We start from the raw sequence: 144,179 nt of genomic DNA on the forward strand, positions 1-144,179 counted from the left end.
CGGTATAGCATAAGGCCCAGGCCTGCAAATGAATCGATTCCTAACAGCGACTTATGTGATTATCCCTCTCCATCGCTGGCACTCCCAACGACGGCACCCTAGGGGACGTGGAAACACCGACGCTGATCATCAACAGGCTCCAGCGAGATCATCAGCAGGCTCCGGCGTGAAGCTAGTAACATCGTATATGGCAAGTTCTTGAGACAGCATGGTTTCTCGCACTTTGATTTATAATATTTGAAAACAATCCCATGCAATATAATATTTAGAAGCAATCTTCAACTTAACCAAGTCCATGTTACGTTCAGCCCACAAATATGGACCAACCCCTTCTATGAATCATCACAGTTTGAAGTTGATTTCATATAAGTATAATAGGTGGTTGCCTGTGAGTTGCAATGGAGAAAAAATGCACAAGATGTTTTGTAGCCAAAGTAAAATCAAGATCTTGATAATTAAAATTTTCACATGTTGTACCATATTAATGACAAAAAAATATAACTAATGATGAACTAACACATGTTTAATTGATTAGCCAAGTGTTAGAAGGTTATAATATTATCAGAAACCAACATATCAGACACCTTAACCTGAAACCAACATATATCAAGGCCAACCTATCACTCATGATTCCAAAGATCAACAAGACTTTTCTTTTATTTAGGCAAACGACACTTTTGCATTCAAGCATCACCCACTTCAAATCTGCACAGTACATATACAGGTTCATATATGTGTATCGGCCACATTTTTTTTATCATTCCTAGCCTGCAGAATGTCCTTGGGATGATGGACCCTCCCAGCCTCCTGCAGGGCAAGCACTCCATGGCTCTGGAAACGTATCAGTCTGAAAATTAAGTTAAATCTATGTTGCTTGGATATACTTCTGCTTGGACATACTTCTTACACTACGCCAGATTTGCACATCACTGCCGGCATCATCACTGCTGGATTTGTGAGAACCGGCAGTGATGTACCTTCACTGCCGGTTATGAGCTTGAAAATGAGAAAATGATTGGGGCTGGCTAAAACCGGAAGTGAAGCATCACATCACTGCCAGTTTGTGGCTTGAACCGGCAGTGTTTTTACGGCCACTTATCACTGTCGGTTCAAGCCACAAACCGGCAGTGATTTGGCTCTATCACTGTCGATTCTAGCCAAGAACCGACGGTGATAAGCCTACTGCACAAAAAGGCTATAGCCATCCTCTTCTTCCTCCTCTCTTCCATCCCGAGAACAGAGATGCGCGTTTGGGCCCTTCCCTCCATTGTTGCGGCTGCTCTTCACCATGAAGCTAGCTCTTGGATTTTGAAGAATGGCTTGATATTTTTGCTTTAAGGTTAGTAACAAGCATCCACTCCTTTGATTTTGTTACTTAATTAGCTTCGTTTTGATGGCTACATTGCTTGATTCTCATTCTAGTTCTTTCTCCATTCTAGAGAGCACTTTTCCAATTGGACATTTGTGCAAGGCTCAAATTGTGGTGAATCCATCATCCAAACGGTTGGTGTCTATGAACACATTTAAATTCCTAGCTAATTATTTCATGGTGGTCAAGATCAGCATTGTTAGTATGTGATGCTATAATTAGTTCTTAGAAGTAGAGTAGAATAGATGTTCTTCATTATTGCGCAATAATTGTTTTTTACTATGATTTTCAATTTACAGGGCCATGGCTACCTATTTCAATTTTCCAATAATTAGTGTACAATAATGTTTTCCAAAAATGGTACTTTCGAGCTACAATTGTTGTTTATGAAGCTCGATTTCTTATTAATTCTTTGTAATTACTATCTCAGTATTTTTTTTGTGCAGAGATGGATCGAGAGTGGATGCATCTGTCCTGAACGGACAAGCGGTACATGCATGGCGTCAGCCAGTTTATCACCGATGCCAAAGCCCATGCTGGGAATGGAAACCCTGTCTTCTGCCATGCAAAGATTGCAAGAATCATAGGAACTTTCGTCAAATTTAGTCTATACGATCGCACTTGATTACCAGGGGGTTCATGCCAAACTATACGATATGGACTATGCATGGTGAGGTTGGTGTGAATGTTCTGCAGGAAAAAGATGATAATGTGGACATGCCTGACGTAGCCATCCATGATGCTGACGAGGAACCCAGTGTCAATACGGAACCTATGGCCACAGTTAATAATGTGTTTAGGAACACGATAGCTGACGACACCGAGGATAATGATGACATTTCTTAGCTGCTACGTAATATAGAGACTGGATGTCTTAGTGAAAGACAGCTAAGAAAGTTAGAGAAAATGAGACATGATGGCAAAACATCATTGTATAGGAATTGTCCAATGAGCAAACTGGAAGCCGACATCATGTTGTTAGAGTTCAAATCGACAAATGGATTGAGCGATAAAGGCTTCGATCAGTTGTTAGGTATAATAAGGAAAATGCTCCTAGAAAAAAACGAGTTGCCAGAAAAGACATACTTGGCTAAGCAAATGATCTGCCCCATCGGCCTCGAGGTTGAAAAAAATCCACGCGTGTTCCACTAATTGCATATTGTACCATGGAGAAAAATACAAAGACTTGGACAAGTGCCTCAAGTGTGAAGCTCCACGGTACAAGGAAGGGCCGTCAGATGAGGGTACCAAGACCAGAGGAGGTCCCGTAAAGGTCATTTGGTATTTCCCTATAGCTCCCCAGGTGTATAGGCTGTTTGCATGTGCAAAGTCATCCAAGCTGTTGCGCTAGCATGGCAAAAAGCATAAGAAAGATACAATGATGAGGCACCCTGCTGATGGGCATGACTGGAGGACTATCAATACTATGTTCTATAAGGACATCGGTGGAGAGGTAAGGCACCTTTGGTTTGCTTTGAGCACAGATGGGATGAATCCTTTCAACCAGGTTAGAAGCAATCATAGCACCTGGCCAGTGACGCTCTGTATATACAACCTTCCATCTTGGGCCTGTATGAAGCTGTCGTACATCTAGATGCCACTACTGATCCAATGACCAAGACAACCTGGGAATGATATCGATGTGTTTCTGGAACCAGTGATCGATGAACTAGTGGAGATGTTTGAAAAGGGTGTGCTAGATGTTTGGGACGAGTACAAAAAGGAACATGTCACAATCAAGGGAGTACTTATCGCTACAATCACCGACCTGCCAGGTCGAGGTTCCTTGTCCGGAGAGAAGACAAAAGGCTATACTGGATATGTCGAGTGCTTGGATGACACCGATACGGTAAATCTGCCAAATAACTCAAAGATAGTTTATATGGGACATCGTAGGTTCCTACCTAAGGATCACCCTTACCGCAGGAACAGAAAAGATTTCAACGATACTATTGAGAAACGCTTAGCTCCAAAATATCGAGACATGCCTGCGATACTTTGAGAACTCAACAAACTGGTAGTTGTCCTTGGGAAGAGGGATAATGCAGCAGCAGCGCCTAATGGGAGCGTTTGGAAGAAAAAATCGGTTTTCTGGAAACTACCTTACTAGCCATTTCTGAGTGTATGCCACTGTCTTGATCCCATGCACATCACTAAAAACGTGTGCACTAACACTCTTAACACCTTGATGGACACCGGGGGGACATTGAAGGATTCACTAGCCACACGCCTGGACATGCAACACTTGGGAATCAGGAAGGAGCTACATCCCGTGGAGCTAGAGAATGGCTAGTTTGAACTTTCGGTTGCGTCATGGACATTGAATAAGGAAGAAAAGTGTGCGCTTATTTCTTTCTTCAATGAACTCAAAGTTTCGACGGGCTACTGTGCAAACCCGAAGAGGCTAGTGAACATGAGAGAACTCAAGTTCAACTATGGCCCTATGAAGGCCCATGATTGTCATGTCATTATGACTCAGCTGCTCCCAATTGCCCTGCGTGGTATCCTCCCCCCAAAGGTCCGCGCCCCAATCATAAAGCTTTGCTCGTTCTTCAACGTGATCTCAAAAAAGGTCATTGATGTGTCCACGCTAGAGCAGCTGCAGCGGGACATAGCCGAAACTCTCGTTAGGCTTGAGATGCATTTCCCGCCGACTTACTTTGATATCTCATTGCATCTGCTCATTCATCTTGTTGACCAAATTAGAGCCCTTGGCCCAATGTACCTGCATCAGATGTTCCCTTTCAAAAGATTGATGAAAGTTTTCAGGAGGTATGTTAGGAATAGATTCAGGCTAGAAGGGGGCATGGTTGAAGGATGATCAACGAAGGAGGCCATTGAGTTCTGCACATATTATCTGGACATCAAAAGGGTAGAAGTTCCAGAATCTTGTCACGAGGGAAGACTACGTGGCAAAAAAATGATTGGGGAGAAATCTGTTACAGTAGACGACCTTGTTTCTATCAGACAGGCATAGTTCGCTATTCTCCAGCAAGCCGAGGGTGTGATGCCATACATTGATGAGAACAGGCAATCGCTGCAAACTCCACATCCGAGCAGGTCATAGGCTTGGTTGGATAAAAAACATAAGGAGTAATTTGTCAACTGGTTGCGACGTCGCTTGGTTGGAATAAAGTTGGGTAATCAACTGGATGCCTTAGCCAAGGGACCTTCGAGTACATATCTTAAGTACCAAGGGTATGAGATCAATGGATTCACATTTTATATAAAAAAGCAAGATGGAAAGAGCACATACCAAAATTATGGTGTTCATTTTGATGCTCACGACGAAAACAACAATGTGTAGGAGACATACTATGGTTTCATAGAGGAGATATGGGAGCTAGCCTATGGTCCATTGAAGGCAGCTCTTTTTCACTGCCAGTGGGTCCGGCTCGAGGAAATCAACACTGACAGCGAAGGGTTCACTACCGTTGATCTCACTAAGACCGCATACAGAGACGACCCATTCGTCCTTGCAAGAGATGTTATGCAAGTCTTCTATGCAAGGGACAACAAGACAAAAGGAAGACTAAAAGTAGTCCTAGAAGGGAAAAGGAAGATTGTCGGTGTCGATGGAGTGACGGACAAAGAAGACTACAGGGGCTATCAAGAAATGCCTCCATTCAGGGTGAACGTACCCCTACCTATCATTCAAGAGGGTGACAAACCTGCTTACGTACGGCTTGATCATAATGAGACCCTCATTGTTGATGCACCTAAAGATAGTTAGATTATTGTTAACTATGTAATCATTATGCACATAACTGTGAAGGATGTTTGATCCTGATGAATGGGAATGCCTATGGCTTGTGTATGGGAATGGGAATGCCTGTGGCGTGTGTATGTGCTCCTAGAGATGTGAATGGGAATGCCTGTGGCTTGTGTGTTGACTGTTGAGTGATCCATTTACTTGATGTGTGTACTGTTCCAGTCTCCAGATCAGGCTGAGATGAAGAGGAACGCTAAGAAGGCCACAGAGAAAGAAGGTGCACAAAGAAAATTCATTTAATAAATTATAAATTAGAACAAAAAGATTTGGGCCGCCTGGGACTCGAACACGGGTCTCGGGGGCTAAGTTGAGGGGTCTTAACCATTGCGCTACTAGGAGGAGTTCGAAAGAAAACTAAAAGTTATCCTACTTAACACCTAATTGCTACACCATATCATAGCCGGTTTGGGGAATGACCCGGCAGTGATGCACCCCATCACTGTCGGTTTACAATCAAAACCGGCAGTGATGAGCTATTTCCCGAAGTAAATTAATAATTTAGAAAATAGAACAAAAAATTTTTGCCGCCTGGGACTCGAACACAGGTCTCGTGGGCTAAGTTGAGGGGTCTTAACCATTGCGCCAGTAGGAGGAGTTCGAAACAAATTGAAAAGTTATCCTACTTAACACTTAACTGCTACACCACATCACTGCCAGTTTGGGGAATGACTCGGCAGTGATGAGCTATTTCCTGAAGTAAATAAATAATTTATAAAATAGAACTAAAAAATTTGGGCCTTCTGGGACTTGAACACGGGTCTCGAGGGGCTAAGTTGAGGGGTCATAATCGTTGCGCCAGTAGGAGGAGTTCAAAACAAAATGAAAAGTTATCCTACTTAACACCTAACTTAACACCTAACTGGCTATGATGGCGGTAGGGCCCTTCACTGCCGGTTTTGGTTCTTCACATGACCCAGAAGGCTCCGTTCACTATCGGTTTTTAAACGAAAACCGATAGTGATGTGTAGATGCTCCTCACATGCCAACGGTGCTCCCACTGACCACAACAGTTGGAACACTGCTCCCACCTACCCAGACAACTTTAGTTCAGAAATAAAAATGTACCACGACTGCTAGCCCCTATAAAATGGCCCTTCGCCAGGAGCTAGCCTCTCCATGCATGTTGGTTTCAGCCAGGCCTTATCAGCCATGATACAATATTTTCCTCTCACAACAAACCACATATATCGTTATGCGTCGTAGTCCACCAAAATGGTGCACACAAGAGGTACTAGAAGAATGCCACTGAAGATAGAGCAACACCGAAGATTGGAGATGCCACAAGGTTCACAGAGCCATCCGCTGTGGTGCGCATCTAGAAAAAGGCCATGCACAAACAAGGCAGATTCATCGATGCCACCTTGTCATCTCCAACTAGTATAGCTCGTAGACCACCTCGGTGCTGCTATTTGCCCCTAGTTGGTGCTAGAAGAATGCTACTAAGGTGGTTATATTATAATGTGTTGATACACATTGATTGTAACATTGACCTGTACGCAAAAAGGTCTTTGTTATCGTATATAGAATTTTAGTGTAAGGTCTTTGTTATCGTATATGTAATTTATTTCTAATATTTTTGTTATTTTTTGATGTATTTCATTACTATCTAAATAAATATATCATTGTTGTTAAAACTTTCCCACTGTACTATCTAAATAAATATATTATTTACATATATGCACCTTCACTATCGGTTCTACTTACAAACCGGTAGTGATATTAACTTTTACTGTCGGTTCTACTTAAAAACCGACAGTGATGTCCATGCCCCCCTATATAAAACAAACCGCCGGCCACATACATCAATCCCACCCACCCACGCATTTCTTACGTTTCACTCACTTCTCAAGAAATCCACTCTCTCTACGTGATTTGGTCATGGCTCCTACATTTTTCAATGGTATTGATATGTTGTCTTCTCCAATATTCTATCTATATTCATTTGATCTATATTTATATTAATGTTTCTTTGCATTCTACATTTATATATATTGTTATTCCTTGCATTCGATCTATATTTAATTATGTTGCCATATTTTGCTTGGAAGAATTTTTTGTGCATATTTTTTTGGCATTTTATCGATCAGGTGGTATGGACAACGGACCTCCCCCACCACAAGAACCAGGTTTCCACCCTGGCGATGAGCCATTCACTCCTAATGTGGCCATTCCACGGTTCCCTATTCCAGCTATTGTATGAAATATTTTCCAACACCTTTTGTTTTTTTGCTAACAAATAAGTGTAATTAGTTTAATATCATTGTTGTATACACATATGTCGCAGACTATATCCCCAATAGATTGGCTGCGAACATGACTTAGCTAGTTCTTTATCTCGGACATAGTCAAGAACACGACATCTAATGCAAGTGGTCGGCTATGGACGTGTGAACTCAGTTTTTCCATCCCTTTGAGGGGTGCAAATCATTGGAACCATATCCACGAGACGGGAAGACAGAGCCCGAACATGATAAGCGCCCAATTCAGTGTCGTGCGCATCTATTTAGCGGCACTTCGATGTGTTTGGTATGATGTGCCTGATTTTTCGCACTTCAAGGCACTTGCTTTGAATGCTAGTGATATCCCCATCCCGCCGTCCCACAAGCAAGCGAATGGTTTGCGAGCTACAACCGTGCGGATGTGGTAAAATGGTCACTTATACCTGAGTTATGGTTATTTGTTGTTTGTTATTGTAATAACATTCTCTATTTTTTTCCTTTTTCTCCGCATTTAGATTTCGCTCTAGGACCTTACCTATGCTGCATGTGGCTTGTGGGTTGTTCTAGACCAAGCTACGGAGCAACTCGGGTACGATTGGGACTTCTGTAATGGTAACCTCGGCCAGCTCACTGTAGAAGGACGCCAATACTGCATAAGGATTAATAACAGGGGCAGTGGTCGTTCAGTAGGTTACATCTATGGCCGACCATTCTTTCAGTATTGTGAGGCACGAGACAGTGCACTCATATGGGCATTGGGCTTCATCGATACAAGCGGATACATAATCTGTGGCATCAATTACCATATATGGCTATAGAGGCATGTTAGTGTGCGTGGTCCGATCGAACCCGACAGTGATTCTGATAGTAATTAATGTTTATTAGGTTGTTTTCAAGGTTATAGTTTAATTGGATTCTAATTTTAATTTGTACGGCTTTGTGTGTTTAATTATTGTCATGCATGTAATTCGTGTAACATTTGTTGGGCAAATAGAAATATACATTCCGGTGTCGTATTCGTTTCAAACTTTTTCTTAGGCTTGCACGTGCCACGTGTGAAGAAAACACCTAGTTTGGAATTTTCGGAGATGGTTTGCTACTTTCTGAGGTTTAATTGAATTTCCATGCGACGACACCGTTTAATTATAGGTTAAACTGAGTCTACCCACGAAAAGATCTAGAATGGTGCTAAACTGTTACACAGGCTCTAATGTGCCCTAGGGATAAGAATTTTGTGGAGGTGGATGACAAAATCTATTGGGTCCAAGATGAAATTCACCCTCTTTTGTCTCATTCGACACAAAGAAAAATATAATAAATAAAAAATTGATAAAAAAAACCTCCGATCCTATGTGGGGTCTTAATTTGGGTGTACATGCTTGCCAAAAAAATTTCAAGCCATTTCGATATAGGCGGAGTATATATGCTTCACAGAGGTACATGTGTCTTTTCATCGAACCATGACTATACACATAAGTTATCAAGGTTTCTGTGGTTCATAGGCATTCCGGTGTCGTATTCGTCTCAAACTTTTTCTTAGGCTTGCACGTGCCACGTGCGAAGGAAACACCAAGTTTGGAATTTTCCAGAGATGGTTTGCTACTTTCTAAGGTTTAATTGAATTTCCGCGCAACGACACCGTTTAATTATAGGTTAAACTGAGTCTACCCATGAAAAAATTCAGAATGGTGCCAAACTTTTACACAGGCTCTAATGTGCCCTAGGGATAATAATTTTGTGGAGGTGGATGAAAAAATCTAGTGGGTCCAAGACAAAATTCACCCTTTTTTATCTCATTTGGCATAGAGAAAAATATAATAAATAAAAAAACTAATCAGAAAAACCTAAGATCTTGTGTGGGGTCTTAATTTGGTTGTACATGCTTGCCAAAAAAATTTCAAGCCATTTCTACATAGACGGAGTATACATGCTTTATAGAGGTACATATGCCTTTTCATCGAACCATGACTATACACATAGATTATCAAGGTTTTTTTTGTTCATACGCATTCTGGTGTTATATTGGTCTCAAACTTTTTCTTAGGCTTGCACGTGCCACGTGTGAAGGAAACACCTAGTTTCGGATTTTTTGAAGATGATTTGCTACTTTATGAGGTTTAATTAAATTTCTGCATGACGACACCGATTAATTATAGGTTGAACTGAGTCTACCCACGAAAAGATCCGGAATGGTGCCAAACTTTTACATAGGCTCTAATGTGCCCTAGGGATAAGAATTTTGTGGAGGTGGATGAAAAAATCTATTGGGTCCAAGATGAAATTCACCCTTTTTTGTCTCATTCAGCACACAAAAAATATAATAAATAAAAAACTGATCAGAAAAACCTAAGATCTTGTGTGGGGTCTTAATTTAGGTGTACAAGCTTGTCAAAAAAAAATTTAAGCCATTTCAACATAGGAATACATATACTGTCGGTTTTTAAACCGGCATTGATGAGAATGAGCCGACAGTGATACTAGTTATCACTATCGGTTTATTTTAAAAACCGGCGGTGATATATAAAATTTTAAAAAATTGTGTCAGCCCTCAGGTTCGAGCTCGTGTCTCGGGCTGTAGAGTTCAGAGACTTAACCGCTGCGCTAGTATAGGATGTGTGCCAATGGTTATTTACTTCTTCTTTTGACCTTTAGGCTGCTTAATAAATTATAAAATAGAACAAAAAAATTTGGGCCGCCTGGGACTCACACACGGGTCTCGGGGGCTAAGTTGAGGGGTATTAACCGTTGCGCCAGTAGGGGGAGTTCGAAATAAAACAAAAAGTTATTCTACTTAACACCTAACTGCTACACCACATCACTGCCGGTTTGGGGAATGACCCGACAGTGATGTACCCCATCACTGTCGATTTACAATCAAAACTGATGAGCTATTTCCTGAAATAAATTAATAATTTATAAAAGAGAACAAAATTTTGTGCTGCCGGGGACTCGAACACGGGTCTCGGGGGTTAAGTTGAGGGGTCATAACCATTGCGCCTGTAGGGGGAGTTCAAAACAAAACGAAAAGTTATCCTACTTAACACCTAACTTAACACCTAACTGCTACACCATATCACTGCCGGTTTGGGGAATGACTCGGTAGTGATGTACCCTATGACTGTCGGTTTACAATCAGGATCGGTAGTGATGAGCTACTGGTATAAAAGAGGCACGGGTTGAAATTATCCAAATTCATTTCAACCCCACGCCAACCCCTCCCCCCGCGCCACTAGAGCACCATCCCACGCTAGAGCACCGCCCCACGCCATCCACCGCCCCACGCTAGAGCACCACCCCACGCCGAAGCACCGCCCCAAGCCAAAGCACCACGCCGTCTGTGCCCTCGTTCCTTGTCCACGACGCTGGCCGTGCCCCTCCTCCATGCCTGCACTCCCACCGCCGAGGCCTTCAGGAGCACGCGGACAACTACTTTCCCACCGCCACGGTGAGTGCGTGGTTCACTGCACGCTATGTGTCTGATGAAATGTCCCACGGTGTCCCACAGCTACTTACTTGAATCAGTAGAGGCTTTTCATTTATCAAGTACTAAAACTTATTGTTTGATATGATAATTTACTTGCCATAATTTATGTTACTGCTACTTTATTGCAATGCTAGCATATAGTTTGATCATGAATGTCTAGTCTGTAGTGCCACTGATGCTCAATGTTTTTGGTTGTGAGGATGGAGTATATATAGTTTAGACCTATAGAACTAATATATGTACATCTGGTTAAATAATATCTGCTATACTCTAGGTTTTAAAATGCAATAGCCCCCCACACCCATCATTTTTAAAGAGACAATTTAGAAACAAGGTGAGATATTATTTAACCCTCCAAACTTGCAATTCATAGTAAAGGGTACATATTAAAAAAACAAATATTCCTTGAGATGAATCTACATGCCAATTGACCATGGTGCACTCCAATTTTAAAAATGCAACACCCAAACCTAAAACTTGCTACACAAAACCAAAAAGCAATTATTACATTTGTCCTCGTGATCATTGCTAAAGAGCCTATTTAAACCCTAAACTGTGAAACCAGAAATTCAATACTCCAAACTTGCAATTCATAGAATTCATGATCATTGCTAAAGCGTTTGTTTGTCTAGAAGACTGAAAATACATTCAGTGCACAAATGAATATTCCAAGCAGTCAAATTCAAAATCTAGACAGAACCATTCATAAAATCACAATCCTCTTGTCTAGCTTGCTTAGGAGCATGGTACAACCATCTGAGTTTGTCAATCAGGCAATGTAACATGCATATAACTATCATGTCCCATTGTTTATGTACAAATCACTACTGAGCATTTGAGGGATACGGTTGCAAAGCCAGCTAATAGAGAAGTAGCTTATTTCTTAGCCACATCAACTGAGGGCCTAGGCCTTCAACGCTAACCGGTCTTGCCATGGAACCGCCCTCTTACCTTCTCTTGCAAGAGAGTTTCCTGTATCCCTATAAACTGATAATTTGACATCAGCTGTCATCATATCTTTGTCCACCCTGACCTGATCAAACTTTTTGACTTCTAGATGTCCCTGTTGCCCCTGACAATCATTCCCCATGTCATTCTGCAGACAAGAAAGCCCTTTTAATTGCCATAAAAACACTTTTCTTGTACAGATTATGTTAATTCATGAGCTCCATCACTTTAGTATCAAATTTGACTTCTAGCAATAGAGATGAGATTTTGGTCCAAACATAACACTCACCATTTAACAAAAATAAGATAGCATTGATCACTTTAGTGTAGTCATCATTGATAGAATCCCAAAATCATGAACAAAACATGCCCCATTTAGCAAATAAACTGTAGAACTTTCTTCATTTCTTCTTTCTCTAGATAGCAAATAAGTCTATGACTCAAGTGCTGATCACCCATGCGATTAGACAAAGTTGTTTTGACAATCTTCATTCTTGAAAAGCATCTCTCAACTGTTGTAGTAGCAACAGGCAATACTAGCAAAGCAATGCACATAATAAGTTGTTTTACTTTCTCTCATGATCAATGATTGCAAAGTGAGTATTTTATGTGCATTATGTGATTTAGTAAAATAGACTTTGCAGCCCTGCAAAATTTTCATTTGAAATGTCACCTGGATTGCTTGGAGGATGAGTAACATTAAATAGATTTAGTTTGGCCATATAACTTGAATAATAACTCTTGTTCAGTGAGTTACCATTACCACTTACCACATGCCTAATTTACTTAAATGTACAGGCAACCATGGCATGGTATGTAGTGCATGTTGGTCACATGCCTCGGATTTATCGAACCTGGAAAGATTGCTATGCTCAAGTCAATCGCTGCCCTGGTAATTTGCACAAAAAGTACAACACAGAAGTTGAAGCTTTGAGGGCCTACTATAGTCATTCGGCCTACCTTGCAAACCATGGGCAACCGACCTACTATGATCCAATGAATGCAAACCATGGCCATCCGCTAGCACTGGAGATTGAAGAGAAGCCACCCACCGGAAATGTGAAGATTAGGAGAATTGCTCCTTGGTCTTGGAAAGATGTCATGCTTTTATTTATGGCTATGGTCATTACTTTTCTTATTTGGAAGGTGATGTTGGCTTAGTTTCATAGAATAGTAGGTGGACTTTGTTGTATGTGGCTAATCAAACAATGAATTTATTCTAGGTGAACATATGCTATTATTTGACTTTATTGTATGTGGACTTATTATTAGACTTTGCATTAAACATATTATATATATATATATATGTGTGTGTGTGTGTGTATATATATATATATGAACATATGCTATTAGTAGTTGTCTGCAGCCAAAACTAACCATGATCGTGTCACAACCATGACTCATCGTCGCATGTTACCCCGTCATCGAAGAACAGATCAGCAACAAGAAGCAGCTGATATCGCTGGGATGGGAGAGACGCATGATGCGACAAACTATGATGGTGCCAATCAGGACGGTAAGAAAGAGCAGCCATGGACCCCGTCCGGCCTGCTCGATCTAGGTCCAAATGACCAAGAAGCCATGTAACTTTGGTATCATGTGACTATGTAGCCACACACGCTAATCAATTGAGAGGGTCATAGCTTACTTGGTGTCTCTAGCAGGAGCCTCCGCCGGCCGAGGAGCCAGAGGGTTCCGGTAGAAGGAAGGCTAGATCCAAGCGAGACGTGTCAAAGATTCCTGTTGGTAGGAATGCACATTGGCACATTATTGAGTTCGATGATTTTGGGGATCCACACTCACCGCCTATAGCTTTGACCAAATACAAGACTATCATTAGGTTACTTGTTAGGGACTTCATCCCGATTAGGTACAAGAAGTGGATTGGGAAAGATGATGACCCGTGGAGGGTTCCCGAAAGTGAGAAGGATTACATATGGGATATCAAGATCCCAGAGTATTTCACTTTCCCAATGGAGTATGATAGGGAGTTAGTCAAGAAAAAAGCAAAAGAAATCATGGGGACATGCTTCAAGAATTTCAAGGGGACATTGCACAAGAATTTTGTCCACCAAAATAAAGAGCCAGATTTCGATGGTGGATAGTTTAGCAAGCAGAAGGACTTTTGGGTGGATTTCAAGGAATACAGGTTATCCGAGGAGTACTTAGAACAGAGCAAGAAGAATAAGGAGAACTCGCAGAAAGCGACGAATCCTCATCATCTCGGCTCTCGCGGCTATGCTAAACAGATGCCAGAATTTGAAGCAGAACTTTAAAAGATGGATCGCCTTACTAAGGAAGGCGTTCAGGTTGAGACCGTCGATTGGGAGCCTAGATCGGTAATATACTGTATGGGGAGGAATGTACGCCACACAAAAGACGGGAGCTTTAGCTCCACAAATCAACCCATGAGCAAACTCATCCATAGGATCTCCTAGGTAACTGAGGAGGTGAGGCAAGGGACTCGCACTTCTAATAGGGAGAAAGATGTGCTCACCCAAGCACTTGGAACCAAGGAGCACCCTAGTCGCACTAGAGGAACCGGTGTTGTTCCTTGGAAACTAGCATTCCCCAAGAATCTAACACTTACCGGAGCCGCTCGAGGGGTAGAGCGGATCAGGAGGCAGAGTATTTGAGGCGACTAAAAGAGATAGAAGAAAGAATGAATGCACAGATTGAGGCGACTGTTGAAGTACGAGTCTAGCAAATTTTGCTATCCAAGGGGTCAGGACTACCACAACCCTTCTCCTACTGCCTTTAGCCCACAGTTTAGGGGTCGCAGCAGCTACGGATCGACCCCGCTCAACGAAGAAGATGTGAATGTGCCTCATCCGGTGGATGGCATCACTAAACCCGTCAATATCAAGTTGTACATCCGTCAGGAATGGACAAAGGACAAGGTGGCGCTCGCCCAGGCCTGTCCTGTGGGAGACAGGACCATTAATGGCCACCCAATTCCATAGGGATACGCTCGTGTCACCATTGACATAATACTTGATAAGAAGTATAACAAGATACATAATGAGTACCCCATAGCGGAAGACAAGCCAAAACTTGGTCATAACAAGGGCTCTCAAGTGGCCTAGCGCAAGCGCTTTATTAAGCTTGATCACCAATTGTCCTCTGATGATGAGGACGATTGCGAGTCTTCGCCCACCCACGATGATCACTCACCATCTCCCAACAGAGATCACTCCCCTCCTCATCCCTTGCCATCACCCCCACGAAGATAGAGGTCTCCTTCCATTCCTCCTCGTTCGACTCCATCTTCATCAGCCCTGAGAAAAGAGACTCCTCCTCCTCCTCCTCCATCTTCATCAGCCCTGGGAAAACAGAATTCTCATCGTCATCCTCCTCCTCGTCCTCCACATCCGCCCAAAATAAAATCAAGGACATCCTCACAGTCGCAGAAAAGGTCCTTGGATTCGGTCGCTAATGCTCCCAAAGTGGACCAACAAAAAAGAAAAAGGTCATTCAGTAGCAGCGTTACAAACTTGATGGAAGGAAAATTTACAGCACACATCTCGAAGGAAGATTGTATTAGTTTCTTCAATCTCAGTGCCTCACTGCCTCCGTTTTTGTTGAAGCCTGAATTTGAAAGGCAAACACAGAATCAATACGCTACAACAAGAGCCGATGAAATACATAATGAAGATTTAAGAAAGATACAAAAGTTCATCGAAGACAACCCCGAATTAACCATGAAAGAGGCCATGACCATCTATTATGATGTACAAGGGACGGCAACACCAACAATGAAGTATGAAAGGGGCAATCTTTTGGTTCCCAATCATGAGTATAAAAATTTAACAACATATATGCGCCAGCTGCATGAATATTACATGGCTCAAACAATAGAGACGGAGGACTTTGGTTTTGAGGTTATTATCCATTCGCCACATGTTTTTAATTGTCCTTAACAAGAGAAATTCGATGTCGAGTGGGAGTGCTTTTTCTAGCTATACCAGAAACGCTCTCTCGATACACAAATGTTGACGCTGTGGACTATGTAAGTACCCTACACGCACGATATTACAATTAACTACTCTTTCGGGACACAAATTGTTAACTTTTGAGCACTTCCCATAATTTTATGTAGGTGTATAGCAAAATTTTGCATTCTAAAAAGCAAATGGGATAACATAGGCTTCTTGGACCCCTTGCGAGTCAATGAGAAGACATGTCTATGCCTCCATGGATGTGACGTGGAAGACCTGAAATAGAGATTGATTGCTGTTTTCGACGAATTCAAGATGAAGAACAAAACCCACGTACTTCTAGCCTACAACTACGAGTATGTGTTCTGGGCTTTTAATTTTATGCTTCTTTTTTCATTAAGATTATTTGATAATTAGGATTCTGTGATTGCAGCCACCATTTCGTCTTCATTTGTGTTAATCTTACCAAAAAGCTGATCGAGGTGTGGGACTCAAAGAAAAAACCATTTCATCATCTGGATGCACTGGTGGCAATGCTGAATTAGTTTGCGATCCTAATAACATATTATTTTCTAATCACACATACCGCTTTCTAACGTTTCTCCTTTTAATGTAGCTCAGTGTCCGAAATGGAGGAGGAGTACCTAAAACAGCCGGCGGGAAACAATGAATGCATGTTTTATGTAATGTGGGCAATGCTTCACTACATCGGTGGAAAATTGAAAGAAGCTAATAAGTTGGTGTGTATAATCTCCATTTCATTTATGTCTGTTAATCATTCAACAAAATGGTTTACTGATTCCTTTTTGGATATCATCTTTTTTGAGCGACAGCGCATGAAATATAACCACAAAAGGCTGTTAGACATGGAGATCGTCGTGTAGCAATCGGAGCTGGCAAAATTCATCTTAGCCGAGGTATTGGAAAAAGATGGAGTATTTTTCATTGCACAATCCGTGAAGTTCAAGGACCAGTATGGCCCAGAGCAGCTCACCAGATTATTGTAAGAAGTCCGAGAAGCATTGCACAATCTGTGAAGTCTGAGAACATTTCTTTTTTATTTTGAGAGATCGAGTTTTGATAAGAACATTTGAACTGTAACCGTACCATTTGTAATGTTTAATATTGATGGACCTGTCATCTAAGTGGCGTATATAAAGCGAAACCCGATTCCATGAAAAAATATAAATTAAAATAAATTATAAAACAATAAAATGCGAACGTGACATCACTGCCAGTCAGCAGAAAACCGGTAGTGTTGTCGTAAACATCACTGCCGGTTAGCAACAAACCGGCAGTGATGGCACTGCCGGCTGGAGCCACAAACCGGCATCGTTGTCTTAGCCATCACTGCCGGTTCTTGCCACAAACCGGTAGTGATGTTTACGACAACACTGTCGGTTCAAACACAAACTGACAGTGTTGGTGGAAATGAACTCTACCGGGTGGTCTTATGAACCGGCAGTGTTGGTGGAACTGAACTCTGCCGGCTGTGTAAAGAACCGGCAGTGAAGTTGAAGAACACTGCCGGTTCGTAAGAACCGACAATGATAGCTTACCCTCATCACTGCCGGTATGGTTGTGCCAGTTCAAAATCCGACAGTGATGGGGTATTTTGAACCGGCAGTGAAGTGCAATTCTGACGTAGTGTTACAAGCAGGAGCAACATCTGCCTGATCATCATCATTTCATCCATCAAATTTAGGACTCGTTCATCTATTCGAACCACTTGGCCTTAGTGACAACGGCATCCAGATGCCTTCACCTCCCAGGAGTCAAAAGGAAACCTCGTCCCATGTAGCCATTGAGGGCAGCAGCACTCTTGCTTCACGAGCATAACAAAGGCACTGCCGCCAACATTGTTGATCCTCAGTCCTCACGATGGCCCTTAGCAAGGCAAGGCATGGCTCACACTTGTTGACACACCTGGAGCTGAACGTTTTGACATCACCTCTTATTGAGGGCTCGAACCATGGCTCAGCTTCACTGCTCTAGAACCTTCATAGTATTGGCACCACATGACATTATGTGTTTTACAAAATATGCTACTGATATTATATTTACTTAAGTTCCAAGATGGATAAATATGTGCATAGACGGACAGGAACCTTGACCAATCAATATGTGAAGCAGCTCAGTTTGCTATTACTAACTGCATTCTGAACTCAGACAAGTTCTAATGAGAGCTATTTTTATTTATGGCTTGATTGCTTCGAGCTCGCAATTGTGATGTGCTATATCAGATCACTATGAAATCTGCAGCTTGCATCAGGTTCTATTGATTCAGGTTGCTCAGCTTTCTGGTATGAGTTGATGGAATTTGAGAGTGACAATTTGAGGTAAATTCAGTATGATATTCTTGATTGCACCATATTGTAGTGTCGTATTGTTGAATAAACCTCTTGTGCCCCATGTATTTACTTTGTATTCAGAATGGACTGGAAAAAACCTTTCTATATTCTTTGATTTGAGGATGAGTAGGATTATCTCCCTTATCATGTTGTGTAATCAATTTTAGCCTATATATTGCATTATTTAGTTCATCTTTTTTATTGCGCTTAAGTTCTTAAATTTACTAATTCATATGCCAATGTGAATGTTTTTATTCAGCAGGAAGACACAACCTAGTGGAGTGCTTGGAGTCATGATATGATGAAGTGAAGCAATTATAAATTGCCAAACAAGATATGTGCAAGCATGGTCAGGAAGTTTGCAAATGTTAGAGATGTTAGAGATGTTAGAGAATGTTGTAGTGCTTCAAGTTTTGAGGTTTCATGAAGTTCCCAGTGTAGCATATTTAACTTTGTGATTGTAGATACTATTTCAATGGATTGTCTATTTAATGAATATGCTTTCTTGATGTAAATTAATTTTTTAATGGTGGTGCAATATTATCCGGTGACACCAAACCAAAACGTTGTTAAATTGACAACCACGTTTTCCGTGGCAATATATCCTATGGCAACACACAATGAGTGTGGCAATAGAAGCTGTAGCCACCCAAACATGTTGGGGTAATAGGTGATATAGCAACACCAATCATCGTGCTATAGCCACAATAACCATTGTCGCAATAAAGAGTATAGCAACGAATAATTTACGTAGCAATAGAGGTTGCACCTTATAGCAACCAAACCTTGGGCGTGGCAATTGCACATGTTGCCACCACTTCTTGGTGTTGTGACATAATCCTTGTTGCCACAGGCATTATGCGTGGCAATATATTGTCTTGCAACACACATTTGTCGTTGCTAGTGTACCACTTGCTACGATATGGGTAAGTTGCCATTGCAAGGTCTAGCAACGCGTTGCATTAGTTGTTGTTGCCACACCTACAACCGTAGCAAAAGCTTTTGTTGCAACCCCTAGGTGTTGCAAATCCAAAACATATTTTGCAACGCTAAGTAGAAAAGCGTTGTCCAAAGCTTTACCCACGCAAGCGCCTGCAACGCTTCTCAACGAAAAAAAGTGTTGCTATTTCTGATATTGCAACAATTTCGGGCCTATTGCAACACTTTTCGGGCGTTGAAACAAGATAAAAATTTAGTAGTGATCTCAATATCAAAACGTCACCTTACTGAAGAAGAACAGAAAAACAGTCACACAATTGGGCTGGGTTGGGCTTGAGAGAGAGAGAGAGACCTGCAGCCGAGCAACCCAAATGAGAGTCTCTGGGGATCTAACAGAGAGCATTGTTCTGTAAAGGCACAAATAGATGATTAAGATCTTACTTGTAAACATACTGCTAGATGCATAACATACAGTTGACTAAGCATTACCATAAAAAACAACATTGAAGAACATTACAAAGATTGCAGACTGTAGTGAGAAGGAACAGCACCTGTGGAATTAAATCATCTTTTATAATCCCAAACATGCTATGACCTCATCCTTGCCTGTGTCCTACATAGGATGAGAAATTCAGTTAAGTTCAGTTCAAATTCAGTTAACAACTGAGCTTAGCGACTGCCACAAAATATATACCAGATAATTAAATTCCCATGGTCATGCTCGATGCCAATCATATATTAGGACATATATACCAGATAATTAAATTCCCTAGCAAGAAGGTAGCCTGCAGCAAAATAGAAAAAAAAATTACCACATCAAAACTAAAACATCTACTTCTATCATTTTCTTTGGGAAGCAAGAGATATAATGCAAACTTTGGCAAATTGAGTAGCATAGCAGGTTCACCAACAAGCAAATCTCCCATTTTTTTTAAAGAACAGTACTAGTGAGATATCTTCATGAATACTAAAGCAAAGTTGAACAGGAGAAACATGGCAGAGGCAATTAAACAGACCAGCACATACAGCTTTTAGAAGATTGGGGCAAGTTCCTACCTTATTGCTGCCTTTTTTCCAGCTTCTTTTTCTCCAACTGCAACTTTGCAAGGTCTACTTCCTTCCCCTAGAAAAATAAAAACAGCATTTATTAAGAGATATGGAAGCTTGTCTTCTCAAAAGGAATAGCTTTCAGTATCCATCTCGCAAAAAAAGTATTAAGCACAAGCTTTCTCTATATAGAACCAAAGTACTGAACATAGCTTAGCATGTTCTACAGGTTTTCATTCACATTTAAGTGGAGATAAGTACTGAATGATCTAGCTCTTATTCTGAAAATTAAGCACATTGATTCTTGTTCTGCTCAATTCATTAGCTCAATTCACAGTTAACAGGTTGACTCTGAGAGGAAGTTATTGAAAGGTGAATCAGCAGGCTCCGGATTGGAGCTACCGTTTTGACTGACAAGAATAAACCTGTGATGTAAAGCCATCATGCATACATAATCGACACCTCTATCCTCATTGTCTCATTAGCGTGCAGAAAAAGACGCAGCTCACGACTATTGGTCGACCCAACAGAGAATTTCTATTTGTACTCCAAAAACATACTGCTACATAACGATGATGAAACATGCAGGGGACCAACCGAACAGAGCACACCGAAACAGAGCATGCGGTCACACTACTGTCGGCCTACCAAAATAGAGCATGCTTCCAGGCCGTGCATTATTTATTGTACTACCAGTCGCCAAAGCATTACCAGGCCTGAAACAAAACAGATCAAAATAATGGGAATCGAAACTGATGTCAGCAGGCGATCAAAGTAATGGGAAGCCAAACTGAGATGCTTATGAAGTCGTTCAATTTAGCAGCACGTGTACACAAAACACACATCATAATAACAGGGCCCAGATTCAGTTTAGAGATGCAAACAGAGATTTTTTTGTTTAGAGCAACAAAAAAAAAATTACAATTCACAACACCAACAAGTGTTGAGAAGAAGTTATTAGCAGGATATAAAGACCTACAAGTTAGGAGCCTATTAACTATGAACTGTCACCAGAGTCAACCTATTAACTGTGAACTGTCACCAGAGTCAACCTATGAACTGTGAATTGTCACCAGAGTCACACTATCCCACCAAAGGGAGAGTTCCCACTAACAGCATATATAGCTTCAAATTGACACACACAACTGAAATTTTAGGAAATTCACGGTACACGTAACTAAAATTTTAGGAATTCAGATCTGCTGCCCAACCTCGCCTGAGAAAAGAAAAAAAAACCAAACCCAGGTAAGGGAATGCGTTTTCGAGCCAAAAATGTGGTTCCCAACCCAGAGAAGGCCCTGCCCAGATCTCACACCAGCATGACACGCCCCCATAGGAATCCAAACTGGGGGAGCAGGGAAGGGAACTGGACCTTGTGGAAGTCGTTGGGCGTGACGTGAGCATCATTGTGGCCAAGCATCGCCTGCCCTTGCCTCAGCCGCCATGGATCTTGCCACCTTGGATTGCCCTACTGTGGCCTATGTGGAGGAGCCCGTCCTGGTGGCACAATTGGGGATCTGGTCAGCAGATGGGGTATTGGAGATCGCCACCGTCGAGGGGGATCGCCACCGTCGAGGGGCAAGGCACGGGGGATACCTTGATGCCGCATAAATCCACGTATAACTTGACTGGGGAGGACGCCATGGCCAGCCCTGCCCGTGTCACGCCGCCCAAATCCGTGCCAGTGGCGGCACCGGCATGGCCTCCCTCGAACCCTAGCTTTAGGGGGCACTCGACCTGCGACCCACTCAAGGGAATCCCTGTGCAGACGGAAGCGGCATCAGGTTGATGAACCGCCACGCAGTGGAAGCCCCACCTCCCAACCTTTCCATATCTAGATCTAGATCTAAGAGGGGAAGCAACGGTGGAAGAGGAGGGGGCGGTGGCCGCACCGGTGGAGGAAGAGATGGTGGTCGTGACTGTAGAAGAGGAAGGGGCGGTGGTGTCGGAGGAAAAGAGGAGGGGAGGCGACGGGAGTGGGGCGGTGGTGTCGGAGTTAGAGAGGAGACGGGGTAGAGGCGACGGGAGACGCGGACTTAAGTCTAGGCGATTGGATGTTTTTTTCGGGTCCGGGAACTCATTACGTGCGATGCGTGTTTAGGGGCACGTCTCTCATAAATTATCTCTAATATCACATACGCGCTTTCTTAGTCCGCGTCTGTAGTAATAAGTTATCACAGACACGTGTGACTCCGCTGAAATATTCGAGTTATCACAGACGCGTGTTGACCCCATCGACATATTACAGACGTGTGTTGGTGACGTGCATCTGTAAACTCATATTACAAACGCGCGTTCTTCCTGGCTGTCTGTAGGGGACGCTGACGGATATTTACAGTTTTTTACATAGTGTTCCCTTAAATGCCACTACATTGAGTTTGCTTTCCCCTGGTTTATATTGTCCGTTAAAATTTGTTAACTTGCCGTTAACATAGCATTTGCCATCATGGACTCATGTTCCGGTAGCGCATGGCTTGTAGGGTAGGCTCCCACAAGGACACACATCTGCTGCCGCAGCTAGGCCTGTAGTGCCAACGTGGACGAGTCAGAGGCCTAGCTCAGCTGCCGCGACGTGATCTGAGGGGCCGATGGAAGCCGCTTGCGCTCGCCCGGTGCAGCCGCGCCCACATCTACTGCCACACCACCGATTTGCCGCAGCCAACGGGTGGATGTTGCTTGGCTTGCTACTCTGCTACACTGGCTAGCCGGAGGTATTCCCAGCTGTGTTGATCCAGCTAAGGAACATGCCTGGTGGATTTTCAGCCGCTCAGGCCTCTATTGTCTTGTACTTGCTCTATTCGATACAGGAAGGCCTTATAGTATTAAAAAATTGTCCTACAAAACAAGACATCCTAGCACTATTAAACACTAAAAATTGATACTATGCAGCGTTGTTTGGCACTTTCCATCAGTGCTTTTGAGTGATATTCAAGTCATTTTAGTTCACCACTAATATAATGTATCATAGAAATACTGTCGTGTCTTTCTTTGTGGTTCTGAGGGAGTATCCTCCCCCCCATTGGGCACGTCGTCCGTGCATGCAGCACAAACAAAAAAGGACCCTTTTTTGATATTTTCGAATACCCCTCGGTCGAATTTATACACACATGTCACACTTGAACCAATTAAAAATTGGTACCAAACTTCTTCATAAATTTTCGGACAACAGCATTAAAAAAGGGGTACTGAATATGCCTACCAATGTCAATAGCACAATTCATGCATATGCACAGAGATGCTTGGCAAACCAGGCAATACGTACAAATAGCTGGAGGAGATCAGTACCACATTTGTGAAAAGTAGGGAAGAGGTGGATGTGATGGCTCTTCATTTTCCTTTTCCTCTACGTCAGTAGTGTCCACCCTAATCAGCATTCATTGCGAGCAACACATACTAATCGGCGACTCTATTGGCGACATAGTTTATTGAGGAAACCAAACAACAGAGATTTTGATATTCTGACATTTTTGCTAATTTGATACTCAGTACCTCCTAGCTATATGAAGGCAATAAAAATCTTTGTCGTGAAGCACCGTAATTCTTTCTGTATACATTGCCTTGTCACAACTATATAGTCACTTGTAGTTTTCTTTTGCGAGGGAAGTGACTTGTATACCGCATCTTCGACATAGCCAGTTTCACAATGGTAATCCACTGTATACATTGTCTTGTCACAACTATATAGTCACTTCTTTTCTCGTTATCTATAACTTTTGTCCCTCTCCATGGAACATGCATATATTTCAAATCTTAGCTTAACTTTGTTAGTCCCTCGGCTACCCTGCACAGGTAAACAGTAAGCTTACCAGCACACTTACTCACTATGGCTAGAGGTAGAAGAAGATATTGAGAACAGCTTGCACACGCAAACATAACACAAGCCCAGCGCCGGTGAAAGCTCTGCTTTTGGAAGTGGCAAACTGAACTGCCTTTACTGAGTTACAGTGGGAAGCTATATATACAACTTTACCCATCTAATCCTAATACATAGACATGCCAGGTTGTCATGCTGCTAAGTGACTAGATGTGATAGCAGGACTGACTTTGGCGCCTCCCACTGCTGTGGCTACAGTGCGGCAGGGGAACCTTTTGGCGCCAGCCCCTGCCGCGCGTACAGAGGGAGAGCAGTAGATTACTTTACAAGTCTTCCCCTAATCCTGCTGCTAACCCTAGAAACCTCCACCATGCCGATCATTTTCTTCAGCTCCGTGAACCGAAGACGGCTGAGCGGCTTGGTGAGGACATCCACGAGTTGCCGACCAGTTTCGACGAACTCGATAACGATCTGTCCTCCATTGACACAGTCCCTGAGGAAGTGAAACTTGATGTCGATGTGCTTGCTCCGGTCCTGTAGAACCGGATTCTTCGCGAGGGCAGTGGCGGGCTAGTTGTCAACCACCAGTGCTGGTGGGCGAGCTTCCACACCGGTCAGCTCGCCCAGTAGCCAGCGCAGCCACATAGCTTGGCATGCCGCTGTGGCCGCCGCCACGTACTCTGCCTCGCATGTGGACATCGCCACCACCTTTTGTTTCAGCGACAACCATGAGATTGGAGCCAACCCAAGGAAGACGAGCACGCCAGAGGTGCTCCGCCGTCCGTCGATGTCACCCGCCATGTCTGTATCGCTGAACACAGCGAGTTGCAGCCTACTTCCGCCAGTCTTGGGGAAGACGATCACCTGATCCACCGCTCCCTTGATCCTCTTGGGGATGCTCCATGAAGCGGCTGATGTAGCCCACGACGAACGCAATGTCCGGCCTCATGTGGACTAGGTAGCGCAGACCGCCGACGATGCTCCGGTAGAGTATTGCATCTACCTTCGTCACGGTACTAGCCTTCGTCAGCTTCAGCCGCTCCTCCATCGGAGTCACGTACGGCTTGCACTGAGCCATGCCGCTCCACTCCAACAGCTTTGAGGCGTACGCGCTCTGACCGAGCATGAGCGCCTCCTTCCCCTGTCTCACCTCGATGCCGAGGTAGTAGGAGAGCGTGTTGAGATCGCTCATTCAAAAACAAGCCGCCATCACACACTTGAAGCTGTCGATGTCCTCCGCACACGCCCCGGTGATGATCAAGTCGTCCACATACACGCCGACAATGGGCTCCTCCTTCCCCCGTCACCACGTGTAGAGCGTGTGCTCGGTTGCACACCGTGTGAACCCAAGCTCGCCAAGCGTGGCGTCAAGCTTGGCATTCCACGCTCGCGGGACCTGCCTCAGCCCATAGAGCGCCTTACGCAGTTGGAGCACCCTGTGCTCCACTCCCTTGATGGCGAAACTAGGAGGTTGCCTGACGAAGACCGTCTCTGCCAGCACGCCGTTGAGGAAGGCCGATTTTATGTCCAGGTGATGGACGTGCCAGTCCTTCGCTGCTACCAAAGCCAGCAGCAGTCGAATAGACTCCATGCGCGCTACCGGCGCAAAGACTTCCTCGAAGTCGATGCCCTCGCGCTGGACAAAGCCTCAGCCGATGAGGCGCACCTTGTGCTTGACAATGGCACCGCGCTTGTCCTGCTTGACCTTGTATACCCACTTCAGGCCAATCGGATGACATCCCGGAGGTGGATCGATGAGCTCCCAAATCTCGTTTTCCTCGACCGTCTTCATCTCCTATAGCATCGCCCGTTGCCAATTTGCATCGTGCTCAGCTAGCGCGAACATCGGTGGTTCCTCTGCACTAACGAGAAGCAGCTCTGGGTCATTGAGGGGCCGACCCACCAGGCCTGAGGACCTTGTGTTGTCGACGATGTCATCCAGCCTGTGGAACCGCACCTCCTCACCATCGTGGAAGGCATCCATGAACTCGGTGATGTCGCTAGGAGGTGAGGTGAACACGATCAGCGTCGATGGAGTCCCCTGTTTCGCCGGAGTGGTCGGCACAGCACCTGGAGTGCTCGGCCCCCCGGCTGTAGTGCTTGGCACTACTCCTGGACCACTCGTCACCACTCTTGGAGTTGTTGGCACCACTATAGGGGTGCTCAGCACCAGTCTTGGAGTGGTCGGCACCACTGCAAGACCTCTCGGCTCCGCTGCAGTAGCGTTCGGCATCCGTCCTAAAGTGGTTGGCACCACTGTAGGATTGCTCGGCACCACTCCTATAGTGCTTGGCACCCCTCCCGGAGTGCTCGGCACCGCCCCAGGAATGCTCGGCTCTATTGCTAGAGTGGTCGGCACCTCCTCTCCAGCGTCTCCACCACCGTGGATGACCAAGTGCTCGACAATGAAGGTGCTGGTGAAGCCGCCAGCTTTCCCCGTGCCTGGACTATCCTAGTCCTAGCCCACCTTCTCGTCGAACATGACGTCGTGCGAGACAACCACCTTGCCTACGCGTGGGTCGTAGAACTGGTACGCCTTGGTACCTTCCTCATAGCCCAAGAGCACCATCGACGTGCTCCTTTCTTCTAGCTTGATGAGCGCGAGGCTTGGAGTTCTTCACATAGCCGATGCAGCCAAATGTCCTAAGGAAGGACACATTTGGCTTATGTCCATGCCAAGCCTCGAACGGCGTCTTGCCCTTCAGGGCCTTGGTGGGTGCACGGTTGAGGATGAACACCGCCTTGGTCACCGCCTCTCTCCAGAACTTTGCCGGTATGCTTTTGGCCTTCATCATGGATCGAGCCATGCTGACCACCATCTGGTTCTACCGCTCCACCATGCCATTCTGCTGCGGCGAGTATGGCGCGGTGTGGTGTCACACCACACCCTGATCTGTGCAGTATGCAGCGAACTCCACCAAAGTGAATTCACCGCCACGATCAGTCCGCAGCACGCGCAGCTTCTTACCGCTTTTCACCTCCATGCGCGCCTTGAACTTCTTGACCGCTCCATTGCCTCGGTCTTGCTGGTCAGAAGCTGCAGCCACATGAACCGGCTGTAGTCATCCACCAGCAACATGAAGTACTTGCGCCCGCCATGCATCACCGGTGTGATCACCCCACAGAGGTCACCATGGACCAGCTCTTGGGCCTCTATCATGAGGTACTTCACCATCTTTGGGAATGGCAGCCTTCTTTGCTTCCCGACCAGGCAGCTATCACACAACTCGCCTACGTGCTCGATATGAGGTAGCCCAGTCACCATCTTCTCCAGCCGTCCAAGAGCGTCAAAGCTTCTTCAGCCAAGCAGATGGGCTGCTCCACCTTCAAGTCGAGCAGGTACAACTGGTTCTAGGACCTCTTCACCTTGGCAAGAAGCTGCTGCTCTCGGTCCCTGATCCTGAGGACGCCGTGCTGATCAGTACCTCGCTGCCGCGCTTATCCAGCCGGCCAATGCTGATGATGCTTGAACGCAGCTATGGGATGTAATATACATCCATCATCGTGCGGTGCTCGTTGTTCTGGCACCTGAAGATGATGGTGTCGTGCCCTCGGATCGCCACCCTTGAGCCATCACCGAACGTCACCGTGCTGGTCATGTTGTCGTCGAGCTCAGAGAAGGCTTCCTTGGAGCCCATCATGTGGGTGCTGCAGCCGGAGTCTAGGTACCACCGCTGCTCCTGCTCGCTATCCACACGTTCAAGGTGGACTTGGGCGCGTGGTTCATCGAGGTTGACAACCTTCAGAGCCTTAACCGTGGTTGGCTCTGCTGCTGGAGGGGTCCGCTCTGCTGTTGGAGTGCTTGGCACCTCCTCTAGAGTGGTCGGTTCCACTCCCGAAGTGCTCAGCAACCCCTCTAGAGTGGTGGGCTCTGCTGCTGAAGTGCTCGGCACCCCCTTTGCAGCCTTCAGAGCCTTCCGATGCCCTTCCACCGCCATCACCTCTCCCTTCTCCTTGGCCTCAACGTTGTGTAGAGCATAGAACATTGCCATCAGGAGAGTGGCTTCATCATCATGATCTGCCTATGCTAGATGAGTCTCAACCTTCTTCTCCTGCTTGCGATTTGGGCACTCCTTTGCCTAATGACCTGTCTTCCTATAGCGCCGGTAGGCATTGGGGTCGACCTTCTTCTTCTTCTTCTTCTCTAAATAAGCCTTGCCGCAGGGCTTGCCATTACCACCGTGGCTGGAGGAAGCTTCCCCGGACTTCTTCAGCTTCATCCGAGCTACCCACTCCTCTGTTAGCAACAGCTTGCCGCTATCCATCGTTGCTATCGCCTGCTCCAGGCACTCGTCCACCGCCCGTAGATGGCATGTCACATCCTCAATGGTGAGGGTGGATAAGTTCTGCATCGTCTCTATGGAGAGAGCGATCTGGATGTACTTCGACGGCATGGAGTGGAGGTACTTGGAGACCACCTCTTCTTCGTCGATGGTGACACCGTGGCTCCTCACCTTGCTGATGAGCGACTGCAGGTGGAGGGAGAAGTCCTCCACCAACTCACCATCCTTGAACTTGAGGTTGGCGTACTCCTACTTCAGCAGCTGGGTCGTGGCCTTATTTGCGTAGTCAGAGCCGACGCGTATCGCTGCAATGGCCTCCCACGCCTCCTTAGCAGAGTTCTTCGCCCCCAACGGCTCCTTGTACTCCGCTGACACAGCAGCGAGGATGCCTCCAACGCTGACATGTCGTCTTCTTCGTTGTTGGTGCCCTTGTCAATGGCATTCTCGAGCCGTCGGGCTTTGAGCTTGATCTTCATGTCATCGCCCACTCGCCATAGTTAGTGCGAGTCAGTGTCGGCCAACTGGTGCCGCTGACCTCCCACACCATGCGCACGACGACCTCCTGTCGTTGCTGGGCAGCCATAGTAGCGCCGCTGCTGTCGCCCATCTCCAAACCATCCATCATCGCCAGCGGTTAGTCCGGCGACGACGCTTATATGGCTTTGATACCACTTGTTAGTCCCTCGGCTGCACTGCACAGGTAAGCAGTAAGCTTACTAGCACACTCACTCACTATGGCTAGAGGTACTAGAAGATATTGAGAACAGCTCGCACACACAAACACAACACAAGCCTAGCGCTGGTGAAAGCTCTGCTTCTGGATGTGGTAAACTGAACTGCCTTTACTGAGTTATAGTAGGAAGCTATATATAAAACTCTACCCATCTAATCCTTATACACAAACATGCTATGCTGCAATGCTGCTATAGTGACTAGATGTGACGGCAGGGCTGACTTTGGTGCCTGCCCCTGCTGTGACTACAGTGCGGTAGGGGAGCAGCCTTTCGTCGCCTGCCCCTGCCGCGACTACAGTGCAGCAGCAAGGGAGCCCTTTCGGCGCCGGCCCCTACTGTGCATACAGAAGGAGAGCAGCAGATTACTTTACAAACTTATAGCGATTTTTGTTGCTGCCCTTGTCCTGCTTGGATACAGCACAGTTGTTGCCGATGTGCTTCAGCCAATCGAGAAGCATGGAGGAATATGTGAATGTTTGTCAAGCCGAGGTGCATTGTTAGATGCATCTCAATGTCGAACCAAACTCAGTGGGATGTGAAACTTCTGGTTTGCTCACCTTTTTTCATCAGCTCTATTTGGTAGTTGCTTTGGCTCATTCACGAATGGCTTCAGCTATATATGGCTTTGGTGACGATGGAGAAGCTTCTTTGGTTGAGTTGAAGTAAAAACGTGTTTGACAGGTGGAGAAAGGGAGGAGCTAGTCGTGTCGCTGTGAATGTAGTGTAGATGCCAGTCCAACAGGAGGCATTGGTTTCTAAGGTGCAAAGTTTAATAAAACTTTATGACATGTGTCGACAAGAGAAGCATTCTTTCTGAAGTGAAGATGAAAAAGAGAAATCAAGATCTATTCCAGGCATCTTAGTGGGCACATCCACAATGTTTGCTAGCTCTTCCAATCCATTCATAACAAACAGATAAGACGATTTCTGTTTGTCAAAATTTATTACGGTCCACATTAAGGCACCACTGTAAGGCGCCAACTTCAGGACCCCGTGGAAATATCGACATGACTACATGATGACCATGTGCGGGATGAGCAGAACTGCACTGACATTGATCACTTGTGGCTCCCTGTCTGTGGTGGACACGCTTGCCAGCTTTCATGACTAGCTAGAGAGTCATATCGTCATTGGCAGCTCTCTTTCAATGAGCTAGGGTGCTAGAGCAAATACTACCAACAGCCTAATTATGCTTTGAGATTTCTTGGATATTGGCTCATATTTACCACATAACTTGACAAAAATTAACCTCCTATAATAATGGTAGTCGATTTTATAGCCAGGAAGTGCTGATTCATTATGTGACTTTATACGAGGGTACCACCTCCATCTGAAAAACTTGATGTTAATTACATGCAGTTTCACGACAATTATTTATGCAACAACCACTACGTGAAAAACGATTTGCAGCAACGGAACAAATTTTTTGTAGGGGCGGCTGGTGATGGAGCCGCCCCTACAGTGCCGTGCTTGGGAGCCCAGAGACCAGCCGCCCCTACAAATAGAACAGCAGGGGCGGCTGGTGATACGAGCCGCCCCTACAAATAGATCTGATTTGTAGGGGCGGCTCACTCACCAGCCGCCCTCGATGTTATTATTTGTAGGGGCGGCTCAATCACCAGCCGCCCCTGCAAATCACTGGACTATAAAAATAACACCCAAACCCTAAGCCGCTCCTCTCAGCAGCCGCCTTCCGTCCCCTCCCCTCTCGTCTTCCTCATCTCCCCCACGCGACAGATCTAGCGAAGGATCCGGAGCTCCTCATCTCTCCCTTCCCATTTCTCCTCAGCCCCGACGCGCCTATCCCCAGCTCGACGTGGCGACACCATGTCCCTCCCCCATCCCCCCACTCCCTCCCTCTCCCTCTCCCTCACCCTCTCCACAGCCGGTGGTGACTCCTCCCTCTCCCCGGTGACAGTGGTGGCCTCTCTCTGCCTCTCAGCAGCGACAGCGGCGCCTCTCTGTCTCCCCGGCGACGGCAGCGCCTCTCCCTCTCCTCGGATCAGGTGGCAGGCGGAGCAGCAGCAGCGGGCTGGCCCAGATCTGGAGCAGCGGCGGCGGTGGCCTATCCCCATCGACGGCGGCGCCTCTTCCATCTCCCAGGATTCGGTGGCGGGCGGAGCAACAACAACAGTGGGCTGGCCCAGATCTGGAGCAGCAGCGGGCGGAGTAGCAGCAGCAGCAGCGGTGACCTCTCTCCCTCTCCCCTGTGACGGTGGCGGCGCTCCTCCCTCCCCTTGGCACGGCGGCACCCCTCCCTCCCCTTGGCGCAACGAGGGGGCCAGATCTGGGCGGTGGCTGCGAGTCGCCATGGCTGGCCTCGGTCGTCTCCGACCAAGTCCCGTTCCTTGCCTTGCCTTGTTGCTAACAGCAGGCTGACAATGTTTCATATTTCCCGAGATTGATGATCACAATGTTTACAAGCTCTTTATCAACTAGACATTTCATCCTTTTATCTGCATATATTGTATAATGCTTAGCTCTATTGCAGATTGCAAAATACACCTATCGCGGGGGCGCGTGGCACCGTGGCCCACGGTCCCAGCAGCGACTGCGGCGGTGCGTGAATGCGGAGGCGGCATGGCTCGACCTCGACCGTGGCGGTGCTGGTAGAACCCAAAGGCAACGCGACGGCAGCACCCGTCCCTATCGGTAAGTTGTCCATCTGCTTGGGACACTACATGGTAAGCCACCGATTTCTGCTCGCCTTCGGTGGCTTCGTGCAACAAGCTTTCCTCTCATTGGTTGATTGTAGCGGCAGCAAGACTAGGAAGGGAGGGGAGAAAGCAAGGAAGGAGGGGGGATCTGAGCTGAAAATGTGTTATTTGACAATTCATTAGTTATGAGTTGGGGATTTTCTTAGCTCTTTCTAGGAGGTCCGTAGATCTTACCTCTTACCTGTCTACTTATTTTTGGAACTGACTCATGGGTCTACGGTTTGGATTAATACATTAGCGAATCATGGTTTTCTGATTTGGGTTAAAACTTCATGTAGATGTCCCTTTGAATCCATTGCCTCTTATAGTCAGTTAATGGACAGCTCATCTACCACTTCCAACTTAATTGAGCATCATTTGAATCATAATCCTTGCTTGAAGTATTATCGGAAGCTTCATTTTCCTTGCAGATTAAAGGAATGCTACTGGAGTAGAGTATATACGCTGCTGATGGGAAATGTGGCCTTGGTCCGAAAGGTAATACAAATTTAGTGCTTTTTAAATGCATGCCTGTAGCTGATAAACACACCACCACTTAGCTGTCATTAATTTTTTCTGAACCAATTTTTTTCCTGTTCATCGACGTCATGGGTTCTGTAAAAAAGATTAATCATTTTTTCCAGCAGCTGCACTGCACTATATATGATCATTTGGCCTGCATTTGTCCTCCCTTTTCTCTGAAACACAGATCTCAGGCAATGGTTGGGCAGAACGTGAATGTAAGGGCAAAGCAGGATGGTTTCCTTGATATCCTAAACCTGAGTTCCTTTTTATAAGTTGTCCAGTATAGTCAATTAGCTTTGGGTCATTTATATTGCTTCAGTAAATTCCTTATATCAATGAAAACTATCCGCTGCTTTATCTATATAAAGACATAATATATCTACCTTCCCAAAAAGTAGAAAATCTTTAATTTGATGCAAACTAATCCTCCTGCTCTCATTTTCAAAAACCATAAAAAATTCACTCATGGGGTATGTGGCCATGGATCTGGAGTCCGGACCACACTTGTCATTTGGAAGAACTTGTGACTCCACACAGTCCTCCTATCCATGGTGCATCGTCCTGTGACCTACTGTGTTGGCTAGCTTCGGGGTGAGAAGCATGCAGGTTGGGATGGGAGCTCAATTCCTGCAGGATTATTACAATTATTAAGGTGCATCAGTTTCTTGATTGTGGGAGGATGGTAGTCATTTCTGATCCATTCTGTGGGAGATGTTGCTAACATTATTTGATATGTTGGTTGTTTGCTGACTGAGGAGCATAATTAGAGATTTATTATTTTTTTATTTGTGAATAAGGATACAAGATGTGCAACATGCTTTTTTTCCATAGTGTAAATGCTCAGATATGGGTGATTCCAGCAAACTTATGACTGATTAGATTCCAACAAGTGTGGGATTATTGCTCAGGAATGGGAGGAAACCTGTTGACTTGTAGAGGAAGAGAGATGAGCATACTAGTTAGCATTTTTTAGTTGAGTTGACATTTTTTAGATTAGATTTGATATGTATTACTACAATTCGCATTTGGAAGACATGTCATGGAATATTTGTTATAATCTGGTATAAATAAATGTGTATTGTCGTTGAGTTTCAGTACAATCGGAGAAGAAGATAAGTTATGATGGAAAATATATGTTCTGGTCAAATTTGAATTGTAAATTTAATTTTTTTTGCGAAAAAATGATTTGTAGGGGCGGTTGTTACTGTAGCCGCCCCTACAAATCGATTTGCAGGGGCGGCTGATGTTCCCAGACCGCCCTTATAAATTGATTTGTAGGGGCGGCTATAGTACCAACCACCCCTACAAATAGATTTGTAGGGGCGGCTGGTAACATCAGCCGCCCCTACAAATAGATTTGTAGGGGCGGTTTGGGAACTACCCCTACAAATGCATGATTTATAGCCACCCTTTCATAGGGGCGGCTGGCAAAACCGCCCTTACAAACGGTTACCAGCCGCCCCTAAAAACGTTTTTCTACGTAGTGAACTGAAGTGTAGCTGTCATTTTCCTGCGAGGAATTCCAGGAAACGAAATTTACTGACGGTATATTCACCTGAGCTTTGTACCACACACTACACAGAGCAATCAACCAACTGGAAAATAAAATTTAGTTTTATTTATTAGGAAACTGAAATCGACAAATAGGCGGAGTACATTATTGCTTCAATAAACAACACAAACGCATTAAAATTTAAGGGCAGCATGGCCTGCAGCGAATGAACATCACCGATGTAGACTGAGTACGAGCGCAGTGTACGCACCATTGAATGGCGTATGGTGGGCACTGCTGCGGCAGCCTTAGTACTCCCTGTCCCTGCTTGTCCTGATATCCCGAAACAGCTGCGGGTGCCGCCATGATTCTCAGAAGGTGCACTACCATTAGGAGAACGCAAGCAGGCAAGTAGGCAATAGCAACCATCCTGTTCTTGTTCCTGATGATCAGCGTGATGCAGGATGCCACGACTTTATTGGTTGACACTACTGATGTGTATGGTCCTGTTAAAACACAAAGCAACTGTGCACTTAGGGAGTTGTAATCATGTAACATTGTCATGATCAAAGGCAGTCAAGTACCAGGCTACCATGGAGATATCTGAAACTGCCTTCTGTTGTTGCCGAACTTACTATTTGCAGTTGCAGCTCTTCTATAAGGTATATACAGATCCATGCAGGGAGCTGCATTGCAAGTAGTAAGAATAATGTTTGTTAGACAGGTGCATGTGCTGTATCCATCGGGAATTTGCATGCGCGGATGACTTTGCATTGCCGTGATCCAATGTTGGCCGAAAAGAAATATTCCATCGAAGTCCAGATTCCAGTGTGAATCAGACTTTTATGGAAGTGACTTGCATTGTGAAGAGTCAAGGGTACTGTGAGCTCAAATAATACAAGTCTAGTATTTGTGTTTCCAAAGTTAAAATACCAGCTGTGCCCCCTTCTGGGTGAATATATATATTAGTGCGATGCTGAAGAACCAGGGGTCACGATTTTGGTGACTCAGCTGTCGGTTGTGCAAAATCACAACGTAGAGACCATAAACAACAATAAAGGATGTATAGAAAATGTGGATCTCTCGAATCACATAATGTTCTTGGAGTTTTCTTGTCGCAGTTGGTAGAACTCACTCCGAGGCTTAATGTTCTCACAGATTTTCCAGGTGTATTTTTCTTCTAACATCATTTTTTGCTCCATGCAGGGGTGCTTCTCCATTCCATGGTCTCAGCTGATCAAGTTGCATATACACACAGAACTGCAGCTCGACTCTGGTTCCAGCTGTTTTTGCACTGTTGCTTTAGGAAGCATCCATTGCTGAAGCTCTTTGTCCCCTGGCGGCAGTATGGGTATCTGGGTGTGGTCTGGTGGGCCCGTGAGGCATGCGTTGGACTTGGACATTCTCTAGGTATGCATGGAGACCACTGGAACTTCCGAACTAGTGGTCATGATAAGAAAAGTCTGCTTTCATTCCCCGTGCCTCGCATTTCTATTCTACAGTCCGAGAATACACAGCCACAAAACAGTTGGTATGGTTCCCGAAAGACAAGAACCATCAGAAACTCTTCAGAATTTTCTTGTTTAAAATGCTGGAGCTTTGGTCACTACTACAAAAAGCATTTGTAGGGACGACTGACGATGATTTGCAGAGGCGGCTCGGCCAGCCGCCCCTATCAAACCGTCTCTACAAATCATGCATTTGTAGGGGCGGTTCCCAGACCACCCTTATAAATCGATTTGTAGAGGCGGCTGGTGTTATCAGCCGCCCCTACAAATCGATTTTGTAAGGGCGGCTGGTGTTACTAACCGTCCCTACAAAATCAATTTGTAGGGGTGGCTACAGTACCGGCCGCCCCTATAATACCTATTTGTAGGGGCGGCTACAGTACCAACCGCCCCTACAGTGCATTTTTTCGTCATTTTTTTTTAATTTGTCCGAAACATATATTTTTCATGCACAACTCCATCATGATGTATCTTCTTCTGCGATTGTACTAAAACTCAATTACAATACACATTTATTTATACCAGATTATTACAAATATTTCATGACAATACACAACTCTATCATGACTTATATTCCTGGCATTTAACAGAACTATTATGAAACCTAGCACGCTGATTTGTGCTTTGACACCAAGAAGACTTAACAGAGCTTCATGAAGAGGGTTTTCATATATGGAAGAAGTGGTCACAACTATTTAATTGTGCACTGCCAGACATAAATCTTGTCAACGTAGCCTGAATGGGCTGGCATGAAGACTCAAAACTGAAGAGTTCAAATTCTCACCTTGTCTGGATCCTCGTTGGTGGTAACGATCATGTTCATCTTGATAAAGGACTCCTTTCCTTCATTCATGCTGAGCAAGCCAATAATTCTGAGGAAAGATAGCTACAAAGGAAACCCAATGGATTCAGATAAACCTATTCAATCATCTATGATGCAGTAATTATATCTGTAATTGTGTCTAATTTGAAACTAAATCATGTAAGGCCTACACGTGAGAAAAAAAAATAACACCAATGGTTGGAGCAAGAGAATTAAGAAAATGAAAAGTAAACCAATTGAATCCAAATAGCAAATCGGATTATAGCCTACATGTGGAATATAGATTATTTCTGTAAATGTGACCAATGGAAAGGTGAATCTATTCAATCACCTATGATGCATAATTAGAATATTTATTTCTGTAAATGTGTCTAATTCGAAGCTGAATCATGTATGACCTACATGTAGAAAAAAAACTCCACCGGTTAGAGCAAGAGAATCAAGAATACAAAAAGCAAACCAATTGAATCCAAATACCAAATCGGATTATAGCATAGATGTAAAGGTGGACAGAGAAGCAGAAATACAAACAAGACATCAATATGTTTCTCTTTGTACAGATAAGTTAGCAATGTCACTCAAAAATCAAAACAGAGCAATATAGATTAAGAAATGATAACATTTGGTAGAATGATGATCTAGCGTTTCATTGACGCTACACCATCCATTGTACAAAGTCAGGAGGAAAACAAAGTAAGAACCCAAAAGCATAAAAATAGGAAATATGGTATGGCAGGCACCTGTGTTGGATAACTCGGCTTCTGCGGCACAATTTTTCTGGCTTCTGTGGCACTGCCTACACAACCCACAGGTAAACCTGTTGGACATCCATCCAGCCATAAAATCAGTACAGGGAAAATAGGATGAAAAAACAAGATGAACCCTTGACAGGAGTCAGTTGCAGTTGAAAAAGCTCACCTAGACGATAGATCCGACCATGCACCCCATGGATCCGGCCGAATATCCGCCGGAGCTGACGCAACATGAGAAGTAGCCACGGCAGTGGTCCGGCCACCGCGCCATAGCCCGCCCGTGCTGGGCTGCCACGCTAGGGGCCGCCCTACCAGAGGGCACCCTCGCTGGGGACGCCGCGCAGGACGCCCGCCGGAGCTGCTAGTGGTCCGCTTGTGCTAGGCCTCTCGCGACGCTGCTCGCGCGGGGGCAGCCGCGCTAGGGCCCCGCGCGCCGCCGCTCGCGCCGGGGGCCATCCACGCCGGGGCCCCTCGCGCCGCCGTGCCTGGCCTCCCTAGCTGGGGCTCGGGCCTCTCTCGTGGGGGCTGCGGCGCCCTCGCCCGGACACGCACGACCAGTGCCCGCCCTAGCCACTACTGAGAGAGGAGGGAGAGGGAGGAGAGGCATGTGCAGATGAGGACGAGAGCTAGGGTTGAAGCCTATATATATACGACATGGAAGGAAACAGCAGCACCGTCGATCTTCAAATCCAACGGTCGGCATTCGATTCATTTGTAGGGGCGCCTCACAGTTACGAGACCGCGCCGGCTCCTAATGTTCTCTTGTCTACATACCAGCCGCCCCTACAAATCGACGCATTTGTAGGGGCGGCTCGTATTACTAGCCGCCCCTACTGTGCCATTTGTAGGGGCGGCTGCTGTGCTGGAGCCCGAACACGCCACTGTAGGGGCGGCTCCAATGCCAACCGCCCCTAAAAAAAGCCCCGTTGCTACAAACTGTTTTTCACGTAGTGAGTATATATAAACGTTCAGACCGAGCAGCAAATTTATAGCCAGGAAATAACATGACGACTTCTGAAAGTTGCATTGCATTATATTGCCAAAGTAAAAGCTACCATGTGTCCATGTTTTCATCATTAAAGACAAATAGCGTAACATTGAATCTTATATATAACAAGTGTGTCACCGTGGTCAATACTTCAAATTGTGGTGAAAACCCTCTCATCTTCGGTCAAAAGCTACTAGAAATTTCATTTTTAACTTTTAATTTATGTATGATAGATACGATTACAAGCTAAAACTGAACCAAACGAAAACATGATGAAATGTAACAGGAGCTGTGATAAAATTTGAATTATCTAACAATCTCACATCATGTCGCCATGCTAGGATGAACACCCCAACATCTTTAAATGGAATGGTAGGTGTTATACCTCCTTGTGCCTCCCATTTCGATTTAGCAAGAAACTAGTAATCAATGCCAACCGGTCTGTTTAATTTTGTGCTTTTTAGAGCAGAACACACAACACACAAGCATATTTCGCTATTCTCCTTTCAGAATGCTGAACTCCACCATAGGTCTTCTGTCCCAAGCGCCCTGTATAATCAAGTTTCTGGATCTAGTAAAGGCTTCCGAAATATATATATATATATATATATATATATATATATATATATATATATATATATATATATATATATATATATATCTCCAAAGATTTTACTACACCACACAACATAGCATCAGATATCAATTTAATTAGTACAGTTTAGGACCTGTTTGTATTTCCTACGGATTTATAGAAAATTGACAAACTAATCTATAACAGATGACCCCAGATGCTCCCCATCATAGGGGGAGATTATAATAATCCAACCATTCAACTAGAATCCTATTATCTCACTGGAACATACATTCTTATTTGTTTTGACTACAGATACATTTTCTAGTACATCACCGTGCCTCCATTCCCTAGTGAAGCTGTCGATGGTTTGGACTGAAACAGGCAGATCCCTGATGGGACGAGTCGCTCACTAAATAACTAATGAAACTATTTATTTATTTAAATACAAACTCTTAAGGATGTCTGGTACTCCACGATGCCATCGGTTTGTTCGTTTGTTGGTTAGGTAACAAGGGGACAAGCATGAGATGAAGGAAATTAATCGTGCTTCTTTAGTTATTGAGTTCTCCCATTCCAACCAAAGCAAGCAAATCTATGTGCCACATGTCTCACAATCTCACGCATCCTTGAACCCTTGCTCTAATTTTTTATTCAAGGAAATAGCACGAGATATGATTGGAGTGAGTTGCTTCCCGGCGGGTCAGCAAATTTATATTGATGTGTTGTGCCAACATATATTGTTTACCCCTTGAATAAATGAAGACTATTATAGCCTTTTCTCGATCTGTACCCTTACTTTATAAATGATGAATCTTTTTTTTGTACCTCTCGTTTATTTATAAATGAAGATTATATCGTTTTCTCTGTATCTACTTTAATGTCCAAAAGAGATTAAGTGTAGATATCATATATCATGTATTCCAAAGATGATGCATATGGAAAGGGTGAGCAATTTATCACCAACACCCTTAAAATATGAATGCCTAACCACGTAAAAATCTGTGTCTCGTGTTCGATCTTTATTTGCATTATTAGCTAACATTGTCTTCCCTTTCCTTCTGTTGAAGCCGAGACAGCATGTTGGATGCCGCTGAGTCTCGTGCCTCATGAGGGGTGACCTTCATATCAGCATATGCACTCAAGTAGAAATCTCTGGCCTAGTACATATCTGCAAATATAAGAGTACAAACTGTAAAAGATCAAACATGTAGGAATTAAAAACTATGAGAAAGTTTGCCCAAGCAGCCGAGCTGGAGCAAAAAGAGATTCCGATTATATTTACCTGCGGACATTTGACTAATTCAAATTGTGATTAGGATGTATATGTTCTAAGATCATGCATATAGTATGGTACAACAACATGTGTAAGCACCTATCAGAGTCCGAGTTTAAAGGTAGCTTTATATGATAAATGTGGCCCGCTATATGTATGTCAGTTTCCCAGTGCAAGAATAGCACACTGTGAAGCCTAAATCTGACTGCATTATTCTGACGCCTATATGGTCCATGGACATCATGCTACGGCATGCAGAAACTTTAAAAATCAGTGATTATCAACCACATACCACTGGTAACTGAACGAAGTACTTTGTATCTTGGAAGAATCCAGTTGCTCTTGTTGGCCCACAGGATCACCGGCTCAGGTGAGTGAACCACTCACCAGTCTTGCCGAGCACCGCTAGTGTTGCTGAGCACCCACTAGCCGTGCTGACCACGAACAAGCGTTGTCCGTCCCCACACACTATGGCTGGAGCTAGAAGAAGAAGGGAGAACAGAGCAAGCATACACAATACAAGACACCAGCGTTGGCCGAAGCCCTGTCTGTGAGATGGCAAATCTGAACTCTATCCATCTAGTCCCAGAAGAGCTGCCCTGCTGCAACAGTGACTAGATAACATACAGGGCTGACTCTACGCCGGCCACTGCATGTGCCTACAGTGCTGCAGGTGAGCCGTGCGGCGCCTGCACCTACAACGGCTATAGTATCACAGCAGGGGGCCTTTTTAGCGCCGCCTTCCCTTGCTGTGTTCACACAAGCTAGCAGTAGATTAGCTAACAATCTTCCCCTAATCCTACTGCTAACCCTAGTACCCCTCTATGCCGATCATCTCCTTCAGCTCCGTGAGTCCAAGATGTCCGAGCGGCTTGGTGAGGACGTCCGCGAGTTGCCGACCAACGTCGACGAACTCAATGACGATCTGCCCTCCATCGACACAGTCCCTGAGGAAGTGGAACTTCACGTTGATGTGTTTACTCCGGTCGTGCAAAACCGGATTCTTCGCGAGGGCGATGGCGGGCTGGTTGTCCACCATCAATGTTGGTGGGTGAGCTTCCACGCTGGTCAGCTCGCCCAACAGCCGGCGTAGCCACACAACTTGGCATGCCGTTGTGGCCGCCGCTATGCACTCTGCCTGGCACGTAGATAGCGCCACCACCTTATATTTCAGCGACAACCATGAAATTGGAGCCGACCCAAGGAAGACAAGCATGCCAGAGGTGCTCCGTCGTCCATCGATGTCCCCCGCCATGTCTGCATCACTGAACATAGTGAGCTGTAGCCTACTCTCACCGGTCTTTGGGAAGATGATCCCATGATCCACCATCCCCTTGACGTAGCGCAGTATCCGCTTCACCGCAGCCCAGTGATCCTCTCTGGGATCATCCATGAAGCGACTGATGTAGCCCACGGCGAACACAATGTCCGGCCTCGTGTAGACTAGGTAGCGCAGACCGCCGATGATGCTCCGATAGAGTGTCGCATCCACCTTCGCCGCGGTGCTGGCCTTCGTCAGCTTCAGCCGCTCCTCCATCGGAGTCACACATGGCTTGCACTCAGCCATGCCGCTCCTCTCCAACAGCTTCGAGGCATACGCGCTCTGATCGAGCATGAGTTCCTCCTTCCCCTATCTCACCTCGATGCCGAGGTAGTAGGCGAGTGCGCCGAGATCGCTCATTCGAAAATGAGCTGCCATCTCACGCTTGAAGCTGTTGATGTCCTCCGTGCGCGCGCCGGTGACGATTAAGTCATCCACATACACGCCAATGACGAGCTCCTCCTTCCCCGTCACCATGTGTATAGCGCGTGCTTGGTTGCGCACCGTTGAAACCCAAGCTCGCCTAGCGTGGCGTCAAGCTTAGCGTTCCATGCTCGTGGGGGCTGCCGCAGCCCGTAGAGCGCCTTGCGTAGTCGGAGCACCCTGTGCTCCTCTCCCTTGATGGCGAAACCTGGAGGTTGCCTGACGAAGACCGTTTTCGCCAGTTCACCGTTGAGGAAGGCCGATTTAACGTCCAGGTGATGAACGCGCCAGTTCTTTGCTGCTGCCAAAGCTAGTAGCAAACGAACCGACTCCATGCGCGCTACTGGCACAAAGACCTCCTCGAAGTCTATGCCCTCGCGCTGAACAAAGCCTCGGGTGACGAGACGCGCCTTGTGCTTGACAATGGCACCGAGCTCGTCCCGCTTGACCTTGTACACCCACTTCAGGTTGATCGGACGACATCCTGGAGGTGGATCGACGAGCTGTCAAGTCTCGTTTTCCTCGATCGCATTCATCTCCTCCAGCATCACCCGTCGCCAGTTTCCATTGCGCTCGGCCAGCGCGAACGTGGGTGGTTCCTCAACACTAACGAGTAGCAGCTCTGCGTCATTGAGCAGCCTACCTGCCAAGCCTGAACGACCTGTGCCACCGATGATGTCGTCCAGCCTGCGGAACCGCACCTCCTCACCTTCGTGGAAGGCGTCCACGAATTCAGTGATGCCACTTGGAGGTGAGGCGGACTCGATCGGCGTCGATGGAGTTCCCTGTTCCGCCGGAGTGCTCGGCATAGCACCTTGAGTGCTCGGCACCCTGGTTGTAGTGCTCGGCACTACTTCTGGACACCTCGTCATAACTCCTGCAGTGTTCGGCCACACTGTAGGAGTGTCCAGCCTCAGTCTTGGAGTGGTTGGCACCGCTGCAAGATGTCTTGGCTCCACCATGGGAGTGCTCGGCACCCGTCCTGGAGTGGTTGCCACCACTGCAGAACCTCCCGGCACCACTCTTGGCGCGCTCAGCATCCCTCTAGAAGTGCTCGGCACTGCCCCAGGAGTGCTCGACTCTACCGCCAAAGTGCTCGGCACTCCTCCCGGAGTGCTCGACACATCTTCCCCAGCGTCTCCACCACCGTGGATGACGAAGTGCTGAACGACGAAGGTGTTGGTGAAGCTGCCAGCTTCCCCCGTGCTCGGATTGCTCTAGTCCCAAGCCGCCTCCTCGTCGAACACAACGTCGCGCGAGACAAGCACTTTGTCTCCGCATGGGTCATAGAGCTGGTATGCCTTGGTACCCTCTGCGTAGCCTAGGAACACCATGGGGGTGCTCCTGTCCTCTAGCTTTGTGAGGTTCGGCTTTGTCTTTCTGACGTGGCCGATGCAGCCTAATGTCCAAAGGAAGGACACGCTCGGCTTGCACCCATACCAAGCTTCGAATGGCGTCTTGCCTGTTAGGGCTTTGGTCAGAGCGCGGTTGAGGATGAACACCATCGTGGTCACTGCCTCTCCCCAAAACCTTGTCGGCATGCCTTTGGCCTTCATCATGGATCGGGCCATGCCGACCACCATCTGGTTCCGCCTCTCCACCATGCCATTCTGTTGTGGCGAGTACGGCGCGGTGTGGTGTTGCCCCACACCCTGATCCGTGCAGTACGCAGCGAACTCCACCGAAGTGAATTCGCTGCCGCGATCAGTTCTCAGCACGTGGAGCTTCTTGCCGCTCTCGGCCTCCGCGTGAGTCTTGAACTTCTTGATCGCCGCCGCCGCTTTGTCCTTGCTCGTTAGGAGTTGTAGCCACATGTAGCGACTGTAATCATCCACGAGCAGGAGGAAGTACCACCGACCACCATTTGTAGCAGGCGTGATCGGCCCACAGAGGTCGCTGTGAACGAGCTCGAGAGCGTCCTTTGCGCGATACTTGGCTGCCTTTGGGAAAGGTAGCCTCCTCTACTTCCCGGCCAGGTAGCTATCACACAGCTCGCCTCTGTGCTTGATGTGGGGTAGCCCTCGGACCATCTTCTCCAGCTAACCAAGCGCATCGAAGCTGAGATGTCCGAACCGGGCATGCCACATCCACGGTTCCTCGGAGTGCCTTGCTACTAGGCACACCGGCTGCTCTACCTTCAGGTCGAGCAGGTACAACCGGTTCAGGGACCTCTTCACCTTGGCAAGAAGTCACTGCTCCTAGTCCCTGATCCTAAGGACTCCGTCCTTGATCAGTACCTCGCTACCGCGCTCATCCAGCTGACCAATGCTAATGATGCTGGAACGCAGCTACGGGATGTATTATACATCCGTTAGCGCGTGGTGCTCCCCGTTCTGGCATCTGGAGATAATGGTGCCGCGCCCTTGGATAGCCACCCTTGAGCCGTCACCAAACTTCACCGTACCGGTAACATTGCCATCGAGCTCGGAGAAGAATGCCCTAGAGCCCGTCATGTGGTTACTGGCACCAGAGTCCAGATACCACCGCTGCTCTTGGTCGGCGCCCACACGTTCGAGGTGAACTTGGGCGCATGGTTCATCGAGGTTGATAGTTTTCAGGGCCTTCCTTGGTCCTTCCACCGTTGTCGCGTCTTCCTACTCCTCGGCCTCGATGTCGTGTAGTGCACAGAATGTCGCCATCAGGATAGTGGCCTCATCCTCATCATCAGTTTGCGCCAGATGAGCCTGAGCCTTCTTTTCCTACTTGCGGTTTGGGCACTCCCGTGCCCAATGGCCCATCTTCCCGCAACGCCGGCAAGCATTGGGGTCAACTTGCTTCTTCTCCGAAGAAGCCTTGCCGTGGCGCTTGCCCTCGCCACCGCGGCTAGAGGAGGTTGCCTTCCCGGAGTTCCTCTGAGCAGCCCACTCTTCTTCCGTCAGCAGGAGTTTCCCGCTGTCCTTCGTTGTTGTCGCCTGCTCTAGGCGCTCATCCACCGCCCACAAACGGCCTGTCACATCCTCAATGGTGAGGGTGGACAAGTCCAGCATCGTCTCTATGGAGAGAGCGATCTGGATGTACTTTGCCGGCACGGAGTGGAGGTACTTGGAGACCACCTCCTCTTCGTCGATGATGACACCATGGCTCTTTAGCTTGCTGATGAGCATCTGTAGGTGGAGCGAGAAGTCCTCCACCATTTCACCATCCTTGAACTTGAGGTTGGCGTACTCCTGCTTCAGAAGCCGGGCCATTGCCTTCTTTACGCAGTCGGAACCGACGCGCATCGCTGCAATAGCCTCCTTAGCTGAGCTCTTCGCCCCCAACAGTTCCCTATACTCCGTTGGTACAGCAGCGAGGATAGCCTCCAGCGCTGACATGTCATCTTCTTTATTGTCGGTGCCCTTGTCAACAGCATTCCAGAGCCGTCGGGCTCTGAGCTTGACCTTCATGGTCACCGACCACTCTCCATAGTTGGTGCGAGTCAGCGTCGGCCAACTGGTGCCGCTGACCTCCCGCACCGTGCGAACAACGACCTCTGGTCGTGGCTGGGCAGCCACAACAGTGCCACTACTGTCGCCCATCTCCGAACCGCCCGTCATCGCCAGCGGTTAGTCTGGCGACAGCGCTTGTACGGCTCTGATACCACTTGTTGGCCAACAGGATCACCGGCTCAGGTGAGTGAACCACTCACCAGTCTTGCCGGGCACACGCTAGTGTTGCCGAGCATCCGCTAGTGTTGCCGAGCACCCACTAGCCGTGCCGACCACGAACAAGCGTTGTTCGTCCCCATACACTATGGCCGGAGCTAGAAAAAGAAGGGAGAATAGAGCAAGCACACACAATACAAGACACCAGCGTTGGCCGAAGCCCTGTCTGTGAGATGGCAAATCTAAACTCTATCCATCTTGTCCCAGTACAGCTGCCCTGCTGCAATAGTGACTAGATAACATACAGGGCTGACTCTGCGCCGGCCACTGCATGTGCCTACAGTGCTGCAGGTGAGTCGTGCGGCGCCTGCACCTGCAGCGGCTACAGTATCACAGCAGGAGGCCTTTTCGGCGCCGCCTTCCCTTGCTGTGTTCACACAAGGTAGCAGTAGATTAGCTGACAGCTCTCACGGCATATGTCATCTAGTTGCTGCTTTGACTACTGTCAGACATAGCATTGTAGAGGCAGTCATGATAATAATTTACATCAGATGATGTTTCTTGCCTGGCATTTGTTGCGTAGAAGTATGGCTTCTTTCAGTTTCTTCCTCTTTATGTTCATGGGTTGGCATCCTTCTCCAGAGCTAATTGGATTGCCAACTTCCATCATCTTCCAACTGTTCTCATATTTCTTCAGGATTGATGTTACTTTAGGTGTCATCTCGGTTTCTGCACATGGTTTGAAAATGATACGCACTGGTTTAATACAACTTGAAGGTAAAAGATTGAGGTTGATAAACAACAATCACACAGTTGAAAAGATATGTTGATGCACTTCTACAATTATTCTGCGGGAATAATTGAAGTTATCTTGCTAGTTGTCCATGGAAGGCTAAATAATGTTCATGCACTTATATTCTGCAGCCTTGTTTCGATGGGATGGTGACGCCCAACTCCATCATTCGGGACTAAGGTTCACATATACAAATAGAAGCCTAAGAGTCCAAGGGCCTCGTGCTATGTTTAGTAACATTGTAGAATGGAAAGACAAGTTGTTTGCCACAAGATCATTTGATTTCACACTGTTAATGTCCATTTTATCTAGATTTAGTTGTGAAAAGGTAAATTACCTGTCAAGATTGTTTGAATGTCCATTTCGTACTCAGCACTTCGATCTCCAAGCACAAAATGCTCATGGAGCTGAAACATAGATAGACTAAGATGAGTACACATTAGGTTATCAACGAAGAGAAGAATTATGATCAACAAGCACCACTGTAACTTCAGAAATGAATTGCAATATGTAACATACTGTATCATCTCGCATCTTCTGAAGTAATTGCAGTGTTGTATACCTCTGAACATTCATGTTACCTGTGATGCCACCTGAAATGCAAATTGAAGTATACAGATTAAGATTTTGGAGGTTCAATATGGAGTAATCAATAATAGGGAAAAGAAATTTCCTTTTTTTCTGGGATAGGATTGTCCTTACCAAACTTTTCAGTTAGTTTCTCCTTTCGGCTTTTCAAGGCATGGTCGCTAATTACAGGATCAACATCTGGTGTCTGAAAGTGTCACACCCCAAAATTTCTGATTTTAGGTTGTGCATAGAAAACACAAATTAAAATAAATGTTTTGATATTTGGATAAAAATTTTCAAGTTTAGTTTAAGTTAGCATCAATTAGTTATATGAAAAATATGAATCTTCAAACTTTTCTGAATTAATTTGACCGAATATTGCTTGATGTGATGTTTGATTATTGTTTCTTTGTTTGTTGAGAGTGAGCAAAGTCTTTAAAATATGTTTAGTAGGTCGATCTTCCTTCTCTGACATGCCTTTATCTTTTTCTACAATCAAAATTTCTTGTTTCTCGGCTCAAGTTTTTATTGGGAGCTTCCTAAAATCTTTTCTTTGTAACCCAAATCGCTCCTTTCAGCTCCTCGTCAATCAATCTCTACAAACTTCTCGAGAATTTTTCCGGCTTTTTCTAGAACTTGTGTCCACTTGTTTCTGAGCATAATTTAATTTTTAGATGCTCCAAATTATCTTATCATGAGCTCCAAATACTTTATTTTGGTCCCTCATATTCCATAATGCCTCTCCTCGAATTTTCGGAGCTTTCAGAGTATTTTTCACAGCTTAAATAATAGTTCTAGACTTTTCTAGAATTATTTTATCCACGAAATTAATTAATTCTGAAAATAATAAAATCTCTCTTTATTTTCTAACGCTCAAAGCCCATGTGCAATAATTCTAATAAATCCTCAAGCCGATGTCTTTATTTACTAATGGGCTTTAATGTTTATTAGGCCCATTAGTGCAAGTGGATGGTATAACGTCAATTAGTAGCATATCGCTAGTTGACGTGGATGATAGGAGTTTTTCTCTTTATATATATATATATATATATATATATATATATATATATATATATCAATTCCTTGGGTCACACCAAAACTACTGTAAGGGGAGCCCCTAGTTTGTGAAATCCTTCCTATGGTAAATTAGAATTTTCTCTCTTCCTGTCATGTCAGCGTCAGACTCTTCAGCGAGCTTTTCTGGCCTAACCTTCGCATTCTGACATCAACACCACCATGAGGTATCCCTCTTTATCCTCCACGTCATGGTATACCTGTTGCGTGAATACATCACCGTTTGACCTTTTCTCCTTTGTTTCTTTGCTTCCGGTGAACTTCACCATGGTTGGCTTCTTGTTCTCCTTCGATTCCGGCCACTGCTCAGCTCTCCGGCGCCGCCGTAGCCCGCTGGGCGAGCGCACATGCGCTGCTGCAGCTGCCGCATTGGCCCTGCCTCAGCCCGGCCGTCGTGCGGCGCTTGTACCGTGCGTGCATGGCCAGTTCGGGAGCCCACTGGCCACCAGCAGGCAGGTGGGAGTCGAGGCCTCCAAGTCTCAGGCTCTTGCTCAGCTCAGCCCTGCCTTTGCTTCCCCAGCACTGGTAGAGAACAGAGCTTTACTCTCGGTGGGGAACCCCCTCTAGTCCCGGTTCCCCACCCAGGAGCAAGCATCCGGGACTAAAGAGGGGTCCTTTAGTCCCGTGTCAGGAACCGGGACTAAAGGAGGACCTTTAGTCCCGGTGGGTAACACCAACTGGGACTAAAGGTGCCTCCTGACATGCCACGATGGCCGGCACCTTTAGTCCCGGTTGGTAATACGAACCGGGACAAAAGGTTTTTTTCTTTTTTCTTTTCTTTTCATTTTTTTGTTTTCTTTTCAAAATAGGTTTTCGAAGTCGTATTGTACGCTGCTAATTATACATTTATACGCGCGTATAGTATGTTTCGGTTCAAGCACAATGAACGTATTAAATCACACAATTCAAGCATAGAATATATATATATATATATATATATATATATATATATATATATATATATATATATATATATATATATATATATATATATATGCATATGTGTATTTTACATTATATTATTTCATGTGCATATATTACAAAAAGATTGCATTCCAGTTGTTGTGATATAACAAGTTTTCTCTCATCCTCTAGCTTGGCTTCCATGGCAGTGTTGGGTCGAAGTAGAACTCACCCTTGGAATCGATGACCTGCTCATTAAAAAATCCGGCTATAGACTCTTGAATTGCTTTGATTTGGTCTTGCCGTATGACCTTTTCCTCCAACCATCGAGTCTACAGGTTTGAATTAAAGGAAAATAAATTAATATATGTACATATATATATAAAGACATAGTAACACAATCAATAATAATAATTAAATGAATATATAGTGTATTTTTAACGTACTTTGAGTCTCTCTATAGGAGTTCTTTGGGAGACCACCTTGATAAACTTGCAAACATAGTAACCACAGTAGTTGTTCCCCTATTCCTGCCTTAGACACCACTTTACGAGAAAAAGATTTGTCATCCAACCTGGTGATCCGGTGAAAGCTATATGTTTAATTAATAAAGATGATGCGATTTAGGGGACTTACTTTCAAAGGGATTACATTCAGTGGCGCTTTGCATTTTCCCATGTGTTGCTTCTCAATAAAGGTTTTCCAAACACTGCCCAATAAAAAATTTGCCACGTCATCAGATATAGTTAATCATCATGTTTGTGTGTATATATAGTTGCTAGAGATACCGAAATTACCTCTGGATAATATCTATCATTTCTTGGTAGTCTTGTTGTGGTTTTCTCATCGAGTCATAGATTATCAAGTGACTTTTCACCAGATCGATGTCCATCAATATCTAGTGATTGCTGCATGTGTTTATAGGATATAACGCATAACACTCATTAATTAACTAGAATCAACATATGAGCCACTAAGGATGATCGACATTATTAACACTCACTTGAAGTTGTAGGGAAAGAGTATATCCTTCTTGTGGTGTTGGTTCACTAAGAAGTTCATGAGGTTACTCTCTGACTCAGACTTCCAATTAGTCTTTAGAGTAACTGGGTCTTTGAATACTATATGGGGATCAACAAAACCAATTTTATTGCAGCCTTCCTTTCTGAGCTCTGTCATTGTAAATCTGCATATATATAGTACTTGTTAGGATAATTTATATGCATATACACACATATGATGAGTTTAATAATAGATCGAAAGAATTATTACTTACAGGCAATAGCAGCTAATGATAACTTTGTCTAGAGAGGTCAGGTGGCATAGTTGATGAAATTCTACAAAGTCAACATACATAACATCATCGCCATGGAACCAATGTTCGTCTCTAATTCTAACACCAACGCAGAAGTCTCCACCGGTAGACGCCTGCATGTACCACTTGTTTAGCAGGTATATTTGCGTCCCCAGATCAGATAAGGCTTGAGGGTTGTATAGACTCTGGCCTAGTACAAATTTTTCTTCTAAATATCAACCTCCGCCGCACTCTCAATGTTTCCATCACCAAACATCTGGTAAAGGTCGAGACCAGTCTCATTAATAAATTTACCAAGGTGATCCAAATCGACATCCGGAGGTATGTTTGCCTGATGCATTAATCCTAAATTCGAACCATATTCATTACCAACAACTAGTGGGGGGACTGATTGGTGCGCTTGTTGTCCGAGTTGGGCAACTCCTTTCCCTGCCCGCTTCTTTTTCTGTGCCGCCTCAATTGACTTGGTGAGAGTGCAGTCATAGTCCGTTAACGTTGATTTGGACGGCTTACGAGATTCCCGCTGTTGTTGCTGGTAAGAAGCCACCCTTTTTCTTAGAATATCTAGAGCTACGAAGAAGTACGGTTTCTCCGGGTTTCTCCTTGCTTCTTGATTCTTTTTAAGTTTGTCATAGAATTTAGACATATCTTTTTTATATGCATCAGTTCCTTCTTCCTTCTCTTTAGATATTATTTTGAGAATAGCCCTTGGTTTCACGGTGGCTTTCTTTGCCAGCGGGGACTGGTTCTTCGTTTGCGGGGCTAGCCTCTTGCTAGGCTTCTTGGTAGGCGGGGCGGGGGAGGCGTTGGAGACCTCCTTGGAGGTGTTGGCAGCGGCATTGGAGACCTCCTTGGAGGTGGCGGCTACGGCGTTGGAGACCTCCTTGGAGATGGTGTGGATGCAGCATCGCCTTCCAACAAAATGTCATCGTACAGAGCACTATGATGATCTGGCGATTGAACAATTGGATTTATGTTGGGGGAGGATCTGCTACAAAAAAAGGAATGACATATTATTATGAGCAGATTGTTAATTATTTAAGCCAATACAAATTAATGATATAGTGTTTTCATCCGCACGTACCTATGGTGAGGTAGTTCAGGAGGAGGTGGAGCTGACATCCCAGGAATGATGATGTAGCGCTTGCGCCATAGAATGAATGTCTTCTCTGCTTCTCCTAGAGTCTTCTTGCCATCACCTCCAGGAATGTCAAGAGGCAAATCACTAAAACCTTTTTCTGCTTTATCTACCGAGATGGTAGCATATCCTTCTTGGATTATATTCCCATGAATCCTTGGTGTCTTGGTTCGGTCGATAGGATTAACAAGACCGATAGCCACCTTGATTGTGGAATTCCCCTTTGGAATGTGTAGCTCACACGATGTACAAGGTTCAGTGATGTCATCCACAGGGAAGCACAGTCCTGTGTCCCCTTGATTTGGTATCTCCGTGGAAGCGCAGCTGCTTTTCAACTGAACAGATTGGCTAATGTTGATTCCTGGCTCTGATGCCTGCTTGCTTGCACTCACTGCTATTTGCACTTGCCTTCTGATTTCCTCCTGCATTCTCACTTCAAGGTTTTTTTCCCGCTCCTGTGCTTCACTCACCGCTTCCTCCAACCTCTGGAGCCACTGTGCCTCTTCTTCCTTCTTTCTCTGGCGGCTTCTGTAGGAAGGTCTGTCCTGAGGGAATCCATGCTCCCACGAGACACTTCATTTGCCTCTAGTTCGGCCACCATGTTCAATAGTCCCGATGGCGTATATCAGCTCATCCTTCTCTCTGTTGGGCCTGAACGCACCACTAGCAGTAGCTCTCTGAGCATAAAACAATCTTTCTGCTGCTTCTTGCAGTCTTGCGCCATAAACGCACTTCCTTGTCTCCTGGTCCAGTGTTCCCCCATGAGCAAAAAACCAATTCTTTGCACGTTCTCCCCACTCGAGTGATTCTTGTGTGATACCCTTGGCAAGAAGGTCTGCTTCCATTTTGTTCCACTTCTTAATGGCAGTCGGGTAGCCACCTGATCCCAAGTTATGGTGGTATGTCTTCTGTTGGGTATTACATTAGTTCTTTATCACCTGACTCACACCCTCTTCCGAAGTCTTGTACTGTACAAACTCATCCCAATAGGGCCTCTGCTTTGAGATCGGGCCTGGGACAGTAAAATCTGGTGCTATGTTCTTCTTGACATACGTCGTGTATAGGTGTTTCTTCCAAGTCTGAAACTGGGTGGCCATCTTCTTCATTGCCCAATCCCTAACTCGCTCCTTCAATTCATCACCATCTATTATATCATCATAACCATCTATTTGGAGCGTGAAATGTACCAAGACATCTTTCCAAATTAACGTCTTGTCACGATCGGAGACAAAACTGATATGAGGAGCATTGGTCTTCTTCTTCCATTCGCGGGTACTGATCGGGAGCCGGTCCCATACAAGGTAACCATAGTGGTGCGTGAATTTCATTTTATTCGGCCCCCTCGGTTCTCCTGTATCCACATTGAACTCCAAGATGATGAAGCGGCCCTCCAATGGCTTTTTGGGACCTCGAACATTTTTACTCTTCGTTGTAGTTGTTGATGTCGATCCAGAGGGCTACAAAACATAAACATTATTTTTAATGTCATGAGCACACATAAGACATATGATAATATATATAGCTAATAATAAAAAATATATACTTGGCCAATATGTTGTTGCTCATTTTGTTCAAGAGCTAAGTACTGACTCCCGTCATCTGCATCCTCTTGCATGTTATTTTTAGCACCATCATCGCCGGCAACTTGAGTGCCAGTGTTGATCAAATTCATCATCAACTCCTCCTCATCCATGTTTCTCGGGTCAGCCATCTAGCTTCAAAAAACAAAACCAATATATAGCATGTCAAATCTTTGCTTACATGCGTAAAATCTTCCGCTGTATAAACCCTAAACCCTAAACGAGTAGGTTTTGACGGGTGAAGGTTGGTTTGTATGGTAAGAAGAATCAGGAAGTGAGTAGGTTTTGGCAGCGGTCCCGCCTAAAACAAAAGGGGGGCATCGCTACGCATTAGGTTTTATTAAACGAAAAATAGCGAGCCTCGCCTGAAAGAAAGGGGGCATCGTTGCGCGTCAAGTTTCTGAGAACAATAAACGATGAGCCTCACCTAAAAGAAAAGGGGGGCATTGCTGCAAACCAACGTGACAACAAAATCGCACTGCATCCTGACTCGTCGAGTAAACAGCTCCAAATAATGTTTACAATGATTGGAACCCTCGAAGAGGTTCACAACAACACGCCAAATTTATAACAAATACAACAACACACGTTACATCGATAAAAAATAGACATCAAGTCGACCCTTGGCGTTGGAACTCCCAAACATCGGGAGCATCCTCTTCAAAACACACCTCGCATGCCATATCCCTCGCCATCTCCATAACTGTATTTTCAAGCACACTCTCAACCACTTCATCTGCTACACCCTTCATAGACTCAGCTATATCATCCACAACCACTTGCAAACCAACCTTCACCCACCAAAAATGATCAACGAGGGCGGCGTAACCCTAAACCCTAGGGCAAACGAGGGCGGTGGTGCTCCGCCGTATACATAGAAACGCATGGCGCTTATACATAGAAACGCATGGCGCTTATAGATGGCGCGTATACACTGGAATTTTTTACGATCTGTTCCTTTGGCGCTTTCTTTCTTATAATAGTTAGCGCGATAGAGAATAATGCCCGTCTGAACGCCGTGTGCGACGTGCCATGAAAATTAGCTAAGTATACGTTTGGGTTTGTGATCGATACACACATTTGTTGACGTACGTACGTATGCAAGTGACAACCAACAAAGTTTCGCTACTGTATCAAAGCATGCACGTAGGAATAAAAGAAAACGTGAACAACATGTACGTACGGTTACCATGATCGTTGCCTAAAACATATGTGTTTTCATGCATGGAGATCGATGGAATAGGATCGGAGCAAGCACAGCTAGCGTACCTCGGGCGGCCGGCGGTGTGGCCGCGCGTCTGGCCAGGGCGAGGGTACCAGCGGTGTGGCCGCGTGTCTGGCCGGGGCGAGGGTACCGGCGCGGTGTGGCCGCGTGCGCGTCTGGCCGTGCGAGAGTACTGGCCTTGTGTCTGGCCAGGGCGGCCGGGCAGCAGCTGGCGCCGCGAGGTCATCGGCGCGCGGGGTGGCGTGGGGACCGCGGACGCGCGTGAGGCGGTGGCGACGACCGACGTCGGGTGGGGTGGCGGCGGCGACCTTTACTCCCGGTTGGTAACACACACCGGGAGTAAAGGTTCCCGGTTGGTAATAAGCACCGGGAGTAGAGGTTTTTTTGGCGGGCCACGAAACTGCAGGCCACCTTTACTCCCGGGTGGGATTCCAACCCAGGAGTAAAGGTGGGCTGCAGTTTCGTTTACCGCGTGTTTTAAGCAATAGTCTTGTTAAATACAATAGAAATGCAATAGTTTTTGTTAAAAACATAGTAAATTAAATAAAAGGCATAAAATTATTTTGATAAAAATATGGATTTTCTTTTTCTTTATTGCACATAGGAAAAATCTATAACCTAACTTTTTTTTATTTTTTGTTACAATTATAAAACATAATGTAACTAATATTTATTATTTCATTAATGCAAAAATGTAGTGTTTAATTAAAATTATTAAAACTATTGGTTTTGGACAGGAAATTTGTTTTCACATCATTTTAACGTTAATATTTTAATTTTTCATCACTCAATATCCTAATTTACCTTTTTGAGAGAGAAATCCCACCAAATCAAACATTGATTTAATTTGAAACATGACATAATAAACATCTGCATTCACAATTATTACATAATATCTCAAACACACACTACATTAAATCACTATATCATCAAGTGGGCACAGCAGTGAACTTCTTCTTTACGTATGTCCCTTGGTTATGATCGCGTCGTAACCATGGAGTGTCCTCATCAATTACCAAGATGCTAGGGTCTTTGTTCACTTTGAATTGCTGAATTCGGTCATCCTTTTCATAATCTTTTGACATGTCCGACTTGTCCTCAATTCCCACGATGACTCTTTTCCCTAAAAGAACTATGTAGCGCTTTGGCTCTTTGGTTGAGTCATTATCGTTTTCCCTCTTTTTGGTTTGGTAGACATATCATTGACATAGAACACCTGATTCACATCCTTTGCAAGGACGAATGGTTCATCTTTGTACCCAATATTACTAAGGTCTACTGTTGTCATTCCATACTCGTTGTCTACTGTTACCCCGCCTCTGGTCACCTTGACCCATTGGCACTTGAACAATGGGATCTTCAAAGTAGGTGCATATTCTAGTTCCCATATTTCATCTATGCGTCCATAATATGTCTGCTTATTTCCATTCGGGTCTGTGGCATCTATACGGACACCACTGTTTTGGTTGGTACTCCTTTTATCTTGGGCTACTGTGTAGAATATGTTCCCATTTATCTCGTACCCTTTGTATGTGACGATATGCCATGATGGTTGCATAGCCAATAAATACAGTTGCTCATGGATGCTCTCATCACCTTGACATTTTTTTCGCAACCAACCGCCGAAAGTTTCCATGTGCTTACGCGTAATCCAAGCTTCAGTATTCCCTGGAAACTCGGATCGTAAGAAATCCTTGTGTGGCTCAATATACGGATCTACCAAAGAGGAGTTCTGTAGAACTGTGTAGTGCGCTTTATTGAAATAATCATCATCCGTACCAATATATGTTTTCCTCCCTAGTGTCCCCTTTCCGCTTAGTCTCCCCTCATGTCTCGATTCAGGAACACCAATCGAGTCAAGGTCGGGAATAAAGTCAACACAGAACTCAATGACCTCTTCTGTTCCATAGCCCTTGGCGATGCTTCCTTCTGGGCGAGCACGGTTGTGAACATATTTCTTCAGGACTCCCATGAATCTCTCTAAGGGGAACATGTTGTGTAGGAACACGGGACCGAGAATGAAAATCTCCTTGACTAGGTGAACTAGGAGGTGTGTCATGATATCAAAGAAGGAAGGAGGGAACACCAACTCAAAGCTGACGAGACATTGAACCACATCATTCTGTAGTTTAGCTAGATCAGTTTGATCAATTGCCTTCTGAGAAATTGCATTGAGGAATGCACATAGCTTCACGGTGGCTAGACGTACATTTGGAGGTAGAATTCCTCTTAATGCAACTGGAAGTAATTGCGTCATGAGAACGTGACAGTCATGGGACTTTAAGTTACAGAATTTCTTCTCTGGCACATTTATAATACCCTTTATATTCGAGGAGAATCCAGATGGTACCTTGATGTTGTTTAAGCATTCAAACATGATTTCCTTCTCCTCTTTGCTTAGAGTGTAGCTGGCAGGACGTAAGTAATGGCGTCCATCATCTGTCTTCTCTGGATGCAGGTTGTCTCTTTCTCTCAAACAACGCAGGTCCTGTCGTGCTTCAAATGTGTCCTTCGTCTTTCCATACACACCCATGAAGCCTAGCAGGTTCACACAAAGATTCTTCGTCAGGTGCATCACGTCAATCGAGCTATGGACCTCTAGGACTTGCCAATAGGGTAGGTCCCAAAATATGGACTTCTTCTTCCACATGGGTGCGTGACCATTAGCGTCGTTCGGAACAGGTTGGCTGCCATGTCCTTTTCCAAAGACGACTTTCACATCATTGACCATATCGAGTACATCCTCACCGGTTCGGTTGCGAGGCTTGGTCAGGTGGTCTGCCTTTCCTTTAAAATGCTTGTCTTCCTTTCTTACGGGGTGATTTGCAGGAAGAAATTGACGATGGCCAAGGTACACGACCTTTCGACATTTTTTCAAGAATACACCTCTAATATCACCGAAGCAGTGTGTGCATGCATTATATCCCTTGTTTGACTGTCCTGAAAGATTACTTAGAGCAGGCCAATCATTGATTGTTACGAACAACAATGCTCGCAGATCAAAGTGTTCCTGTTTGTACTCATCCCACACACGTACACCTTTTTTATTCCACAAAATGAGAAGTTTTTCAATAAGTGGTCTTAGGTACACATCGATGTCATTGCCAAGTTGCTTCAGGCCTTGGATGAGCACAGGCATCATAATGAACTTCCGCTTCATGCATAACCAAGGAGGAATGTTGTAGATACTTAGAGTAACAGGCCAAGTGCTATGACTACTGTTCTGCTCTCCAAAAGGATTGATACCATCTGTACTTAAAGCAAACCTTAAGTTTCTTGCGTCATTTGCAAACTCCGGGAATTCTCTGTCGATTGCTCTCCACTAGGACCCATCAGCAGGGTGTCTCAACATATTGTCTACCTTACGGTCTTCTTTGTGCCATCGCAACAATTTTGCATGTTCTTTGTTTTTGAACAGACGTTTCAAGCATGGTATTATAGGAGCATACCACATAACCTTGGCAGGGATTTTCTTCCGCGGATGTTCGCCCTCAACATCACCAGGGTCATCTCCCCTGATCTTATACCGCGATGCATGGCATATCGGGCATGCATCCAATTTCTCGTACTCTTTGCCATGGTACAGGATGTAGTCATTAGGACATACATGTATCTTCTCGATTTCTAGCCCCATAGGACAGTGAACTTGTTTTGCTTCGTAGGTAGTGGCGGGCAATTCATTGTCCATCGGAAGCATCTTCTTTTGGATTTTTAGTAACTCTCCAAATCCCTTGTCAGATACACCATTATTTGCCTTCCATTGCAACAATTCTAGTGTGGTTCCCAACTTTTTCTGCCCTGCATCACAAGTTGGGTACAACAATTTCTTGTGATCTTCTAGCATCCGCTCGAACTTGATCTTCTCCTTTTCACTTTCACATTCTCTTTGTGCGTCATGAATGACCTGACAAAGATCATCAGCCGGATCATCTTCTGCGGCTACCTCTTCTTCAGCTTCTCCCATTGCAGTATCATTGAAGCACGCACCATCGAGAATAATATCATTGTCGTCCCATTGTTCTTCTTCACCTTCTTCCATTACAACACCGGTTTCTCCGTGCTTCGTCCAATAAATATAGTTTGACATGAAACCCGACTTGAACAAGTGTGAATGAAGAGTCTTTGAGCAAGGATATTCCACTGTAATCTTACATATGGCACATGGGCAGCACATAAAACCGTCGTGTTTGTTTGCCTCGGCCGCACGTAACAAAGAATGCACGCCGTCAATGAACTCTTGGGAGCGGCGATCAGCATTGTACATCCAATGCCGGCTCATCTGCATTACATGACATAAATACCATATTAAAACCTAGATCATAATTAATTATTTATACAACATGCATGCCACCACAAAAGGTACAAATTTATGAAAGCATCGCTACAATGTAGACAATCCCAACTATCACTAAAAGAACTAAAGCTAAAATACATTTCAGGAGCACAAGGATTTCGCGACCAATCTCAACTAAAACAGACAGATCCCCCGATTGTGCAACATCTTTGGGCTTCTTCGGTTGGATCACTGCCTCATTAGCCGCCGTATCTGCCTGTTGTGCAAGATATTTTTGCACGAGTTCAATATACTCTTCCTCCCAGTAGAAGCCTGAATATCATCCACTGCCATCCCACTGAAATTAAAACAAAAAACTAGAACTTTAATCACAACCATCATGAAAATAGGTATAAACTAACCATAATCATTAAATACAATAAAATAACTCACATTGCGATCCAGACACTTGTAGAAGATACGATCCTTGTTGGGACCCTCCTTCTTCACTCAGTACTCCATCACAATCTTCGTCTCATCACAACACTTGCCGCATGGAATGAGAGGGACGCCCGGCCTAAGTCGCTTTGGAAACCCATGAGAGGCCGAGAACCAGGAAACAGTTGCCATCTACTCTCTATACTCATTTTTTAATACACTATAAATTTCTCATTTTATAAACAAATAAAATTAAGAAACTATAAATAACCATCCGTACTAGTTGAACTTGCTTACGTGATCATCTCGGCGAGCATTTCTCCACTGGACGGCACCATACTTGCCACGGAAGAGCTCTGATTCTACGAGGAAGGGAACACGGTCTTCCACGATCGTTGCCGCTCTCCCTCGTAGAATCAAAGCTCCTCCTTGACATCCGTTACCGCTCGGCAGAGAACATGCTCGCCGAGTTGAACACGGTCCGCAAGTTCAACTAGTACGGATTTTCTATAATTTTCTAACTATTTTCTAAGTTTTTCATTTCATAAAAAGTTAAAATAAAAAGTACGGTGATTGACATACTACTGCGACGATATCGGGACATGTGAATAAATAACCATTCGTACTAGTTGAACTTGCTTACGTGATCATCTCGGTGAGCATTTCTCCACCGGACGGCACCGTACTTGCCACGGAAGAGCTCCGATTCTACAAGGAAGGGAACACGGTCTTCCACGACCATTGCCGCTCTCCCTCGTAGAATCAAAGCTCCTCCTTGATGTCCGTTACCGCTCGGCAGAGAACATGCTTGCCGAGCTGAACACGGTGCGCAAGTTCAACTAGTACAGATTTTCTATAATTTTCTAACTATTTTCTAAGTTTTTCATTTCATAAAAAGTTAAAATAAAAAGTACGGTGATTGACAGACTACTGCGACGATATCGGGACATGTGAATAAATAACCATCCGTACTAGTTGAACTTGCTTACGTGATCATCTCGACGAGCATTTCTCCACCGGACGGCACCGTACTTGCCACGGAAGAGCTCCGATTCTCTAAGGAAGGGAACACGGTCTTCCACGACCGTTGAGGCTCTCCCTCGTAGAATCAAAGCTCCTCCTTGACGTCCGTTACCGCTCGGCAGAGAACATGCTCACCGAGATGAACACGATCCGCAAGTTCAACTAGTACAGATTTTCTATAATTTTCTAACTATTTTCTAAGTTTTTCATTTCATAAAAAGTTAAAATAAAAAGTACGGTGATTGACAGACTACTGCGACGATATCGGGACATGTGAATAAATAACCATCCGTACTAGTTGAACTTGCTTACGTGATCATCTCGGCGAGCATTTCTCCACCGGACGGCACCGTACTTGCCACGGAAGAGCTCCGATTCTACGAGGAAGGGAACACGGTCTTCCACGACCGTTGCCGCTATCCCTTGTAGAATCAAAGCTCCTCCTTGACGTCCGTTACCACTCGGCAGAGAACATGCTCGCCGAGATGAACACGGTCCGCAAGTTCAACTAGTACGGATTTTCTATAATTTTCTAACTATTTTCTAAGTTTTTCATTTCATAAAAAGTTAAAATAAAAAGTACGGTGATTGACAGACTACTGCGACGATATCGGGACATGTGAATAAATAACCATCCGTACTAGTTGAACTTGCTTACGTGATCATCTCAGCGAGCATTTCTCCACCGGGCGGCACCATACTTGCCACGGAAGAGCTCTGATTCTACGAGGAAGGGAACACGGTCTTCCACGATCGTTGCCGCTCTCCCTCGTAGAATCAAAGCTCCTCCTTGATGTCCATTACCGCTCGGCAGAGAACATGCTCGCCGAGCTGAACACGGTCCGCAAGTTCAACTAGTACGGATTTTCTATAATTTTCTAACTATTTTTTAAGTTTTTCATTTCATAAAAAGTTAAAATAAAAAGTACGGTGATTGACAGACTACTGCGACGATATCGGGACATGTGAATAAATAACCATCCGTACTAGTTGAACTTGCTTACGTGATCATCTCGGCGAGCATTTCTCCACCGGACAGCACCGTACTTGCCACGGAAGAGCTCCAATTCTATGAGGAAGGAACACGGTCTTCCACGACCGTTGCCGCTCTCCCTCGTCGAATCAAAGCTCCTCCTTGACGTCCGTTACCGCTCGGCAGAGAACATGCTCGCTGAGCTGAACACGGTCCGCAAGTTCAACTAGTACGGATTTTCTATAATTTTCTAACTATTTTCTAAGTTTTTCATTTCATAAAAAGTTAAAATAAAAAGTACAGTGATTGACAGACTACTGCAACGATATCGGGACATGTGAATAAATAACCATCCGTACTAGTTGAACTTGCTTACGTTATCATCTCGATGAGCATTTCTCCACCGGACGGCACCGTACTTGCCACGGAAGAGCTCCAATTCTACGAGGAAGGGAACACGGTCTTCCACGACCGTTGACGCTCTCCCTCGTAGAATCAAAGCTCCTCCTTGACATCCATTACCGCTCGGCAGAGAACATGCTGGCCGAGATGAACACGGTCCGCAAGTTCAACTAGTACGGATTTTCTATAATTTTCTAACTATTTTCTAAGTTTTTCATTTCATAAAAAGTTAAAATAAAAAGTACGGTGATTGACAGACTACTACGACGATATTGGGACATGTGAATAAATAACCATCCGTACTAGTTGAACTTGCTTACGTGATCATCTCGGCGAGCATTTCTCCACCGGACGGCACCGTACTTGCCACGGAAGAGCTCCGATTCTACGAGGAAGGGAACACGGTCTTCCACGACCGTTGCCGCTCTCCCTCGTAGAATCAAAGCTCCTCCTTGACGTCCGTTACCGCTCGGCAGAGAACATGCTCGCCAAGATAAACACGGTTCGCAAGTTCAACTAGTACGGATTTTCTATAATTTTCTAACTATTTTCTAAGTTTTTTATTTCATAAAAAGTTAAAATAAAAAGTACGGTGATTGACAGACTACTGCGATGATATCGGGACATATGAATAAATAACCATCCGTACTAGTTGAACTTGCTTACGTGATCATCTCAGTGAGCATTTCTCCACCGGACAGCACCGTACTTGCCACGGAAGAGCTCCGATTCTACGAGGAAGGGAACACGGTCTTCCACGACCATTGCCGCTCTCCCTCGTAGAATCAAAGCTCCTCCTTGACGTCCATTACCGCTCGGCAGAGAACATGCTCGCCGAGATGAACACGGTCCGCAAGTTCAACTAGTACGGATTTTCTATAATTTTCTAACTATTTTCTAAGTTTTTCATCTCATAAAAAGTTAAAATAAAAAGTATGGTGATTGACAGACTACTGCGACGATATCGGGACATGTGAATAAATAACCATCCGTACTAGTTGAACTTGCTTACGTGATCATCTCGGCGAGCATTTCTCCACCGGACGGCACTGTACTTGCCATGGAAGAGCTCCGATTCTATGAGGAAGGGAATACAGTCTTCCACGACCGTTGCCGCTCTCCCTCATAGAAGTAAAGCTCCTCCTTGACGTCCGTTACCGTTCGGCAGAGAACATGGTCGCTGAGATGAACACGGTCCACAAGTTCAACTAGCTACTTTAACCTTCTTTCATGTAAATATGCAAGCTTGAAGTGATTTTGAGCTCCAATTGCTTACAAATGAAAAAACCACAATAAAGAACAATATATATATAGTAAACAAAATGAGATAAGACAATGGTGAAAAATGAGAGTATGAGATTGGTATCCTTTACAACTGAAGAATCGATGGAGAAATCGAAGAAATCGACGGAGGAATCGAAGAATGGATAGAGGAACAATGGAGGGAGGGAGGAAGCAAGAACACTACTGCAGTGAGCTTCAAAATGTGCTGAGCTTGGGCTCGGGGAGGAAGGAGACAGCCGGGATATAAAGGGGGGACCTTTAGTCCCGGTTGGTGGCTCCAACCGGGACTAAAGGTAAGTTTCCAACCCCGGGCGCAGCCATGACCCGGGAGTAGACCTTTACTCCCGGTTGGAGCCACCAACCGGGAGTAAAAGTATACCTTTAGTCCCAGTTGGTGGTTCCAACCGGGACTAAAGGTCCCTGCCACCTCTGTCTGGCGCAGTAGCCATTGGGCAGGGACCTTTAGTCCTGGTTGCAGCCACCAACCGGGACTAAAGGTATCTCTAGTCCCGGGCGCAAAAAATTCCGGGACTAGAGCCCATTTTGGCCGAGGATCAAAGGTCTGTTCTCTACTAGTGCGGCCAATATCCCCTACGAGAACGGCAGCAGGTTCCAAAGGCCATGGACGTCACGATCTACAACAGCCAAGGATGAAGACGGCATAATTACGAAACTACCATTGGTTCATAATATCTCCGTCTTTCCTTCGTTTTAATTCCGATTCGGTTTGTTCAAGTTGCGTTAGATTCATGCCGACGTGCTCTACACAGTAGTATTAATGTTTTTCATGTCACATGTTTTTCTATATATAGTTAAATATTAAATTGATTAATATACTTATATCTAGTTTTATAATTAAAATCAATGTAGGTTTTATACTTATGTATTTTATATATAACTGATAACATGATTAATTGCTAACATAAATGTGTTTCTAAATTATAATTTGCTTAGGATAAACAAGGTCATATAAAACTTGTTTACATGCTCTCACATGCACCTTTGTTTTGTAAATGTTAAAGTTTAATCTGATTAAATTATATGATGACTAAAACATGATTATCTATAACTTGACTTTTGAAAACTAAATATGTTTTGATTAATCAGAATTAATACTATTCCTATAGTTTTTCTTAATTAAAATAAATCAAACCCGTAGTTGTTTCTTTTATAATATAAACTCTTGATAGTTGTTTCTTTTTAACGATAGTTTCGTTATCAACATTTCTTGCGTTCTCTCGATTGTAGCAACGAGTTCTCTCTTAGTACCCTGTTTTAAAGCTCTTGCTCTATTATTCTTAGTTGCTTTTATTTGTTACTTGTTTGATTGCCTATGTGTGGTGCTTGCTATGAGTAAACGAGAACCGTTTGTGGGCGCTGAAGATCAGAAGGTGAGGATCGAAAGCTGATGGTGTGAGAGTTGAGCAAGTGTTTAAGGTAAGTATAGCATGGGATCATCCTTGTTGTCCAATTCACTTTAATAACTTAATCATATGCATGTGTCTACCTTGGCAACCGTAGCAATTCTTCTAGCTATTTGATATCTTGGATTCCTTATCACCTAAGGGGTATTGCATTGGGTAGGATGATGCTCGTGCTCAACTGAAACCATGATCTTGTAACTTGACTAATGGAATATGCAATAAACACTAAAAGATGCTTTTTAGCAACAAGGAAAAATGGGGCTAGAGCATAGTTTTTGTGATGCTCTAGATTTCTCTCCCTAAGAACTTATCTATAAGTGGTCACCGGGACTTACAGTACATCCATGAGTGCTATATGGCTCTGGCTTTAGTCAAGTATGAGGAGCTTTTCTAGCTTGTTAGTGGTTACCTTTATGGTGCAAGAGGGATGTGTTTCGGGTTGGGTGTAATGCGACCTCTGTTCCTAAGAGTACTTCTGCGTGAGTGTGCCTTTTGAAAGGGGGCTCTACATTCGCAGGGCACAGAAACCTTGCGGCCCTAACTTGTTAGACGAACCTTTAAAAGACTTCATAGTGAACCCTGCCGACCTTCCTTGGTAGTGGGTCAAGAGGCTGGTCACCTCGGACGAAAGAGTAAATCACGGCTCATGGGTAAAGATGTACAACCTCTGCAGAGTGTAAAACTGTTATAACAGCCGTGATCATAGTCACGAGCGGCCTTGGAACTCTTACGGAATAGATGATCATTAATGGTTAATTGTTTATGCTATTCATTATTCATGTTTATCTGATCATGTGTTTATGTGGGCTTATGATAAATTTGATGCTACTCAATTACTTAAAATTACGACTAACTAAAAGCTAACCACAGTAAACCAGTGTTATCCTTTTGTGCCCCATTAACCTCATGTCATATTTGCTGAGTACGACATGTGTTCACCCTTGCTATTTCCCCACACCACATACTCTAGAAAAGTTGCTCCGAAGATTGATGGAATCACGGAGGAGTTCCTAGAAGATTGATAGAAGTGTTAGGCATATATTACCCCCAGTCAGCCGTCCCTGTGAAGGATGGAGCCTAATGATTACCAATAGTTTCGCGATACTCTGATGTAAGTATTGAATATGAGTATATTTCGTTATATAATAAAGCATTGTCTCTTGATACTATTGTAATTTGTCGCTATATGTGTGATTTGATTTTCTGGGCACACATATAGTTAGTACTCAGTTTTGTCTTTAAAACTGGGTGTGACAAAAAGATAATTAATTAACTAAAAGTTGAAGTATTTTTTTAAAAGAATTCTTTAAGTTGAAGTTTTACACATAAACGTGCAAATATTAATTATTAGTGAACTAGAAACATCACGCCTGATTTCAATGCATCTTTTTCTCAAGCTCATACGGAGTTCTTTACCGGAATGATATCTTAGGGTACATTTCTACTTTTAGAGTTGTTCTCTGGTCTGTTCTTGTCCATTTGGACACCTGAAATTAAGTGACTTTATCATAATGATAAGGAGAAACAACAATGGATCCGTAAAATCGAAGTAGCGAAGTACTATAAGATCGATAGACTCACTGGCTTGTAAGTATTTTGTGGGGCTCTGACCATCCACATGCTCTGCGTAGGTAGCAACTTTAGTCAAGGCTTCAAATTTTCTTCAGCAGTTCGTGTTGCTGTCTGTTCTGTTTTTGCTGGTGCTGCAGTTGTTGGTGCCACTATCACCAACTGCTTTTACCACCTGCTTATTTTTCTTTGGAGTTGAAACGTCAGTGTTTATTTTTTCATTTTGGACTTGCTATTACTGTTAACTTCTTGTTCCTTTGGCACGCTCAGTGAAGATCCCAAAGGCCAGTCCCTGCTGACCTGCAACATGTGAAGAGTAATCTTTAGTCATTAACCTAAAAGAGTTGTAAGAAGAACACCATTTCGATAATGGTTTCATGCATAATCAGCTGAAATAAATCTTTAAGTGTACCTGTTTAGGACGTTTAAGAAGACCTTATATGGCAGTAAATGATAGCAATCAACAACAGATGTTCGTTGTTGGGTACGAACCACTTTCAAATATAGGACCACTCATCCTGTTAGAGGAAAGGAAGAAATACAATAGGGACAACTTTTATAAATTACTACGATTGAAAAATTGTGTATTAACACTAGCAAAGTAACTCATTTAGGAGGGACAATCAGCAAGCATTATATCACATACACATGAAACAAAGTATCTTGAAAAGGGTGGAGAGCTTTAGCAAAGTAACCATTGCTGAATCTATTATGGTGGCTATTATGGTTGCAACGGAGAGAGGGGGCCGCCCAAGGGCCTTGCCTGATCGAGCCATAGAGAAGGCTTTTTCCTTCTAATTCTTAGTTGATTAGATTGATACATCTCATCTTCTTATATAGAGAGGCTTACTTGACCACTAAGTAAGCGATCCTTATGGATAGGCTCATGACATAGCCTAATCACCCCTTATTTCTCACCCAATCACTCCTGCTAAGCTTCTATATTAGCACCTGCTAATAGTGCGCTGAGGATTCCCCTTAATTGGGCACCAATCTATCACTTTCCTGATTTGTTGCCTCTAACACTACACCCCTCATGGAGAAGTAGCTCGTCCTCGAGCTGCAACCAAACTTGCTGCCTGCAGAATATAAGGTGGACATCATCCACACGTCGGAGCTGCACGTGTACAGCCACCTAGATCCCATGGCACAGTTTGGCGCGGGTGTCGAGACTTGGGAGTGGTCGCAACAGCGACCAGCAGAGGTGCCCTCTTGGCGGCCAGTGGTGGATTGCGGCGGCGCTACGCGGTGCGTGCCTACCTATGACCCCATGCCTTCTCCATGCTAGATGGTTGTTGATCCGCACCACATAGGGAAGACATGAGGGCTTCTAATGGAGAACGACAAGGAGGGGTGCACCTCCCCAATGCCTGTCGTCGTAGAATCTCAGTTCACTGCCTGCGGGGAAAATACCATGTCCGCTGCGTGCAGGAGGAACCACAGGCCCAAGATCCCCGACGCGGCGGACAAGATCGAGGTCCTCCGTGTAGTTATGCGCAACTTTGAGGAGATGTGATGGAGGTGTGGGGCTGAATCAGCTACTGATCGCGCATGTCCCACACCTGCCCACCCGCTAGGTGCCGCGAACAGCAGCCTGCAGCCGCACCTCTACTAACACCTGACGGCTAAGCATCTTCCCTGCCGACTCCGTCATGATGTCTATTGGCTGCTCGATCTGCTGCAACATCTCGCCCTCGGCTTGGATCTACTGGGCGCCGTTTATGGTGGTAGTGGTGGTCGCCTGTTGTCGAGATTCTAGGGCCTCTAGATGCGCCCAGAGAGACACCACCTACTAGGAGAGGACGGTCAGCTCCTTAGCGATAGGATCCGACGGCGGCTCATCAGAACCTGACACCACCCATTCGAGATGTTATGGTGGCTATTATGGTTACGAGGGAGAGAGGGGGCCGGCCAGGGCCTTGCTCACGGCCAAGCCGGAGAGAAGGCCTTTTCCTTCTAATTCTTCCTTAATTAGATTGATACATCTCCTCTCCTAACATATAGAGGCTTACTTGATCCCTAAGCACGCCATCCTTATCGATAGGCCCATGACATATCCCAATGACGCCTTAATTCTCTCCCAATCGCTCTTGCTAAGCTTCTATATTAGCACCTGCTAATGGTGCGCCTAGGATTCCACTAAATTGGGCACCAATCTATCGACTTTCCTGATTTGTTGCCTCAAATGACATAATCCTGATATAATGTACTTATTGACTAGGTCTACAACATGCAATGGTACAAATTGGGAACAGTGGAAAAGCAAACCTTTTGATCACGACATCTAAAGGCATTTCCTTAAGCTTGTTGTCAACTGTCTTATCATAGTGCATAAGGAACAACTTGGTAGCTGTCCCTTTATTACTCAGTGAGTACACCGGATGTTCTTCGATAAAATGCAAATGTGTACGCTTCATACCTACTAAAATAAAAGTGTGTGAGACATACTAAGACATACAAAAGATTGGAGCACAAGCATAGACTTTGCAAAATCAATAAAAATCAAGCACACAATTACGCTTCCCATGCAACTTGTGTATCGAGCACACAATCTGGTGTAATTTAGAAAAGAACATTGATTGCTATCAGTTCATGAACACAATCTAATTAAGCTACTCTAGGACGCGATTAGTTGGCTTCCCGGCCGAGCATGGCTCGCTCTAGGCATCCAGGCCCTCAGCAGCCATGCTGGATGCATGCAGGAGGGTTATGTTTGGTTGCTCACACGGAAACAACCTCTTTTCCATTGGAGGCAACCCCATTTCCATTATAGCATAACAGAAATACATTGTGAGCGAACAACCTAGCACAGCTGAGTTGCCATCTGGTTTAATGCATGTATAAATAAATGCACGGAAAATGCAGCCAGTCTTTAAGGAAACGCTCTCCCGCGCGCTCGCCCGTGCGTGCGGCCATCAAAACATTGATTTTTTCCTCATGGGCCGAGCTAGGCAAGGGGGCGGCTTTTGCATGGAGCAAACCTGGCCGACACCCAAGACCAGGAAACTGGTCACGTGTATATTGCATCTGGCGAGCCTGGCTGAGCCTCGTACATGCAACCAATCGCGCCCCAAATGTGCCCGTGGATGCAAGACCATATTAAATAATGTTTCGGTAGCAAACAACTTGTATAGAATCAAATTAAATGAGGGCAGCGAAACCACACCAGCTAGCCTAACTCCACAAATTGACCATATTTGTGCCCATGTGCTTGTGGGTGAACTACAATATATTCTACAACAAATTATGGCATGGACCTGTAGCCAGTAGCCACAACAAGGCTGCATCCAATTGCTCTAGTTATTAGAAAAGGAATAAGGGTGCATACATACAATACACTGTAATTAAGTTGAAGAAAACTGTAGAAGTGTCTATAGCACAAACCTGTTTTGGGCTCCACCTCTGAATATGCAATCCGCTGAAGCATGTATGGTTCAGAAGGAAGTGCCGTAGATTTAATACACGACCTCTGCACCAACATGTCACTGCTGATATCTTTCTCAAATATCGACCAGACACCCTTGGTTTGGGATCCATGCTCCAGCAAGCATGCTTTCTTTGTCCTATTGAGAAGCATACCATCAATCCTGGAGATCGGCCACATGATCATCTCGGGGGAGTCCTTGGTGGGGTCGAGCGCCTCAGCAATGTCGCAGGCGTCGATGATTGCCTTGTCAGTAACCAAGAACCCCGCCTCAGCATTTCGGTTCTGGGGATGGTTCAGGTACATGAGCAGATTTTTGTTGGTGACGGTGTGGGAGGCGGACATGCAGAACTGAAGGGGGCTGGCAAACTCGAGTTGCGGGAACTGTTTCCAGTGGTAGTAGTTGTACAGGAGAACCGTTGCGTGGACCTGCACAACAACAAAACCACATACATGGCGGGTAAGTCACTGACGATTTATTGGAAAAAACAAAAGCGAATTCGAAAAGCCCGAAGCCCGAAACAAATAAGCTAGAGTAAGCTCCATATGATATGAGGGAGCTGCGAGGAAAACCGCACCTCGATCGGCAATTGCAAAAATAAAAAAGAAAGAAAGGAAAAAAAGTGTGTGATCAACACTAAGTGGAACAATGTTATGGATCAGCCAGTAGAAGCCGCAAATTCCAAATGCACCAAGTACGGATGCAAAAAGACCTGCTGGACAACCGTGGGCCACTTGTTTCACTACCGGAAACAGTGACATTGCCGTGTGCCAGCAAAGACCAAAAAACACTCGGCAAACAGCACACGGCATCTACAGTGTCTGCACACGGCATCTACTTGCCGAGTGTTTTTTATCGCGCACTCGGCAAATGGTTTGCCGAGTGTCAAATTTGACACTCGGCAAAAAAAGTGGTTTGCCGAGTGTTTTTCCAAAATACACTCGGCAAAGGATTATTGTTTGCCGAGTGTTTTTGTAATTACACTCAGCAAACCTATTTTCCAAAGAAAAAATAATTTTTTTCTCAGCATACCATTATTATTTGCCAAGTGTTTTGGGGAATTACACTCGGCAAACCTATTTTCCAAAGAAAAAAATAATTTTTTTCTCAACATTTTTCAGTTTAATAGCTGCCATACAAAACACTCTTAGTACACCATATCTGCATGCACATCATGCTCCTGGCAACATAGTTCTCATAATAACCACATGACATAGAAATGAAGATGACAAATTTAAGAGACTAATGACAGGTATAAGTTCAGAAGAATCAACATCCAGAAAAAATTCAAAAACTATGCTACCAAAATAGTGAAGCTAAAACCATCAACACCCCAGTAGACATGTCTTCTACTCCATTCTTCATGAAACTAGATATCCCAAGTACCAGCTTATAAGTTGCTAAAGTGCAGAAGTTCTCTAATGGAAACTTGATTCATCACAGCCACTCAAGAGTAGTACAAAACAAAAAAAGTTACAAGGCATAGTTAAGGAAGGGGAGAGCAGCGCAGCGTGGGCTCCCCCGGCGGTAGCTGCTAGAGGTCCACCTGCAGTGGCAGCACGCTCACCTGCGAGAGCTACAAACACTATGAACTAGTTACCAGTACATGATCCAGACCCAGGTCTAAACATGAGCAAATTAAATATGTCACTGGTAAAACAAGAAAGGAAGCCTAAGGAGTGGAGTTTAGAACACACTTTTGATATTTCAAGTCCAAATTAAATGTCACTGGTAAAGGTTAATTGTATGCCTCGCAGTTGTTACAAAGATGTAATGCATTGTATCTATTGAAAATTACAGTCCATATCTAACGGAAGTCGTCACTGTGAAACATAATCACATGAAAGAAATACATATATTATATCAAATCCTTCTTTTATTTCAACATATCACTATTTACTAAATTATAATTCTCTTTGAATAAACTAATCCTCCGTCCAGACCCGTCTGGACATCATCAATATCTTGGCAGATTATCACTAAAAGGAAATTACAGATAACTACACCTTGCTCCTAAAACAAAGTGGATGCAGATACTTACAATTCCAGATACTTATTGAGATAATCAACCACTATCGACATATCACCTTGTGCTTTCGCAATAGCAATTTTCCTCTTGTGGACAATCTGTCAAACACAGAAAGCACTCGCAATAATGTTAAATGGCATCAGATATAGTTCAAAAAACTTTGAACCATAGAATTTCACAGGCTCAACGGGCAGAGGAGATTGGCAGATTGCACTACTACTGCAAACCAAGTCTTTAACATGGAAAACGAGAATCATCATGAGAACCACGGCATGGCATACCTGGTCAAATGGATTGTTTTCCAGGATTAGCGCATAGGCTCTTTCAGCTTCAGTCCATTCACCTTTCGCTTCAAATAGAAGAGCTTCTAGCCGGGCTACATTTTAGGGCACAACCAGTTTAGCATATACAGAGAGGTGACCATCGTACCAGTACCATAGAACTCACAGATGCCAAGTCTTCCATACACAAAAATAAAAAATCAGGAATTTGAGTCTTAGATGTATACATTTATTTTTAACCTTTTTTCTATGCACTACGATTAAGAATTCAATCATTAGATCACATCACCAACAATCTTGAACTATCCAATTGCTTTTTCTTACCATGTTCTTAATTAAAACATCAACACTTTGCCTTTATAATTAATATAGAATGCAAGTCTAATTATTTAACACTTTAACTTCAAAAATTCACACTTCCACTTTCACTGAGTTTAGTTTAGCATATATAAAGAAAGGTGAGAACCGACCAAAGTACCGAGCATGGCAGCATAACTCAGCAGATATCATGTCTTTTGAACTTGAAACGGAAAATCAGAAATTATGCTCTTAGATGAGCCACATCACCTTCAATGTTATCCAATTGCCCACTTTTCTACCGGAATCTTAGTTACAATACATTAATATAGAATGGATACATACTTGTTTAACTTCAAATAAACCAACATCCAGACCTATAAGGTTCATTAGCTCCCATTCAGTTGTACATGCCAGGCTGTATTTCCGGGATGAAACAACCATCATTGTCGATAGAATATCGTCGGCAGTCCTCCGAGGGGTATCCCACGAAGGTAGATTGATCGACAGAGGAGCGTGAGATCAAGAACAAGAAGGCAACAGAGACACACGAGTTAGACATGTTCTGGCCGTCAGTATGACGTAACACCCTACTCCTGTGGTCTGTTGGTTTGTATTACCTATCGTATGATATTGCGTGAGTTTGGAGGGGGTCCCTGCCCGCCTTATATAGTCCGGGGAACAGGGTTACAAGTCGGTTAGATCTGAGAGATAACCGGAAAGTAATAACTGATTACAGGAATCTTAGGATCATACATATCCTAGTAGATCTCGTAGTATCTTCAGGATATCTTCCAGATGTCTTGCTGAAGGCGCCGACTAGAGTCGTGCCCCGCAAGGCTTCGTCTTGTGGGCTGGGCCGCCCTTGAGGGCGCAGCCCATGTGGTCTGCCGTGGGTATCCGGGGTCATACCCCCCACAGCTAGTCCTCGAACGCCTAGTACCCGTAGTGCAACGCCGTCTTGAGCTTGTCTGAGCAGGTGCGAACGAAGCCGAGCAGTCGAACTCATGGTCCGACCACCATGATGAGTTACCGAGCAGTTGTGAGTAGTTGCCGAGCAGCGTGTATTGTTACCGAGCCGCACGAATCGTAGCCGAGCAGCATAACCCAAGCACGGCTTGCCATAAGCGTGTAAGGAGCTCAAGTTCAGAATCGAAAATTTCTTCGCAGTGGAATAAGTGTGCCCACTTAGAGTCTGACCACGAGAAAAGGAAATAGTCTTCTTCAACTTCAAGAGGCGTGGAGTCTTCCGGAATAAAGCAAGCACATTCACCGCGAGGTGAAGTGTGCCCACTTAGTCCCCGAGCCTAACAGTAGATGACGTAGTCATGTGGTGCCAGGGTCCAAAGTAGAAGAATAGTAAAAGACCAGCCGAGTAGGCAGCCAATCCTCGAGCGTAGCCCTGAAATGAGAGAGAGCACATTCACCGTAAGGTAAAGTATGCCCACTTAGTCCTCGAGCCTAACAATAGGTGATGCAGCCACGTGGTTCCAGGGTCAGAAATAGCAATCAGCTGGGAGAAAACAGAATCGCGGAGAAAAAACCGGACTAATGGTTGTACAGTAGCAATGACTGAGCCGTAACGATCGACGGAGATGTCGGCGAGCATTGGGCGACCCGCAACCAATTGCGGAGATAAATCAGCAATATGGGCTAAGGCTACGCGAAGGCCCAAACAATGGCCCACCAAGCCGCGTCAGAGAATTCAGAGAAGCGCAGATCGCGGGAACGGTTTCCCAAAAACCCTCAAATGCGAAAGGGTAGGGAAAGCGCTTTATAACTACGCCGCCGCATCCTGCGTTCATACCTTTGCCACTTTGTCATTCTGTCTTCATCCTCAGCCCTCACATTTCCAGGTTTGCATCCACGCATGCTCCCAACGCCAGTCCCCATCCAGATCTGAGAGATGGCGCTGAAGAGGAGAGTTGTGAACCTAAAGAAAGCGAGCCCAAAGAAGGCAGGAACGGGAGCCAGTCGAGACGAAGAGTGGGTGCCGTCGCGCATGGAGGAAACGGAGCTCGAGAGATTGGTGGAGGCGGGCGTGCTTCCTGACCGTGTCACCGCCGGATGGCGGCCAGCCAGTGGTGAGCCCTTCCCAATGCCTAACACTGATGAAGCTATAGTCTTCGAGGATTATTTCTGGCGTGGGTTGGGGTTCCCTGTATATCCTTTTTTGCGGGATCTGCTGGAGTTCTGGGCGATTAGTCTGTGCAACCTCCACCCGAACACCATATTACACATCTCGATCTTTATTCATTTCTATGAGACATTTCTAGGGGTTCTGCCACACTTCAACCTCTTCAGACACCTGTTCTGGTTGAAGAAGAAAGGCGGTGGTGGCTCCAAGGTGGTCGGCAGCATATATCTGCAGCTTCGGGATGGAATGGCCAGCAAGTACATTAATGTACTGCTGAACACTTCTCTGAAAGGGTGGAACTCCAAGTGGTTCTACATGAAACAGAGTCACCATGCAATCCACTGTGACGTCCATCAAATCCCGGAGAACCAAAAGAGCTGGTCAGAGAAACCAAACAGTGCTAACATGGAACAAGTGAGGGAGCTCCTCGACCTGATTAAAGGCGTGGAGATTAGCAGCGAACTAGTGGCAGCTAGCTTCATAGTGCGCCGCGTCTAGCCCTGCAAGGAGAGGGCCCACCCAGGCTTTGACTACAAAGGTGATGACGATGAGACCTAGGAGAGGACGAAGCGGCTGACGAAGAAAACTATCCTAGAGCGGGCCGTAGAGCTATTCGCTCCCAATGCTTCATTCAGCTAGCCAAGGCAAATGAGGGCCTTCAATTGCACAAATCCGCCACCTCAGGTAACCATCTCGATTGTTTTTCTGAGACTTTTAATCCTAAAGCATTGTCGAGCAGTGAACTGATTCACTTATGCAAAGATCCATTCGTAGGAAAGAGCGTTGTACTTCTCCGGTGTGCCGAGGGGTGATTCACCGAGGGGGTAGACACCCGGCGACCGGCTCGGCTTGAGGAAGATGCGGCCAGCGCCTCGTTAGAGTCCAGAGGCACCGATGCTGGTCGGACGGAGAGTTCGCCCCCGGTATCAGAGAAAGTCCGGGAGAAGAGGGCGCGGCAGACGAGCCAGCCTAGAAGAAAAGAAAAATGGCAGCCACCGCCCCCATCAAACCGGGCAGCATCTCGCTTGGTGGCGACCAGGCCACTCAGACACGAAGGACTGCAGTGGTCGAGTGGTCGGATGACGATGAAATTCCGATGGCTCCTCCACCGAGCACGAAGGAGCCTCCGCACAGCACACGCGCGGGGGGTCAATCAAGGGGAGGCGACGAAGTCCTGGAGCCGTAGATGGGGAAAGTCCCCGAGCAGTGGTGAAAGCTCTAGTTTGGTTTTGGATAATTGATGAAACCCTAAGTGCTAACCTAGTTTATCAAGATGATTATGAGATAGGTAGCACTACTCCAAGTGATGAAGCAATGGCGAAGATCATGACAATGGTGATGGCATGGTGATGGTCAAATGCTTAAACTTGGAAAAGAAGAAAGAGAAAAACAAAAGGCTCAAGGCAAAGGTATAAAATGTAGAAGCCATTTTTGTTTTAGTGATCAAGACACTTAGTGAGTGTGATCACATTTAGGATAGATAGCCGTACTATTAAGAGGAGTGAAATTAGTATCGAAATGCGGTTATCAAAGTGCCACTAGATGCTCTAATTCATTGCATATGCATTTAGGATCTAGTGGAGTGCTAACACCCTTGAAAATGTTTGTGAAAATATGCTAACACATGTGCACATGGTGATACACTTGGTGGTTGGCACATTTGAGCAAGGGTGAAAAAGATAGAGTCGAAGAGGAGGTAGTCGCGCTGGTTACAGAGTGACCGGACGCGTCCGGTATGATGATCGGACACGTCCGGTATTCGGCGGCAGACTCAGCGACCGGACACGTCCGGTCGCCACACTAGACACATCCGGTATGACTCGGAAAAACAGTGTTCCACAGTGAAGTCGATCGGACGCTGGCAGCGTCCGGTCCGGTGTGACCGGACGCGTCCGGTCATCCATGGGTGCTTACTATACTCGACCGGACGCTGAGGCTCAGCGTCCGGTCAGTCTCTACCTGACGCGTCCGGTCGGCCCTGGTGGCTTACTGGACTCGACCGGACTCGACGGTGGAGTGTCCGGTCAATTGAGTGTCTGCGTCCGGTGTGAGGGTCCGGTCATTGGCAGAATGCGCGGCAATGGCTATGATGATTTGAAACGGACATGTGGCAGTCTAGGGCTACCGGACACATCCAGTATGCCAAACGGATGTGTCCGGTATTCACGACCGGAGCGTCCGGTGTTGTGTCCGGTCAGTTGGACTGCAGCATCCGGTCGGCCCACGATTTGCCCAGTGAAGGGGTATAACGGCTCTATTATATGGGGGCTCTATTTATAGCCCCATGGCCGGCTCAAGGGTGAACTCTTGCACATTTTCATTGACATAGCAACCTTGTGAGCTTAGCCAATGTACTCCCACTCATCTCCATCATTGATCCATCATCATTGTGAGATTGAGAGAGAATCCAAGTGTATTGCTTGAGTGATTGCATCTAGTGGCACTTGGTATTCGTATTGCGCTGTGGATTTCGCTTGTTTCTCTTGGTGGTTGCCACCACCTAGACGGTTGGAGCAGTAGTGGAGGATCGGCACGAGTTGGTGATTGTTCGTGGCCATCTCCGATGATTGTAAGGGGAGTTGTACGTTCCCCGACGGAGTGCCGAAAGGTAACTCTAGTAAATTGCTCATGTCGTTGAGTTACCTCACTTGTGGGTCGGTTCTTGCGGTGTCCTATCGTGTGGACGAGGTTTGTGAAACACCTCTTAGCCGCCGAACCACCAAGTGTTGGTCGACACAACAGCGACGTAGCATGTTGGCAAGCACGTGAACCTCGGGAGAAAATCGATTGACTCTTGTCATTTGCATTCTCCCGGTGATTGGCTTGATCTTCATCTTGTGATTGGTTCATCCCCTACACGGCGGTATAATCACCCTACTTACTTGATTACATTCTTGCAAACTAGTTGATACAAGCTATTTAGTGTAATTAGAATTGAGAGCTTGCTTTATTGTTTACATTCATCTAGTTGAGCTCTTTAGAGTAGCAAGTTTGTGTGCCTAAGTAATTATTGCAACTAGAATTGTTGGATAAGTGGCTTGCAACCCTTGTAGAGCTAGAGCAAGTTTGCATTACGCTATTTGTCATACTAATCAAATTGCTCTAGTTGATTTGTAGATTTTTAAATAGGCTATTCACCCCCCCTCTAGCCATATTAGGACCTTTCAAGTGGTATCAGAGCCGTGGTCACCGTTTGATTAAAGGCTTAACAACCTCGGTGTCAAATTATGGCTCAAGTTGTGTTCAACCATGTGGGGGGCAAACCACCGTTCTTTGATGGCACATGCTATGGTTATTGGAAGAGAAAGATGAGAATGTATCTTGGATCAATCAATGATCAAGTATGGGAAGTGACCGAGAATGACTATGCTATCATTGATCCCGATGATCCAACCAATCAAGATAAGATCAACAAGCAATACAATACAATGGCTCTCAACACCATATACAATGCCATTGATTCCAAGGTGTTTGAGCAAATCAAGGATTGTGATAGAGCAAATGAGGTGTGGAAGAGATTGGAGGAAACATATGAGGGCACACCGGCGGTAAAGAGTGCCAAGTTGTATATCCTCAAGGATAAATTGACAAGCTTCAAGATGAAGGAAGATGAGAGCATTCCGGAGATGTTCCATCGATTGCAAGTCATTGTCAACGACTTGAAGGTATTGGGAGAGAAGATCAAGGATGATGATGTCTCCCATCGATTCTTGATGTGCTTACCTCCAAGATTTGAGATGTTAAGATTGCTCATCATAAGAGGAGGATTGAAGGACATTACCCCCAACCAAGTACTAGTTGATGTCATGACACAAGAGACATACCGTGTGGAAAGGGAGGGGATGACAAGGAGGACAAGAAGGAAGAAGAGGATAAGAAGAAGAAAAGCATAGCATTCAAGGCTAGTTCATCATCATACAAAAACAAAGGCAAGTCCAAGAAAGAATCAAGTGATGATGAAGATCTAAGTGATATTGATGATGAGGCTATGGCTCTCTTTGTGCGCAAGATGGGCAAGTTCATGAAGAAGAAGGGCTATGGTGCAAGAAAGAGAAGAGATCACACCAAGAAGAAAGAGTATGTGAGAAGATGCTATAATTGCAAGAGCCCCAATCATGTAGTAGCAAATTGTCCATACAATAGTGACAATGATAAGGATGAGAAGAAGAAGCACAAGGAGGATAAGAAAGAAAAGAAGGAGAAGAAGGAAAAGAGAATGACCTTCCAAAAGAAGAAGAAGGGTGGAGGCTATGTAGTCACTTGGGATAGTGATGGCTCATCGGATAGTGATGACTCTAGTGATGATGGCAAGAAGTCTATCAAGAGAGCACTAGCAAGCATCGCCATCAACGACAAGCCCTCCATCTTTGACACTCCATCAACATGCTTCATGGCAAAGCCTACCAAGGTAAAATGTGATGAGAGTGATAATGATGAATGTGAAAGTGACTCTTGTAGGAGTGATAATGATGATGATGATGAGGAGGAGGAGGAGTACTCCAAGGAGGAGCTCTTGGACATGTGTGAGCAAGTGCATGCTTGCAATGAGATAAAGTGAAAGGAGTGCAAAGAATTGCGCAAGAAAGTAAAATTTCTTGAGCAATCCTTTGATGAGCTCAATGCCACTCATGAGGGGCTACTGGATGCCCATGAGAAGCTTGGCAAAGCTCACTCTAAGCTTGAAAAGGCTCACTCCTCTCTCATTAAGCAAGTCAAGAAGGAGGAAGCCAAGAAGGAGCAAGTGATAGTAACATGTGATGTGGGACTAACATGTGATCTTATTGATGAATCTTTTCATGAACCCATTATTGTTGCTCCCACTAACACTTCTTGTAGCACAACCATTACCACTCCACCTATGAATGATACATCACTAATGGTGGAAAATGAAACCCTCAAGAAGGAGGTGAATGAGCTCACTCGTGCCTTAGGCAATGCCTATGGTGGAGATGCCCACTTGCTAAAGTGCTTGGGTAGCCAAAGGTTTTCTCTCAACAAAGAGGGATTAGGCTATACCCCCAAGAAAGGCAAGGTGGCCTTTGTCACTCCCAAAGCTAGCTTTGTGAAGGGCAATGGTCGGTTTTGTAATAGATGCAAGCAAGTTGGGCATATAGAGCAAAATTGCAAGACTAACAAGAACAAGCTATCTAATGTATCCTCAATAAAATTTGATTCTTGTTACATGCTTTATAAGGGTGCCAATGGTGTGAAGGCTAAGTTCATTGGTACACAAATTGTGGGCCCAAAGAAGAAGGCCATTTGGGTACCAAAGACATTGGTGACTAACCTACAAGGACCCAAGCAAGTTTGGGTACCTAAAAAGAATTGATCTTCTTTTGTAGGTAAATTATAAAGCCGGAGGAAGGCATTGGGTGCTTGATAGTGGGTGCACACAACACATGACCGGTGATTCAAGAATGTTCAATTCAATCAATGAAAGCAAGAGCAATGGGATTGATAGTATCACATTTGGTGACAATGGCAAAGGCAAGGTCAAAGGGCTTGGTAAGATTGCAATATCCAATGACTTGAGCATTTCCAATGTGCTACTAGTAGAGAGCTTGAACTTCAACCTATTGTCGGTAGCTCAATTGTGTGATCTTGGTTTCAAGTGCATATTTGGTGTGGATGATGTAGAGATCATAAGTGTAGATGGCTCTAACTTGATATTCAAAGGATTTAGATATGAGAATCTATACTTAGTTTATTTCAATGCTAGAGAAGCTCAATTGTCAACATGTTTGATCACTAAGTCTAGCATGGGTTGGTTATGGCATAGAAGGCTTGGTCATGTTGGAATGAAACAATTGAACAAGTTGATTAAGCATGACTTAGTTAGAGGAGGCTTGAAAGATGTCACATTTGACAAGGATAAGTTATGTAGTGCATGTCAAGCCGGAAAGCAAGTTGGTAACACACATCCTAAGAAGAGCATGATGAGCACATCTAAGGCATTTGAGTTGATGCACATGGACTTGTTTGGACCAACCACATACACTAGCATTGGTGGAAACAAATATGGATTTGTGATTGTGGATGATTTCACTAGATACACATGGGTGTTCTTTCTTGTTGATAATAGTGATGTGTTTGCTACATTCAAATTATTTGTCAAAGGCATTCACAATGAGTTTGAAACAACAATCAAGAAAGTTAGAAGTGACAATGGTAGTGAATTCAAGAACACTAGAGTTGATGAGTTATGTGATGAATTTGGAATTAGACATCAATTCTCGGCCAAGTATACTCCTCAATCAAATGGGCTAGTTGAAAGAAAGAATAGAACCTTAATTGATATGGCAAGATCAATGTTGAGTGAGTACAATGTGAGTCATTCATTTTGGGCCGAAGCAATCAACACGGCTTGCTACTATAGCAACTGACTCTATTGTCACCCCATGATGGAGAAGACACCTTATGAGCTATTGAATGGAAGAAAGCCCAACATAGCATACTTCCGGGTCTTTGGTTGTAAATGCTATATATTGAAGAAAGGCACTAGATTAAGCAAGTTTGAAAAGAAATGTGATGAAGGTTTCTTGCTTGGTTACTCCACTACTAGCAAGGCTTATAGAGTTTGGAATTTGGCTAGTGGCACTCTTGAGGAGGTTCATGATGTGTAGTTTGATGAAACAAATGGTTCCCAAGAGGAAGATGAGAATCTAGATGATGTAAGAGGCACTCAATTGGTCAATGCAATGAAGAACATGGACATTGGTGAGTTAAGGCCTAGAGAGATGATTGATGTTGAAGATGACAAGAATCAAGTGCTCTCTAACTCAAATGTGCAAGCTAGTGGTTCTCATGATCAAATCCAAGCAAGCACGAATGATGGCAATGTGCAAGATCAACAAATGGCTAGTTCATCATCTCAACCAAGTGATCAATCAAATGCTAGCAATCAAGTACAAGTGCTTCAACCAACCAATGTTGCAAGAGATCATCCATTGGACACTATCAATGGTGATATTTCAAGAGGTGTGCAAACAAGATCAAGATTGGCCTTATTTTGTGAGCATTTCTCATTTGTGTCATCCATTGAACCTAAGAAGATAGATGAAGCTTTGAGGGATGTTGATTGGATCAATGCTATGCATGAAGAGCTAAACAACTTCATAAGAAACCATGTATGGGATTTAGTTGAGAGGCCTAAGGATCATAATGTGATTGGAACTAAGTGGGTCTTTTGGAACAAGCAAGATCAAGATGGGATAGTAATAAGGAACAAAGCAAGATTAGTGGCTCAAGGTTACACTCAAGTTGAAGGCCTTGACTTCGGAGAAACATATGCCCCGGTTGCAAGATTGGAAGCAGTTAGGATCTTGCTAGCTTATGCTTGTGCCCACAACATCAAGTTGTACCAAATGGATGTGAAAAGTGCATTTCTAAATGGGTACATCAATGAGCTTGTGTATGTTGAGCAACCTCCCGGTTTTGAAGATGAGAAGAAACCCAACCATGTCTACAAGTTGAGAAAGGCTTTGTATGGATTGAAACAAGCACCTAGAGCATGGTATGAGAGATTGAGGGATGTCCTACTCTCTAAGGGATTCAAGATGGGAAAGGTTGACACCACTCTCTTCACCAAGAAGCTTGGAAATGACTTGTTTGTAATGCAAATCTATGTTGATGATATCATCTTTGGATCAACAAATCAAGAATTTTGTGAGGAGTTTGGCAAGATGATGGCAAGTGAGTTTGAGATGTCTATGATTGGAGAACTTAGTTACTTCCTTGGTCTTCAAATCAAGCAAATGAAGAATGGCACATTTGTAAGTCAAGGCAAGTATATCAAGGACATGCTCAAGAAGTTTGAAATGGATGAGAGTAAAGCTATTAGTACACCAATGGGGACAAGTGGAAGCTTAGATAGTGATGCTAGTGGCAACATGGTGGATCAAAAGATGTATCGGTCTATGATTGGAAGCCTACTCTATGTGACCGCATCAAGACCAGATGTGATGTTTCGTGTATGCATGTGTGCTAGATTTCAAGCCTCACCAAGAGAAAGTCATTTGAAGGCAACAAAAAGAATATTAAGGTACTTGAAGCATACACAACATGTTGGATTATGGTATCCTAAAGGAGCAAGATTTGAGTTGATTGGATATTCGGATTCCGATTATACGGGATGCAAAGTGGAGAGAAAGAGTACATCGGGCACATGTCAACTATTGGGAAGATTACTTGTATCTTGGTCATCAAAGAAGCAAAATAGTGTAGCACTTTCAACCGCCGAAGCGGAGTACATTTCGGCCGGTAGTTGTTGTGCTCAATTACTTTGGATGAAGGCTACCTTGAGTGACTTTGGAATTAGATTCAAACAAGTGCCATTGCTATGTGACAATGAAAGTGCCGTAAAGCTCACCAACAACCCAGTTCAACACTCAAGAACAAAGCATATAGATGTTTGTCATCACTTCATAAGGGATCACCACCAAAAAGGGGACATTTGCATAGAGAGTGTGGGCACCGAAGATCAACTTGCCGACATATTCACCAAGCCACTTGATGAGAAGAGGTTTTGCAAGCTAAGGAATGAATTGAACATACTTGAGTTCTCCAATATGTGTTGATGCACCCTCACTATATGACATGCCTCTCCTTCGAGCAAAGCAAGGTAAAGTTGATTGACATGTCATCCATCCATTGCTAAGGACATGATTAGAGCATCTAGACATATTTCACATTTAAATAGGCTCATTCATGAAAAACAAATGAATTTGATGCTTTTATGGTACCACTATTGCTTGTATGATTGAAATGATCTAGTGGTAGCATATGACATGTTTGTGGTCTTGTAAACCTAGTGTTTAATTTATAAAATGAGCTATAAGTGTTTAACTCAACATGGTACAAGATAACCCTTATTTGGAGGTGTGAAGAAGCTTGTCCTTGGATCAAACCGAGTTAAATATCTTTTACAAGTAATCTAGATTGAACCAAATTGGGAAAATGATCCTCATTTCACATGGTTTCACCCCAACATATCTATAATTTGAGGCCACCTTTTGTGCAAATTGTTGACATTAATAATCCTACCCTATCTACACTTTAAGCCTTTGTGGTCATTGATGACAAAGGGGGAGAAATAGTGTACAAAGATAGTGAAACAAAGGGGATAAATTAAAATTTTGAGAAATAGTGTACAAAGATAGTGAAACAAAGGGGATAAATTAAAATTAAAATTTTGAGCATACAAATAGGAGGAGCAAGCTCATAAACTTGTATGGTGCATTTGAATGAGCATTACATATGTTTGCTTGCATGGCATAAGTTTTAATTTCAAATATCCATGCTTGTGTGGTGTATGCTAGTTGTAAGTTTGAATGTTGAAATGAAAAACTAGCATGCATAGGCTAAGTAACTAGACTTATGTTCATTCTATGGAAACTAGACCCTTGCATGTAATATTGATCTCACGGGGTATTCTAGTTTTTGTATATGTCTAGTTACTAATGATGCTAAGGATGGTATATTGGTGCACTCCGATTGGTATCACGCTTCAAAGGTCCATCTCTTATACCTTAGCATCACTTGGTAGAAATTTACTCCTATATTTCCTATCTAAGCATATGTGCAAGCTACAATCCAATCTCTTAGCACATATGTAGGGGGAGCAATTACTACCATTTGGAGTTCATGAAACCTGTCCATTACCTTTACACATGGTAAATATGCTTGGGCAAGCAACATGGATTCAAATGTACTTTAATTCATATCTTTGTATAAGGGTTGTCATCAATTACCAAAAAGGGGGAGATTGAAAGCTCTAGATTGGTTTTGGATAATTGATGAAACCCTAAGTGCTAACCTAGTTTATCAAGATGATTATGAGATAGGTAGCACTACTCCAAGTGATGAAGCAATGGCGAAGATCGTGACAATGGTGATGGCATGGTGATGGTCAAATGCTTAAACTTGGAAAAGAAGAAAGAGAAAAACAAAAGGCTCAAGGCAAAGGTATAAAATGTAGAAGCCATTTTTGTTTTAGTGATCAAGACACTTAGTGAGTGTGATCACATTTAGGATAGATAGCCGTACTATTAAGAGGAGTGAAACTAGTATTGAAATGCGGTTATCAAAGTGCCACTAGATGCTCTAATTCATTGCATATGCATTTAGGATCTAGTGGAGTGCTAACACCCTTGAAAATGTTTGTGAAAATATGCTAACACATGTGCACATGGTGATACACTTGGTGGTTGGCACATTTGAGCAAGGGTGAAAAAGATAGAGTCGAAGAGGAGGTAGTCGCGCTGGTTACAGAGTGACCGAACGTGTCCGGTATGATGACCGAACACGTTCGGTATTCAACAGTAGACTCAGCGACTGGACGCGTCCGGTCGCCACAACGGACATGTTCGGTATGACTCAGAAAAACAGTGTTCCGCAGTGAAGTCAATCGGACGCTGGCAGCGTCCGGTCCGGTGTGACCGGACGCGTCTAGTCGTCCATGGGTGCTTACTGTACTCGACCGGACGCTGAGGCTCAGCGTCTGGTCAGTCTCTACCTGACGCGTCCGGTCGGCCCTGGTGGCTTACTGGACTCGACCGGACTCGACGGTGGAGTGTCCGGTCAATTGAGTGTCTGCGTCCGGTCATCGACAGAATGCGCGGCAACGGCTATGATGATTTGAACCGGACACGTGGTAGTCTGGGGCTACCGGACACGTCCGGTATGCTGACCAGACATGTCCGGTATTCACGACCGGAGCGTCCGGTGCTACGTTCGGTCAATTGGACTGCAGCGTCCGGTCGGCCCGCGATTTGCCCAGTGAAGGGGTATAACGGCTCTATTTGATGGGGGCTCTATTTATAGCCCCATGGCCGGCTCAAGGGTGAACTCTTGCACATTTTTATTGACATAGCAACCTTGTGAGCTTAGCCAAAGTACTCCCACTCATCTCCATCATTGATCCATCATCACTGTGAGATTGGGAGAGAATCCAAGTGTATTGCTTGAGTGATTGCATCTAGTGGCACTTGGTATTCGTATTGCGCTGTGGATTTTGTTGTTTCTCTTGGTGGTTGCCACCACCTAGACGGTTGGAGCAGCGGTGGAGGATTGGCACGAGTTGGTGATTGTTCATGGCCATCTCCGGTGATTGTAAGGGGAGTTGTACCTTCCCCGGCGGAGTGCCGAAAGGTAACTCTAGTAAATTGCTCATGTCGTTGAGTTACCTCACTTGTGGGTCGGTTCTTGCGGTGTCCTATCGCATGGATGAGGTTTGTGAAACACCTCTTAGCCGCCGAACCACCAAGTGTTGGTCGACACAACAGGGACATAGCGTGTTGGCAAGCACGTGAACCTCGGGAGAAAATCAATTGTCTCTTGTCATTTGCATTCTCCCGGTGATTGGCTTGATCTTCATCTTGTGATTGGTTCATCCCCTACATGGCGGTATAATCACCCTACTTACTTGATTACATTTTTGCAAACTAGTTGATACAAGCTCTTTAGTGTAATTAGAATTGAGAGCTTGCTTTATTGTTTACATTCATCTAGTTGAGATCTTTAGAGTAGCAAGTTTGTGTGCCTAAGTAATCATTGCAACTAGAATTGTTGGATAAGTGGCTTGCAACCCTTGTAGAGCTAGAGCAAGTTTGCATTACGCTATTTGTCATACTAATCAAATTGCTCTAGTTGATTTGTAGATTTTTAAATAGGCTATTCACCCCCCTTTAGCCATATTAGGACCTTTCAAGTGGGCGAGGGGAGTTCCCGCATAGTAGATGACGGGAGTCCCTACGGGGCAAGCGACGGGAGTCCCCGAGCAACAGGCGGAGAAAAACCCGGAGCAGCTGGCGGAGAGGGCCCCAGAGCGGCAGGCAGAACAGAGGTTGACTTTGCAGGAGCCAAGACCTCCCCCGTAGAACACGGGAGTCGACTCCACGGCTGAGCCTGGGGGCTCTGGCAGGCACCACCGGTTCAAGAAATTGAACCGGCAGACCAAACCATAAGTACCCTTGTCTTGGAGTTACTTTGTTGTAGTTTCTTAACTTTTGTGGTGACTGACGAGCCGATCTAATGTAGTGTAAAGCATACGGAGGGTCTAACCCTACCGGTCCGGACTGTCGATCAGTCGAGGGCTGATCCCGGGGTGGGGGTAACACCAGCGGCTCCCATCCTGGAATCCCCGAGTGCTCAGCCACCGGAGGAGGAGTCAACCGGCGCTTCTGGCAGACTTGGCGAAAATGAACAGGTGGCGGTGACAACAGATGGGTCGGCGGCAGTACCCGAGGCAACGGCAGGAATCGCTGGGTCCTCGGGAGGGGAAACTATAGTTACCGGCATGACACCGGAATATGTAGCAGAAGAGTAGACGACGCCCCTCGAGGCATCGGAGGGCATGGTCAGTCTGGCTGTCCCGCTACCGAGCCCCCAGGCGGTGCCTCCGGCTGCAGCGGAGGAGGACGAGATAGAGGAAATCGAGCGTGATGTACCTCTCCCCCTCTAGCCATTAGGACCTTTCACGTATATAGAGAGGTGACCATCGTACCAGTACCATAGAACTCACAGATGTCAAGTCTTCCATACACCAAAATAAAAAATTAGGAATTTGAGTCTTAGATGTATACATTTATTTTTAACCTTTTTTGTATGCACTACGATTAAGAACTCTATCATTAGATCACATCACCAACAATCTTGAACTATCGAATTGCTTTTTCTTACCATGTTCTTAATTAAAACATCAACACTTTGCCTATATAATTAATATAGAATGCAAGTCTAATTATTTAACACATTAACTTCAAAAATTCACACTTCCACTTTCACTGAGTTTAGTTTAGCATATATAAAGAAAGGTGAGAACTGACCAAAGTACCGAGCATGGCAGCATAACTCGACAGATATCATGTCTTTTGAACTTGAAACGCAAAATCAGAAATTATGCTCTTAGATGAGCCACATCACCTTCAATGTTCTCCAATTGCCCACTTTTCTATCGAAATCTTAGTTACAATACATTAATATAGAATGGATACATACTTGTTTAACTTCAAATAAACCAACATCTAGACCTATAAGGTTCATTAGATCCCATTCAGTTGTACTTGCTAGGCTGTATTTCCAGGATGAAACAACCATCATTGTCGACAGAATATCATCGGTAGTCCTCCGAGGGGTATCCCACGAAGGTAGATTGATTGGTAGAGGAGCGTGAGATCAAGAACAAGAAGGCAATAGAGACACACAAGTTAGACAGGTTTAGGCAGTCAGTATGACGTAACACCCTACTCCTATGGTCTGTTAGTTTGTATTAGCTATCGTATGATATTGCGTGAGTTTGGATGGGGTCCTTGCCCGCCTTATATAGTACGGGGAGCAGGGTTACAAGTCGGTTAGATCTGAGAGATAACCGGAAAGTAATAACTGATTACAGGAATCTTAGGATCATACATATCCCAACAGATCTCGTAGTATCTTCAGGATATCTTCTAGATGTCGTGCGGAAGGCGCCGACCAAAGTCGTGCCCCGCAAGGCTTCGTCTTGTGGGCTGGGCCGCCCCTAAGGGCACAACCCATGTAGTCAGCCATGGGTATCCAGGTCATACCCCCCACAATCATGATGATATCAATACAGTGCAGGTGTAAATTCTTGATCAAGCTATATTTACTTATAATAAAACAAATTCCTCCTTGATCTGGAGCATAGTATGTTTAGGAACCATAATAGTCTCTCTAAAAGTTGAGTTCGGTAACCGCACTTACCAACCCGAGTGCTACTAGGAAATTGCTTTGAAAGGACTCCAATACAGTCCTGCAAATCCATCAAAAGACCACTAGATTGAAGTTATGCCGCCAGGCATCAGATAACAGGAACTTGAACTATAGAGCAATGTTTGTCACACGGCTATGGCTACAGAAGAAACCTCACCTTTGCCACATCGAAATGCTGGCAATCCATGGCCGCTGTGGCTGTGCCAGGGAAGAAGGTAGGGGAGGGGGGGTAGGGAAGAAGGGAGGGGCGGGATCCAGCGGGGAAGAAGGGAGGAGGGGAGGGGAGGGGCCGGATCCAGTGGGGAAGAAGAAGGGGAGGGAGGGGAGGGGCGGGATCCGGCAGGGAAGAAGGGAGCTGCCGGATCCAGTGGGGACGAGGGGAGGAGGGGAGGGGAGGGGCTGGATCCGACTGGGAAGAAGAAGGGGAGGGAGGGGAGGGGACAGATCCGGCAGGGGAGAAGCAGGGGAGAGAGGGGAGGGGCCGACCGCCGGTAGGGAAGAGGGAGCGGAGGGGTCGGCCGCTGGCGGGAGGAGGGGAGGGAGGGAGGGGGCTGTGGTGGAGGAGGGGATCTGGCCGGGAGGCAGAGGGAGGGGGCGAGTGTGGGAGGAGGGGAGGGGAGGGTGCGGGGGGCTGGGGAGGGGAGGGACAGGTACAGGAAGAGGGGGTGTGTGCTTGAGGGAGGGGAGGGGCAGGTGGGTGATTTGAGGGGTGGGTGGGTTTTTTTTCTACATTTTTTTCTTTGCGGAGTGTTGTTTTTGGACACTCGGCAAACCTTCCTTTTTGTCGAGTGTTTTTTTGACACTCGGTAAACCCTCAATTTGCCGAGTGTTTTTTGTTTGACACTCGGCAAACCCCCTCTTTGCCGAGTGTTTTTTTTTCTCGAGTGTTTTTAGGATTTCACTCGGCAAAGAATTTGTTTGCCTAGTGCCCAAGGGAATGCACTCGACAAACATAAAAACACTCGGCAAATTTGAGGTTTCTGATAGTGTTTTTCCATTGCAGACTGAAGCGCGGGCCATCCTGCTTACAAAAGTGGGTAATCAACAAAGCCCTTGAAATCCTGCACACACCTGCAAACAGGCGAAGACTCTACCATCGCCGTCATTTCATCTGTCTACTCGACCAAGCCCACTTTTGCCCCTGCCACCACACCGGCTAAGAAGAAATCATCGTCTACTCCAGCCACCGAGGCCCCCGTTGCTAGGAAGAAGAAGGGCGCATCCGCCCCAACTCTGGCTGCTGAGGATGTGCCAGGATGGTGTAGTTTGCAAGCGCTTGTGTAGCAGGCACCCACATAGCCCAAAATATTGGCACGCAGCCCACCCCACTTGCATCCGTAGCCATGTAGGACCGTTCGCATCTCACGGGGAGGAGGCGTAAGCGCCATGCTCCTCCATTCCTCAAAGGGCATGCCAGATCGAGGAACGAGGGTGAGCCGCAAAAGTACAAATAGCAGCTGCCGAGCACCCTAGCCTGCCTAGTGCGGCAGTGCCTCGTGACCGCCTGGCCTCCTTGGCCATGGCACTTGGAGGTGGAGCACCACCTCCAAGTTCGATTGAGGTGGCCCGTGGCCGGATCGGGAGATCAGGAGCACTTGTTGGCGCCGGCTACAGGAATGCAGCTCGACGGTGATCGGCAACGGGCCGATGGGTGCGCTCTCGACGTCGCTCACGCATGCACACATGCGAACGCGAAGACACAGTTTTCCGCCTCACAATGTTGCGACCTTTTCTAGCTTTCTTTCTTCCTTTTATTCAACGGTGCTTATAATCAGCCACGCCTGCTCACGCTGTGCCATGCCCGCCTAAAGCGCGAGAACGTTGCATGCGTAGCGTGGCTAAGGAACCGTTGGGCCACACCGTGGATGCAACACGGCTCACAGGCCTGAACACCGTTACAATATGCGTTACAATATGGACGTAGCACGGCTCTGGCCTGAACATCGTTACAATATGCGTTACAATATGCAACTAGCTGGTTTGGAATGTAAAACATGAACCTGATGCAACTAAAATATTTACATCATGATGATAACATGCATGGGATTGAGTTCTACAGTGCTGAGCTTTGCTTCTGCTAGGTGAACGGATGACTCTTGCGAGTTGCGACCCAAATCCAACCCCAGAATGAATCGCACTCGCAAGGGGAAGTGTGGAGGCGCCATGCTCCTTTCCTCAACCCAGATCCACCGCAAGCACGTAGTGACCACGAGGTGTTCCACCGCCGCGCGACCCAAATCCATGCCCCGATCGACCCTCCCCTCCAGGAACCCCACCAAAAGGAGCAATATATGGGTCAAGCACAAGCTTCCTCACCTGACGTGCCACGGCCTCCTGAGTCTCAAGTGACCGGGCCTCCTCCTGGTCGACCTGGCCGAGCGGCAGCACTGGCTCCATGAGGTGCTCCACCAGCAGCTCCACCGCGTCCTGCAGCTGCACCACCTCCTCGCTGCCACTGGTGCCGCCAACTTCTTCCTCCATCACTGGAATCCAAGCAGCGTCTGGAGCCACCTCTAGGGTTTTTGCGCCGCTGCGGCTAGCATTTTCTTGGGAAGGGCAGGGGCGGCCGTTGTTCTGATGAGAGCTAGGACTAGGATCGCTGGAAAGGATGTGTGGCCGGAAAGGGAAAACGGGTTGTGAGGAGAGCGCAGTGGAGCGAGATCTAGCCGCCGTCCAACACGGGACCTGGTGGATCGGGCCTTGCTGCGGCGAGAATGCGAAATCCTACGCGATGTCATGCGTAGATGGCCGCGGTGAAATGTTGCCTGGCTAGCTAGCCTTGTGCTTTCGACTTACGAGCCATGTGCTTTCGACTAACGAGGGTACTGACTAGATTTTAGTAGTAACAGGCTTTTGTCTGAGTTGCCGCTCTAGGTTCCACCGGGAAGCCAGCACCGAAGCGGACTACTCTACCCACCAGGAGCAGACAGATTGTTGCTCAGCAGAATGACCATATCCCGGTGTCCCAACATGGCAAAGTGCTGCTCATGAAGAAGATGGGGATCCTGGCACCTTCAACACTAATTTCCTCTACAACCAAGCATTCCTACGATTCGTACTTCTAGGGCACCCTATTGGAAGCAAACGTCGAGGTGCTTCATGTGCTGTTCCCAGCATCCAGGGTGATGGCTGGTGGAGCAGCGTGGTCTGGTACTTTAGCTAGATCGTAGTCTTGGTTGATCCCAATGGATCCCAAGGTTGTCATAGTCAAAATGTAGTCCCTTCGAGGTAACCGTTGGGCTGGGAACGGTCTCTATTGTATTTCAAACTTCTACCTTCTTAATATAATAACTAGGTAGCATGCCCATGTATTGCTATGGGATAACTAACAATTTATACTAAAAACACATGGATCGCACGATAAGATAACAATACTGTAAAAATTAAATACCAATGTTAAAGTGACATTTAATCCAAAAAGCAAAGTTTAAGAATTTAACACAGTCACGGAGTGCGCGGCGTCGCAGGCTCACAAACTCTACTTTATAGACCTTTTCGTGATGCGGCTAAGATAATGTTTTATATTGGCAGGAAGAAATCTCCAATATCCATTTCTTTCATTGTAATCCATTTATCTGGACAATGTTTGAGGTGAGGGTACGGTTACAGTTTTTAGTTGCTTTGCGATATTGTCCGAAGCTATGAGATGATTGATGTCTTGCATTGATCCTTTCATTAATTTAGTTTTCTATCTATGTTTATTTGTTTATTCAGTCTATTTTATAGGCACGCCGGTAGATAATGGATGACAAAATTCAAGCATCCATAATTTATCTCTTTGACTTTGAGCATGAGTTTTGTTTTTATTTTTTAATTGATATATTGTCCTTTTGTTTTTACTGCAGCATTAGCACGGGCATGCATGAAAAATGAAGATGTCTTTACACTGCAGAAATCTTTGAAGAAGATCATGCATAGATTATTCTTGTACTGAGTATTATACATATACAACCACCTAAATATTCTAATTAAACTACAAAATTTTGAATTAGGATACGAGGTAAGACATGCAAACAAATATTTCAAAACTACCTGTAGAGTCCAAAGAACTTAATAAATAAATCCTTTTGGAGGCAATGCAAATTCTCTATAATCTTTCATTTGGTGTAGTTAGTGTTATTATAGTACCCACATGTATTCATGGGAAATAAATTGTGGACAAAAGGTGGACACTTTTTGGTGCAACATTCCAACATGGGTCCATTGTCCTGCCAATATCCTTGAGGCAGATCACATAAAGGATGAGAGTCCCTCTATGAGATTGTTCACAAGAGACTTAAACTTATATCTGATCATGGTAATATTGAATTGCTTTGCATCAAAAGCATCGGCAATGATAAACGGGGACATAGGTTTTAGTATGCATAGTGGAGGAAAACTCAACCTTGGCCTTCTCAGCAGCTTTTCTGAGCCTTTGCAGTGCTAACTTGTCCTTACTCAGATAGTCAAGAGGTGCACCATAAAATTATGCACCGCTAAGAAAAGTGTCACCATTGGTTGCCTTGACCTGAAAAATATGTCGAAATTCAGAATTACAACACCTAATTCAACATCTTGGAACAGACACTCAAGTGGATACCTTATTCTACAATATATGTCTATGTGGAATAGTCCTAAAGCCACACATATTTATACGGTGAGTATAACATACTTTGTTTTTAAATTTTATGAGAGATTTTTTAAGACACGCAGTATTATCCATGTGATAGGCACTAATATTTACATATATACTCGAACCTGTGTGTACAACATTATATGGAGATGCAACAGAACTTATTTATGGATTTATTGGTGCATGAAAGAAATGGATATCGGAGACAACTGGCTGCATTCGTACATATAATGTACGCCAGTTAAGGTTTTGTTTGAGTTAACTCAGTTCGTGAACTAATAGTAATAACTAAATGTGTCATATATCAAATTCTTTTAGCCACTACTTGTGCGCTGAAGCAAAAATCATCCCAACCGCGCTTGCCCTAATATGAGTATTGGAAGTAATAAACCTTTGAATAACATCAACGTACCTCCCTTCCAGAGCATCATGATTTCGATGCATGATTATTGTTTCCTTTCATGCATGTGGCCTCGGGTGATCAATTTGTTTCCTTCAAGGCAGGCGGGGATCCTTTGAAGAACATCAACATACCTCCCTTCCAGAGCAGCATGATTTAGATGCTTGATTATTGTTTCCTTCCATGCATGTGGCCTCAGGTGATCGATTTGTTTCCTTCAAAGTAGGCGGGGATCGCAGGGATAGCAGTTTCTTTTTCTATCACGTGGGGTATCACACGGCCGGAAGGGAGGAGCGTCCCGAAAAAAAAGTCTCACCAAAAAATTGTCTTACTTTTGTTCTCTCTAATCTTTCATTTGGTGTCATTAGTGTTATCATAGTACCCACATGTATTCATGGGAAATAAATCATGGACAAAACGTGGACACTTTTTGGTGCGACATTCCAACATAGTTCCATCGTCCTACCAATATCATTGAGGCAGATCACATAAACGATGAGAGTCCCTCTATGAGATTGCTCACAAGAGACTCAAACTTATATCTGATCATGGTAATGTTGAATTGCTTTACATCAAAAGCATCAGCAATGATATACGGGGACATAGGTTTTAGTATGCACAGTGGAGGAAAACTCAACCATGGCCTTGTCAGCAGCTTTTCTAAGCTTTTGCAGTGCTAACTTGTCCTTACTCAGATAGTCAAGAGATGCACCATAAAATTATGCACCACTAAGAAAAGTGTCACCATTGGTTGCCTTGACCTGAAAAATGTGTCGAAATTAAGAATTACAACACCTAATTCAACATCTTGGAACAGACACTCAAGTGGATACCTTATTCTACAGTATATGTCTGTGTGGAATAGTCCTAAAGCTACACATATTTATACGGTGAGTATAAAATATTTTGTTTTAAAGTTTTATGAGAGATTTTTTAAGACACGCAATATTATCCATGTGACAGGCACTAATATTTACATATATACTCGAACCTATGTGTACAGGATTATATGGAGATGCAGCGGAACTTATTCATAGATTTATTGGCTCATGAAAGAAATGGATATCGGAGACAACTAGCTGCATTCGTACATATAATGTACGTCAGTTAAGGTTTTGTTTGAATTAACTCAGTTCATGAACTAATAGTAATAACTAAATGTGGCATATATCGAATTCTTTTAGCCACTACTTGTGTGCAGAAGCGAGAAACATCCCAACCGCGCTTGCCCTAATATGAGTATTTGAAGTAATAAACCTTTGAAGAACATCAACGTACCTCCCTTACATAGCAGCATGATTTCGATGCATGATTATTGTTTCCTTCCATGCATGTGGCCTCAGGTGATCGATTTGTTTCCTTCAAAGCTGGCGGGGATCCTCTGAAGAACATCAACGTACCTCCCTTCTAGAGCAGCATGATTTTGATGCATGATTATTGTTTCCTTCCATGCATGTGGCCTCAGGTGATCGATTTGTTTCCTTCAAAGTAGGCAGGTATCGCAGGCGTGGGCAAATGGACGAACCAAAACAAATGTCGCACCAAAAAATGTCCACGTTTTGTTTTTTTAGTTGTAGGAGATACGGAATGCTCTTGCGTATTCGAGAAAAAAAATCATTGGATGGGCTCAGGTCAGGTACGACGAACGGGCTGTGCTGCGACACATGGCTTTTGAGTTTTGATGGCATGTACAATGGGCCTGCTTGACTCGTCTGTGTCCCGTAACATTTCCAAAAAGCCCCCTTGTGAATAGGAATTGAGGCACGGCCGTCGTCTTGTGAGGCGACGATGACGGCTCGTGCTCCTAGGCGTAATCGCCATCCGATGCCACATTGTATGGAGTCATCTTGCCCGAGTGCCAAGGCACCGGATCCACCTGTGGCACACGGGAGAAGCAAAGATGGGTGCCAAAATCAACGAGGCATGGGATGTGGCTGGAGCGCGGAGATGTCGAGCTCGACGGCGCCACCACTACTACAAAAAAAATCGAGGCAGGCAAAATGGGCTAACCGAGGCAGGCATCACGCCCGTCTCGTCTAAAAGGTCTTAGTTAATCATTCTTTTCCAAAGCGATTCAAATTCCCGCCTGCGAAAATCAAATGAAAAACAAAAAAATAAAGGGAAAAAGCCCGCAGCCCAACCAGGTCTGGATCTGGGCCTTGCACCGCTGCCCCTCCACGCTCTCCGCTGCCCAATTCGCCATCAGGGAAGCCGGATCCAGCCTCCACGCGCACACCACCTCTGGATCCGCACCGCTTGGGGACGAAGAAGAGGGAGCCACCGCCTGATCCGGCCTTCGCCCCGCCGTCACTGGATCTGGCCTTTCCATGAGCATCGCTGCTGGATCCGCGCCGCTCGGGAAGGGAGAAGAGGGAGAAGCAAGCGGATCTGGCCTCCGGAGCGCTCACCTGAGCGCCGCTGCAGGGCCACCACAGGGCCCGTGTGAGCGCTGCCGTGGAGGGGGCTGCGGCACGAGCGCTTGTCGATGAGGGAAATAGAGAGATAGGAGAGCTGGGTCAGCGCCCGCACGTCCGTTCTACCACCCGCCTGAGAGAGGAAGAGAGAGACCAAGAGAGAGGCTATGTGCCTGTGCTTGGCAAGAGAGAGAAAGACGGAATCGGCTAAGTCTGCTGAGTGGGAGGAGTCTAGGGTTTCTCAGTATATATAGTACGAACCCATTACTCGGCCAAATGGGCTTGGCCATGTTTAATAGAGGTGGGCTTCATAAGAGATGGGCATTTCCTAACCGCCTCCTTAAATAAAACGACCACAACCATTAATCAATTTTGCAAGGCGGCCTTTTTTTGTTGCCCAGGTAAATAAAATGACCGTCTCCGCTAGTCGATGAGCATTTTATGAGGCGGTTAGATTTTGTCACCACCTTGGTTAATGTTTGGGTAGTGGCTCGCAAAATCATTTTTGTAGTAGTGCACAGGGCAGCTCATCTATGCCACCGAAGACTGGCTCTGGCTCAGCCGAGTGCGTGGGCGCCTCGCCGCCGGCCACACTAGCCAAGTTCATAGTCCGACTGCAGTGGCGGAGGCTCCAGCGGGCCGGTGTCATGCGTTGCGGCTAGGTACATGGTGGATCTAAACGCAATGTCCCTGGCGGCATGCTGGCCGGCGACCTACTCGCACGTGACATTCAAGGTGCAATTTCTTTTCTGGAGAGAAAGGAGAGGGGTGAATCAAGATTTGGCACTATGCTTCTGCCACAATTGTATGCATTACAATAACATTTCATATGTTTCATCTTGTATTGTCTGCTTGTGGATCATTCTTGAAGCTACTGAACTATTGGACTCAGACAACTCTTGAATTATTGGATCATCCTTGAACTATTGAATTCAGAGCTCTTTTGTTCCTTGCATATGTCATTCATTCACTGTATGTATAGTTCAGACATACATATCTATATGATGTACATATTCAGGTACAACATAGTTCTAAGAAGTTCTTTTCTGAATCTGAACAAAATTTGGTAATAGTCCAGTGTTCAGACTATTTGTCATGATACATATATGTTGTACATATTCAGATACAACACAGTTCTTAGGAGATCTTTTCTTGACCTGAACGAAATTCAAGTAGGTATGTGGGTGCCCTACTGCATTGATTCTTGATTTTGAGTGAAAATTCTTGGATCATTTAATTTAGTGGAAAGGCTGAGGATTGTTAGCTATAAATCTTCAATGACCTTCCTAAAATATGTTTTCTTTAGTGTGGACTTAAGACCGCCACACGCTGCTATGAAATTGAACTGCTATGAATGTGGGCATGAAGTTAGTTTGAAAGTGAACGTGCTGTTATGTCTGAACAGGCTGCTTGTATTATATTTTATTTGAATATTGTATTATATGATATATAATGTATATTAATATTAATACCATTTTCATTGATGGTTCTAAAAAATATTGGAATTGTGTTCATCTTATTGATGTGTTGATCTAGTTTGTTTCAAGAAGCAACACAATGGCATGTAAAAATTATTTTCATGCTTGATCATGGTTGATCGAAAGCATTAAATAGTCTGCAGACAGTCAAATAGATGACCCATTATATAAGTTGTATGTTTAGCTGTCTGTATGTGAAGTAGAAACATTTTGCAGACAGCATGCCGTCTGTGGGTTGTACATGCCCTGAGCAGTTTCGCATGAAAATTAATTGCGACTCTTCTTTTGGTAAGTGAGGTAAGGGTCTCTGATTCCCTCCTCTAAATTTCTCTAAATTTAGATCTCTAAAAGATCTAGAGCATTTTAGCTCAGTTTTCATATCTAAAGCTCTAACATGAGGTGGACTAAAGTTTAGACCTAATTCTAGACCATTTGTTAGGAGACTTTAGTCTAAACTTTAGCGGTCTAGCAGATCAAAAGAGGCCCTAGGTCAGCGCAACATTTATACCTATGTTGGGGATCACGGGGGCGGCAGCCCAGCTTCAAAGGTCCCTTCATCTCAAAATAAATACTCATCTCATATTTCAAGATATCAAATTGTCTCAAATTTAATTAAATATATAACTCAAGTGTGCATTTAGATGGAGTGGCATGGAAAGGAAGCAAGTGAAAACCTTTGCAAAATGTTTTGAAAAATGCTAACTCGATGCTAAAGGTGTTGGAATTAGTGCATTCAAAAAGGTTTTGAGAGAGTGGTGGCATGGTGGGTTGTTAACATAGTCACCAGATATGTCTAGTGCCCATTGTGGGGGAGGCACAGGAGCTTAGGACCCTGCTAATCCTGACCGGTTTGAATGTCAGCTGCACAGCGGGTTGCTCCACTGGAAAACATTTGTGCTATTGGGTGGTTGAACACCGAAAATAGGGTGGCCATGGTGTTCTCTGTTGACGTCTTGCAGCAAAGGTCGTAGTACCGGAAAGATCCGGTGCCCAGTCACTTGAGGATTCTGTTGGTGGCAAAAACCTTCTGAAGAACGTACTAGTGGCCATTGGATTACTGCAATAGTGGCCTTTGCGGGGGCACCAGAGCCTAGGTTCCGCCTAAGGTACATCTACAGTGTTCATGGGGTGTCTCGTTGTACTCACCGGAGTTCTCCGGTGGTCACCAAAGACTTTGCGCCAGAGTGAGCAGCGTGCAATGGCTAGTTTTTCAAAATGTTAACTAGCCGTTGTGGGAGCTCCGGTGCACCCACTCAAGCTTTCCAGTGACCCCGTAGATGGTGGGTTAAGGGAGTGACGTCTAGTTTGGCTTGCATGATTATAATAGGAGATGTGGCTGAGTGAGTTGACGTTGCTGGTGGCCAAGGATCATATCCACACACATTAGAGCCAAAGTTAGCCCTCCACTCACATATGCCAACACTACACCACAACACTGTTTCACCGTCAGACATCTGACGCTAAAAATTATATTTGGCGAAGGATGATCTGACGCTAAAAATTATATTTGGCGAAGGATGATCTGACGCTAAAGAGACGCTAAATCCTCATTTAGCGATTTGCTGTCTGTCGCTATAGATATTGATATTTAACGTTGAACTATCTATCGCTAAAAATAAGTATACCGGCACTCTGTCTGTCGTCAAAAATAAGTGTGCCCCACCACACCGCTGGCTAAAAAAAGAAAAATATAACGCACACCAACACAAACAAGAAAAAAATAAAAACAGAACGCACACATCCACCAGGAAGCCACGCTCCTTATCCCCAAACTTCGGTAGCTCGGGCGCTCGGCGTCTCTCCCCAGAAGCCCGACGTGGCTCTCGCTCTCTCCCTTGGTCTTCTTCTCCCTAGTGTGCACTCTCTTCTCGCGCCTCCTCGGAAGCGCCAACGCCGGCTCCCTCCGCATCCTCTCACCTGCGCAGGGCCCTGCTCAACCCCCCCTTGGCTTCTTGTGGCAGGGCCGCGCGCTCCGGGATGGGGCGACCGAGAGCCATGCCTGGCATGCCACCACCGCCAGGCCATGGCCCGCTAGCCGGCTGGCCAGCGCCGTCGTCCCCAGGCTGGGCGAGCTGGCTGAAGGTCGAGCGCCGCCGCACAGGTCGACTGCAACAACGGCTCAACACCACACTCGTCCCAGGCCAGGATGGGCCTGGATGCGGGCTCGATCAATGTCGTCTCCGTCCGATCTACGTCGTCCAGTCGTTCTAGTTGCTCCTCCATCCCATGCGGTCTGCAGATCTAATATGCATGTCCACGGTGAGCCGTTTTCTGCCTCAGATGTGTGTACATATGTTCCTATGGATGAGTATTGTGTATGTATGGATGTTTAGGTGCTGTGTTTAGAAGATCTAGGGTTAGAGTTATGTGTGTGTGTGTGTATATATATATATTTATATATATATTTATATATATATATATGTTCCGATCTACGCTGAAAATTCTGTGTTATTTGGCAATACAGTGTGATAATTTATAATAGGCACACTGCTATTCTCTAGAATTAGTAAATTGGCAATACAGTATGTTTCAAATCAACAGCTTAGATGTTTTCAGAACTGCAGACTATGTCAAACCTGTCAGACTAAACAATATTGCTGAATTTAAATGAAAAAATAGCGAATTAATGTTGAAAGTAATTGTCCCCAAACCTTTGTTATCTAAGTAATTGCATTACAAGATTGGTCTTCTCTGTTCTTTGTCACAGTTCAGAGGTCGCATGTAGTCATATGGTTGTCTTCTTGTCATTTGCAAACCAGAATTGTCTTCTTGACTTACAATCCATTGTCTTTTTAGATGCACAAGATCCTATATTGTAATTGTCAATGGTTACTTTTACCTTCTGCTTTATGTCTTTCTCTCTCGTACTTAGACGATATGTGCTTTCTTAAGTGTCTTTTGGAATTAGACATTGTTTCCCAATAGCTAATCTGAGTATTGATGTCTGACAATGATGCAACTTAAAATCCGTAGACTACTCTTGCTGCTTCTTATTGCCAGCAAACTCAAGCAGTTAGGTTAGGTTCTGAATAGTGTCAATAATGCTTAATGATAGTACCTTGAAAAGTTAGTACTGTTGTTGCTAGGAGCTTCTAGTAGTTCTTATTATAAAATGAGTTCTTATTGGGAAAGCCTTTTGTATATCAGCAGGCTGTAGGCACCTTGGCTGATGGCTGAATGGCTGATGCTCATGAATTTTTAGGAACCAGGAGGCCTACTAATCCTTCATCAACTTGTTCTAATGGCGCACCCATTTTTCGGAAACAACACATGTATAGGCACATGTCTAGACCTTTTTAGTGCTGATGGTATAATGGGCCTCGGTCGTGGTCAACTTAGCATAATGGATCAGCTTGTTGAAAAGGGTGTCATAAGTGAATCATTCTCATTGTGCTATGGTGGTATGGATATTGGTGGTGGTGCTATGGTGCTTGGTGGAGTGCCTGCTCCTTCTGACATGGTTTTTTCACATTCAGACCCTCTCCACAGGTAATGTATGGTTTCCTATATGATAACCGATCCTTATTCTTTTTGTGGTACATATTTTTATTAGCTAATCTTAAATTGGCAACAGTCCATATTACAACATTGAGTTAAAGGAAATACATGTTGCTGGAAAGGCACTGCGGGTAGATTCAAGGATCTTTGACAGCAAGCATGGGACTGTTTTGGATAGTGGGACCACATATGCTTATTTGCCAGAGCAAGCTTTGGTGGCTTTTAGAGATGCTGTAAGCTATTTACACGTCCATACCTTTTCTGTTGGATCTTTGTTCTATTGTAGTTATTTTTCCTTCATGTGACATCAATTTGCTTGGAGTTCAGTTTTTGCAATGTACCATGTAAAAAAGACAGTCTAGCTTCAGAAGCTATCAATAGTATTTGTGGCTAAAACTGCACTAGTGCCATTTTTTAACTTTTCCGCCTTGCATAAAAGAAGTTAAACATCTTAATGACACCTAGATAAGTTTACACTTCCCTAGATAGAATCAAACTTCTACTTTAGCACAACATGCTTTTTCTCCTTGACGCCTTTTCATGTCCATTAGCTAATAACTGTATCCCTCCTTTTTCTCTTATTCTCTTGGCTGTTGCTCTACAAACGAACTTCTGGATTACAAGGACACTGTTGACTGGTGCACCTACAATTCCTTTTTGTTTTGTTTGGTTTTGCATGTCATATCCCCTATTAATATATCTAATATTGATGCCCTGTACTATATATATATATATATATATATATATATATATATATATATATATATGTATATATATATATATATATATATATATACATACTTTCTTTTCCCTTTTCATTGGTGACTCATGGTGGGTTTCAACTCTTGCCTACCCCAAGTCATAATTTGCTAGGGACTAAAAGGCTTTGTTGTTGTTGGTATTTGGAAATGGAAAGAAGCTCTCACTTACACCTGAAAATTATTTATTCCGGGTAGGAGAAATTGTGAACTAAAATGATTTAGGATATAGAAATCTCCCTCCCTCCCTCCATAATGGTGAAGAAAAACACGAGTCTGTTGTTAGTTGTTACTATGTGCTATGAGGTCTACAGATTCTTTTGCTTGTTCTTTTTGTTGCTATGAGGTCTGTTTATTTAAATATGTTTCCTTGGCTATAACAATTGTCTGAATGAAAGGTTCTTGATTTTCTTGATTCATTCAAAGGCTGTAGTAAAAATAGTCTGTTTCTATTACAAGATCATGACAACAGTTTATTATTTTATGCATTTAGAAACTTAGCCATTTTGAGTAGCTAAAGTAATGACCTTAATGGCAGGCATCATTGTTCGTAATACACTTGTGGCCTATGACCGTCACAATGAAAAGATTTTGGAAAACTAACTGTTCAGAGTTGTGGGAGAGGCTACATATCGGTGACGCTCCTTCACCCGCCCCTTCAAGTGACACAAATTCAGAAACTGATATGTCACCTGCTCCTGCCCCTAGTAGCTTGCCAGGTTTGTGCCTAATTATTTTAATTTATACTAATTTCACATGTATGATATGATGAATGACAAAATATGGATATTTGTTATATTTCACTTGTAACTATCAGTTAGGGATCGATTGTTTTGGTCTGCTTTGTTGGTGGCTGTTTTGGTAGTTATGAATATGAAGCTTGATAGGGCTGAAGTTTTTATATCAAATGAGGCAAACAATCGACTGCCTCTCTTGAAGGTCCTTTAAGCCGCAATTCGGCCCATGCTTTACTCATTTTTTTGTTTACCTACTTAGTTCTTTGAGTTTGATGGTACATTCACCAGTCTTTATGGCTTGCACAATAATCTGGTCCACATTTCATATGCCTATAGTAATTTTGTTAATAACCAGGCCGATTACTTTAAGCTAAAGCAATAAGCAAATATTTTCTTAATTGGTGTTGGTTATTTTTTTGGTCAACAACAGCACACTTTATTTTATGTAGTTTAAATAAATATTATTGTTCTGGATAGGAGCAATGGACTGTGCCAATGCCCACTACTTTTCCTTAGTGCCCTATATTTCTATCTTGGTTTACAGTAGCTAGCAATAATTATAATGGGTCACTTGGCACTGTCATTTTAAATTATTATATGAACTTGACAATTAGTTCAGATTTTATTTTTCAGTTCAAATCTGCAATGTCAATTTGATTAACTAAATGGTTCGGACACTTTACAGCCCCACCAGGAACTGTCTTAGGTCTAGTTAGTTCTAGAGTTTCATACTTTACCGAAACTCCAGTTTTCGAAAACATGAAAATTGATTAGTTTATACTTACTGAAAGTGGACGCAAAATGTTGCTAGCAACATATGATGGAATAGTCATGATAACACTTTTAGCCTTCACCGAAACAACCCCTTCTGGCGTTTCATACTCCAAAACATATCCCTTGCCATCTGATTTTGTAATGTTGTTTCCCATGCTAGCAACAAAATTCAACTCAACACAGAGAAGTTGGAAATGCCGTCTGAACAACTTCTGAAAATGTTTGACTGTGTTGCCAGATTCCTATCACATTTTCCCACAAAAAAAATATGAACATGCAAGCTGATGTTTGTTCCGGGCTTGGTTACACTCTGGTGCACCTCGTCGACTACCCAATCACCACCTTTGTCTCCCTTTGGAGTAAGGTAGATGGGAACTTCTATGCCGAACCTGATTAGAGAAAGGAGTAAACAACGAAGGGCATAACATTGAGTCCACAGAGAAGGTTGGAAGGGAGAGAACCATACCTTGGGACAAATACTATGAAACCATTTGCCTTGATTTTTACTATCCTAGCTTCAGTGTCAGTTGGCCTGCACGGTAAATAGTTAGGCAGTCAGAAAACAATGTACACAATCTTTAGGGCTTGAACAGACTTGATGTCGTTACTTTTTGCCACCATCCTTGTCACATTTCAATATTATCTACTTCTAACCTACCACACACTTATGTCATCTGCTGTGAAACTGAATAGTTTCTGCCTTGCTATATGTGACATCTTATTTTGGTATATGTTTTTCATCTATTGATTAAACCTTGAGCAGTTCGATCTTTATATCCACTAAAGCAAACTCTTCTTGTTCAAATTAAGGTGAACAGTTACTATATTCTTTCATGCCACTTGGTACTGTCCTAAACAAGTCTTGCAGAATATGGTATCTTTTGTACATACTGTATCTATTATGTAGTTAAGACTTACCTATAGATAATATTTGAAGGAACGAGAGCATATCATAATTTTGTAGGTTGAAATGTAGTGCTTAATAAAAAAATACTGCTGTATATTTGCCTCTGAAATTTCAAGTTCCAGATATTGAAAATAAATAATCTAGAATATTTGCTCAACATTATAGATCTTGAGCTCCAAATCCAATCTTAGTGCTATTAATGTTACCTTAGAATTGTACATTTTGGTGTTGCCATAATTTTCTGTATATGGTCAATTGTGCCAAGCATCTGTAATTCATAGTACTGTATTTGGTCATTTGCAATATGTGCTTTAGGTGTAGTGCCTTAATCTTCACTTGTAAGAATTCTCTCTGGACAATTCCTAGAGATTGTTCGTTATGGTAGGATTACATCTGCATGTAAATTGCTTTTTTCTTCTCTGTGTACCTCCCATTTCATGTTTTGCTCATTTTCAATAGAGGTTCGATACAATTTATGATCCAAACCTAAATCAAGGAAAATGCTGAATTAGCATTACTGTAATGTTTTTTCATTTGTGGTGCCTCCTTTGCCATACTGCTGATCTAGATTTGTGTGTGTTGCCTCTTGAACCCAACACAGTGCCCTTCATTTCAGGTTTAAGTAGGAAATTAATATGTTGATCACTTGCCTCAAGGAATTTCAGGTTTTAGTAAGAAGCAGTTGCTGTAATTTTAAGGACTAGTACTGCTATTACTCAAGCTACTATTATTATGTGGTAGGACTAAACTAGGAAATTAATATGCTGATCACTCTCTGTTTGGTTATTACTTAATGCTATTACATAATGCTGAGTACTGGTTGTTCCTCGCAATATGATCACTATCTATTTGGTCACCAGTTCCCAGAATGATTTGCCTGAACTAAAACTGAAGATTGCTATTATCTTATATTTTCTGCTCATTTCTTGGCTGCTAATATCTTCATTTGTTTGCTTGAACCTTGAGTGTACTTGACTGTTTTAGTTCAAGTACTTCACTAGTACATGGGACCCCTTTTAACATATGTTCAGCTTGATTTTAATGTTTGTTACCCTTGCCTCTGTAGGAAACATGCTAACCTTTATGGTTGGTTCAAAGTAAGCATTTGAAGTATCCCTAGCAGATGTTGCACAAACCCAGATGCAAGGAAAAGCAAATGTTCTCTTAGAGCTTCATGTTGATGATACTACTGGAGCCAATGAGGTTTGTAGTGGACAGTAGTTGTAGTGGATCCACTCATATTTTCTGCATTGCCAATAAGGTGCTAGTCGATCTCATTTGGATACATGTAGCTGATACTGTAGACTTATCATTGATGAATCATTGATTCATGTTTGTAATGGCTGACCATATATGTACGTCTTAGTGACTATATGGACTTGGTCATGAATGACTCTATTTGTATTACAAACCTGCACAATGATGTTACTTTTGTATTAATTTGCAACCAAATGGCCTTTTATTTTTTTTAAATACATTTAAATGATCTCGTCAAACCATCAGTCGCTAAAAACATTTGTAACTTTAAATTGTCTGTCGCTATAGAGTACTGGGAGGCAATCTGTCGCTAAAGAGTAGCATCAGACTATCTGTCGCTAAAAAAATTCAGGGCAATGGACTGTCTGATGCTAAAAGTACTGTCTGACGCTAAAGATGTTTAGCGATAGGACTTACAGCGTCTGCAGAAGTCTGTCGCTATAACTTTTTAGCGTCAGATTATCTGTCGATGTAGCCGCTTTTAGCGTCAGACCGTCCATCGCTAAACTTGGTGTTGTGGTGTAGTGCAAGTTGAGATCATGTTCATGGTGAGTTTGGACTGATCTAGGGCATTTGATTGAGATAACATCTAGTGGCTGGTTTGCAAGCATGTTGGCTTGTTACTCTTGGAGGTTGCCACCTCCTAGATGGCTTGGTGGCTGCGACTCCGTAAAGCATGTGACAATATTGTGAGGTAGCTTCGGAGGATGTCAGGGTTCTTATGCTCATACCTAAGAAGGAAGGCGAAGAGCAACTCTAGTATATCAAGTGTCTTATGGAGTGCCTTGTTTGTGCTTAGCTTACATTAACTTGAGGGGTAGAACTCGATCTTCCATGAGTTGTTTCGTTGCAAGTTTAGTTTGAGGCCAGAAATCAAGAATTTGCTCATAACTGAGAGAGCAACTTGTTGAAATGATTAATAACCCATCACCTGCTCGACTTCTACTGAGCTATGTAAGCTAAGCATGAGTTAAGACCCAAGATTATCCAAATCTGGGTGCAAACATATGCCCTCTATTTTTTGGTAGAGCTTGCATACAAAAACACTATTCTAAACTAGTTGAACCAATAAACTTTATGCCTTGTCATTATGGATTGATCCATAACTCCATAACCATGAACTAATTTGGTAAACTATACTCCTATGGTATACAATATTTCCATCCCAAGTCTAATGCTCATGGTAAACAAATGAGACCAGATACTACAAACTAACTTATTCACACGGATGGTTTGAAGGTTCACTCGGACCATAAAGGACTCATGAGTTTTGGACTTAAGTGTATAGGTAACTTGGCTTATGTGGTTTAGGTATATTATTCAATTGAACCATCATGTCAAAATATAACCAATGGAGGAACAATACGTACTGCAAAGGGAACATCATGGCTATGTTGAGCTTGCAAGGAATGCAATCTACCACTATTGTTTACTCTAGAATGGGTCGGACACAAAATGACGCTAAGCTATTGCTACGCAGAACAAGTCTCTTTTGCCTCCCTATACTTTTTGTGGTATGCTTTTCCTTCTCAAACTCCACACTGGACATCTTACCACCTCACGTCTCGAAACTGTTTAAACTGATTCCAGTCCGGGTTACAAGTGGGTTTCAAGGCGCATTCATCATGTTTTAGCTAAAAAATTTGGTAGCCTAGGAATTAAAAAAAAGCATCACTTCAAGGCATGATCATGAAGAACAAGGAATAATGGCTACAACTAGGTACATCTAGGACATGGTCACACATTAGTAAACATGCTTATTATAATACATAGTATTGAGCTTCAAGTTTTTGTTCTTATTCTTCACCTTGAGAGAAATGTGGGATCATCTTGAGCTCCATGTTGACTTAGGAGCTATCCATGAAATTCCAACTCACTATGGTGAGCTCTAGGAAGTTTGTAATTGGCCCAGAGGTAGTGGAAATACAAACTTGAACTTGGTGAAGGCTTGGAGTGGCAAGCATTAAAAAGTAGTCTTTGTGAATACCTCAACAGCTAGAACATGCGCTAACCTTAGTGGTTTGGCTAAGTATCAAGAAAATCGCTTCTCTCTTTGAGTTCTTTGAGGTTGTGATTATTTTGGACTTTGCCCCCATTGTGCTTTTCACCAGTTGCTACTCTTGTGAACTTGTGCTTGTAGGAACAACCAAAGGACTTTGCCTAGAGATCAACATCTACATCCTTTGGTCACTTAGCAACAAGTACTAATCCACTTCAGAAGTGTTGTCTACATTTTGTAGATCACCTATTCAACCCCCACTAGGCTCATTTTATTGAAGTCCATGTGCTTCAACGTATTATACATATCAAATGAAGCAACAATGGTTTAACTAGATAAAACGTTGTTGCTTAATTTGTCAAGTATAATTCGCTGAAGCACATTTTTTCCTTTTGTTTTATTATTGATTCACTCCAACATCACTTGTATGTGTGCGTGACATTGGCTAGATGAAGAATGGTATTTGTTTGTTTGTGTGACACACACATAAAATCTATACACAAAATGTCATTTGACATGGGATTTTCTGTTTTCTCTATCAATTTTAGGTGATAATGCACGTCGCAAATCTTGATGGTGTTGTGTGAAAGATCACTGCCCAAAGTGCCATTTAAAGTGGGTCTGACGTGGTGGTGGTTTTCCAGTGTTTTCTTTTTAGAGTTATAATTTTAGATACAAGTCCCTATGTTAATTCCACCCGGTTAGTAGGCTTTTGGACTCTACAAATTAATAATTGTTTAACAGGGGATATTTAGGTAAGCAGATGACTCTATTTGGAGAAATGGTGGATGGAAATAGGCCGTGAGTGTGAGAAAGGAAAGGGAAAATGTAATCCTAATATACAAACCAAGCTATAGAAAAAGCTAGCTCTTTTTTTTATTGGGATAAGCCACGGAACGGAGGTTCATCTCTGCAGTTCAAAATGACTCCTGCACTCATAGTAGCTTCACTCGATGAGTCATGTTTTGTTCTGACATTAGGTAGAGATCCACCTAGCCGTAGCGGAACTGGAGCTAGAGTTGTTCAAAAACTCCAGCCAGAGAGGGCATATGTCATATCAACACGTGTTCTATAGAAAACGTTCTATTTGGCATGGGAAACCATGCAACATACCAAGTCATGGTAGACAAATTTGCTTAGACTAATCTAGTTGTTGTTATGAGAGCACAAACGGGGATCTGTTAGTTGTCGTTATGACGTACTTATAGCATCAGTTTTGCATGATCTGAGCAATACGACGTTTGCGGTAAGTATGTCCGGCAGGTTAGCTCTATGTCCTAGAAACATTCCAAAATTTCCGAAGCATACATTAGATGCTCTCATTTTAGGATGTATACGACAAATTAAAGACCATTAGTAACAAGTACGTCAATGCCATTATAGTAGTCCTTTGATTTGTCCTGAATGGGGAAACTGTCCATGGTAGTCAGTGTTGGTAAGAAAAATGATGGTTTACATGTGATGGTACTCTAAACAAGCACATCCCACATTTCCACTCCATGCTTCCATAGTGTCTTTATTACTTGTATCAACGGCTCCAGAAAAACTTCTATGTCGATGCCTGGTGCTTTTGGCCCTGATATTATAATGGTCAACAACAAATACTTTCTCTTCTGACACAACCATGTTGGGAGGTTGTAGATAAATAGGATAACTGGCCATGAGCTATGTGTGAAGGTCCTGTAACCAAAAGGTTTCATTCCATCAGTGCTCAAAGCGAACCTTATGTTTCTCAGATCTTCATGAAATTCTTGGTACATGGTATCGAAGTCCTTCCACTGTTGTGTATTGGATGGGTGATGTAGCACTCCATCGTCCTTCTTGCATTCATCTGTAGCCCACCATCACATGAGCTCTGAGTCCTTTGGGTTTGAGAACAAATTCCTCAAGCGATCGATCAAGAAAATCACTTCCCTCTTTGAGTTCTTTAAGGTTGTGATTATTTTGGACTTTGCCCCCATTGTTCTTTTCACCGGTTGCTACTCTTGTGAACATGTGCTTGTAGGAACAATCGAAGGACTTTACCTAGTGGTCAACATCTACATCCTTTGGTCACTTAGCAACAAGTACTATCGACAGAATATCGTCGGCAGTCCTCCGAGGGGTATCCCACGAAGATAGATTGATCGGTAGAGATGCGTGTAATCAAGAACAAGAAGGCAACAAAGACACACGAGTTAGATAGGTTTAGGCCGTTAGTATGACGTAATACCCTACTCCTGTGGTCTGTTGAATTGTATTGGCTATTGTATGATATTGCATGTGTTTGGAGGGGGTCCCTGCTCGCCTTATATAGTCCAGGGGCAGGGTTATAGTCGGTTAGATCTAGAAGATATCTGGAAAGTAATAACAGATTACAGGAATCATGGGATCATACGTATCCTAACAGATCTCATAGTATCTTTCGGATATTTTTCCGGTGTCTTGCGGGAGGCGCCGAGTAGCGTCGTGCCCCACAAGGCATCGTCTTGTGGGCTGGGCCACCCCTGGGGGCGTAGCCCATGTAGTCTATCATGGGTATCCGGGGTTGTACCCCCCACAGCTAGTCCTTGAGCGCCTTGCATTCGTTGTGCAATGCCATCTTGAGCTTGTCCGTGCAGGTGCGAACAAAGCCAAGCAGTCAAACTCATGGTCCGACCACCATGATGAGTTGCCGAGCAGTTGTGATCCGTCGTTCGAGTAGTGTGAACCATCACCAAGCAGTGTGAACCATCGCGGAGCAGCTGTGAACCGTCGCCGAGCAGTGTGAACCATCACCGAGCAGCGTGAACCATTGCCGAGCAGTGTATCCCAAGTTAGGCTTGCCATAAGGATGTAAGGAGCTCAAGTTCGAAATCGAAAATTTCCTCGTAGTGGACCAAGTGTGCCCACTTAGAGTCCATCCACGAGAAAGAGAGATAGTCTTCTTTAGCTTCCGGAGGCGCGGAGACTTCCAGACTAAAGCAAACACACTCACCACGAGGTGAAGTGTGCCCACTTAGTCCCTAAGCCTGATAGTAGGTGACGTAGTCACGTGATGCCAGGGTCCAAAGTAAAGAAAAGCACAAAACCAGCCGAGCAGGCAGCCAGTCCCCGGGTGTAACCCTGAAATGAGAAAAACACATTCACCGCAAGGTGAAGTGTGCCCACTTAGTCCCCGAGCCTGGCAGTTGGTGACGTGGTCATGTGATGCCAGGGTTAGTAACAGTCAACAGAGGAAAGTCCCCAGTGCGGTGAGGAACCAAGTCATATTGATGACACAATCCCTGAGCCACAAGTGGAAATCTTTGAGAAAACAAATCGCAGAGAAAAAACTAGAGTAACGGCTGTATAGTAGTAATTACTAAGCCATAACAGATGGCGGAGAAATCAGTGAATATTCGGTGAGTAGTAACAACTTGCGACGATAAATGGGTGATATAGGCTACAGTTGCGTGAAAGCCTAGGTAACGACCCACCATGCTATTTCGAAGAACGCGGAGAGGCCCAAATCATGGAGCGGTTTCCCAAAAACCCTCGAATGCAAAAGGTGGAGGAGTGCTTTATAACTGCACCGCCACACCCCACGCTCCCACCTTTGCCACTTTGCCATTTCATCGTCCTCCTCAGCCCTCACGCTTCCAGATTCATATTCATACGTGTTTCCACCGCCAATCCCAAACCAGATCTGAGAGATGGCACCGAAGATGGGAGCTGGTAACCCGAAGAAGGCGAGCACTGGAGTCGGCCGTGATGAAGAGTGGGTGCCATCATGCACAGGGGAGGCGAAGCTCAATAGGATGGTGGAGGCGGGCGTTCTTCCTGACCACATCACCGCTGAATGGCGGCCGACCAGCGGTGAGCCCTACCCAATGCCTCATACTGACAAAGCTGTAGTATTTGAGGATTACTTCTGGTGCGGGTTAGGATTTTCTATTCATCCTTTCTTGAGGGATCTATTGGAGTTCTAGAGAGTCAGTCTGTGCAACCTCCACCCAAACACCATCTTGCACATTTCAATTTTCATTCATTTATGTGAGGCATATCTCGGGATTCTTCCCCACTTCAACCTCTTCCATCACCTGTTCTGGCTAAAGAAGAAAGGCAGCGGTGGTTCCAAGGTGGTTGGTGGCGTGCATCTTCAACTGTGTGATGGAATGGCGGGTGAGTACCTTGTGCTGCTAAACACGTCGCTGAAATGGTGGAATGCCAGGTGGTTCTACATGAAGCAAAGCCATCCTGCCATCCACTGTGATGCCGACCACATCCCAGAGAGCTAGGAAAGCTGGTCAGAGAGGCCAAGCAGTGCTGATATGGATTAGGTGAGGGAGATCCTCAGCCTAATAAAGGGTGTAAAGACAAACGGTGGACTGGTGGTGGTGAGCTTCATAGTGCGCCGCCTCCAGCCCTGCAAGGAGAGGGCCCACGTGGGCTTTGACTACAAGGGAGACACCGATGACACCCTAGAGAGGACAGAGATGTTGTCGAGGGATGATGTGCTAGAGCGGGCCACAGAGCTATTCGCTCTATTTGCCCTGTTCAACGTGTTAGGGCAGACGAGACCCTTTAACTACACGAACCCACCTCCTAAGGTAAACATCTCATCTGTGTGTTCCTGATATTTTTTTATCTTGTACCGTGCCGAGCAGTGAACTGATTCACTTATGGAAAGATCCATTCACAGGAATGAGCGGTGTACTTCTTGGGTGTGTCGAGGGGCGATTGGCTACAGGTGGTAGACGCTCGGCCACCAGCTCAGCCTGAGGAAGGTGCCGTTAGTGCCTCGTTAGAGTCTAAAGGCATGGATGCTGGTTAGATGGAGAGTCCTCCCCTAGTTTTGGAGAAAGTCTAGGGGAAGAGGGTAGTGGTAGATGAGCCGGCCTGGAAGAAGAGGAAGACGGCGGGTGTCGCTCCTCGCAAGCCGGGTGGCATCTCCCTTGGCGGTGACCGGGCCACTCAGACGTAGAGTGTGGCAATGTCCGAGTGGTCAGATGACGACGGGGTTCTAGTAGCTCCTCCTCTAAGCACTAAAGCACCCCTACGCAATGCGTGCACGGAGGAGCGATCAAAGGGAGGGGAGGGGTTCCCCGAGTAGCGGGCGAAAGGTGTCCTCGAGCAGTAGGCAAGGGGAGTCCTGGAGCGGCAGGCGGAGGGAGTCCCTGGGTAGCAGGCGAAGGGACTCCCGGGGCAGCAGGCGGAGGGAGTCCCTGAGCAGCGAGCGAGGGGAGTCCCAGAGTGATAGGCGAAGGGGAGGCCGACGGCAGAGACTGTGAGACCTCCACCCCAGGGCGCGAGAGTCAATCCCAGGGCCACGCCTGGGGGCTCGGGTAGGCAACACTGGATCAGAAAAGTGTACCGGCAGGCTGACGTGTCAGTATCCTTGCCTAGGAGTTATTTTGTTGTCGGATCCTCATCGCAGTGGCAATTGATGAGCTAATCTAGTACAGAGCGAGGCATACGGAGGAGTTGAATTCATCCGTCCAGACTGGCAAGCAACCAGGGGCTGGTCCTGACGTGGAGGCGATGCCGACAGATCCCATCCTAGACTCCCTTGGTGCTCGGCGGCTTACGAAGGAGTCAACTGCCACTGTCGGTGGACTTGGCAGCGGCGAACGGTTGGTGCCGATGGCGGACGGGTCGGCGGCGATGCCTGGGGCAACGACAGAAGCTGTTGGGGCTTCGGAGGTAGATGCTAGAGTTGCCGATGCCACACCGGTGTCTATAGTAGAGAAGCCTATGGTGCCAGAGGAGCCAATGGCATTCCCTAGGCGTCAGAGGGCATGGTCGGACACGCTGTCTGACCACTGAGCCCCCTGGTGGTGCCACCAGCTGCGGAGGAGGAGGACGAGGTGGAAGAGATCAAACATGAGTAATCATGACCCCAAGCTGTCCAAATCCTCCGCAAGTGGGGTGACGAAGTGGTGGTCATTGAGAAGGAGGACACCACCAGGGAGCTCAGGAGGCTGGAGTCCACCCTATCGACGGCGATGAAGTAGATCAAGGTTGGCATTGCGTCGTTAATGTTCATCTTTAATGTTAGAGATTGGAGTTCTTCATAGTCTTGGTGCTTTTGCAGGGGATAGCTCGGACTGCCGAACAATGGCGCCAGCTGATCAAGAGGATGGAGCCCCTCGCCCAAGAAAACGCAAAGCTAAAGGAGGTGATGAAGCTTATAGAGAAAAACATCCAGAGGCCCAGCGCGAGTGGGATCTTGCCAAGTCTCAAGCGTGGGATCTGGAATACCAGAAGGGGGCTCTATCCGAGTAGCTGGCGACTGTGTCCGAGTAGTTGCGGCGCAGGTCCGAGTAGCTGGCCACGGTCTCTGAGAAGCTGATGAGTGTTTCCGAGTAGCTAGAGCGGAAGTCCGAGAAGCTCAGAAATGTGTCCGAACAGAGGGAAGGTATGGCGTATAGGGGATTTTGCTTTGCATTGTTGAACAATCATATTGTTGCTGATGATTGTTATGCTTGTAGAGCAAGATGCGGAGCTCGGCCAGCTATGCCAAACCATCGGGTAACTCTGGGAGGAGGAGAAGAACGCGACTGGGCAAGCGAAGAAGCTGGCCAAGGAGCTAAAAGGTGAGTACTTCATGGTCGGAGTTGTTGCTGAATTGATTTCTTTTGTCTGACGGACCCTTGTGATGCCTACAGACTATCATCAGAGAACCAAGGCACAGTTCGATGTGCTGGAGAAGGAGGCCAGAACCCAGAGGAGCAAACTCGACGCCGTAGTTACCGAAGTCAAGCCGATGCTCAACTGCATTGACTTGGAAGTGGCTCCTCAGCCCGACGGTAGGCCACCGCATCTAGACACCATCATCGACAGGTGCAAGGTGGTGTGGGAGAACTTCAAAAGCTTCAACTGTGATGCCACCATCACCGCCGTTACACATGCCCTTGCGGTGGTCCGGTCCCACTACCCAGCCATTGACCTTCAAGCGATAGGGGATGGATTCGCCAGAGGGACGGGCATGACAGAGCATTAGCAGCTGGAAGATGAGGTGGAAGACACGGCAAAGAAACTGGCCAGCGATGTCGACCTGTTCGGCGAGATGGATGGCGAGGGCAAAGCCTAATGATCTGCTCGGAGAATATTCTATAATAACTAGAGAGGGTAGTTAAAATGTGCAAGGGCGCAGACAAACATTTATGTATATGTATAAATGTTGTAAAGTGACATGTGCATGTTTATGCAATTTGCCAGTATTTCGGTGAAAAAAATCGTTGTAGTGTTAGCCCTAACGCAATTATACGTAGTATAAATAGCATCCAAGCAGTTAGTTCATTACTGAACTCTTGGCCTTGGCTAGCCCATAGTCCATAACATTGAGCGCGGAGCCCGTGCACATGTAGGAGGAACAGGTGTGACTGAGGAACCATAGCTGACCACCCATAACGCATAGCGCGGAAGCCCGTAGCACCAGTAGGGAGAGATCAGAGACTGGGTCTTCTCCATAGAGAATAGAGTGGAACGTGTGCTGCTCGGTGGTTGGCGAAATAACTTGGAGATATACGGAGTATAAGTAGCATCTGAGCAGTTAGTTCTTTACTAGGCTCTTGGCCTTGTCTAGCCCATAGTCCATAACATCGAGCGTGGAGCCCGTGCATGTGTAGGAGGAACAGGCGTGACCAAGGAACCACAGTTGACCACCCATAACACAGAGCGCGGAGCCCATAGCACGTGTAGGGAGAGATCGGAGACTGGGTCTTCTCCATAAAGCATAGAATGGAACATGTGTTGCTCGGCGGTGGGCAAAATATCTTGGAGATATGGAGAAACATGGTGGAGCATTTATGGAGATCACGTATTGTAGTTTGTTAAGTAGTAGCTTAGAGCTGGCGACCGTAAATGGAGATTAAACCGTAATGGAGAAATAATGGAGACAAATTATGGTGACCAAAACTTCATTCATTATGGAGTGGAGAGCACATATCAGGAGCGTTTCAAGGATAGAAATGTATAAGGTGCTCAATGTGCCATGAATTGGGGATATTGATTCTGTCCAAGTCGCATAGCCGGTAAGACCCTAGTCGGGTAACCTCTTTGACTACATATGGCCCTTCCCAGGGGGAGGAGAGCTTGTGCATCCCTTCGGTTTTCTGTTTTCTACGAAGAACGAGGTCGCCGACAGCAAATGAATGACCTTTGATGTTGCGGTTGTAGTATCTCCGCAAGCCTTCTAGATATTTGGCTATGCAAACACATGTGATCAGGCATTCTTCCTCGGCCCTGTCGACGTCCTCTGTCTGAACAACTGTGGCTTGCACTTCATTATAATGTTCTACCCTAGGTGCTCGGAAGGCAATGACCGCTAGAAGTATGGCCTTAGAGCCATAGACCAAGAAATATGGAGACACACTGGTGCTACGACTAGCTTGAGTGCGTAGTCCCCAGACCATAGCTGGTAGCTCTTTGAGCCATCTGCCTAGATGCTTTTCTTCTTTCTGATATAGCCTCTTCTTGAGGGCATCAAGATTCATACCATTCGCCCATTTGACCTGGCCATTAGCTCTAGGATGGGCAACGGATATGTATTTGATAGATACGCATGGGTCTTCATAGAAGTCCCAAAAATGATGACCAGTAAATGTAGTTCCGAGGTCGGTGATAATGCTATTCGGGAGACCAAATATGTGGATGATATCTTCGAAGAGCTCGACTACCTTCTTAGCAGTAGCCGAAATAAGCGGTTTGTATTCGATCCACTTGGAGAACTTGTCGATGGCGACGTACATGTATCGGAAACCACCTGGCGCTAGCTTGAAGGGCCCGATCATGTCCAGCCCCCAACATGCTAAATGCTAGGAAGCTGGGATGGTCTACAGTTCTTGTGCCGGCACGTGTATTTGCTTGGCAAAAAATTAGCATCCTTCACAACGTTGGACGAGGTCTTCAGCGTTGGTGATGGCCGTGGGCCAGTAAAAACTTGCTCAAAAAGCTTTGCCGACTAGGTTTCTTGAGGCCGTGTGGTTGCCATAGGAACCAAAGTGAATTTCGAGAAGTAGTTTCACTCCCTCTTCTTGGGTGATGCATTTCTGCAGTATCTCTTCCTTGGCACTCTTCCTCATCAAGTTCCCATCCACCAGCACATAATGCTTGCTTTGTCGGATTAGGCATTCGATTTCAGTCTTGTCTATGGGTACGTCGATGCTGGTGAGGTACTTGATGAATTGTTCCCTCCAATCGGCGGTCGGCGAAGGTACTGAAAGTACCAGCTGCTCAGCGAGGGGGAATTTCTTGCACTTCCTTCTCTTCCTTAATGGACTACGTAAAGAGGTCTTGAATGAAAACCCTAGGCGGAATCATGGTACGAGAAGATCCTATCTTAGATAGGTGGTCGGCGAGCTGATTTTGATCTCGTACCACGTGGTTGTACTCGATACCATAGAATTTCCCTTCAAGTTTCCTAATTTCGGTGCAATATGCGTCCATCTTCTCACTGGAGCAGGACCAGTCTTTGTTGAGTTGGTTGATGACCAGCGTGGAGTCCCCATATACCATAAGGCATTTGACGCCGAGCTCAATGGATATACGAAGTCCATGGAGACACGCTTCATATTCGGCGGCGTAGTGGGAAGCTGGAAAATGTATTCGGAGAACATATCGGAGCTTATCCTTGGTCGGCATAATGAACAAAATGCCAGCACTAGCACTATTGATGTTGAGGGTGCCATCAAAGGACATCACCTAGTGCTCGGGGTAAGTAGCGGGGATGGGCTCTTGGATCTCGGTCCACTTAGCAATGAAGTCTGCGAGCGCTTGTGACTTGATGGTAGGCCTACTTTTGAATTCAATGGAGTAAGTGCTGAGCTCCGTAGCCCACTTGATGATGTGGCCATTGGCATCTTTATTGTGGAGAATGTCCCCTAGAGGGAACTCAGTGACCATTACGATCTTGTAATACTCAAAGTAATGGCGGAGCTTGCGTGACATGATCAGAATAGCGTATAGCAGCTTCTGAACTTGAGGATAATGAGTTTTAGGCTCATGAAGGACCTCGCTGATGAAGTAGACCGGACATTGCACCTTATAGGCATGCCCAGCCTCCTCGCATTCGACGATGATAGCTGTGCTAACGACACGAGAAGTAGCGGTGATGTAGATCAGTAGAGTTTCGTCTGGTCAAGGCACCGTCATGATTGGAGGCTTTGTTAGAAACAACTTGAGCTGCTCGAAAGCTGTATTTGCCTCATCCGACTAGGAGAAGCACTCGGAGGCCTTGAGGAGTTTGAAGAATGGTAGTCCCTTTTCGCTGAGGCACGATATAAAGTGGCTGAGAGCAGCCATGCAACCTGTAAGCTTCTGTATATACTTTACGGCCGTTGGCCATTTTATGTTGGTGATGGCAGAGACCTGGTTGAGGTTGGGTTCAATGCCATGGGCGCTGATGATGTAGCCTAGGAGTATACCGGATGGAATTCCAAAGATGCACTTTGAAGGGTTCAACTTCCATCTATACCTTTTTAGGTTGGCGAACATTTCTTTGAGGTCGGCGATGAGATTATTGGCGGTCTTGGACTTGACGACCACATCATCGATGTATGCTTTGACATTGCGGTCGATCTGTTGATCGAGGCACATCTGAATGGCCCTTTCGTAGGTCGCCCCAGCGTTCTTGAGTCCGAAGGACATGGTGGTATAGCAATATGCACTAAAAGGCATGATGAACGATGTCTTGATCTGGTCGTCTTCCTTCAGGGATATCTGATGATAGCCGGAGTAACAGTGGAGAAAGGAGAGCAGCTCGCAGCCAGCGGTGGAGTCTACAACCTTGTCTATCCATGGCAGACTGAAAGGGTCTTTAGGGTAGTGTTTGTTAAGATCAGTGTAATCAACGCACATTCTCCATTCTTTATTCTTTTTTTGAACGAGAACAGGGTTTGATAACCACTCAGGATGATACACTTCTTTTATAAATCTGGCAGCTAGGAGCCATTTTATTTCTACCCTAATTGCCTCCTTGTCTAGTGCAAATCGTCAGAGTTTCTACTTGATCGGTTTGGCAGTCGGTGAGACATTCAAGGAGTGCTCGATCTTCTCCCGTGGTACCCCTAGCATGTCTATAGGTTTCCAAGCAAACATGTTAGCATTGGCATGTAGGAAGGAGACGAGCATGCTTTCCTATTTGGGGTTGAGGTAAGCCCCAATCTTCATGGTCTTGGAGGGGTCATTGAGGCTGAGGCCGCCCTCCTTGGTTTCTTTGGACTTGGCGGAGGTGCGAGGAGGCTCCAGTGATGGTATCTCCAGGTCGTCGGTGACCACACTGGCCATCTGGATGGACAGGTCGGTGGCTTCAGCGAGGGCGAGACTCTCTGTCTCGTAGGCGTAGGCGATGGAGAGGTTGGCCCACAGGGCCAGGACTCCTGTTGGCAAAGGCATCTTCAACACCAGATAGGCATAGTGTGGTACGGCCATGAACTTGGCCAAAGCTGGACGACCAAGTATGGCATGGTAGGAGGTGTTGAAGTCGGCGACGTAGAAGTTGATGTGTTCGACGCGGTAGTTGCTAGCCATGCCAAACTATACTGGTAGGGTGATCTCTCCAAGCGGTTTGGATGCCCTGCCAGGTACCACACCCTAGAAGGAGGAGTCAGAGGGTGTGAGATCTCCTACCCCGAGGCCCAGCTCCTTTAGGGCTCCGGCGAAGAGGAGGTTCAGAGCACTCCCACCGTCGACGAGCACTTTTCTAAAAAGCACTTTCTAGATGGTTCCATCAAGGACGAGGGGGAAATGCCCTATGTAAGGGACATCCGCCCACTGATTAGCCTTGCTAAAGGTGATGGGCACCTCAGACCAGGGGCAATAGCTAGGGTTGGCGATGGCGTATTCCGCGTTGACGGCGAGCACCCGGCGGGCGGTGAGCTTTCGATCTCTACTGCTCTCGGCGGAGGCAATGCCCCCAAAGATGGTGGCAACCCCCTTGTTGTGATGCTGGAAGGCATTATCATTGCCCCTAGGAGGTCAGCGGCCTCTAGCTCCATCATTGTTGTCATCATCCAGCTTTTTGGACTGGAACTCCTTAGCCAAGCTGAGGCAGTCCTTCATCTTATGCTTGGCGTTTTTGTGGAGAGGGCACATGACTTCAAGAATCTTCTTGTACTGTTCATCATAGTTGCACTTGGCATGAGGTTCATCAATGGCGGCGATGATGTGGTCTGGTCAGCGGTAGTGATATTGACCAAATTTGGACCCTTCTGGCCGATCGTGGCCACTATCCTGATGGTGACTGCGGTCATCGTAGCAGCGGTCGTTGTGGTGTCAGTTGTTGGGACACTCGTCACTGCGGTGAGTTGGGCGGTGAATGCCCGCATCCTCATTGAAGCGTACTTCGGCCTCTTCGGCGTTGGCATACTGGTTAGCGGTCATAATCATCTCGCCAATCCCTGTTGGCAACTTGCGATTAAACTTGGAGTGGATGTCGCGGTGATGGAGTCCTCGGACAAAGGTAGTGATGACCTCAGCTTCCGTGATGTTAGGAATAGAGTTCCTCATCTCAGAAAAGCGTCTGATGTAACTATGGAGGAGCTCGGATGGCTTTTGCTAGATGCAGTTCAGATCATGCTTGGTTCCCGTCCAAGTACACGTAGCCATGTAGTTGTCGGTGAAGACCTTCTTCAACTCTTCCCAGGATCTGATGGAGTCTGGGGTGAGGCTTGTGAACCAATTCACTGTAGTTGGCATGATCATGATGGGGAGATAGTTTGCCATGATGTTGGTATCTCCCCTGGAGGTGCGCGTAGCAGTGGCATAGGCCAGTAGCCACTGTGTGGGGTTCATCCATCCCTCGTAGGGCTCGACCCCAGTGATTTTGAAACCATGGGGCCACTGGAGTGTTTAGAGTGCCCTCGTGAATGCTAGGGGCCCTTCGGGATTGTTGCCATCATGATCTGCGGTGTTGCCGACGTTAAGTGGCTAGAGGGCTGAGTTCGAATCACCAAACTCTAGCTCATATTCTTGATGGCGGCGTACTTCTTCTTCATGGTGACCGAAACATCGCCATTCAATACGTCATCGTGCGTCTCGAAGATTGTTGAGTTGTGCTCGGACGTCCTGGTCGACCTCTTGGTCGTAATGGCGAGGGTGTTCGATGTGGTTGCCCCTAGCTCCCCCTGGAGGGGTTATCCATTGTTGCGGTGCTAGTCGGTGAAATGACTTTGGCTGGGGCGGTGATTGGATCTTGGTGCAGCTGATCGGTGAATCGAGCTCGTGGAGTATGAAGGTCTCTGATCCTGACAGATGTCGTTGACCTGGCAATGCACCGCTTTAAGCATGGCGGTGACCCTGGCAACCTCTGGTTTCTACGAGAGTCAGGCGAGCTCATTGGCAGCCATGGCCAAGTTGGCGCTGGAGTCCTATAGATGTCGTGGCCGTCAACATGAAAAATTCATCATCGAGGTTGCGTTGGAGTTGGCGTGGCCTTCCTTACGAGTCGAGCTAAGCCTCGGCTAGCACAAGGGTAGCCTCATTTGCTTGGCTGTAAAGACGGTTGACATTCCTATTGACGTGAGCGGCACAGTCCTCCTCGGTTTCCCCTTCCCCGGGGGGCTGTCGACGCTGACATTGAAGATCGCGCCTCCACGAAAGGGAGGGAAGGGAGGTTGCTCGGCGGTGGTTTTGGCGATAGTCTCCATAGAGCCCAGGGACTCGAAATCCAGATTCTCCTCCAAGATGGTTTGGAGGGATGCTCTAGGACGTCGGCTGACGTGTAGCATGTAGACAGTCGACAGGAGCTATCGATGATCTGGTCGGCGAGGGGATGAACATTTCCAACCTAGTCGGTGAGTTTGCCCCATATGGCATCTTGATAAGTGGCGGCGACATTGGTGAGCCCAAAGGGTAGGGTCATAACCCTTGGAGTTTCCTCCGATAGATCTGAACCGGAGGGTGGTCGGCGATGAACCAGAGTGGTTAGAGCCGATTCCGCAGTGGTGAGGCAATCGGTGAGCTTCTGGCCAACCTGATCGGTGGATGCGATCAGATCATCGTTGTTGATTTGCCTCCTCTGGTAGTGGGGTACCGGATGGTGAATTGTCAGTGAAGACAACCTCGAAGGCGGTTCTAAGATTAGATCTATAGTCGTAGGTATTGGGGTGATCGGCATAGCATTGATCTACACCGGCTCGATGAGCTCTCCGACTCCGTCAGCGTTGATGATCCACGAGATTGATCCGACCATGAAGATCTAGTCGGGCTGTGGGAGGGATGAAGAGCCTACAAAACGTACCATCTTGTTCGACATGGAAACAACACGCACACCCCTACCTGGCACACCAACTGTCGGTAGAATATCATCGACAGTCCTCTGAGGGGTATCCCACAAAGGTAGATTGATCGGCAGAGATGTGTGTAATCGAGAACAAGAAGGCAACAGAGACACACAAGTTAGACAAGTTCAGGGCGTCAGTATGACGTAATACCCTACTCCTGTGGTCTGTTGGATTATATTCGCTATCATATGATATTGCGTGTGTTTGGAGGGGGTCCCTGCCCACCTTATATAGTCCGGGAGATAGGGTTATAAGTTGGTTAGATCTAGGAGATAATCAGAAAGTAATAACAGATTGAAGGAATCATGGGATCATACGTACCTAACAGATCTCGTAGTATCTTCAGGATGTTTTCCCGGAGTCTTGCGGGAGGCGCCGAGCAGCGTCGTGCCCCGCAAGGCTTCATCTTGTGGGCTAGGCCGCCCCTAGGGGCGCAGCCCATGTGGTGTGCCGTGGGTATCCGGGGTTGTACCCCCCACAAGTACTAATCCACTTTAGAAGTGTTGTCTACATTTTGTTGATCACCTATTCAACGCCCACTAGGCTCATTTTATTGAAGTTCGTGTGGTTCAACATATTATACATGTCAAATGAAGCAACAATGGTTTAACTAGATAAACCGTTGTTGCTTAATTTGTCAAGTATAATATGCTGAAGCACATTTTTCCTTTTGTTTTAATATTGATTGGCTATGTCTTGGGTAGTCAGTGATGGTAACAAAAATGATGGCTTTACATGTGAATGTACTCTAAACAAGCTCATCCCACGTTTCCACTCAATGCTCCATAGTGTCGCCATTCCTTGCATCAACGGCTCTAGAAAAACATCTATGTCGATGCCTGGTGCTTTCGGCCCTGATATTATAATGGTCAGCAACAAATACTTTCTCTTCTGACACAGCCATGGAGGGAGGTTGTAGATGAACAGGATAACTGGCCATGTCCTGTGTGAGTTGGTCCTATAACCAAAAGACTCATTCCATCAGTGCTCAAAGTGAACCTTACGTTTCTTAGATCTTCATGAAATTCTTGGTACTTGGTATCAAAGTCCTTCCACTGTTGTGTATCAAATGGGTGATGTAGCACTACATTGTCCTTCTTGCATTCATCCATAGCCCACCATCGCATGAGCTCTGAGTCCTTTGGGTTTGAGAACAAATGCCTCAAGTGATCAATCAAGAAAATCACTTCCCTCTTTGAGTTCTTTGAGGTTGTGATTATTTTGGACTTTGCCCCCATTGTGCTTTTCACCAGTTGCTAGTCTTGTGAACTTGTGCTTGTAGGAACGACCAAAGGATTTTACCTAGAGATCAACATCTACATCCTTTGGTCACTTAGCAACAAGTACTAATCCACTTCAGAACTGTTGTCTACATTTTGTAGATCACCTATTCAACCCCCACTAGGTTTATTTTATTGAAGTCCATGTGCTTCAACGTATTACACATATCAAATGAAGCAACAATGGTTTAAATAGATAAACCGTTGTTGCTTAATTTGTCAAGTATAATGCGCTGAACTACATTTTTTCCTTTTGTTTTATTATTGATTCGCTCCAAGGTCACTTGTATGTGGCATGACATTAGCTAGATGAAGAATGGTATTTGTTTGTTTGTGTGACACACACTTAAAATGTACTATACACAAAATGTCATTTGACATGGGATTTTATTTTTTCTCTATCAATTTTGGGTGATAATGCACGTCGTAAATCTTGATGGTGTTGTGTGAAAGATCACTGCCCGAAGTGCCATTTAAAGAGGCTCTGACGCGGTGGTGGTTTTCCAGTGTTTTCTTTTTAGAATTCTAGTTTTAGATACAAGTCCCTATTTTAATTCCACCCTGTTGGTAAGCTTTTGGACTCTACAAATTAATAATTGTATAACAGGGGATATTTAGGTAAGCTTATGACTATCTAGAGAAATGGTGGACTGTAATAGGCTGTGAGTGTCAGAAAGGAAAGGTAAAATGTGACGTTTATAGTGTCGTTAAATCCTTATATACAAACCAAGCTATAGAAAAAGCTAGCTCTTTTTTTAGTGGGAGAAGCCGCGGAACGGAGGTTCATCTCTGCAGTTCAAAATGACTCCTGCACTCATAGGAGCTTCACTCGATGAGTCATGTGTTGTTCTGACATTAGCTAGAGACCCACCTAGCCATAGCGGAACTGGAGCTACAGTTGTTCAAAAACTCCCGCCAAAGTGGGCATATCTCACATCAACACGCGTTCTATACAAAACGTTATATTTGGCATGGGAACCCATGCAACATACCGAGTCGTGGTAGGCAAATTAGCTTAGACTAACCTAGTTGTCGTTATGAGAGCACAAACGTGGATCTGTCCTGGGTAGTCAGTGATGGTAAGAAAAATGATGGCTTTACATGTGAATGTACTATAAAAAAGCTCATCCCACATTTCCACTCAATGCTCCATAGTGTCGCCATTGCTTGCATCAATGGCTCTAGAAAAACATCTATGTCGATGCCTGGTGCTTTTGGCCCTGATATTATAATGGTCAGCAACAAATACTTTCTCTTCTGACACAACCATGGAGGGAGGTTGTAGATGAACAGGATAACTGGCCATGTCCTGTGTGTGTTGGTCCTAGAACCAAAAGGATTCATTCCATTAGTGCTCAAAGTGAACCTTACGTTTCTAAGATCTTCATGAAATTCTTGGTACTTGGTATCAAAGTCCTTCCACTGTTGTGTATCGAATGGGTGATGTAGCACTCCATTGTCCTTCTTGCGTTCATCCATAGCCCGCCATCGCATGAGCTCTGAATCCTTTGGGTTCGAGAACAAATGCCTCAAGTGATCAATCAAGAAAATCGCTTCTCTCTTTGAGTTCTTTGAGGTTGTGATTATTTTGGACTTTGCCCCCATTGTGCTTTTCTCCGGTTGCTAGTCTTGTGAACTTGTGCTTGTAGGAACGACCAAAGGACTTTACCTAGAGATCAACATCTACATCCTTTGGTCACTTAGCAACAAGTACTAATCCACTTCAGAACTGTTGTCTACATTTTGTAGATCACCTATTCAACCCCCACTAGGCTTATTTTATTGAAGTCCATGTGCTTCAACGTATTATACATATCAAATGAAGCAACAATGGTTTAACTTGATAAACCGTTGTTGCTTAATTTGTCAAGTATAATGCGCTGAAGTACATTTTTTCCTTTTGTTTTATTATTGATTTGCTCCAAGGTCACTTGTATGTGTGCGTGACATTAGCTAGATGAAGAATGGTATTTGTTTGTTTGTGTGACACACACATAAAATGTACTATACACAAAACGTCATTTGACATGGGATTTTATTTTTTCTCTATCAATTTTGGGTGATAATCCACATCGCAAATATTGATGGTGTTTTGTGAAAGATCACTGCCCGAAGTGCCATTTAATGAGGCTCTGACGTGGTGGTGGTTTTCCAGCGTTTTCTTTTCAGAATCCTAGTTTTAGATACAAGTCCCTATGTTAATTCCACCCTATTGGTAAGCTTTTGGACTCTACAAATTAATAATTGTATAATAGGGGATATTAAGTAAGCTTATGACTAATTGCAGGAATGGTGGATTGAACTAGGCTACGAGTGTGAGAAAGGAAAGGGAAAATGTGACATTTCTAGCGTCGTTAAATCCTTATATACAAACCAAGCTATAGAAAAAGCTAGCTCTTTTTTTAGCGGGAGAAGCCGCGGAACGAAGGTTCATCTCTACAGTTCAAAATGACTCCTGCCCTCATAGGAGCTTCACTCGATGAGTCACGTGTCGTTCTGACAATAGCTAGAGATCCACCTAGCCTTAGCGGAACTAGAGCTACAGTTGTTCAAAAACTGCCGCCAAAGTGGGCATATGTCACATCAACATGCATTCTATACAAAACGTTATATTTGGCATGGGAAACCATGCAACATACCGAGTCGTGGTAGGCAAATTAGCTCAGACTAACCTAATTGTCGTTATGAGAGCACAAACACGGATCTGTCCTGGGTAGTTAGTGATGGTAACAAAAATGATGGCTTTACATGTGAATGTACTCTAGACAAGCTCATCCCACATTTCCACTCAATGCTCCATAGTGTCGCCATTGCTTGCATCAACGGCTCCAGAAAGACATATATATCGATGCCTGGTGCTTTCGGCCCTGATGTTATAGTGGTCGGCAACAAATACTTTCTCTTCTGACACAACCATGGAGGGAGGTTGTAGATCAATAGGAGAACTGGCCATGTCCTGTGTGTTTTGGTCCTAGAACCAAAAGGATTCATTCCATTAGTGCTCAAAGTGAACCTTACGTTTCTCAGATCTTCATGAAATTCTTGGTACTTGGTATCAAAGTCCTTCCACTATTGTGTATCGAATGGGTGATGTAGCACTCCATTGTCCTTCTTGCGTTCATCCATAGCCCACCATCACATGAGCTCTGAGTCCTTTGGGTTTGAGAACAAATGCATCAAGTGATCAATCAAGAAAATCGCTTCTCTCTTGAGTTCTTTGAGGTTGTGATTATTTTGGACTTTGCCCCCATTGTGCTTTTCACCGGTTGCTAGTCTTGTGAACTTGTGCTTGTAGGAACGACCAAAGGACTTTTCCTAGAGACCAACATCTACATCCTTTGGTCACTTAGCAACAAGTACTAATCCACTTCAGAACTGTTGTCTACATTTTGTAGATCACCTATTCAACCCCCACTAGGCTTATTTTATTGAAGTCCATGTGCTTCAATGTATTATACATATCAAATGAAGCAACAATGGTTTAACTTGATAAACCGTTGTTGCTTAATTTGTCAAGTATAATGCGCTGAAGTACATTTTTTCCTTTTGTTTTATTATTGATTCGCTCCAAGGTCACTTGTATGTGTGCGTGACATTGGCTAGATGAAGAATGGTATTTGTTTGTTTGTGTGACACACACATAAAATGTACTATACACAAAATGTCATTTGACATGGGATTTTATTTTTTCTCTATCAATTTTGGGTGATAATGCACGTCGTAAATCTAGATGGTGTTGTGTGAAAGATCACTGCCCGAAGTGACATTTAAAGAGGCTCTGAGGTGGTGGTGGTTTTCTAGTGTTTTCTTTTTAGAATTCTAGTTTTACATACAAGTCCCTATGTTAATTCCACCCTATTGGTAAGCTTTTGGACTCTACAAATTAATAATTGTATAATAGGGGATATTAAGTAAGCTTATGACTAATTGCAGGAATGGTGGATTGAACTAGGCTACGAGTGTGAGAAAGGAAAGGGAAAATGTGACATTTCTAGTGTCGTTAAATCCTTATATACAAACCAAGCTATAGAAAAAGCTAGCTCTTTTTTTAGCGGGAGAAGCCGCGGAACGAAGGTTCATCTCTACAGTTCAAAATGACTCCTGCCCTCATAGGAGCTTCACTCGATGAGTCACGTGTCGTTCTGACAATAGCTAGAGATCCACCTAGCCTTAGCGGAACTAGAGCTACAGTTGTTCAAAAACTCCCGCCAAAGTGGGCATATGTCACATCAACATGCATTCTATACAAAACGTTATATTTGGCATGGGAAACCATGCAACATACCGAGTCGTGGTAGGCAAATTAGCTCAGACTAACCTAATTGTCGTTATGAGAGCACAAACACGGATCTGTCCTGGGTAGTTAGTGATGGTAACAAAAATGATGGCTTTACATGTGAATGTACTCTAGACAAGCTCGTCCCACATTTCCACTCAATGCTCCATAGTGTCGCCATTGCTTGCATCAACGGCTCCAGAAAGACATATATATCGATGCCTGGTGCTTTCGGCCCTGATGTTATAGTGGTCGGCAACAAATACTTTCTCTTCTGACACAACCATGGAGGGAGGTTGTAGATCAATAGGAGAACTGGCCATGTCCTGTGTGTTTTGGTCCTAGAACCAAAAGGATTCATTCCATTAGTGCTCAAAGTGAACCTTACGTTTCTCAGATCTTCATGAAATTCTTGGTACTTGGTATCAAAGTCCTTCCACTGTTGTGTATCGAATGGGTGATGTAGCACTCCATTGTCCTTCTTGCGTTCATCCATAGCCCGCCATCGCATGAGCTCTGAATCCTTTGGGTTCGAGAACAAATGCCTCAAGTGATCAATCAAGAAAATCGCTTCTCTCTTTGAGTTCTTTGAGGTTGTGATTATTTTGGACTTTGCCCCCATTGTGCTTTTCTCCGGTTGCTAGTCTTGTGAACTTGTGCTTGTAGGAACGACCAAAGGACTTTACCTAGAGATCAACATCTACATCCTATGGTCACTTAGCAACAAGTACTAATCCACTTCAGAACTATTGTCTACATTTTGTAGATCACCTATTCAATCCCCACTAGGCTCATTTTATTGAAGTCCATGTGCTTCAACGTATTATACATATCAAATGAAGCAACAGTGGTTTAACTAGATAAACCGTTGTTGCTTAATTTGTCAAGTATAATGCGCTGAAGTACATTTTTTTCCTTTTGTTTTATTATTGATTCGCTCCAAGGTCCCTTGTATGTGTGCGTGACATTGGCTAGATGAAGAATGGTATTTGTTTGTTTGTGTGACACACACATAAAATGTACTATACACAAAATGTCATTTGACATGGGATTTTATTTTTTCTCTATCAATTTTGGGTGATAATGCACGTCGTAAATCTAGATGGTGTTGTGTGAAAGATCACTGCCCGAAGTGACATTTAAAGAGGCTCTGAGGTGGTGGTGGTTTTCTAGTGTTTTCTTTTTAGAATTCTAGTTTTACATACAAGTCCCTATGTTAATTCCACCCTATTGGTAAGCTTTTGGACTCTACAAATTAATAATTGTATAAAAGGGGATATTTAGGTAAGCTTATGACTATCTAGAGAAATGGTGGACTGTAATAGGCTGTGAGTGTGAGAAAGGAAAGGTAAAATGTGACGTTTATAGTGTCGTTAAATCCTTATATACAAACAAAGCTATAGAAAAAGCTAGCTCTTTTTTTAGTGGGAGAAGCCGCAGAATGGAGGTTCATCTCTGCAGTTCAAAATGACTCCTGCACGCATAGGAGCTTCACTTGATGAGTCATGTGTCGTTCTGACATTAGCTAGAGATCCACCTAGCCATAGCGGAATTGGAGCTAGAGTTGTTCAAAAGCTCCTGCCAAAGTGGGCATAAGTCACATCAACAAGCCTTCTATAAAAAACATTATCTTTGGCATGCGAAACCATGCAACATACCGAGTCGTGGTAGGCAAATTAGCTCAGACTAACCTACTTGTCGTTATGAGAGCACAAATGCAGATCTGCCCTGGGTAGTCAGTGATGGTAACAAAAATGATGGCTTTACATGTGAATGTACTCTAAACAAGCTCACCCACATTTCCACTCCATGTTCCATAGTGTCGCCATTCCTTGCATCAACGGCTCTATAAAAACATCTATGTCGATGCCTGGTGCTTTCGGCCTTGATATTATAATGGTCAGCAACAAATACTTTCTCTTCTAACACAACCATGGAGGGAGGTTGTAGATCAACAGGATAACAGGCCATGTCTTGTGTGTGATGGTCCTATAACCAAAAGGATTCATTCCATCAGTGCTTAAAGTGAACCTTACGTTTCTCAGATCTTTATGAAATTCTTGGTACTTGGTATCAAAGTCCTTCCACTATTGTGTATCGAATGGGTGACGTAGCACTCCATTGTCCTTCCTGCGTTCATCAATAGCCCACCATCGCATGAGCTCTGAGTCCTTTGGATTTTAGAACAAATGCCTAAAGTGATCAATCAAGAAAATTGCTTCCATCTTTGAGTTCTTTAAGGTTGTGATTATTTTGGACTTTGCCCCCATTGTGCTTTTCACCGGTTGCTAGTCTTGTGAAATTGTACTTGTAGGAATGACCAAAGGACTGTACCTAGACATCAACATCTACATCCTTTGGTCACTTAGTAAAAAGTACTAATCCACTTTAGAACTATTGTCTACATTTTGTAGATCACCTATTCAACCCCCACTAGGCTTATTTTATTGAAGTCCATGTGCTTCAATGTATTATACATATCAAATGAAGCAACAATGGTTTAACTTGATAAACCGTTGTTCCTTAATTTGTCAAGTATAATGCGCTGAAGTACATTTTTCCTTTTGTTTTATTATTGATTCGCTCCAAGGTCACTTGTATGTGTGCGTGACATTGGCTGGATGAAGAATGGTATTTGTTTTTTTGTGTGACACACACATAAAATGTACTATACACAAAATGTCATTTGACATGGGATTTTATTTTTTCTCTTTCAATTTAGGGTGATAATGCACGTCACAAAATCTTGATGGTGTTGTGTGAAGGATCACTGCCCGAAGTGCCATTTAAAGAGGCTCTGACATGGTGGTGGTTTTCTAGTGTTTTCTTTTCAGAATTCTAGTTTTAGATACAAGTCCCTATGTTAATTCCACCCTATTGGTAAGCTTTGGACTCTACAAATTAATAATTGTATAACACGGGATATTTAGGTAAGCTTATGACTATCTAGAGAAATGGTGGATTGCAATAGGCTGTGAGTGTGAGAAAGGAAATGGAAAATGTGACGTTTATAGTGTCATTAAATCCTTATGTACAAACCAAGCTATAGGAAAAGCTAGCTCTTTTTTTTAGCGGGAGAAGCCGCAGAACGGAGGTTCATCTCAGTAGTTCAAAATGGCTCCTGCACTCATAGGAGCTTCACTCGATGAGTCCTGTGTCGTTCTGACATTAGCTAGAGATCCACCTAGCCATAGCGGAACTGGAGCTACAGTTGTTCAAAAACTCCCGCCAATGTGGGCATATGTCACATCAACACGAGTTCTATACAAAAACATTATATTTGGCATGGGAAACCATGCAACATACCGAGTCGTGGTAGGCAAATTAGCTCAGACTAACCTACCTGTCGTTATGAGAGCACAAACACGGATCTGTCCTAGGTAGTCAGTGATGGTAACAAAAATGATGGCTTTACATGTGAATGTACTCTAAACAAGCTCATCCCACATTTCCACTCCATGCTCCATAGTGTCGCCATTCCTTGCATCAATGGCTCTATAAAAACATCTATGTCGATGCCTGGTGCTTTCGACCCAGATATTATAATGGTCAGCAACAAATACTTTCTCTTCTGACGCAACCAAGGAGGGAGGTTGTAGATCAATAGGATAACTGGCCATGTCCTGTGTGTGATGGTCCTATAACCAAAAGGATTCATTCCATTAGTGCTCAAAGTGAACCTTACGTTTCTCAGATCTTCATGAAATTCTTGGTACTTGGTATCAAAGTCCTTCCACTGTTGTGTATCGAATGGGTGATGTAGCACTCCATTGTCCTTCTTGCGTTCATCCATAGCCCACCATTGCATGAGCTCTGAGTCCTTTGGGTTTGAGAACAAATGCCTCAAGTGATCAATCAAGAAAATCGCTTCTCTCTTTGAGTTCTTTGAGGTTGTGATTATTTTGGACTTTGCCCCCATTGTGCTTTTCACCGGTTGCTAGTCTTGTGAAGTTGTGCTTGTAGGAACAACCAAAGGACTTTACCTAGAGATCAACATCTACATCCTTTGGTCACTAAGCAACAAGTAATAATCCACTTCAAAACTGTTGTCTACATTTTGTAGATCACCTATTCAAACCCCACTAGGCCCATTTTATTGAAGTCCATGTGCTTCAACGTATTATACATATCAAATGAAGCAATAGTGGTTTAACTAGATAAACCGTTGTTGCTTAATTTGTCAAGTATAATGCGCTGAAGTACATTTTTTCCTTTTGTTTTATTATTGATTCGCTCCAAGGTCACTTGTATGTGTGCGTGACATTGGCTAGATGACGAATGGTATTTGTTTGTTTGTGTGACACACACATAATATGTAGTATACACAAAATGTCGTTTGACATGGGATTTTCTATTTTCTCTATCAATTTTAGGTGATAATGCACGTCGCAAATCTTGATGGTGTTGTGTGAAAGATCACTGCCCAAAGTGCCATTGAAAGAGGCTCCAATGTGGTGGTGGTTTTCCAGTGTTTTCTTCTCAGAATTCTAATTTTAGATACAAGTCCCTATGTTAGTTCCACCCGGTTGGTAGGCTTTTGGACTCTACAAATTAATAATTGTTTAAGAGGGGATATTTAGGTAAGCAAATGGCTCTATTTGGAGAAATGGTGGATGGAAATAGGCCGTGAGTGTGAGAAAGGAAAGGGAAAATGTAATGTTTATAGTGTCGTTAAATGCTAATATACAAACCAAGCTATTGAAAAAAACTAGCTATTTTTTTAGCTGGAGAAGCCACGGAACGGAGGTTCATCTCTGTAGTTCAAAATGACTCCTGCACTCATAGGAGCTTCACTTGATGAGTCATGTGTCGTTCTGACATTAGCTAGAGATCCACCTAGCCATAGTGGAATTGGAGCTAGAGTTGTTCAAAAACTCCCGCCAAAGTGGGCATAAGTCACATCAACACGCGTTCTATACAAAACGTTATCTTTGGCATCCGAAACCATGCAACATACCGAGTCGTGGTAGGCAAATTAGCTCAGACTAACCTACTTGTCATTATGAGAGCACAAACGTGGATCTGTCCTGGGTAGTCAGTGATGGTAACAAAAATGATGGCTTTACATGTGAATGTACTCTAAACAAGCTCATCCCACATTTCCACTCCATGCTCCATAGTGTCGCCATTCCTTGCATCAATGGCTCTATAAAAACATCTATGTCGATGCCTGGTGCTTTCGGCTCTGATATTATAATGGTCAGCAACAAATACTTTCTCTTCTGACACAACCATGGAGGGAGGTTGTAGATCAACAGGATAACTGGCCATGTTCTGTGTGTGATGGTCCTATAACCAAAAGGATTCATTCCATTAGTGCTCAAACTGAACCTTACGTTTCTCAGATCTTCATGAAATTCTTGGTACTTGGTATCAAAGTCCTTCCAATGTTGTGTATCGAATGGGTGATGTAGCACTCCATTGTCCTTCTTGCGTTCATCCGTAGCCCACCATCGCATGAGCTCTGAGTCCTTTGGGTTTGAGAACAAATGCCTCAAGTGATCAATCAAGAAAATTGCTTCTGTCTTTGAGTTCTTTGAGGTTGTGATTATTTTGGACTTTGCCCCCATTGTGCTTTTCTCCGGTTGCTAGTCTTGTGAACTTGTGCTTGTAGGAACGACCAAAGGACTTTACCTAGAGATCAACATCTACATCCTATGGTCACTTAGCAACAAGTACTAATCCACTTCAGAACTATTGTCTACATTTTGTAAATCACCTATTCAATCCCCACTAGGCTCATTTTATTGAAGTCCATGTGCTTCAACGTATTATACATATCAAATGAAGCAACAGTGGTTTAACTAGATAAACCGTTGTTGCTTAATTTGTCAAGTATAATGCGCTGAAGTACATTTTTTCCTTTTGTTTTATTATTGATTCGCTCCAAGGTCACTTGTATGTGTGCATGACATTGGCTAGATGAAGAATGGTATTTGTTTACTTGTGTGACACACACATAATATGTAGTATACACAAAATGTCGTTTGACATGGGATTTTCTATTTTCTCTATCAATTTTAGGTGATAATGCACGTCGCAAATCTTGATGGTGTTGTGTGAAAGATCACTGCCCGAAGTGCCATTGAAAGAGGCTCCAATGTGGTGGTGGTTTTCCAGTGTTTTCTTCTCAGAATTCTAATTTTAGATACAAGTCCCTATGTTAGTTCCACCCGGTTGGTAGGCTTTTGGACTCTACAAATTAATAATTGTTTAAGAGGGGATATTTAGCTAAGCATATGACTCTATTTGGAGAAATGGTAGATGGAAATAGGCCGTGAGTGTGAGAAAGGAAAGGGAAATGTAATGTTTATAGTGTCGTTAAATGCTAATATACAAACCAAGCTATTGAAAAAAACTAGCTATTTTTTAGCTGGAGAAGCCGCGGAACGGAGGTTCATCTCTGCAGTTCAAAATGACTCCTGCACTCATAGGAGCTTCACTTGATGAGTCATGTGTCGTTCTGACATTAGCTAGAGATCCACCTAGCCATAGCGGAATTGAAGCTAGAGTTGTTCAAAAACTCACGCCAAAGTGGGCATAAGTCACATCAACACGCGTTCTATACAAAACGTTATCTTTGGCATGCGAAACCATGCAACATACCGAGTCGTGGTAGGCAAATTAGCTCAGACTAACCTACTTGTCATTATGAGAGCACAAACATGGATCTGTCCTGGGTAGTTAGTGATGGTAACGAAAATGATGGCTTTACATGTGAATGTACTCTAAACAAGCTCATCCCACATTTCCACTCCATGCTCCATAGTGTCGCCATTCCTTGCATCAATGGCTCTATAAAAACATCTATGTCGATGCCTAGTGCTTTCGGCCCTGATATTATAACGGTCAGCAACAAATACTTTCTCTTCTGACACAACCATGGAGGGAGGCTGTAGATCAACAGGATAACTTGCCATGTTCTGTGTGTGATGGTCCTATAACCAAAAGGATTCATTCCATCAGTGTTCAAGGTGAACCTTATGTTTCTCAGATCTTCATGAAATTCTTGGTACTTGGTATAAAAGTCCTTCCACTATTGTGTATCGAATGGGTGATGTAGCACTCCATTGTCCTTCTTGCGTTCATCCGTAGCCCACCATCGCATGAGCTCTGAGTCCTTTGGGTTTGAGAACAAATGCCTCAAGTGATCAATCAAGAAAATCGCTTCTGTCTTTGAGTTCTTTGAGGTTGTGATTATTTTGGACTTTGCCCCCATTGTGCTTTTCACCGGTTGCTAGTCTTGTGAACTTGTGCTTGTTGGAACGACCAAAGGACTTTACCTAGAGATCAACATCTACATCCTATGGTCACTTAGCAACAAGTACTAATCCACTTCGGAACTGTTGTCTACATTTTGTAGATCACCTATTCAATCCCCACTAGGCTCATTTTATTGAAGTCCATGTGCTTCAACGTATTATACATATCAAATGAAGCAACAGTGGTTTAACTAGATAAACTGTTGTTGCTTAATTTATCAAGTATAATGCGCTGAAGTACATTTTTTCCTTTTGTTTTATTATTGATTCGCTCCAAGTTCACTTGTATGTGTGCGTGACATTGGCTAGATGAAGAATGGTATTTGTTTGCTTGTGTGACACACACATAATATGTAGTATACACAAAATGTCGTTTGACATGGGATTTTCTGTTTTCTCTATCAATTTTAGGTGATAATGCACGTCGCAAATCTTGATGGTGTTGTGTGAAAGATCACTACCCGAATTGCCATTGAAAGAGGCTCTAATGTGGTGGTGGTTTTCCAGTGTTTTCTTCTCAGAATTCTAATTTTAGATACAAGTCCTTGCATTAGTTCCACCCGGTTGGTAAGCTTTTGGACTCTACAAATTAATAATTGTTTAAGAGGGGATATTTAGGTAAGCATATGACTCTATTTGGAGAAATGGTGGTTGGAAATAGGCCGTGAGTGTGAGAAAGGAAAGGGAAAATTTAATGTTTATAGTGTCGTTAAATGCTAATATACAAACCAAGCTATAGAAAAAAACTAGCTACTTTTTTAGCTGGAGAAGCCGCGGAACGGAGGTTCATCTCTATAGTTCAAAATGACTCCTGCACTCATAGGAGCTTCACTCGATGAGTCATGTGTCGTTCTGACATTAGCTAGAGATCCACCTAGCCATAGCTGAATTGGAGCTAGAGTTGTTCAAAAACTCCCGCCAGAGTGGGCATAAGTCACATCAACATGCGTTCTATACAAAACGTTATATTTGGCATGGGAAACAATGCAACATACCGAGTCGTGGTAGGCAAATTAGCCCAGACTAACCTACTTGTCATTATGAGAGCACAAACGCGGATCTGTCCTGGGTAGTCAGTGATGGTAACAAAAATGATGGCTTTACATGTGAATGTACTCTAGACAAGCTCATCCCACATTTCCACTCCATGCTCCATAGTGTCGCCATTCCTTGCATCAACGGCTCTATAAAAACACCTATGTCGATGCCTGGTGCTTTCGGCCCTGATATTATAATGGTCAGCAACAAATACTTTCTCTTCTGACACAACCATGGAGGGAGGTTGTAGATCAGCAGGATAACTGGCCATGTCCTGTGTGTGATGGTCCTATAACCAAAAGGATTCATTCCATCAGTGCTCAAAGTGAACCTTATGTTTCTCAGATCTTCATGAAATCCTTGGTACTTGGTATCAAAGTCCTTCCACTTTTGTGTATCAAATGGGTGATGTAGCACTCCATTGTCCTTCTTGCGTTCATCCGTAGCCCACCATCGCATGAGCTCTGAGTGCTTTGGGTTTGAGAACAAATGCCTCAAGTGATCAATCAAGAAAATCGCTTCTCTGTTTGAGTTCTTTGAGGTTGTGATTATTTTGGACTTTGCCCCCATTGTGCTATTCACCGGTTGCTAGTCTTGTGAACTTGTGCTTGTAGGAACGACCAAAGGACTTTACCTAGAGATCAACATCTACATCCTTTGGTCACTAAGCAACAAGTACTAATCCACTTCAGAACTGTTGTCTACATTTTGTATATCACCTATTCAACCCCCACTAGGCTCATTTTATTGAAGTCCATGTGCTTCAACGTATTATACATATCAAATGAAGCAACAATGGTTTAACTAGATAAATTGCTGTTGCTTAATTTTTCAAGTATAATGCGCTGAAGCACATTTTTTTCCTTTTGTTTTATTATTGATTCGCTCCAAAGTCACTTGTATGTGTGCGTGACATTGGCTAGATGAAGAATGGTATTTGTTTGTTTGTGTGACACACACATAATATGTAGTATACACAAAATGTCGTTTGACATGGGATTTTCTGTTTTCTCTACCAATTTTAGGTGATAATGCACATCGCAAATCTTGATGGTGTTGTGTGAAAGATCACTGCCCGAATTGCCATTGAAAGAGGCTCTAATGTGGTGGTGGTTTTCTAGTGTTTTCTTCTCAGAATTCTAATTTTAGATACAAGTCCCTGCGTTAGTTCCACCCGGTTGGTAAGCTTTTGGACTCTACAAATTAATAATTGTTTAAGAGGGGATATTTAGGTAAGCCTATGACTCTATTTGGAGAAATGGTGGATGGAAATAGGCCGTGAGTGTGAGAAAGAAAAGGGAAAATATAACGTTTATAGTGTCGTTAAATGCTAAGATACAAACCAAGCTATAGAAAACAACTAGCTATTTTTTAGCTAGAGGAGCCACAGAACGGAGGTTCATCTCTGCAGTTCAACATGACTCCTGCACTCATAGGAGCTTCACTCGATGAGTCATGTGTCGTTCTGACATTAGCTAGAGATCCACCTAGCCATAGCGGAATTGGTGCTAGAGTTGTTAAAAAACTCCCGCCAAAGTGGGCATATGTCACATCAACACGCGTTCTATACAGAACGTTATATTTGGCATGGGAAACAATGCAACATACCGAGTCGTGGTAGGCAAATTAGCCCAGACTAAGCTACTTGTCATTATGAGAGCACAAACGCGGATCTGTCCTGGGTAGTCAGTGATGGTAACAAAAATGATGGCTTTACAAGTGAATGTACTCTAAACAAGCTCATCCCACATTTCCACTCCATGCACCATAGTGTCGCCATTACTTGCATCAACGGCTCTATAAAAACATCTATGTCGATGACTGGTGCTTTCGGCCTTGATACTATAATGGTCAGCAACAAATACTTTCTCTTATGACACAACCATGGAGGGAGGTTGTAGATCAATAGGATAACTGGCCATGTCCTGTGTGTGACGGTCCTATAACCAAAAGGATTCATTCCATCAGTGCTCAAAGTGAACCTTACGTTTCTCAAATCTTCATGAAATTCTTGGTACTTGGTATCCAAGTCCTTCCACTGTTGTGTATCGAATGGGTGATGTAGCACTCCATTGTCCTTCTTGCGTTCATCCATTGCCCACCATCGCATGAGCTCTAAGTGCTTTGGGTTTGAGAACAAATGCCTCAAGTGATCAATCAAGAAAATCGCTTCTCTGTTTGAGTTCCTTGAGGTTGTGATTATTTTGGACTTTGCCCCCATTGTGCTATTCACCGGTTGCTAGTCTTGTGAACTTGTGCTTGTAGGAACGACCAAAGGACTTTACCTAGAGATCAACATCTACATCCTTTGGTCACTAAGCAACAAGTACTAATCCACTTCAGAACTGTTGTCTACATTTTGTAGATCACCTATTCAACCCCCACTAGGCTCATTTTATCGAAGTCCATGTGCTTCAACGTATTATACATATCAAATGAAGCAACAATGGTTTAACTAGATAAATTGTTGTTGCTTAATTTTTCAAGTATAATGCGCTGAAGCACATTTTTTTCCTTTTGTTTTATTATTGATTCGCTCCAAGGTCACTTGTATGTGTGCGTGACATTGGCTAGATGAAGAATGGTATTTGTTTGTTTGTGTGACACACACATAATATGTAGTATACACAAAATGTCGTTTGACATGGGATTTTCTGTTTTCTCTACCAATTTTAGGTGATAATGCACGTCGCAAATCTTGATGGTGTTGTGTGAAAGATCACTGCCCGAATTGCCATTGAAAGAGGCTCTAATGTGGTGGTGGTTTTCCAGTGTTTTCTTCTCAGAATTCTAATTTTAGATACGAGTCCCTGCGTTAGTTCCACCTGGTTGGTAAGCTTTTGGACTCTACAAATTAATAATTGTTTAAGAGGGGATATTTAGGTAAGCATATGACTCTGTTTGGAGAAATGGTGGATGGAAATAGGCCGTGAGTGTGAGAAAGGAAAGGGAAACTGTAACATTTGTAGTGTCGTTAAATGCTAATATACAAACCAAGCTATAGAAAAAACTATCTATTTTTTTAGCTAGAGAAGCCGCTAAACGGAGGTTCATCTCTGCAGTTCAAAATGACTCCTGCACTCACAGGAGCTTCACTCGATGAGTCATGTGTCGTTCTGACATTAGGTAGAGATCCACCTAGGCGTAGCGGAATTGGAGCTAGAGTTGTTCAAAAACTCCTGGCAAAGTGGGCATACGTCATATCAACACGCGTTGTATACAAAACATTATATTTGGTATGGGAAACCTTGCAACATACCGAGTCATGGTTGACAAATTTGCTCAGACTAACCTAGTTGTCATTATGAGAGCACAAATGGGGATCTGTTAGTTGTCGTTGTGACGTACTTATAGCATCAGTTTTGCATGATAGGAGCAATACGACGTGTGGTAAGTACGTCAGGCAGGTTAGCTCTATGTCCCAGAAATATTCTGAAATTTCCAAAGCATACATTAGATGCTCTCATTGTAGGATGTATACGACAAATTACAGACAATCAGTAACAAGTAAGTCAGTGCCATTATAGGAATCTTTTGATTTGCCCTGGAAGGGGAAGCTGTCCTGGGTAGTGAGTGATGGTAACAAAAATGATGCTTTTACATGTGAAGGTACTCTAAACAAGGTCATCCCACATTTCCACTCCATGCTTCCATTGTGTATCCATTTCTTGCGTCAACAGCTCGAGAAAAACATCTATGTCGATGCCTGGTGCTTTCGGCCCTGATATTACAATGGTCAGCAACAAATACTTTCTCTTCTGACACAACCATGGAGCGAGGTTGTAGATCAATAGGATAACTGGCCATGTCCTGTGTGTGATGGTCCTATAACCAAAAGGATTCATTCCATCAGTGCTCAAAGCTAACCTTACGTTTCTCGGATCTCCATGAAATTCTTGGTACTTGGTATCGGAGTCCTTCCACTGTTGTGTATTGGATTGGTGATGTAGCACTCCATTGTCCTTCTTCCCTTCATCCATAGCCCACCATCGCATGAGCTGTGAGTCCTTTGGGTTTGAGAACAAATGCCTCAAGTTATCGATCAGTGATATATACAACACAAACAATGCAGGGATTCTGCTTTGGTTAGTATCATCAATGGCTACGGTATTGTTACCCTCTACAACATTCTGAGAAGCGTCGTCCTTTTTGTTTCCACCCTTCTTTCTCTTTTTCCTAGTGTTAGTGCCCCTATCTTCCTAACTACAGTTGTTGTTCCTTTAGTATTGACTAGCACCACAGGTTGGACAATTCGTTAGGTCTTTGAACACCCCATGATAAATGATACAATGGTTTGGAAACACATTTTTTCATTACACTCCCATCGTCAGTGGACTAATAAGCTTCTTCACTTGATATGTGTTGGCAGTGATAAAGTTTGGTTTAGGAAGCAAAGCAGCCCATAGAGTCAATAGGTCATTGAAGCTCCTATCAGACCAGCCATACTTAGCCTTCAAGATCAGTATGTCCAACACAAAATGTAGCAACGACCACCTTTTCTCACTACTCTTTTCCTCCTCGTACAAATGTTCTTTCCTTATCGTCTGGACCTCTCCAAGTTATTTAGCCCTTTCAATAGTAATTCTTGTTCTACGTGGGGCAACATGTCATCCAGGGAGTCTTCTTCTTTGTCTTCAACATCATCCTCCCCACCACAGCCTTTGCCACCACTACCGCCTACAACGTCATCTCCTGTACCATCATGCATCATGCCAAGATGGGCATCGTCATCTTCCCTTACTTCTTGTGCATCCATAGCTTCCTTGTTGCCTACTTCTATACGTCTTCCACCATGATGGTCCCAAATCTTGTAGTTCTCCATGAAACCCCTTCCTACTAAGTGTGATCTTATGTTATTTGGCTTGTGGCATAATATGCGGGTTGACAGTCACAACAACAGGGACAATATATATCATTTGTCTGCATAATCAAAGCGTGTCTTTTAGCAGCTTCAATAAAACCATTCACATCTTTTATGTAGGAAGCTTCATGTCTTCATTTCGTGTACATCCATGACCTGTCCATATTTGCCCTTCGAAAAGAAATGGTATATTTAGATCAAGATATTGTTCGCATATAAATGTTGAAGGAATTGATGTATATTTTTAACAAATATTATATTATTATTCTAGACCTAAAGCATAAAAGATGATATAAAAAAGCTATGTACCAAAATGACAAAGTAAATGTAGAAATTAACTAGAGTTTATGTGTGCCAAGTAAGTTGGGCAAAAATGAGTCTAAATTGCTAGGAAAAATAAAAAAAATTAAACATCATGCAAGTCTCTCTCTAGATCCTTAAGTGAAAGAAATTAGTGAAAGAAATGTATATGTAAAGTTTGAAAAGAATTTAGGGATGCCACAATTCTCACCACTCAAACCCAACTCCTTCAAAGGTTCAAAGGGCAAACCTCCCCCATCTGTTTTTGCTATTTCTCGCCTCCAAGTGAGCTGAACACTGGTGCTCAGTAGCACTATCGCGAGGAGGAAGAAAGGGTATTTACGGGTGTTATTTTTAGGGGCGGTTGACTAAAGAGCAGCGCCTCTGTTAATGTATTTTCAGGGGTGGTTCTCTTAACGAACTGTCTTTGAAAATATGTCTCTACTAGAGACGGTTTTGTAAAGAGGACGGCTTCTGTTTATATATTTTCAGGGGCGGTTCTCTTAACTCATCCGCCACTAAAAATGGATACATTTCTAGAGGCAGTTTTCTTATTGGAACCACCCCTGAAAATGGATCTTGATCGACGGTCACGGAGCTCAAGTGCTTCCCGGCGCGTTTAGAGGCGGCGTGCTATTTGAACCGCCCCTGAAAATCTTTTCTGTACTAGTGCCATTCGGTGAAAGGGAAGTCGGAGCGTGTAGCTAAAACTGAACCAAACCAAACCATCATGAAATGTAACAGGAGCTGTGTTCAATTCGAATTATCTAACAATCTGTCATCATGTCGGCATGATAGGCTGGACACCACAACATCTTTAAATGGAATGGTAGGTGTTATACCTCGTCGTGCCCCCCATTTCGATTTAGCAGGAAACAAATAATTTATGTGGACCGGTTTGTTTAATTTTGTGCTTTTTAGAGTAGAACGCACAAACACATATTCATATTTCGCTATTCTCTCCTTTCAGAATGTTGAATTGCACCATAGGTCTTCCCTCCCAAGCTCCCTGCATCATCAAGTTTCTGGATCTAGTAAAGGCTTCTCAAATATATATGTCACAAGATTTTATTACACCACACAACATAGCATCAGATATCAATTTTGATACAGTTTAGAACCTGCTGTTTGTCTTCAACGGATTTATAGAAAATTGATAAACTAATCTATAACAGGTGACCCAGATGCTCCTGTTCACACTACTAGAGAACAGACTTTAGAACGATGTCCCAATTTAGCATTAGCCTCGGCATTTTTTGCCCCCGGGACTAAAGGACCCTTTGTCCCGGTTGGTAATACCAACCGGGACTAAAGGTCACTGCCCAACGGTCGTCCGCGGGGCAGGGATCTTTAGTCCCGGCTGGTATTACCAACCGGGACTAAAGGTTTACCTTTAGTCCCGGTTGGTAATACCAGCCGGGACTAAAGCTTTTAGTCCCGGTTTGGGTTATTCCCCGGGAATAAAGATTAATATTTAGTCCCGGTTTGGACCCCTAACCGGGACTAATTATCCTGGCCTATAATTCTGCTCAATTCTTCCTCCCCGAGCCCGAGCCATTCCATTATTCAAACTCACTGCCTCTGTTCTTCAGCTTGCTGTTGTTCTTGCACTCTCCCCCTCCATTGGTGTTGCTCTTCGATTTTGGAGGTAACAAACTTAATCCTCTTATGTTTTATCAGTAGCTTATCTCATTTTGCAATGTAGATGCATGTGTAACTTTATATGTTGGACTTTATTATGATTTTATATGTCATTTTTAGCTCAAAATCACATGATGATTTGCATATATGTTTGGATAAACAAAAGTTAAATTAGTTCATCAAAATCACGCCTCGCTCGTCCTCGCTGGAGCACGCGCCATTCTCGTCCCCGGTGGCTTACGTGATCTTAGAATTAATTTTTCCATGAAATGAAAAACTTAGAAATTTGTTAGAAAATTGTAGAAAATCCGTACTAGTTGAACTTGCGGACCGTGTTCATCTCGGTGAGCATGTTCTCTGCCGAGCGGTAACGGACGTCAAGGAGGAGCTTTGATTCTACGAGGGAGAGCGGCAACGGTCGTGGAAGACCGTGTTCCCTTTCTCGTAGAATCGGAGCTCTTCCTTGGCCAAGTACGGTGCCGTCCGGTGGAGAAATGCTCGCCGAGATGATCACGTAAGCAAGGTCAACTAGTACGGATGGTTATTTATTGAAACATGTTTTTGAGCTATAATTTGATGGATATTTGAAAATATGAAATTTACACTAGTTTGCAAAAATAAGTATAGAAAGTAGATGACAACTGTTACTGGATCCTCGGCCTCTCGTTCGGTTGCGAAACGACTGAGGCCAGAACTCCCTCTCATTATCTGCGGCAAGTGTAAGCAGAAGATTATGATGGAGTACCGAGTCAAGAGACAGGGACCCAACAAGGGTCGTGTTTTCTACAAGTGCCCGGATCGCGATGTGAGTTTCTTACGCATTTTATAATTATGGCTAATTGACCTGCTTTTCTTGAATATTTTTGACTAAATATTTTTTGGCTTTAATTTCAGTGGGAGGGCAATGGATGCGATGGTTGGTACTGGGAGGAAGATTATGCTACATACGTGCAGAATTTGGGTGCGCTTGAGGTAGCGGATGCTGCTGATGAGGCAGTGAGCCAGCAGGAGAAGCTTATTGATATTCAACAGAAGAATGATTTGTCTGTTTTAGTTGCGTACGATCACAAAATAATTATGTTACTGAAGTGCATTGTAGTTTTAGTTTGTTTAGTGATAGTTGGGATTGCTTACGTTGTAGCCAGGCTTAGTTAATTAATCAACCGTGTGTGTGTCATTTATGTTGTGTAATAAAATACTTAATTATGTTCAAGGTTTTCATAATTTGTCGTGTAATACAGATTATGTCACGCCATTGGATGTACAATGCCGATCGCCGCTCCCAAGACTTTATAGAGGGCTTGCACTATTTCTTAGGTGTGGCCGAGGCAAATAAGCGGGATGGTTTCATATGCTGTCCATGTGCCCTATGTAAGAATTTAAAGGAATATTCAAGCTCAATGAGTCTTCATTCACATTTGCTTAAGTCAGGTTTCATGTCAAACTATATATGTTGGACTAAGCATGGAGAAAGCGGGGTCATGATGGAAGAAGGTGAAGGAGAAGATTTAGACATTGATGACATTATTGCTCAGTATGGTGCCTTTGATGATACTACAATGGGGGGAGATGAAGAAGAGGTAGCGGTAGAAGATGATCTCGGTGATGCTCTTGGCGATGCCATTCGTGATGCACAACAAGAATGGGAAAGTGAAAAAGAGAAAGTTAAGTTGGAGCGCATGCTTGAGGATCATAGGAAGTTGCTATACCCGACGGCCGAAGAGGGGCAAAAAAAGCTGGGTACAACACTGGAATTGCTACAGTGGAAGGCAAAGAATGGTGTATCCGATAAGGCATTTGGGAATTTATTAAACCTCATAAAGAAGATGCTTCCGAAGCCAAATGAATTGCCCACCACTACGTACGAAGCAAAAAAGGTTGTCTGCCCTTTGGGATTAAAAATCCAGAAGATACATGCATGTCCTAATGACTGTATCCTCTACCATGGCAATGAATACGAGAATTTGGATGAATGCCCGGTATGTAAAGCATCGCGGTATAAGATCAGGCGCGATGATCCTGGTGACGTCGAGGGTGAACAACGTCCTAGAAAGAAAATCCCTGCCAAGGTTATGTGGTATGCTCCTATAATACCACGCTTAAAACGTTTGTTCAGAAATAAAGACCACGCAAAGTTGTTGCGGTGGTATAAAGAAGACCGTAAGGTAGACAATATGCTGAGACACCCAGCTGATGGGTCCCAGTGGAGAGCGATAGATAGAGAATTTTCAGAGTTTGCAAATGAGGTTAGAAACTTAAGGTTCGCCTTAAGTACAGATGGTATGAATCCTTTTGGACAGCAGAGCACTAGTCATAGCACTTGGCCAGTTACTCTATGTATCTACAACCTTCCTCCATGGTTATGCATGAAGCGGAAGTTCATTATGATGCCGATCCTCATCCAAGGTCCGAGGCAACCTGGCAACGATATTGATGTATATCTGAAGCCATTAGTTGAAGAACTTCTAGTTTTATGGAACAAACCAGGTGTACGTGTCTGGGATGAGTACAAACAAGAACACTTTGACCTACGAGCAATGTTGTTCGTAACCATCAATGATTGGCCTGCTTTAAGTAATCTTTCAGGTCAGACAAACAAAGGATATAATGCATGCACACATTGTTTTGATGACCTTGACAGTATATATTTGAAAAGATGTCGAAAGGTCGTGTACCTTGGCCATCGTCGATTCCTTCCTTTGAACCACCAAGTAAGAAAGAAAGGGAAGCATTTTAAAGGTAAGCCAGACCACCGGAAGAAGCCTCATAACCGAACCGGGGAAGATGTACTCGCAATGGTCAAGGATGTGAAAGTAGTATTTGGAAAGGGACAAGGCAGTGAATCTGTTCCCAAAGATGCTAATGGACATGCACCCATGTGGAAGAAGAAGTCCATCTTTTGGGAGCTACCCTATTGGCAAGTCCTAGAGGTCCGCAACGCAATCGACGTGATGCACCTGACAAAGAATCTTTGTGTGAACCTATTAGGATTCATGGGTGTGTACGGGAAGCCAAAGGATTCACTTGAAGCACGCCAGGACTTGCAGTGCATGAAAGAACGAGACAACCTTCATCCAGAGAAGACAGGTGATGGACGTCATTACTTAAGTCCTGCTAGCTACACGCTTAGCAAAGAAGAGAGGGACAGCATGTTCGAATGTCTAAGCAGCATCAAGGTCCCATCGGGATTCTCCTCCAATATAAAGGGTATAATAAATGTGCCAGATAAAAAATTCCTAAACTTAAAGTCCCACGACTGCCACGTGCTTATGACGCAATTGCTTCCAGTTGCTTTAAGAGGAATTCTACCTCCACATGTACGTCTAGCCACCGTGAAGCTATGTGCATTTCTCAATGCAATTTCTCAGAAGGCAATCAATCCAGTGGAACTAGCTACTCTACAGAACGATGTGGTTCAATGTCTTGTCAGCTTTGAGTTGGTGTTCCCTCCATCCTTCTTTAATATCATGACACACATCCTAGTTCATTTGGTGAAGGAGATTAGTATTCTTGGACCTGTGTTCTTACATAACATGTTCCCCTTCGAGAGGTTTATGGGAGTCTTGAAGAAATATGTGAAAGTCCGTTCTAAGCCTGAAGGAAGCATCGCCCAGGGCTATGGAACAGAGGAGGTCATTGAGTTCTGTGTTGACTTTATTCCTGACATTGCTCCGATTGGCGTTCCCGAATCACGACATGAGGGGAGACTCAGTGGTAAAGG

General features: G+C 44.4%; 2 protein-coding genes, 2 long non-coding RNA genes and 1 pseudogene across 7 annotated transcripts in view; 2 read left to right on the forward strand and 3 right to left on the reverse strand.

Annotated features, from left to right (window-relative positions):
• Window positions 1–14,908: 14,908 nt before the first annotated feature.
• LOC136506188 (uncharacterized) lies at window positions 14,909–22,048 on the reverse strand. 4 transcript variants are annotated; one of them, XR_010771422.1, is made up of 9 exons: window positions 21,960–22,048; window positions 21,664–21,827; window positions 21,440–21,564; window positions 20,665–20,783; window positions 20,077–20,143; window positions 19,715–19,805; window positions 19,572–19,633; window positions 19,373–19,427; window positions 14,909–15,380 (listed from the first exon to the last, which is right to left on the reverse strand). It is a non-coding gene; the product is annotated as an uncharacterized lncRNA (long non-coding RNA). The 4 variants fall into 4 exon arrangements; XR_010771420.1 differs by having other exon boundaries at window positions 21,664–22,040; XR_010771421.1 differs by lacking the exon at window positions 20,665–20,783 and having other exon boundaries at window positions 21,664–22,040.
• A 2,403-nt stretch (window positions 22,049–24,451) lies between these two features.
• On the reverse strand, window positions 24,452–25,073 carry LOC136503829 (uncharacterized mitochondrial protein AtMg00810-like). The gene is made up of 2 exons (XM_066498782.1): window positions 24,899–25,073; window positions 24,452–24,792 (listed from the first exon to the last, which is right to left on the reverse strand). The coding sequence occupies exons 1-2, from the start codon at window positions 25,071–25,073 to the stop codon at window positions 24,452–24,454; spliced, it is 516 nt and encodes a 171-aa protein (XP_066354879.1).
• A 5,667-nt stretch (window positions 25,074–30,740) lies between these two features.
• Window positions 30,741–33,091, forward strand: LOC136506110 (uncharacterized). The gene is made up of 3 exons (XR_010771401.1): window positions 30,741–31,550; window positions 32,026–32,092; window positions 32,304–33,091. It is a non-coding gene; the product is annotated as an uncharacterized lncRNA (long non-coding RNA).
• A 6,199-nt stretch (window positions 33,092–39,290) lies between these two features.
• Window positions 39,291–89,222, reverse strand: LOC136503830 (uncharacterized; annotated as a pseudogene).
• A 51,870-nt stretch (window positions 89,223–141,092) lies between these two features.
• Window positions 141,093–144,179, forward strand: part of LOC136502841 (uncharacterized) — a 3,970-nt gene continuing 883 nt past the window's right edge. The window contains exons 1-5 of the mRNA XM_066498094.1: window positions 141,093–141,263; window positions 141,353–141,454; window positions 141,700–142,768; window positions 142,865–143,388; window positions 143,542–144,179. The exon at window positions 143,542–144,179 is cut by the window's right edge and continues 129 nt beyond it. Of these exons, the coding sequence (XP_066354191.1) occupies window positions 141,093–141,263; window positions 141,353–141,454; window positions 141,700–142,768; window positions 142,865–143,388; window positions 143,542–144,179 (2,504 nt within the window). The remainder of the gene's footprint in view (window positions 141,264–141,352; window positions 141,455–141,699; window positions 142,769–142,864; window positions 143,389–143,541) is intronic.

Source organism: Miscanthus floridulus, chromosome 14 (genome assembly GCF_019320115.1).
Source record: "Miscanthus floridulus cultivar M001 chromosome 14, ASM1932011v1, whole genome shotgun sequence".
Taxonomy (NCBI): domain Eukaryota; kingdom Viridiplantae; phylum Streptophyta; class Magnoliopsida; order Poales; family Poaceae; genus Miscanthus; species Miscanthus floridulus.

Bases quoted from the DNA above. Each gene is read 5' to 3' on its own strand.
- LOC136503829 (XM_066498782.1), bottom strand. From the start codon at position 25,073: ATGAGCGATCTCAACACGCTCTCCTACTACCTCGGCATCGAGGTGAGA. The intron at 24,793-24,898 runs GTACCGTGACGA...GGGCTACATCAG, and splicing joins GCTGAAGCTGACGAAGGCTA to CCGCTTCATGGAGCATCCCC.